The 108,997-nt window shown below is 46.1% G+C and overlaps 45 non-coding genes and 2 pseudogenes across 45 annotated transcripts; all 47 read right to left on the bottom strand.

Moving 5' to 3' along the window:
* Positions 1–1,138: 1,138 nt before the first annotated feature.
* LOC130303599 (U2 spliceosomal RNA) lies at positions 1,139–1,329 on the bottom strand. The gene has a single exon (XR_008853644.1). It is a non-coding gene; the product is annotated as a U2 spliceosomal RNA (small nuclear RNA).
* A 2,094-nt stretch (positions 1,330–3,423) lies between these two features.
* Positions 3,424–3,614, bottom strand: LOC130303598 (U2 spliceosomal RNA). The gene has a single exon (XR_008853643.1). It is a non-coding gene; the product is annotated as a U2 spliceosomal RNA (small nuclear RNA).
* A 2,088-nt stretch (positions 3,615–5,702) lies between these two features.
* LOC130303597 (U2 spliceosomal RNA) lies at positions 5,703–5,893 on the bottom strand. The gene has a single exon (XR_008853642.1). It is a non-coding gene; the product is annotated as a U2 spliceosomal RNA (small nuclear RNA).
* A 2,097-nt stretch (positions 5,894–7,990) lies between these two features.
* On the bottom strand, positions 7,991–8,181 carry LOC130303596 (U2 spliceosomal RNA). Its single transcript, XR_008853641.1, has one exon. It is a non-coding gene; the product is annotated as a U2 spliceosomal RNA (small nuclear RNA).
* Positions 8,182–10,272: 2,091 nt separating this feature from the next.
* Positions 10,273–10,457, bottom strand: LOC130303604 (U2 spliceosomal RNA). The gene has a single exon (XR_008853649.1). It is a non-coding gene; the product is annotated as a U2 spliceosomal RNA (small nuclear RNA).
* Positions 10,458–11,143: 686 nt separating this feature from the next.
* On the bottom strand, positions 11,144–11,303 carry LOC130303608 (U2 spliceosomal RNA; annotated as a pseudogene).
* Positions 11,304–13,391: 2,088 nt separating this feature from the next.
* Positions 13,392–13,582, bottom strand: LOC130303594 (U2 spliceosomal RNA). The gene has a single exon (XR_008853639.1). It is a non-coding gene; the product is annotated as a U2 spliceosomal RNA (small nuclear RNA).
* A 2,088-nt stretch (positions 13,583–15,670) lies between these two features.
* LOC130303593 (U2 spliceosomal RNA) lies at positions 15,671–15,861 on the bottom strand. Its single transcript, XR_008853638.1, has one exon. It is a non-coding gene; the product is annotated as a U2 spliceosomal RNA (small nuclear RNA).
* A 2,091-nt stretch (positions 15,862–17,952) lies between these two features.
* LOC130303592 (U2 spliceosomal RNA) lies at positions 17,953–18,143 on the bottom strand. Its single transcript, XR_008853637.1, has one exon. It is a non-coding gene; the product is annotated as a U2 spliceosomal RNA (small nuclear RNA).
* A 2,087-nt stretch (positions 18,144–20,230) lies between these two features.
* Positions 20,231–20,422, bottom strand: LOC130303601 (U2 spliceosomal RNA). The gene has a single exon (XR_008853646.1). It is a non-coding gene; the product is annotated as a U2 spliceosomal RNA (small nuclear RNA).
* Positions 20,423–22,517: 2,095 nt separating this feature from the next.
* LOC130303591 (U2 spliceosomal RNA) lies at positions 22,518–22,708 on the bottom strand. Its single transcript, XR_008853636.1, has one exon. It is a non-coding gene; the product is annotated as a U2 spliceosomal RNA (small nuclear RNA).
* Positions 22,709–24,795: 2,087 nt separating this feature from the next.
* LOC130303590 (U2 spliceosomal RNA) lies at positions 24,796–24,986 on the bottom strand. The gene has a single exon (XR_008853635.1). It is a non-coding gene; the product is annotated as a U2 spliceosomal RNA (small nuclear RNA).
* Positions 24,987–27,077: 2,091 nt separating this feature from the next.
* Positions 27,078–27,268, bottom strand: LOC130303589 (U2 spliceosomal RNA). Its single transcript, XR_008853634.1, has one exon. It is a non-coding gene; the product is annotated as a U2 spliceosomal RNA (small nuclear RNA).
* A 2,086-nt stretch (positions 27,269–29,354) lies between these two features.
* LOC130303588 (U2 spliceosomal RNA) lies at positions 29,355–29,545 on the bottom strand. The gene has a single exon (XR_008853633.1). It is a non-coding gene; the product is annotated as a U2 spliceosomal RNA (small nuclear RNA).
* A 2,084-nt stretch (positions 29,546–31,629) lies between these two features.
* LOC130303587 (U2 spliceosomal RNA) lies at positions 31,630–31,820 on the bottom strand. The gene has a single exon (XR_008853632.1). It is a non-coding gene; the product is annotated as a U2 spliceosomal RNA (small nuclear RNA).
* A 2,090-nt stretch (positions 31,821–33,910) lies between these two features.
* LOC130303586 (U2 spliceosomal RNA) lies at positions 33,911–34,101 on the bottom strand. The gene has a single exon (XR_008853631.1). It is a non-coding gene; the product is annotated as a U2 spliceosomal RNA (small nuclear RNA).
* Positions 34,102–36,185: 2,084 nt separating this feature from the next.
* LOC130303585 (U2 spliceosomal RNA) lies at positions 36,186–36,376 on the bottom strand. Its single transcript, XR_008853630.1, has one exon. It is a non-coding gene; the product is annotated as a U2 spliceosomal RNA (small nuclear RNA).
* A 2,090-nt stretch (positions 36,377–38,466) lies between these two features.
* LOC130303583 (U2 spliceosomal RNA) lies at positions 38,467–38,657 on the bottom strand. The gene has a single exon (XR_008853628.1). It is a non-coding gene; the product is annotated as a U2 spliceosomal RNA (small nuclear RNA).
* Positions 38,658–40,750: 2,093 nt separating this feature from the next.
* On the bottom strand, positions 40,751–40,941 carry LOC130303582 (U2 spliceosomal RNA). Its single transcript, XR_008853627.1, has one exon. It is a non-coding gene; the product is annotated as a U2 spliceosomal RNA (small nuclear RNA).
* Positions 40,942–43,029: 2,088 nt separating this feature from the next.
* On the bottom strand, positions 43,030–43,220 carry LOC130303581 (U2 spliceosomal RNA). Its single transcript, XR_008853626.1, has one exon. It is a non-coding gene; the product is annotated as a U2 spliceosomal RNA (small nuclear RNA).
* A 2,087-nt stretch (positions 43,221–45,307) lies between these two features.
* On the bottom strand, positions 45,308–45,498 carry LOC130303580 (U2 spliceosomal RNA). The gene has a single exon (XR_008853625.1). It is a non-coding gene; the product is annotated as a U2 spliceosomal RNA (small nuclear RNA).
* Positions 45,499–47,588: 2,090 nt separating this feature from the next.
* Positions 47,589–47,779, bottom strand: LOC130303579 (U2 spliceosomal RNA). Its single transcript, XR_008853624.1, has one exon. It is a non-coding gene; the product is annotated as a U2 spliceosomal RNA (small nuclear RNA).
* A 2,090-nt stretch (positions 47,780–49,869) lies between these two features.
* Positions 49,870–50,060, bottom strand: LOC130303578 (U2 spliceosomal RNA). Its single transcript, XR_008853623.1, has one exon. It is a non-coding gene; the product is annotated as a U2 spliceosomal RNA (small nuclear RNA).
* Positions 50,061–52,151: 2,091 nt separating this feature from the next.
* On the bottom strand, positions 52,152–52,342 carry LOC130303577 (U2 spliceosomal RNA). The gene has a single exon (XR_008853622.1). It is a non-coding gene; the product is annotated as a U2 spliceosomal RNA (small nuclear RNA).
* Positions 52,343–54,435: 2,093 nt separating this feature from the next.
* Positions 54,436–54,626, bottom strand: LOC130303576 (U2 spliceosomal RNA). Its single transcript, XR_008853621.1, has one exon. It is a non-coding gene; the product is annotated as a U2 spliceosomal RNA (small nuclear RNA).
* Positions 54,627–56,710: 2,084 nt separating this feature from the next.
* Positions 56,711–56,904, bottom strand: LOC130303602 (U2 spliceosomal RNA). Its single transcript, XR_008853647.1, has one exon. It is a non-coding gene; the product is annotated as a U2 spliceosomal RNA (small nuclear RNA).
* Positions 56,905–58,996: 2,092 nt separating this feature from the next.
* On the bottom strand, positions 58,997–59,187 carry LOC130303575 (U2 spliceosomal RNA). Its single transcript, XR_008853620.1, has one exon. It is a non-coding gene; the product is annotated as a U2 spliceosomal RNA (small nuclear RNA).
* A 2,092-nt stretch (positions 59,188–61,279) lies between these two features.
* On the bottom strand, positions 61,280–61,470 carry LOC130303574 (U2 spliceosomal RNA). The gene has a single exon (XR_008853619.1). It is a non-coding gene; the product is annotated as a U2 spliceosomal RNA (small nuclear RNA).
* Positions 61,471–63,557: 2,087 nt separating this feature from the next.
* On the bottom strand, positions 63,558–63,748 carry LOC130303572 (U2 spliceosomal RNA). The gene has a single exon (XR_008853617.1). It is a non-coding gene; the product is annotated as a U2 spliceosomal RNA (small nuclear RNA).
* A 2,090-nt stretch (positions 63,749–65,838) lies between these two features.
* Positions 65,839–66,029, bottom strand: LOC130303571 (U2 spliceosomal RNA). The gene has a single exon (XR_008853616.1). It is a non-coding gene; the product is annotated as a U2 spliceosomal RNA (small nuclear RNA).
* Positions 66,030–68,116: 2,087 nt separating this feature from the next.
* On the bottom strand, positions 68,117–68,307 carry LOC130303570 (U2 spliceosomal RNA). Its single transcript, XR_008853615.1, has one exon. It is a non-coding gene; the product is annotated as a U2 spliceosomal RNA (small nuclear RNA).
* A 2,092-nt stretch (positions 68,308–70,399) lies between these two features.
* LOC130303569 (U2 spliceosomal RNA) lies at positions 70,400–70,590 on the bottom strand. Its single transcript, XR_008853614.1, has one exon. It is a non-coding gene; the product is annotated as a U2 spliceosomal RNA (small nuclear RNA).
* Positions 70,591–72,685: 2,095 nt separating this feature from the next.
* LOC130303605 (U2 spliceosomal RNA) lies at positions 72,686–72,871 on the bottom strand. The gene has a single exon (XR_008853650.1). It is a non-coding gene; the product is annotated as a U2 spliceosomal RNA (small nuclear RNA).
* Positions 72,872–73,566: 695 nt separating this feature from the next.
* LOC130303607 (U2 spliceosomal RNA) lies at positions 73,567–73,726 on the bottom strand (annotated as a pseudogene).
* A 2,090-nt stretch (positions 73,727–75,816) lies between these two features.
* On the bottom strand, positions 75,817–76,007 carry LOC130303568 (U2 spliceosomal RNA). Its single transcript, XR_008853613.1, has one exon. It is a non-coding gene; the product is annotated as a U2 spliceosomal RNA (small nuclear RNA).
* Positions 76,008–78,104: 2,097 nt separating this feature from the next.
* On the bottom strand, positions 78,105–78,295 carry LOC130303567 (U2 spliceosomal RNA). The gene has a single exon (XR_008853612.1). It is a non-coding gene; the product is annotated as a U2 spliceosomal RNA (small nuclear RNA).
* A 2,088-nt stretch (positions 78,296–80,383) lies between these two features.
* LOC130303603 (U2 spliceosomal RNA) lies at positions 80,384–80,567 on the bottom strand. The gene has a single exon (XR_008853648.1). It is a non-coding gene; the product is annotated as a U2 spliceosomal RNA (small nuclear RNA).
* A 7,186-nt stretch (positions 80,568–87,753) lies between these two features.
* On the bottom strand, positions 87,754–87,944 carry LOC130303566 (U2 spliceosomal RNA). The gene has a single exon (XR_008853611.1). It is a non-coding gene; the product is annotated as a U2 spliceosomal RNA (small nuclear RNA).
* A 2,086-nt stretch (positions 87,945–90,030) lies between these two features.
* LOC130303565 (U2 spliceosomal RNA) lies at positions 90,031–90,221 on the bottom strand. Its single transcript, XR_008853610.1, has one exon. It is a non-coding gene; the product is annotated as a U2 spliceosomal RNA (small nuclear RNA).
* Positions 90,222–92,301: 2,080 nt separating this feature from the next.
* Positions 92,302–92,492, bottom strand: LOC130303564 (U2 spliceosomal RNA). The gene has a single exon (XR_008853609.1). It is a non-coding gene; the product is annotated as a U2 spliceosomal RNA (small nuclear RNA).
* Positions 92,493–94,585: 2,093 nt separating this feature from the next.
* Positions 94,586–94,776, bottom strand: LOC130303563 (U2 spliceosomal RNA). Its single transcript, XR_008853608.1, has one exon. It is a non-coding gene; the product is annotated as a U2 spliceosomal RNA (small nuclear RNA).
* Positions 94,777–96,864: 2,088 nt separating this feature from the next.
* Positions 96,865–97,055, bottom strand: LOC130303606 (U2 spliceosomal RNA). Its single transcript, XR_008853651.1, has one exon. It is a non-coding gene; the product is annotated as a U2 spliceosomal RNA (small nuclear RNA).
* Positions 97,056–99,149: 2,094 nt separating this feature from the next.
* Positions 99,150–99,340, bottom strand: LOC130303595 (U2 spliceosomal RNA). The gene has a single exon (XR_008853640.1). It is a non-coding gene; the product is annotated as a U2 spliceosomal RNA (small nuclear RNA).
* A 2,093-nt stretch (positions 99,341–101,433) lies between these two features.
* On the bottom strand, positions 101,434–101,624 carry LOC130303584 (U2 spliceosomal RNA). The gene has a single exon (XR_008853629.1). It is a non-coding gene; the product is annotated as a U2 spliceosomal RNA (small nuclear RNA).
* Positions 101,625–103,715: 2,091 nt separating this feature from the next.
* On the bottom strand, positions 103,716–103,906 carry LOC130303573 (U2 spliceosomal RNA). The gene has a single exon (XR_008853618.1). It is a non-coding gene; the product is annotated as a U2 spliceosomal RNA (small nuclear RNA).
* Positions 103,907–105,993: 2,087 nt separating this feature from the next.
* On the bottom strand, positions 105,994–106,184 carry LOC130303562 (U2 spliceosomal RNA). The gene has a single exon (XR_008853607.1). It is a non-coding gene; the product is annotated as a U2 spliceosomal RNA (small nuclear RNA).
* Positions 106,185–108,282: 2,098 nt separating this feature from the next.
* Positions 108,283–108,474, bottom strand: LOC130303600 (U2 spliceosomal RNA). Its single transcript, XR_008853645.1, has one exon. It is a non-coding gene; the product is annotated as a U2 spliceosomal RNA (small nuclear RNA).
* Between the last annotated feature and the right edge of the window lie 523 nt (positions 108,475–108,997).

The following is a 108,997-nucleotide window of genomic DNA, read 5'->3' as shown; positions in this document are numbered from 1 at the left end:
CCTTTTTTTCCCTTCTCTTCCTCTTACTTTTTTTTCACGTTTTTTTACGTTTTTCTCCTTTTCGCCTCTTTTCTGGGCGTATTATTCTTCTTTTTCTTCTTTTTTTTCGTCTAATGCATACCCCATCAGTGCAGCAATGCTTATTCAATACCGCCAGCAGATGGAGACACTGGGGGATAATTTTCTAAGGATTTATACTGATTTTTCCTGTCTGAATTTGTCGCACAGAAAGTTGCAGGCCAAATATGTGTGACATTTCTGCGACTTTAGCTTCTAGAGCATTTTTACAACATTATACATAGGTGCTGAATACATAAAAAGCGACTGTTCAGCGACAGACAAGTCGCATCGGCTGAAAGTAGGCCAGAATGTCAGTCCATGTTGGAGCAGGTTTAGATACAGTCTAAAGCATAGATCTCAAAGTCTGTGCACAGAATTTAGCAAGGGCCTCGCACCTTCTGATGCATCAGGTAGGTGCACAATAGCATAGCCTAACCCTCTGTACTTTGGTCTATATTGATGCGGGACATAGACAGCCAGCTGATGACCAATCCATTAGTGCAATGGATGGCTGGAAGCATTTGTCTTTGCCTTTGCAATACCACAGAAGCAATGCATGGTCAATGTACAGCAATGACACACCTGTGTGAACAGCCAGGAGACCCCCCCCCCCCCATGTTATGTTACATAGTTACATAGTTAGTACGGTCGAAAAAAGACATATGTCCATCACGTTCAACCAGGGAATTAAGGGGTAGGGGTGTGGCGCGATATTGGGGAAGGGATGAGATTTTATATTTCTTCATAAGCATTAATCTTATTTTGTCAATTAGGAACATTCAGCACCCACCCGCTATCAAGGCAGCTGCCTATCATGTCATGCCCTACCTGCACAGGTGTGCTGGCTACTCAAATGATCCAATTAAGGAGGCCATTTAGTCAGCAGCAGCAGAAGTCCTGTGCCTGGACGCTCCAACAGGGGCCAGACACAAGCAGAAGCAGAAGCAGCAGAAGCAGCAGCAGCACCACCTTTTGTTTATTGGCTGCAGCAGCAGCAAGGCCCACAGGGCTGGCTAGCTGGCTAGCCAGCAAGCAGGTAGCAATGAAAGTAGGAATCTTTCTTTTTAACCCTGTAAGGGGGTGGTGCACTGTACCCGAAGATACTGCCATATCGGGTCAATGCATAGGGCGACGGAAGCAAGCTTCGAAATCGGCCCCCGTTCTCAAAAATCCATTTAATATATGGTCCCCAGATAGGGGACGTATCAGATATTAAACTGATAAGAACAGATACTACACTTGATCTTAGCCAAAAGGCCGAGAAGCGATAACCGTGAAAGGGGCGGGCCCAACAAGGTCCCCTTCATGGGCACTATCACTGCTTGCTGTCAGGGAGGCTGCCAGACAATTTTCCATGCACACTCTGGGCTGGGGGGCAGTCAACCACCAGTACACACAGCAGAACCTAAACCCATACCATTATTGCTAAACAGCAAGACAGGGGCCCATTGCACTCCCACGGGGCCTTTTTAAATGCAATCCATAACCCGGATTTGCCAGGAACCCTTCTTACTCCTCCTACTTGCATGTGACACTGGGCTTAGGATCTGCATAGGAAACACACACACAAGCACACACCTACCTTTGTTGCCTGCAGATGCCTCCTTGGCTGTCCCCAAACGGTATCAAACCAACACCCACGGGAAGCTGTAAGCATAGAGGACATGCCTGCACCCCATTGGACTTACCTGTGTGGGTTAAATCCGGGTTATTTGACAACCTATGGCGGTGATGGTTCTGCTCAGGCAGAGCAGTGCTGATGCTCCTCATAAAGCTGTCGCTGCTGTGAAGGTTCTAGGTGACATCACAAATCCCTTTGGTTACATACACAACAAAGCTGGGTTGTTGTTGTTTACACTCTGCAAGGCCTGTGGAAGTGAGTGACATCATAGCACTGTAGTTCTGAGGGTTCAAGATGGATGCAACAATCTCCTGTTGCTTCTATGAAGGCCGTAATAGACGACATCACCAAACAGCTCCATAGTCACATACACAGCAAAGGAGAGATGTTGTTTACACCTAGTGATGTCAGTGGTATTGAGTGACATCACAGCACAGTGCTAAGGCTCCTGGGCCTGGACACAGCAGCGGCTGCAATATCTCAACGGAGAATACGTTTATATCTATGTGTGTGTGTGCGCATATATATATATATATATATATATATATATATATATATATATATATATATTTCTCCGCCGAAATCACTTTTAAACCCATTTCCACCTTTTTTTCCCTTCTCTTCCTCTTACTTTTTTTTCACGTTTTTTTACGTTTTTCTCCTTTTCGCCTCTTTTCTGGGCGTATTATTCTTCTTTTTCTTCTTTTTTTTCGTCTAATGCATACCCCATCAGTGCAGCAATGCTTATTCAATACCGCCAGCAGATGGAGACACTGGGGGATAATTTTCTAAGGATTTATACTGATTTTTCCTGTCTGAATTTGTCGCACAGAAAGTTGCAGGCCAAATATGTGTGACATTTCTGCGACTTTAGCTTCTAGAGCATTTTTACAACATTATACATAGGTGCTGAATACATAAAAAGCGACTGTTCAGCGACAGACAAGTCGCATCGGCTGAAAGTAGGCCAGAATGTCAGTCCATGTTGGAGCAGGTTTAGATACAGTCTAAAGCATAGATCTCAAAGTCTGTGCACAGAATTTAGCAAGGGCCTCGCACCTTCTGATGCATCAGGTAGGTGCACAATAGCATAGCCTAACCCTCTGTACTTTGGTCTATATTGATGCGGGACATAGACAGCCAGCTGATGACCAATCCATTAGTGCAATGGATGGCTGGAAGCATTTGTCTTTGCCTTTGCAATACCACAGAAGCAATGCATGGTCAATGTACAGCAATGACACACCTGTGTGAACAGCCAGGAGACCCCCCCCCCCCCATGTTATGTTACATAGTTACATAGTTAGTACGGTCGAAAAAAGACATATGTCCATCACGTTCAACCAGGGAATTAAGGGGTAGGGGTGTGGCGCGATATTGGGGAAGGGATGAGATTTTATATTTCTTCATAAGCATTAATCTTATTTTGTCAATTAGGAACATTCAGCACCCACCCGCTATCAAGGCAGCTGCCTATCATGTCATGCCCTACCTGCACAGGTGTGCTGGCTACTCAAATGATCCAATTAAGGAGGCCATTTAGTCAGCAGCAGCAGAAGTCCTGTGCCTGGACGCTCCAACAGGGGCCAGACACAAGCAGAAGCAGAAGCAGCAGAAGCAGCAGCAGCACCACCTTTTGTTTATTGGCTGCAGCAGCAGCAAGGCCCACAGGGCTGGCTAGCTGGCTAGCCAGCAAGCAGGTAGCAATGAAAGTAGGAATCTTTCTTTTTAACCCTGTAAGGGGGTGGTGCACTGTACCCGAAGATACTGCCATATCGGGTCAATGCATAGGGCGACGGAAGCAAGCTTCGAAATCGGCCCCCGTTCTCAAAAATCCATTTAATATATGGTCCCCAGATAGGGGACGTATCAGATATTAAACTGATAAGAACAGATACTACACTTGATCTTAGCCAAAAGGCCGAGAAGCGATAACCGTGAAAGGGGCGGGCCCAACAAGGTCCCCTTCATGGGCACTATCACTGCTTGCTGTCAGGGAGGCTGCCAGACAATTTTCCATGCACACTCTGGGCTGGGGGGCAGTCAACCACCAGTACACACAGCAGAACCTAAACCCATACCATTATTGCTAAGCAGCAAGACAGGGGCCCATTGCACTCCCACGGGGCCTTTTTAAATGCAATCCATAACCCGGATTTGCCAGGAACCCTTCTTACTCCTCCTACTTGCATGTGACACTGGGCTTAGGATCTGCATAGGAAACACACACACAAGCACACACCTACCTTTGTTGCCTGCAGATGCCTCCTTGGCTGTCCCCAAACGGTATCAAACCAACACCCACGGGAAGTTGTAAGCATAGAGGACATGCCTGCACCCCATTGGACTTACCTGTGTGGGTTAAATCCGGGTTATTTGACAACCTATGGCGGTGATGGTTCTGCTCAGGCAGAGCAGTGCTGATGCTCCTCATAAAGCTGTCGCTGCTGTGAAGGTTCTAGGTGACATCACAAATCCCTTTGGTTACATACACAACAAAGCTGGGTTGTTGTTGTTTACACTCTGCAAGGCCTGTGGAAGTGAGTGACATCATAGCACTGTAGTTCTGAGGGTTCAAGATGGATGCAACAATCTCCTGTTGCTTCTATGAAGGCCGTAATAGACGACATCACCAAACAGCTCCATAGTCACATACACAGCAAAGGAGAGATGTTGTTTACACCTAGTGATGTCAGTGGTATTGAGTGACATCACAGCACAGTGCTAAGGCTCCTGGGCCTGGACACAGCAGCGGCTGCAATATCTCAACGGAGAATACGTTTATATCTATGTGTGTGTGTGCGCATATATATATATATATATATATATATATATATATATATATATATTTCTCCGCCGAAATCACTTTTAAACCCATTTCCACCTTTTTTTCCCTTCTCTTCCTCTTACTTTTTTTTCACGTTTTTTTACGTTTTTCTCCTTTTCGCCTCTTTTCTGGGCGTATTATTCTTCTTTTTCTTCTTTTTTTTCGTCTAATGCATACCCCATCAGTGCAGCAATGCTTATTCAATACCGCCAGCAGATGGAGACACTGGGGGATAATTTTCTAAGGATTTATACTGATTTTTCCTGTCTGAATTTGTCGCACAGAAAGTTGCAGGCCAAATATGTGTGACATTTCTGCGACTTTAGCTTCTAGAGCATTTTTACAACATTATACATAGGTGCTGAATACATAAAAAGCGACTGTTCAGCGACAGACAAGTCGCATCGGCTGAAAGTAGGCCAGAATGTCAGTCCATGTTGGAGCAGGTTTAGATACAGTCTAAAGCATAGATCTCAAAGTCTGTGCACAGAATTTAGCAAGGGCCTCGCACCTTCTGATGCATCAGGTAGGTGCACAATAGCATAGCCTAACCCTCTGTACTTTGGTCTATATTGATGCGGGACATAGACAGCCAGCTGATGACCAATCCATTAGTGCAATGGATGGCTGGAAGCATTTGTCTTTGCCTTTGCAATACCACAGAAGCAATGCATGGTCAATGTACAGCAATGACACACCTGTGTGAACAGCCAGGAGACCCCCCCCCCCCCATGTTATGTTACATAGTTACATAGTTAGTACGGTCGAAAAAAGACATATGTCCATCACGTTCAACCAGGGAATTAAGGGGTAGGGGTGTGGCGCGATATTGGGGAAGGGATGAGATTTTATATTTCTTCATAAGCATTAATCTTATTTTGTCAATTAGGAACATTCAGCACCCACCCGCTATCAAGGCAGCTGCCTATCATGTCATGCCCTACCTGCACAGGTGTGCTGGCTACTCAAATGATCCAATTAAGGAGGCCATTTAGTCAGCAGCAGCAGAAGTCCTGTGCCTGGACGCTCCAACAGGGGCCAGACACAAGCAGAAGCAGAAGCAGCAGAAGCAGCAGCAGCACCACCTTTTGTTTATTGGCTGCAGCAGCAGCAAGGCCCACAGGGCTGGCTAGCTGGCTAGCCAGCAAGCAGGTAGCAATGAAAGTAGGAATCTTTCTTTTTAACCCTGTAAGGGGGTGGTGCACTGTACCCGAAGATACTGCCATATCGGGTCAATGCATAGGGCGACGGAAGCAAGCTTCGAAATCGGCCCCCGTTCTCAAAAATCCATTTAATATATGGTCCCCAGATAGGGGACGTATCAGATATTAAACTGATAAGAACAGATACTACACTTGATCTTAGCCAAAAGGCCGAGAAGCGATAACCGTGAAAGGGGCGGGCCCAACAAGGTTCCCTTCATGGGCACTATCACTGCTTGCTGTCAGGGAGGCTGCCAGACAATTTTCCATGCACACTCTGGGCTGGGGGGCAGTCAACCACCAGTACACACAGCAGAACCTAAACCCATACCATTATTGCTAAGCAGCAAGACAGGGGCCCATTGCACTCCCACGGGGCCTTTTTAAATGCAATCCATAACCCGGATTTGCCAGGAACCCTTCTTACTCCTCCTACTTGCATGTGACACTGTGCTTAGGATCTGCATAGGAAACACACACACAAGCACACACCTACCTTTGTTGCCTGCAGATGCCTCCTTGGCTGTCCCCAAACGGTATCAAACCAACACCCACGGGAAGCTGTAAGCATAGAGGACATGCCTGCACCCCATTGGACTTACCTGTGTGGGTTAAATCCGGGTTATTTGACAACCTATGGCGGTGATGGTTCTGCTCAGGCAGAGCAGTGCTGATGCTCCTCATAAAGCTGTCGCTGCTGTGAAGGTTCTAGGTGACATCACAAATCCCTTTGGTTACATACACAACAAAGCTGGGTTGTTGTTGTTTACACTCTGCAAGGCCTGTGGAAGTGAGTGACATCATAGCACTGTAGTTCTGAGGGTTCAAGATGGATGCAACAATCTCCTGTTGCTTCTATGAAGGCCGTAATAGACGACATCACCAAACAGCTCCATAGTCACATACACAGCAAAGGAGAGATGTTGTTTACACCTAGTGATGTCAGTGGTATTGAGTGACATCACAGCACAGTGCTAAGGCTCCTGGGCCTGGACACAGCAGCGGCTGCAATATCTCAACGGAGAATACGTTTATATCTATGTGTGTGTGTGCGCATATATATATATATATATATATATATATATATATATATATATATATATATATTTCTCCGCCGAAATCACTTTTAAACCCATTTCCACCTTTTTTTCCCTTCTCTTCCTCTTACTTTTTTTTCACGTTTTTTTACGTTTTTCTCCTTTTCGCCTCTTTTCTGGGCGTATTATTCTTCTTTTTCTTCTTTTTTTTCGTCTAATGCATACCCCATCAGTGCAGCAATGCTTATTCAATACCGCCAGCAGATGGAGACACTGGGGGATAATTTTCTAAGGATTTATACTGATTTTTCCTGTCTGAATTTGTCGCACAGAAAGTTGCAGGCCAAATATGTGTGACATTTCTGCGACTTTAGCTTCTAGAGCATTTTTACAACATTATACATAGGTGCTGAATACATAAAAAGCGACTGTTCAGCGACAGACAAGTCGCATCGGCTGAAAGTAGGCCAGAATGTCAGTCCATGTTGGAGCAGGTTTAGATACAGTCTAAAGCATAGATCTCAAAGTCTGTGCACAGAATTTAGCAAGGGCCTCGCACCTTCTGATGCATCAGGTAGGTGCACAATAGCATAGCCTAACCCTCTGTACTTTGGTCTATATTGATGCGGGACATAGACAGCCAGCTGATGACCAATCCATTAGTGCAATGGATGGCTGGAAGCATTTGTCTTTGCCTTTGCAATACCACAGAAGCAATGCATGGTCAATGTACAGCAATGACACACCTGTGTGAACAGCCAGGAGACCCCCCCCCCCCCCATGTTATGTTACATAGTTACATAGTTAGTACGGTCGAAAAAAGACATATGTCCATCACGTTCAACCAGGGAATTAAGGGGTAGGGGTGTGGCGCGATATTGGGGAAGGGATGAGATTTTATATTTCTTCATAAGCATTAATCTTATTTTGTCAATTAGGAACATTCAGCACCCACCCGCTATCAAGGCAGCTGCCTATCATGTCATGCCCTACCTGCACAGGTGTGCTGGCTACTCAAATGATCCAATTAAGGAGGCCATTTAGTCAGCAGCAGCAGAAGTCCTGTGCCTGGACGCTCCAACAGGGGCCAGACACAAGCAGAAGCAGAAGCAGCAGAAGCAGCAGCAGCACCACCTTTTGTTTATTGGCTGCAGCAGCAGCAAGGCCCACAGGGCTGGCTAGCTGGCTAGCCAGCAAGCAGGTAGCAATGAAAGTAGGAATCTTTCTTTTTAACCCTGTAAGGGGGTGGTGCACTGTACCCGAAGATACTGCCATATCGGGTCAATGCATAGGGCGACGGAAGCAAGCTTCGAAATCGGCCCCCGTTCTCAAAAATCCATTTAATATATGGTCCCCAGATAGGGGACGTATCAGATATTAAACTGATAAGAACAGATACTACACTTGATCTTAGCCAAAAGGCCGAGAAGCGATAACCGTGAAAGGGGCGGGCCCAACAAGGTCCCCTTCATGGGCACTATCACTGCTTGCTGTCAGGGAGGCTGCCAGACAATTTTCCATGCACACTCTGGGCTGGGGGGCAGTCAACCACCAGTACACACAGCAGAACCTAAACCCATACCATTATTGCTAAGCAGCAAGACAGGGGCCCATTGCACTCCCACGGGGCCTTTTTAAATGCAATCCATAACCCGGATTTGCCAGGAACCCTTCTTACTCCTCCTACTTGCATGTGACACTGGGCTTAGGATCTGCATAGGAAACACACACACAAGCACACACCTACCTTTGTTGCCTGCAGATGCCTCCTTGGCTGTCCCCAAACGGTATCAAACCAACACCCACGGGAAGCTGTAAGCATAGAGGACATGCCTGCACCCCATTGGACTTACCTGTGTGGGTTAAATCCGGGTTATTTGACAACCTATGGCGGTGATGGTTCTGCTCAGGCAGAGCAGTGCTGATGCTCCTCATAAAGCTGTCGCTGCTGTGAAGGTTCTAGGTGACATCACAAATCCCTTTGGTTACATACACAACAAAGCTGGGTTGTTGTTGTTTACACTCTGCAAGGCCTGTGGAAGTGAGTGACATCATAGCACTGTAGTTCTGAGGGTTCAAGATGGATGCAACAATCTCCTGTTGCTTCTATGAAGGCCGTAATAGACGACATCACCAAACAGCTCCATAGTCACATACACAGCAAAGGAGAGATGTTGTTTACACCTAGTGATGTCAGTGGTATTGAGTGACATCACAGCACAGTGCTAAGGCTCCTGGGCCTGGACACAGCAGCGGCTGCAATATCTCAACGGAGAATACGTTTATATCTATGTGTGTGTGTGCGCATATATATATATATATATATATATATATATATATATATATATATATTTCTCCGCCGAAATCACTTTTAAACCCATTTCCACCTTTTTTTCCCTTCTCTTCCTCTTACTTTTTTTTCACGTTTTTTTACGTTTTTCTCCTTTTCGCCTCTTTTCTGGGCGTATTATTCTTCTTTTTCTTCTTTTTTTTCGTCTAATGCATACCCCATCAGTGCAGCAATGCTTATTCAATACCGCCAGCAGATGGAGACACTGGGGGATAATTTTCTAAGGATTTATACTGATTTTTCCTGTCTGAATTTGTCGCACAGAAAGTTGCAGGCCAAATATGTGTGACATTTCTGCGACTTTAGCTTCTAGAGCATTTTTACAACATTATACATAGGTGCTGAATACATAAAAAGCGACTGTTCAGCGACAGACAAGTCGCATCGGCTGAAAGTAGGCCAGAATGTCAGTCCATGTTGGAGCAGGTTTAGATACAGTCTAAAGCATAGATCTCAAAGTCTGTGCACAGAATTTAGCAAGGGCCTCGCACCTTCTGATGCATCAGGTAGGTGCACAATAGCATAGCCTAACCCTCTGTACTTTGGTCTATATTGATGCGGGACATAGACAGCCAGCTGATGACCAATCCATTAGTGCAATGGATGGCTGGAAGCATTTGTCTTTGCCTTTGCAATACCACAGAAGCAATGCATGGTCAATGTACAGCAATGACACACCTGTGTGAACAGCCAGGAGACCCCCCCCCCCCCCATGTTATGTTACATAGTTACATAGTTAGTACGGTCGAAAAAAGACATATGTCCATCACGTTCAACCAGGGAATTAAGGGGTAGGGGTGTGGCGCGATATTGGGGAAGGGATGAGATTTTATATTTCTTCATAAGCATTAATCTTATTTTGTCAATTAGGAACATTCAGCACCCACCCGCTATCAAGGCAGCTGCCTATCATGTCATGCCCTACCTGCACAGGTGTGCTGGCTACTCAAATGATCCAATTAAGGAGGCCATTTAGTCAGCAGCAGCAGAAGTCCTGTGCCTGGACGCTCCAACAGGGGCCAGACACAAGCAGAAGCAGAAGCAGCAGAAGCAGCAGCAGCACCACCTTTTGTTTATTGGCTGCAGCAGCAGCAAGGCCCACAGGGCTGGCTAGCTGGCTAGCCAGCAAGCAGGTAGCAATGAAAGTAGGAATCTTTCTTTTTAACCCTGTAAGGGGGTGGTGCACTGTACCCGAAGATACTGCCATATCGGGTCAATGCATAGGGCGACGGAAGCAAGCTTCGAAATCGGCCCCCGTTCTCAAAAATCCATTTAATATATGGTCCCCAGATAGGGGACGTATCAGATATTAAACTGATAAGAACAGATTTTTTTTTTTTATCTAAAGCCGAGGAACGTGCTTTCGATTCACCCAAAGTGCAAGAAAAAGTGCAAACGTGTTACACTAAAAAAACGTGCACAAAGGATGCGGTCTATCGCAAGCCCTTCTCCGATAGGAGAGAGGCCCCCCAACAAACCTTACCCTTCGCCTCCGGACCAAAAGGTACCTGCGAGGTTCCAGGTTCGATGTCCCTTTTCGCCGAAGCTACTAGGGGACCACAAATGCTCCCGGCATCCCCCTTGGCGTTAGCCAAGGTATCTGCCCGCAGAGCCGATAACGGTAGGTACCCTGCCAAAGCAGGAGTACCCGGGGTGTTTGCAGGGAGGTGCGGAACCTAATGGCCACACACACCTCCCCTAGACCGCCAGGAGGGACACCCAGAAGGGCTACCGCATCCTGACAAATCCTGTGAACACACAACACGCAAAAAGTGACACAGTGAGACAAAAAAGAAATAAATAAGTGAATGTGTGCAGATATACTGCCCGGACATCCGGCCGGATCTATAAAAATTTCTCTGATCCTAGCCAGAAGGCCGGGAATCAAGAGGTGAGTGCCACAAGGTGAAGAGATTATGGTGCCCGTGCTTCAACTCAGTGAGTCTATTCTCCCAGTGAGTTTCGGCACCTCGGGGTCACCACTCCCCGAGGCACAAAAGTACCTCGGCTCTAGACCCTCTCAGCCTCATGGCGAGACCCGGAGGGAACAGGTCACATCGGGGCAGCCGTCGAGCTGATTCCTCAGAACCAGCCCCGGAAAGCCCTGGTACACCTGCATCCTCCATGCAGCACCCATCCCCACCAGCATGAAAACTGATAAGAACAGATACTACACTTGATCTTAGCCAAAAGGCCGAGAAGCGATAACCGTGAAAGGGGCGGGCCCAACAAGGTCCCCTTCATGGGCACTATCACTGCTTGCTGTCAGGGAGGCTGCCAGACAATTTTCCATGCACACTCTGGGCTGGGGGGCAGTCAACCACCAGTACACACAGCAGAACCTAAACCCATACCATTATTGCTAAGCAGCAAGACAGGGGCCCATTGCACTCCCACGGGGCCTTTTTAAATGCAATCCATAACCCGGATTTGCCAGGAACCCTTCTTACTCCTCCTACTTGCATGTGACACTGGGCTTAGGATCTGCATAGGAAACACACACACAAGCACACACCTACATTTGTTGCCTGCAGATGCCTCCTTGGCTGTCCCCAAACGGTATCAAACCAACACCCACGGGAAGCTGTAAGCATAGAGGACATGCCTGCACCCCATTGGACTTACCTGTGTGGGTTAAATCCGGGTTATTTGACAACCTATGGCGGTGATGGTTCTGCTCAGGCAGAGCAGTGCTGATGCTCCTCATAAAGCTGTCGCTGCTGTGAAGGTTCTAGGTGACATCACAAATCCCTTTGGTTACATACACAACAAAGCTGGGTTGTTGTTGTTTACACTCTGCAAGGCCTGTGGAAGTGAGTGACATCATAGCACTGTAGTTCTGAGGGTTCAAGATGGATGCAACAATCTCCTGTTGCTTCTATGAAGGCCGTAATAGACGACATCACCAAACAGCTCCATAGTCACATACACAGCAAAGGAGAGATGTTGTTTACACCTAGTGATGTCAGTGGTATTGAGTGACATCACAGCACAGTGCTAAGGCTCCTGGGCCTGGACACAGCAGCGGCTGCAATATCTCAACGGAGAATACGTTTATATCTATGTGTGTGTGTGCGCATATATATATATATATATATATATATATATATATATATATATATATATTCTCCGCCGAAATCACTTTTAAACCCATTTCCACCTTTTTTTCCCTTCTCTTCCTCTTACTTTTTTTTCACGTTTTTTTACGTTTTTCTCCTTTTCGCCTCTTTTCTGGGCGTATTATTCTTCTTTTTCTTCTTTTTTTTCGTCTAATGCATACCCCATCAGTGCAGCAATGCTTATTCAATACCGCCAGCAGATGGAGACACTGGGGGATAATTTTCTAAGGATTTATACTGATTTTTCCTGTCTGAATTTGTCGCACAGAAAGTTGCAGGCCAAATATGTGTGACATTTCTGCGACTTTAGCTTCTAGAGCATTTTTACAACATTATACATAGGTGCTGAATACATAAAAAGCGACTGTTCAGCGACAGACAAGTCGCATCGGCTGAAAGTAGGCCAGAATGTCAGTCCATGTTGGAGCAGGTTTAGATACAGTCTAAAGCATAGATCTCAAAGTCTGTGCACAGAATTTAGCAAGGGCCTCGCACCTTCTGATGCATCAGGTAGGTGCACAATAGCATAGCCTAACCCTCTGTACTTTGGTCTATATTGATGCGGGACATAGACAGCCAGCTGATGACCAATCCATTAGTGCAATGGATGGCTGGAAGCATTTGTCTTTGCCTTTGCAATACCACAGAAGCAATGCATGGTCAATGTACAGCAATGACACACCTGTGTGAACAGCCAGGAGACCCCCCCCCCCCCCATGTTATGTTACATAGTTACATAGTTAGTACGGTCGAAAAAAGACATATGTCCATCACGTTCAACCAGGGAATTAAGGGGTAGGGGTGTGGCGCGATATTGGGGAAGGGATGAGATTTTATATTTATAAGCATTAATCTTATTTTGTCAATTAGGAACATTCAGCACCCACCCGCTATCAAGGCAGCTGCCTATCATGTCATGCCCTACCTGCACAGGTGTGCTGGCTACTCAAATGATCCAATTAAGGAGGCCATTTAGTCAGCAGCAGCAGAAGTCCTGTGCCTGGACGCTCCAACAGGGGCCAGACACAAGCAGAAGCAGAAGCAGCAGAAGCAGCAGCAGCACCACCTTTTGTTTATTGGCTGCAGCAGCAGCAAGGCCCACAGGGCTGGCTAGCTGGCTAGCCAGCAAGCAGGTAGCAATGAAAGTAGGAATCTTTCTTTTTAACCCTGTAAGGGGGTGGTGCACTGTACCCGAAGATACTGCCATATCGGGTCAATGCATAGGGCGACGGAAGCAAGCTTCGAAATCGGCCCCCGTTCTCAAAAATCCATTTAATATATGGTCCCCAGATAGGGGACGTATCAGATATTAAACTGATAAGAACAGATACTACACTTGATCTTAGCCAAAAGGCCGAGAAGCGATAACCGTGAAAGGGGCGGGCCCAACAAGGTCCCCTTCATGGGCACTATCACTGCTTGCTGTCAGGGAGGCTGCCAGACAATTTTCCATGCACACTCTGGGCTGGGGGGCAGTCAACCACCAGTACACACAGCAGAACCTAAACCCATACCATTATTGCTAAGCAGCAAGACAGGGGCCCATTGCACTCCCACGGGGCCTTTTTAAATGCAATCCATAACCCGGATTTGCCAGGAACCCTTCTTACTCCTCCTACTTGCATGTGACACTGGGCTTAGGATCTGCATAGGAAACACACACACAAGCACACACCTACATTTGTTGCCTGCAGATGCCTCCTTGGCTGTCCCCAAACGGTATCAAACCAACACCCACGGGAAGCTGTAAGCATAGAGGACATGCCTGCACCCCATTGGACTTACCTGTGTGGGTTAAATCCGGGTTATTTGACAACCTATGGCGGTGATGGTTCTGCTCAGGCAGAGCAGTGCTGATGCTCCTCATAAAGCTGTCGCTGCTGTGAAGGTTCTAGGTGACATCACAAATCCCTTTGGTTACATACACAACAAAGCTGGGTTGTTGTTGTTTACACTCTGCAAGGCCTGTGGAAGTGAGTGACATCATAGCACTGTAGTTCTGAGGGTTCAAGATGGATGCAACAATCTCCTGTTGCTTCTATGAAGGCCGTAATAGACGACATCACCAAACAGCTCCATAGTCACATACACAGCAAAGGAGAGATGTTGTTTACACCTAGTGATGTCAGTGGTATTGAGTGACATCACAGCACAGTGCTAAGGCTCCTGGGCCTGGACACAGCAGCGGCTGCAATATCTCAACGGAGAATACGTTTATATCTATGTGTGTGTGTGCGCATATATATATATATATATATATATATATATATATATATATATATTCTCCGCCGAAATCACTTTTAAACCCATTTCCACCTTTTTTTCCCTTCTCTTCCTCTTACTTTTTTTTCACGTTTTTTTACGTTTTTCTCCTTTTCGCCTCTTTTCTGGGCGTATTATTCTTCTTTTTCTTCTTTTTTTTCGTCTAATGCATACCCCATCAGTGCAGCAATGCTTATTCAATACCGCCAGCAGATGGAGACACTGGGGGATAATTTTCTAAGGATTTATACTGATTTTTCCTGTCTGAATTTGTCGCACAGAAAGTTGCAGGCCAAATATGTGTGACATTTCTGCGACTTTAGCTTCTAGAGCATTTTTACAACATTATACATAGGTGCTGAATACATAAAAAGCGACTGTTCAGCGACAGACAAGTCGCATCGGCTGAAAGTAGGCCAGAATGTCAGTCCATGTTGGAGCAGGTTTAGATACAGTCTAAAGCATAGATCTCAAAGTCTGTGCACAGAATTTAGCAAGGGCCTCGCACCTTCTGATGCATCAGGTAGGTGCACAATAGCATAGCCTAACCCTCTGTACTTTGGTCTATATTGATGCGGGACATAGACAGCCAGCTGATGACCAATCCATTAGTGCAATGGATGGCTGGAAGCATTTGTCTTTGCCTTTGCAATACCACAGAAGCAATGCATGGTCAATGTACAGCAATGACACACCTGTGTGAACAGCCAGGAGACCCCCCCCCCCCCCATGTTATGTTACATAGTTACATAGTTAGTACGGTCGAAAAAAGACATATGTCCATCACGTTCAACCAGGGAATTAAGGGGTAGGGGTGTGGCGCGATATTGGGGAAGGGATGAGATTTTATATTTCTTCATAAGCATTAATCTTATTTTGTCAATTAGGAACATTCAGCACCCACCCGCTATCAAGGCAGCTGCCTATCATGTCATGCCCTACCTGCACAGGTGTGCTGGCTACTCAAATGATCCAATTAAGGAGGCCATTTAGTCAGCAGCAGCAGAAGTCCTGTGCCTGGACGCTCCAACAGGGGCCAGACACAAGCAGAAGCAGAAGCAGCAGAAGCAGCAGCAGCACCACCTTTTGTTTATTGGCTGCAGCAGCAGCAAGGCCCACAGGGCTGGCTAGCTGGCTAGCCAGCAAGCAGGTAGCAATGAAAGTAGGAATCTTTCTTTTTAACCCTGTAAGGGGGTGGTGCACTGTACCCGAAGATACTGCCATATCGGGTCAATGCATAGGGCGACGGAAGCAAGCTTCGAAATCGGCCCCCGTTCTCAAAAATCCATTTAATATATGGTCCCCAGATAGGGGACGTATCAGATATTAAACTGATAAGAACAGATACTACACTTGATCTTAGCCAAAAGGCCGAGAAGCGATAACCGTGAAAGGGGCGGGCCCAACAAGGTCCCCTTCATGGGCACTATCACTGCTTGCTGTCAGGGAGGCTGCCAGACAATTTTCCATGCACACTCTGGGCTGGGGGGCAGTCAACCACCAGTACACACAGCAGAACCTAAACCCATACCATTATTGCTAAGCAGCAAGACAGGGGCCCATTGCACTCCCACGGGGCCTTTTTAAATGCAATCCATAACCCGGATTTGCCAGGAACCCTTCTTACTCCTCCTACTTGCATGTGACACTGGGCTTAGGATCTGCATAGGAAACACACACACAAGCACACACCTACCTTTGTTGCCTGCAGATGCCTCCTTGGCTGTCCCCAAACGGTATCAAACCAACACCCACGGGAAGCTGTAAGCATAGAGGACATGCCTGCACCCCATTGGACTTACCTGTGTGGGTTAAATCCGGGTTATTTGACAACCTATGGCGGTGATGGTTCTGCTCAGGCAGAGCAGTGCTGATGCTCCTCATAAAGCTGTCGCTGCTGTGAAGGTTCTAGGTGACATCACAAATCCCTTTGGTTACATACACAACAAAGCTGGGTTGTTGTTGTTTACACTCTGCAAGGCCTGTGGAAGTGAGTGACATCATAGCACTGTAGTTCTGAGGGTTCAAGATGGATGCAACAATCTCCTGTTGCTTCTATGAAGGCCGTAATAGACGACATCACCAAACAGCTCCATAGTCACATACACAGCAAAGGAGAGATGTTGTTTACACCTAGTGATGTCAGTGGTATTGAGTGACATCACAGCACAGTGCTAAGGCTCCTGGGCCTGGACACAGCAGCGGCTGCAATATCTCAACGGAGAATACGTTTATATCTATGTGTGTGTGTGCGCATATATATATATATATATATATATATATATATATATATATATATATTTCTCCGCCGAAATCACTTTTAAACCCATTTCCACCTTTTTTTCCCTTCTCTTCCTCTTACTTTTTTTTCACGTTTTTTTACGTTTTTCTCCTTTTCGCCTCTTTTCTGGGCGTATTATTCTTCTTTTTCTTCTTTTTTTTCGTCTAATGCATACCCCATCAGTGCAGCAATGCTTATTCAATACCGCCAGCAGATGGAGACACTGGGGGATAATTTTCTAAGGATTTATACTGATTTTTCCTGTCTGAATTTGTCGCACAGAAAGTTGCAGGCCAAATATGTGTGACATTTCTGCGACTTTAGCTTCTAGAGCATTTTTACAACATTATACATAGGTGCTGAATACATAAAAAGCGACTGTTCAGCGACAGACAAGTCGCATCGGCTGAAAGTAGGCCAGAATGTCAGTCCATGTTGGAGCAGGTTTAGATACAGTCTAAAGCATAGATCTCAAAGTCTGTGCACAGAATTTAGCAAGGGCCTCGCACCTTCTGATGCATCAGGTAGGTGCACAATAGCATAGCCTAACCCTCTGTACTTTGGTCTATATTGATGCGGGACATAGACAGCCAGCTGATGACCAATCCATTAGTGCAATGGATGGCTGGAAGCATTTGTCTTTGCCTTTGCAATACCACAGAAGCAATGCATGGTCAATGTACAGCAATGACACACCTGTGTGAACAGCCAGGAGACCCCCCCCCCCCCCATGTTATGTTACATAGTTACATAGTTAGTACGGTCGAAAAAAGACATATGTCCATCACGTTCAACCAGGGAATTAAGGGGTAGGGGTGTGGCGCGATATTGGGGAAGGGATGAGATTTTATATTTCTTCATAAGCATTAATCTTATTTTGTCAATTAGGAACATTCAGCACCCACCCGCTATCAAGGCAGCTGCCTATCATGTCATGCCCTACCTGCACAGGTGTGCTGGCTACTCAAATGATCCAATTAAGGAGGCCATTTAGTCAGCAGCAGCAGAAGTCCTGTGCCTGGACGCTCCAACAGGGGCCAGACACAAGCAGAAGCAGAAGCAGCAGAAGCAGCAGCAGCACCACCTTTTGTTTATTGGCTGCAGCAGCAGCAAGGCCCACAGGGCTGGCTAGCTGGCTAGCCAGCAAGCAGGTAGCAATGAAAGTAGGAATCTTTCTTTTTAACCCTGTAAGGGGGTGGTGCACTGTACCCGAAGATACTGCCATATCGGGTCAATGCATAGGGCGACGGAAGCAAGCTTCGAAATCGGCCCCCGTTCTCAAAAATCCATTTAATATATGGTCCCCAGATAGGGGACGTATCAGATATTAAACTGATAAGAACAGATACTACACTTGATCTTAGCCAAAAGGCCGAGAAGCGATAACCGTGAAAGGGGCGGGCCCAACAAGGTTCCCTTCATGGGCACTATCACTGCTTGCTGTCAGGGAGGCTGCCAGACAATTTTCCATGCACACTCTGGGCTGGGGGGCAGTCAACCACCAGTACACACAGCAGAACCTAAACCCATACCATTATTGCTAAGCAGCAAGACAGGGGCCCATTGCACTCCCACGGGGCCTTTTTAAATGCAATCCATAACCCGGATTTGCCAGGAACCCTTCTTACTCCTCCTACTTGCATGTGACACTGGGCTTAGGATCTGCATAGGAAACACACACACAAGCACACACCTACCTTTGTTGCCTGCAGATGCCTCCTTGGCTGTCCCCAAACGGTATCAAACCAACACCCACGGGAAGCTGTAAGCATAGAGGACATGCCTGCACCCCATTGGACTTACCTGTGTGGGTTAAATCCGGGTTATTTGACAACCTATGGCGGTGATGGTTCTGCTCAGGCAGAGCAGTGCTGATGCTCCTCATAAAGCTGTCGCTGCTGTGAAGGTTCTAGGTGACATCACAAATCCCTTTGGTTACATACACAACAAAGCTGGGTTGTTGTTGTTTACACTCTGCAAGGCCTGTGGAAGTGAGTGACATCATAGCACTGTAGTTCTGAGGGTTCAAGATGGATGCAACAATCTCCTGTTGCTTCTATGAAGGCCGTAATAGACGACATCACCAAACAGCTCCATAGTCACATACACAGCAAAGGAGAGATGTTGTTTACACCTAGTGATGTCAGTGGTATTGAGTGACATCACAGCACAGTGCTAAGGCTCCTGGGCCTGGACACAGCAGCGGCTGCAATATCTCAACGGAGAATACGTTTATATCTATGTGTGTGTGTGCGCATATATATATATATATATATATATATATATATATATATATATATATTCTCCGCCGAAATCACTTTTAAACCCATTTCCACCTTTTTTTCCCTTCTCTTCCTCTTACTTTTTTTTCACGTTTTTTTACGTTTTTCTCCTTTTCGCCTCTTTTCTGGGCGTATTATTCTTCTTTTTCTTCTTTTTTTTCGTCTAATGCATACCCCATCAGTGCAGCAATGCTTATTCAATACCGCCAGCAGATGGAGCACCTGCTGGCGGTAATTTTCTAAGGATTTATACTGATTTTTCCTGTCTGAATTTGTCGCACAGAAAGTTGCAGGCCAAATATGTGTGACATTCTGCGACTTTAGCTTCTAGAGCATTTTTACAACATTATACATAGGTGCTGAATACATAAAAAGCGACTGTTCAGCGACAGACAAGTCGCATCGGCTGAAAGTAGGCCAGAATGTCAGTCCATGTTGGAGCAGGTTTAGATACAGTCTAAAGCATAGATCTCAAAGTCTGTGCACAGAATTTAGCAGGGCCTCGCACCTTCTGATGCATCAGGTAGGTGCACAATAGCATAGCCTAACCCTCTGTACTTTGGTCTATATTGATGCGGGACATAGACAGCCAGCTGATGACCAATCCATTAGTGCAATGGATGGCTGGAAGCATTTGTCTTTGCCTTTGCAATACCACAGAAGCAATGCATGGTCAATGTACAGCAATGACACACCTGTGTGAACAGCCAGGAGACCCCCCCCCCCCATGTTATGTTACATAGTTACATAGTTAGTACGGTCGAAAAAAGACATATGTCCATCACGTTCAACCAGGGAATTAAGGGGTAGGGGTGTGGCGCGATATTGGGGAAGGATGAGATTTTATATTTCTTCATAAGCATTAATCTTATTTTGTCAATTAGGAACATTCAGCACCCACCCGCTATCAAGGCAGCTGCCTATCATGTCATGCCCTACCTGCACAGGTGTGCTGGCTACTCAAATGATCCAATTAAGGAGGCCATTTAGTCAGCAGCAGCAGAAGTCCTGTGCCTGGACGCTCCAACAGGGGCCAGACACAAGCAGAAGCAGAAGCAGCAGAAGCAGCAGCAGCACCACCTTTTGTTTATTGGCTGCAGCAGCAGCAAGGCCCACAGGGCTGGCTAGCTGGCTAGCCAGCAAGCAGGTAGCAATGAAAGTAGGAATCTTTCTTTTTAACCCTGTAAGGGGGTGGTGCACTGTACCCGAAGATACTGCCATATCGGGTCAATGCATAGGGCGACGGAAGCAAGCTTCGAAATCGGCCCCCGTTCTCAAAAATCCATTTAATATATGGTCCCCCAGATAGGGGACGTATCAGATATTAAACTGATAAGAACAGATACTACACTTGATCTTAGCCAAAAGGCCGAGAAGCGATAACCGTGAAAGGGGCGGGCCCAACAAGGTCCCCTTCATGGGCACTATCACTGCTTGCTGTCAGGGAGGCTGCCAGACAATTTTCCATGCACACTCTGGGCTGGGGGGCAGTCAACCACCAGTACACACAGCAGAACCTAAACCCATACCATTATTGCTAAGCAGCAAGACAGGGGCCCATTGCACTCCCACGGGGCCTTTTTAAATGCAATCCATAACCCGGATTTGCCAGGAACCCTTCTTACTCCTCCTACTTGCATGTGACACTGGGCTTAGGATCTGCATAGGAAACACACACACAAGCACACACCTACCTTTGTTGCCTGCAGATGCCTCCTTGGCTGTCCCCAAACGGTATCAAACCAACACCCACGGGAAGCTGTAAGCATAGAGGACATGCCTGCACCCCATTGGACTTACCTGTGTGGGTTAAATCCGGGTTATTTGACAACCTATGGCGGTGATGGTTCTGCTCAGGCAGAGCAGTGCTGATGCTCCTCATAAAGCTGTCGCTGCTGTGAAGGTTCTAGGTGACATCACAAATCCCTTTGGTTACATACACAACAAAGCTGGGTTGTTGTTGTTTACACTCTGCAAGGCCTGTGGAAGTGAGTGACATCATAGCACTGTAGTTCTGAGGGTTCAAGATGGATGCAACAATCTCCTGTTGCTTCTATGAAGGCCGTAATAGACGACATCACCAAACAGCTCCATAGTCACATACACAGCAAAGGAGAGATGTTGTTTACACCTAGTGATGTCAGTGGTATTGAGTGACATCACAGCACAGTGCTAAGGCTCCTGGGCCTGGACACAGCAGCGGCTGCAATATCTCAACGGAGAATACGTTTATATCTATGTGTGTGTGTGCGCATATATATATATATATATATATATATATATATATATATATATATATATATTTCTCCGCCGAAATCACTTTTAAACCCATTTCCACCTTTTTTTCCCTTCTCTTCCTCTTACTTTTTTTTCACGTTTTTTTACGTTTTTCTCCTTTTCGCCTCTTTTCTGGGCGTATTATTCTTCTTTTTCTTCTTTTTTTTCGTCTAATGCATACCCCATCAGTGCAGCAATGCTTATTCAATACCGCCAGCAGATGGAGACACTGGGGGATAATTTTCTAAGGATTTATACTGATTTTTCCTGTCTGAATTTGTCGCACAGAAAGTTGCAGGCCAAATATGTGTGACATTTCTGCGACTTTAGCTTCTAGAGCATTTTTACAACATTATACATAGGTGCTGAATACATAAAAAGCGACTGTTCAGCGACAGACAAGTCGCATCGGCTGAAAGTAGGCCAGAATGTCAGTCCATGTTGGAGCAGGTTTAGATACAGTCTAAAGCATAGATCTCAAAGTCTGTGCACAGAATTTAGCAAGGGCCTCGCACCTTCTGATGCATCAGGTAGGTGCACAATAGCATAGCCTAACCCTCTGTACTTTGGTCTATATTGATGCGGGACATAGACAGCCAGCTGATGACCAATCCATTAGTGCAATGGATGGCTGGAAGCATTTGTCTTTGCCTTTGCAATACCACAGAAGCAATGCATGGTCAATGTACAGCAATGACACACCTGTGTGAACAGCCAGGAGACCCCCCCCCCCCCCATGTTATGTTACATAGTTACATAGTTAGTACGGTCGAAAAAAGACATATGTCCATCACGTTCAACCAGGGAATTAAGGGGTAGGGGTGTGGCGCGATATTGGGGAAGGGATGAGATTTTATATTTCTTCATAAGCATTAATCTTATTTTGTCAATTAGGAACATTCAGCACCCACCCGCTATCAAGGCAGCTGCCTATCATGTCATGCCCTACCTGCACAGGTGTGCTGGCTACTCAAATGATCCAATTAAGGAGGCCATTTAGTCAGCAGCAGCAGAAGTCCTGTGCCTGGACGCTCCAACAGGGGCCAGACACAAGCAGAAGCAGAAGCAGCAGAAGCAGCAGCAGCACCACCTTTTGTTTATTGGCTGCAGCAGCAGCAAGGCCCACAGGGCTGGCTAGCTGGCTAGCCAGCAAGCAGGTAGCAATGAAAGTAGGAATCTTTCTTTTTAACCCTGTAAGGGGGTGGTGCACTGTACCCGAAGATACTGCCATATCGGGTCAATGCATAGGGCGACGGAAGCAAGCTTCGAAATCGGCCCCCGTTCTCAAAAATCCATTTAATATATGGTCCCCAGATAGGGGACGTATCAGATATTAAACTGATAAGAACAGATACTACACTTGATCTTAGCCAAAAGGCCGAGAAGCGATAACCGTGAAAGGGGCGGGCCCAACAAGGTCCCCTTCATGGGCACTATCACTGCTTGCTGTCAGGGAGGCTGCCAGACAATTTTCCATGCACACTCTGGGCTGGGGGGCAGTCAACCACCAGTACACACAGCAGAACCTAAACCCATACCATTATTGCTAAGCAGCAAGACAGGGGCCCATTGCACTCCCACGGGGCCTTTTTAAATGCAATCCATAACCCGGATTTGCCAGGAACCCTTCTTACTCCTCCTACTTGCATGTGACACTGGGCTTAGGATCTGCATAGGAAACACACACACAAGCACACACCTACCTTTGTTGCCTGCAGATGCCTCCTTGGCTGTCCCCAAACGGTATCAAACCAACACCCACGGGAAGCTGTAAGCATAGAGGACATGCCTGCACCCCATTGGACTTACCTGTGTGGGTTAAATCCGGGTTATTTGACAACCTATGGCGGTGATGGTTCTGCTCAGGCAGAGCAGTGCTGATGCTCCTCATAAAGCTGTCGCTGCTGTGAAGGTTCTAGGTGACATCACAAATCCCTTTGGTTACATACACAACAAAGCTGGGTTGTTGTTGTTTACACTCTGCAAGGCCTGTGGAAGTGAGTGACATCATAGCACTGTAGTTCTGAGGGTTCAAGATGGATGCAACAATCTCCTGTTGCTTCTATGAAGGCCGTAATAGACGACATCACCAAACAGCTCCATAGTCACATACACAGCAAAGGAGAGATGTTGTTTACACCTAGTGATGTCAGTGGTATTGAGTGACATCACAGCACAGTGCTAAGGCTCCTGGGCCTGGACACAGCAGCGGCTGCAATATCTCAACGGAGAATACGTTTATATCTATGTGTGTGTGTGCGCATATATATATATATATATATATATATATATATATATATATATTTCTCCGCCGAAATCACTTTTAAACCCATTTCCACCTTTTTTTCCCTTCTCTTCCTCTTACTTTTTTTTCACGTTTTTTTACGTTTTTCTCCTTTTCGCCTCTTTTCTGGGCGTATTATTCTTCTTTTTCTTCTTTTTTTTCGTCTAATGCATACCCCATCAGTGCAGCAATGCTTATTCAATACCGCCAGCAGATGGAGACACTGGGGGATAATTTTCTAAGGATTTATACTGATTTTTCCTGTCTGAATTTGTCGCACAGAAAGTTGCAGGCCAAATATGTGTGACATTTCTGCGACTTTAGCTTCTAGAGCATTTTTACAACATTATACATAGGTGCTGAATACATAAAAAGCGACTGTTCAGCGACAGACAAGTCGCATCGGCTGAAAGTAGGCCAGAATGTCAGTCCATGTTGGAGCAGGTTTAGATACAGTCTAAAGCATAGATCTCAAAGTCTGTGCACAGAATTTAGCAAGGGCCTCGCACCTTCTGATGCATCAGGTAGGTGCACAATAGCATAGCCTAACCCTCTGTACTTTGGTCTATATTGATGCGGGACATAGACAGCCAGCTGATGACCAATCCATTAGTGCAATGGATGGCTGGAAGCATTTGTCTTTGCCTTTGCAATACCACAGAAGCAATGCATGGTCAATGTACAGCAATGACACACCTGTGTGAACAGCCAGGAGACCCCCCCCCCCCCCATGTTATGTTACATAGTTACATAGTTAGTACGGTCGAAAAAAGACATATGTCCATCACGTTCAACCAGGGAATTAAGGGGTAGGGGTGTGGCGCGATATTGGGGAAGGGATGAGATTTTATATTTCTTCATAAGCATTAATCTTATTTTGTCAATTAGGAACATTCAGCACCCACCCGCTATCAAGGCAGCTGCCTATCATGTCATGCCCTACCTGCACAGGTGTGCTGGCTACTCAAATGATCCAATTAAGGAGGCCATTTAGTCAGCAGCAGCAGAAGTCCTGTGCCTGGACGCTCCAACAGGGGCCAGACACAAGCAGAAGCAGAAGCAGCAGAAGCAGCAGCAGCACCACCTTTTGTTTATTGGCTGCAGCAGCAGCAAGGCCCACAGGGCTGGCTAGCTGGCTAGCCAGCAAGCAGGTAGCAATGAAAGTAGGAATCTTTCTTTTTAACCCTGTAAGGGGGTGGTGCACTGTACCCGAAGATACTGCCATATCGGGTCAATGCATAGGGCGACGGAAGCAAGCTTCGAAATCGGCCCCCGTTCTCAAAAATCCATTTAATATATGGTCCCCAGATAGGGGACGTATCAGATATTAAACTGATAAGAACAGATACTACACTTGATCTTAGCCAAAAGGCCGAGAAGCGATAACCGTGAAAGGGGCGGGCCCAACAAGGTCCCCTTCATGGGCACTATCACTGCTTGCTGTCAGGGAGGCTGCCAGACAATTTTCCATGCACACTCTGGGCTGGGGGGCAGTCAACCACCAGTACACACAGCAGAACCTAAACCCATACCATTATTGCTAAGCAGCAAGACAGGGGCCCATTGCACTCCCACGGGGCCTTTTTAAATGCAATCCATAACCCGGATTTGCCAGGAACCCTTCTTACTCCTCCTACTTGCATGTGACACTGGGCTTAGGATCTGCATAGGAAACACACACACAAGCACACACCTACCTTTGTTGCCTGCAGATGCCTCCTTGGCTGTCCCCAAACGGTATCAAACCAACACCCACGGGAAGCTGTAAGCATAGAGGACATGCCTGCACCCCATTGGACTTACCTGTGTGGGTTAAATCCGGGTTATTTGACAACCTATGGCGGTGATGGTTCTGCTCAGGCAGAGCAGTGCTGATGCTCCTCATAAAGCTGTCGCTGCTGTGAAGGTTCTAGGTGACATCACAAATCCCTTTGGTTACATACACAACAAAGCTGGGTTGTTGTTGTTTACACTCTGCAAGGCCTGTGGAAGTGAGTGACATCATAGCACTGTAGTTCTGAGGGTTCAAGATGGATGCAACAATCTCCTGTTGCTTCTATGAAGGCCGTAATAGACGACATCACCAAACAGCTCCATAGTCACATACACAGCAAAGGAGAGATGTTGTTTACACCTAGTGATGTCAGTGGTATTGAGTGACATCACAGCACAGTGCTAAGGCTCCTGGGCCTGGACACAGCAGCGGCTGCAATATCTCAACGGAGAATACGTTTATATCTATGTGTGTGTGTGCGCATATATATATATATATATATATATATATATATATATATATATATATTTCTCCGCCGAAATCACTTTTAAACCCATTTCCACCTTTTTTTCCCTTCTCTTCCTCTTACTTTTTTTTCACGTTTTTTTACGTTTTTCTCCTTTTCGCCTCTTTTCTGGGCGTATTATTCTTCTTTTTCTTCTTTTTTTTCGTCTAATGCATACCCCATCAGTGCAGCAATGCTTATTCAATACCGCCAGCAGATGGAGACACTGGGGGATAATTTTCTAAGGATTTATACTGATTTTTCCTGTCTGAATTTGTCGCACAGAAAGTTGCAGGCCAAATATGTGTGACATTTCTGCGACTTTAGCTTCTAGAGCATTTTTACAACATTATACATAGGTGCTGAATACATAAAAAGCGACTGTTCAGCGACAGACAAGTCGCATCGGCTGAAAGTAGGCCAGAATGTCAGTCCATGTTGGAGCAGGTTTAGATACAGTCTAAAGCATAGATCTCAAAGTCTGTGCACAGAATTTAGCAAGGGCCTCGCACCTTCTGATGCATCAGGTAGGTGCACAATAGCATAGCCTAACCCTCTGTACTTTGGTCTATATTGATGCGGGACATAGACAGCCAGCTGATGACCAATCCATTAGTGCAATGGATGGCTGGAAGCATTTGTCTTTGCCTTTGCAATACCACAGAAGCAATGCATGGTCAATGTACAGCAATGACACACCTGTGTGAACAGCCAGGAGACCCCCCCCCCCCCCATGTTATGTTACATAGTTACATAGTTAGTACGGTCGAAAAAAGACATATGTCCATCACGTTCAACCAGGGAATTAAGGGGTAGGGGTGTGGCGCGATATTGGGGAAGGGATGAGATTTTATATTTCTTCATAAGCATTAATCTTATTTTGTCAATTAGGAACATTCAGCACCCACCCGCTATCAAGGCAGCTGCCTATCATGTCATGCCCTACCTGCACAGGTGTGCTGGCTACTCAAATGATCCAATTAAGGAGGCCATTTAGTCAGCAGCAGCAGAAGTCCTGTGCCTGGACGCTCCAACAGGGGCCAGACACAAGCAGAAGCAGAAGCAGCAGAAGCAGCAGCAGCACCACCTTTTGTTTATTGGCTGCAGCAGCAGCAAGGCCCACAGGGCTGGCTAGCTGGCTAGCCAGCAAGCAGGTAGCAATGAAAGTAGGAATCTTTCTTTTTAACCCTGTAAGGGGGTGGTGCACTGTACCCGAAGATACTGCCATATCGGGTCAATGCATAGGGCGACGGAAGCAAGCTTCGAAATCGGCCCCCGTTCTCAAAAATCCATTTAATATATGGTCCCCAGATAGGGGACGTATCAGATATTAAACTGATAAGAACAGATACTACACTTGATCTTAGCCAAAAGGCCGAGAAGCGATAACCGTGAAAGGGGCGGGCCCAACAAGGTCCCCTTCATGGGCACTATCACTGTTTGCTGTCAGGGAGGCTGCCAGACAATTTTCCATGCACACTCTGGGCTGGGGGGCAGTCAACCACCAGTACACACAGCAGAACCTAAACCCATACCATTATTGCTAAGCAGCAAGACAGGGGCCCATTGCACTCCCACGGGGCCTTTTTAAATGCAATCCATAACCCGGATTTGCCAGGAACCCTTCTTACTCCTCCTACTTGCATGTGACACTGGGCTTAGGATCTGCATAGGAAACACACACACAAGCACACACCTACATTTGTTGCCTGCAGATGCCTCCTTGGCTGTCCCCAAACGGTATCAAACCAACACCCACGGGAAGCTGTAAGCATAGAGGACATGCCTGCACCCCATTGGACTTACCTGTGTGGGTTAAATCCGGGTTATTTGACAACCTATGGCGGTGATGGTTCTGCTCAGGCAGAGCAGTGCTGATGCTCCTCATAAAGCTGTCGCTGCTGTGAAGGTTCTAGGTGACATCACAAATCCCTTTGGTTACATACACAACAAAGCTGGGTTGTTGTTGTTTACACTCTGCAAGGCCTGTGGAAGTGAGTGACATCATAGCACTGTAGTTCTGAGGGTTCAAGATGGATGCAACAATCTCCTGTTGCTTCTATGAAGGCCGTAATAGACGACATCACCAAACAGCTCCATAGTCACATACACAGCAAAGGAGAGATGTTGTTTACACCTAGTGATGTCAGTGGTATTGAGTGACATCACAGCACAGTGCTAAGGCTCCTGGGCCTGGACACAGCAGCGGCTGCAATATCTCAACGGAGAATACGTTTATATCTATGTGTGTGTGTGCGCATATATATATATATATATATATATATATATATATATATATATTTCTCCGCCGAAATCACTTTTAAACCCATTTCCACCTTTTTTTCCCTTCTCTTCCTCTTACTTTTTTTTCACGTTTTTTTACGTTTTTCTCCTTTTCGCCTCTTTTCTGGGCGTATTATTCTTCTTTTTCTTCTTTTTTTTCGTCTAATGCATACCCCATCAGTGCAGCAATGCTTATTCAATACCGCCAGCAGATGGAGACACTGGGGGATAATTTTCTAAGGATTTATACTGATTTTTCCTGTCTGAATTTGTCGCACAGAAAGTTGCAGGCCAAATATGTGTGACATTTCTGCGACTTTAGCTTCTAGAGCATTTTTACAACATTATACATAGGTGCTGAATACATAAAAAGCGACTGTTCAGCGACAGACAAGTCGCATCGGCTGAAAGTAGGCCAGAATGTCAGTCCATGTTGGAGCAGGTTTAGATACAGTCTAAAGCATAGATCTCAAAGTCTGTGCACAGAATTTAGCAAGGGCCTCGCACCTTCTGATGCATCAGGTAGGTGCACAATAGCATAGCCTAACCCTCTGTACTTTGGTCTATATTGATGCGGGACATAGACAGCCAGCTGATGACCAATCCATTAGTGCAATGGATGGCTGGAAGCATTTGTCTTTGCCTTTGCAATACCACAGAAGCAATGCATGGTCAATGTACAGCAATGACACACCTGTGTGAACAGCCAGGAGACCCCCCCCCCCCCATGTTATGTTACATAGTTACATAGTTAGTACGGTCGAAAAAAGACATATGTCCATCACGTTCAACCAGGGAATTAAGGGGTAGGGGTGTGGCGCGATATTGGGGAAGGGATGAGATTTTATATTTCTTCATAAGCATTAATCTTATTTTGTCAATTAGGAACATTCAGCACCCACCCGCTATCAAGGCAGCTGCCTATCATGTCATGCCCTACCTGCACAGGTGTGCTGGCTACTCAAATGATCCAATTAAGGAGGCCATTTAGTCAGCAGCAGCAGAAGTCCTGTGCCTGGACGCTCCAACAGGGGCCAGACACAAGCAGAAGCAGAAGCAGCAGAAGCAGCAGCAGCACCACCTTTTGTTTATTGGCTGCAGCAGCAGCAAGGCCCACAGGGCTGGCTAGCTGGCTAGCCAGCAAGCAGGTAGCAATGAAAGTAGGAATCTTTCTTTTTAACCCTGTAAGGGGGTGGTGCACTGTACCCGAAGATACTGCCATATCGGGTCAATGCATAGGGCGACGGAAGCAAGCTTCGAAATCGGCCCCCGTTCTCAAAAATCCATTTAATATATGGTCCCCAGATAGGGGACGTATCAGATATTAAACTGATAAGAACAGATACTACACTTGATCTTAGCCAAAAGGCCGAGAAGCGATAACCGTGAAAGGGGCGGGCCCAACAAGGTCCCCTTCATGGGCACTATCACTGCTTGCTGTCAGGGAGGCTGCCAGACAATTTTCCATGCACACTCTGGGCTGGGGGGCAGTCAACCACCAGTACACACAGCAGAACCTAAACCCATACCATTATTGCTAAGCAGCAAGACAGGGGCCCATTGCACTCCCACGGGGCCTTTTTAAATGCAATCCATAACCCGGATTTGCCAGGAACCCTTCTTACTCCTCCTACTTGCATGTGACACTGGGCTTAGGATCTGCATAGGAAACACACACACAAGCACACACCTACCTTTGTTGCCTGCAGATGCCTCCTTGGCTGTCCCCAAACGGTATCAAACCAACACCCACGGGAAGCTGTAAGCATAGAGGACATGCCTGCACCCCATTGGACTTACCTGTGTGGGTTAAATCCGGGTTATTTGACAACCTATGGCGGTGATGGTTCTGCTCAGGCAGAGCAGTGCTGATGCTCCTCATAAAGCTGTCGCTGCTGTGAAGGTTCTAGGTGACATCACAAATCCCTTTGGTTACATACACAACAAAGCTGGGTTGTTGTTGTTTACACTCTGCAAGGCCTGTGGAAGTGAGTGACATCATAGCACTGTAGTTCTGAGGGTTCAAGATGGATGCAACAATCTCCTGTTGCTACTATGAAGGCCGTAATAGACGACATCACCAAACAGCTCCATAGTCACATACACAGCAAAGGAGAGATGTTGTTTACACCTAGTGATGTCAGTGGTATTGAGTAAAACATAGCACAATGCTAAGGCTCCTGGGCCTGGACACAGCAGCGGCTGCAATATCTCAACGGAGAATACGTTTATATCTATGTGTGTGTGTGCGCATATATATATATATATATATATATATATATATATATATATATATATATATTCTCCGCCGAAATCACTTTTAAACCCATTTCCACCTTTTTTTCCCTTCTCTTCCTCTTACTTTTTTTTCACGTTTTTTTACGTTTTTCTCCTTTTCGCCTCTTTTCTGGGCGTATTATTCTTCTTTTTCTTCTTTTTTTTCGTCTAATGCATACCCCATCAGTGCAGCAATGCTTATTCAATACCGCCAGCAGATGGAGACACTGGGGGATAATTTTCTAAGGATTTATACTGATTTTTCCTGTCTGAATTTGTCGCACAGAAAGTTGCAGGCCAAATATGTGTGACATTTCTGCGACTTTAGCTTCTAGAGCATTTTTACAACATTATACATAGGTGCTGAATACATAAAAAGCGACTGTTCAGCGACAGACAAGTCGCATCGGCTGAAAGTAGGCCAGAATGTCAGTCCATGTTGGAGCAGGTTTAGATACAGTCTAAAGCATAGATCTCAAAGTCTGTGCACAGAATTTAGCAAGGGCCTCGCACCTTCTGATGCATCAGGTAGGTGCACAATAGCATAGCCTAACCCTCTGTACTTTGGTCTATATTGATGCGGGACATAGACAGCCAGCTGATGACCAATCCATTAGTGCAATGGATGGCTGGAAGCATTTGTCTTTGCCTTTGCAATACCACAGAAGCAATGCATGGTCAATGTACAGCAATGACACACCTGTGTGAACAGCCAGGAGACCCCCCCCCCCCCCATGTTATGTTACATAGTTACATAGTTAGTACGGTCGAAAAAAGACATATGTCCATCACGTTCAACCAGGGAATTAAGGGGTAGGGGTGTGGCGCGATATTGGGGAAGGGATGAGATTTTATATTTCTTCATAAGCATTAATCTTATTTTGTCAATTAGGAACATTCAGCACCCACCCGCTATCAAGGCAGCTGCCTATCATGTCATGCCCTACCTGCACAGGTGTGCTGGCTACTCAAATGATCCAATTAAGGAGGCCATTTAGTCAGCAGCAGCAGAAGTCCTGTGCCTGGACGCTCCAACAGGGGCCAGACACAAGCAGAAGCAGAAGCAGCAGCAGCACCACCTTTTGTTTATTGGCTGCAGCAGCAGCAAGGCCCACAGGGCTGGCTAGCTGGCTAGCCAGCAAGCAGGTAGCAATGAAAGTAGGAATCTTTCTTTTTAACCCTGTAAGGGGGTGGTGCACTGTACCCGAAGATACTGCCATATCGGGTCAATGCATAGGGCGACGGAAGCAAGCTTCGAAATCGGCCCCCGTTCTCAAAAATCCATTTAATATATGGTCCCCAGATAGGGGACGTATCAGATATTAAACTGATAAGAACAGATACTACACTTGATCTTAGCCAAAAGGCCGAGAAGCGATAACCGTGAAAGGGGCGGGCCCAACAAGGTCCCCTTCATGGGCACTATCACTGCTTGCTGTCAGGGAGGCTGCCAGACAATTTTCCATGCACACTCTGGGCTGGGGGGCAGTCAACCACCAGTACACACAGCAGAACCTAAACCCATACCATTATTGCTAAGCAGCAAGACAGGGGCCCATTGCACTCCCACGGGGCCTTTTTAAATGCAATCCATAACCCGGATTTGCCAGGAACCCTTCTTACTCCTCCTACTTGCATGTGACACTGGGCTTAGGATCTGCATAGGAAACACACACACCTTTGTTGCCTGCAGAATGCCTCCTTGGCTGTCCCCAAACGGTATCAACCAACACCCACGGGAAGCTGTAAGCATAGAGGACATGCCTGCACCCCATTGGACTTACCTGTGTGGGTTAAATCCGGGTTATTTGACAACCTATGGCGGTGATGGTTCTGCTCAGGCAGAGCAGTGCTGATGCTCCTCATAAAGCTGTCGCTGCTGTGAAGGTTCTAGGTGACATCACAAATCCCTTTGGTTACATACACAACAAAGCTGGGTTGTTGTTGTTTACACTCTGCAAGGCCTGTGGAAGTGAGTGACATCATAGCACTGTAGTTCTGAGGGTTCAAGATGGATGCAACAATCTCCTGTTGCTTCTATGAAGGGCCGTAATAGACGACATCACCAAACAGCTCCATAGTCACATACACAGCAAAGGAGAGATGTTGTTTACACCTAGTGATGTCAGTGGTATTGAGTGACATCACAGCACAGTGCTAAGGCTCCTGGGACACTCAGCAGCGGCTGCAATATCTCAACGGAGAATACGTTTATATCTATGTGTGTGTGTGCGCATATATAATATATAATATATATATATATATATATATAGTATATATATAGTATATATATATATTTCTCCGCCGAAATCACTTTTAAACCCATTTCCACCTTTTTTTCCCTTCTCTTCCTCTTACTTTTTTTTCACGTTTTTTTACGTTTTTTCTCCTTTTCGCCTCTTTTCTGGGCGTATTATTCTTCTTTTTCTTCTTTTTTTCGTCTAATGCATACCCCATCAGTGCAGCAATGCTTATTCAATACCGCCAGCAGATGGAGACACTGGGGGATAATTTTCTAAGGATTTATACTGATTTTTCCTGTCTGAATTTGTCGCACAGAAAGTTGCAGGCCAAATATGTGTGACATTTCTGCGACTTTAGCTTCTAGAGCATTTTTACAACATTATACATAGGTGCTGAATACATAAAAAGCGACTGTTCAGCGACAGACAAGTCGCATCGGCTGAAAGTAGGCCAGAATGTCAGTCCATGTTGGAGCAGGTTTAGATACAGTCTAAAGCATAGATCTCAAAGTCTGTGCACAGAATTTAGCAAGGGCCTCGCACCTTCTGATGCATCAGGTAGGTGCACAATAGCATAGCCTAACCCTCTGTACTTTGGTCTATATTGATGCGGGACATAGACAGCCAGCTGATGACCAATCCATTAGTGCAATGGATGGCTGGAAGCATTTGTCTTTGCCTTTGCAATACCACAGAAGCAATGCATGGTCAATGTACAGCAATGACACACCTGTGTGAACAGCCAGGAGACCCCCCCCCCCCCATGTTATGTTACATAGTTACATAGTTAGTACGGTCGAAAAAAGACATATGTCCATCACGTTCAACCAGGGAATTAAGGGGTAGGGGTGTGGCGCGATATTGGGGAAGGGATGAGATTTTATATTTCTTCATAAGCATTAATCTTATTTTGTCAATTAGGAACATTCAGCACCCACCCGCTATCAAGGCAGCTGCCTATCATGTCATGCCCTACCTGCACAGGTGTGCTGGCTACTCAAATGATCCAATTAAGGAGGCCATTTAGTCAGCAGCAGCAGAAGTCCTGTGCCTGGACGCTCCAACAGGGGCCAGACACAAGCAGAAGCAGAAGCAGCAGAAGCAGCAGCAGCACCACCTTTTGTTTATTGGCTGCAGCAGCAGCAAGGCCCACAGGGCTGGCTAGCTGGCTAGCCAGCAAGCAGGTAGCAATGAAAGTAGGAATCTTTCTTTTTAACCCTGTAAGGGGGTGGTGCACTGTACCCGAAGATACTGCCATATCGGGTCAATGCATAGGGCGACGGAAGCAAGCTTCGAAATCGGCCCCCGTTCTCAAAAATCCATTTAATATATGGTCCCCAGATAGGGGACGTATCAGATATTAAACTGATAAGAACAGATACTACACTTGATCTTAGCCAAAAGGCCGAGAAGCGATAACCGTGAAAGGGGCGGGCCCAACAAGGTCCCCTTCATGGGCACTATCACTGCTTGCTGTCAGGGAGGCTGCCAGACAATTTTCCATGCACACTCTGGGCTGGGGGGCAGTCAACCACCAGTACACACAGCAGAACCTAAACCCATACCATTATTGCTAAGCAGCAAGACAGGGGCCCATTGCACTCCCACGGGGCCTTTTTAAATGCAATCCATAACCCGGATTTGCCAGGAACCCTTCTTACTCCTCCTACTTGCATGTGACACTGGGCTTAGGATCTGCATAGGAAACACACACACAAGCACACACCTACCTTTGTTGCCTGCAGATGCCTCCTTGGCTGTCCCCAAACGGTATCAAACCAACACCCACGGGAAGCTGTAAGCATAGAGGACATGCCTGCACCCCATTGGACTTACCTGTGTGGGTTAAATCCGGGTTATTTGACAACCTATGGCGGTGATGGTTCTGCTCAGGCAGAGCAGTGCTGATGCTCCTCATAAAGCTGTCGCTGCTGTGAAGGTTCTAGGTGACATCACAAATCCCTTTGGTTACATACACAACAAAGCTGGGTTGTTGTTGTTTACACTCTGCAAGGCCTGTGGAAGTGAGTGACATCATAGCACTGTAGTTCTGAGGGTTCAAGATGGATGCAACAATCTCCTGTTGCTACTATGAAGGCCGTAATAGACGACATCACCAAACAGCTCCATAGTCACATACACAGCAAAGGAGAGATGTTGTTTACACCTAGTGATGTCAGTGGTATTGAGTAAAACATAGCACAATGCTAAGGCTCCTGGGCCTGGACACAGCAGCGGCTGCAATATCTCAACGGAGAATACGTTTATATCTATGTGTGTGTGTGCGCATATATATATATATATATATATATATATATATATATATATATATATATTTCTCCGCCGAAATCACTTTTAAACCCATTTCCACCTTTTTTTCCCTTCTCTTCCTCTTACTTTTTTTTCACGTTTTTTTACGTTTTTCTCCTTTTCGCCTCTTTTCTGGGCGTATTATTCTTCTTTTTCTTCTTTTTTTTCGTCTAATGCATACCCCATCAGTGCAGCAATGCTTATTCAAATACCGCCAGCAGATGGAGACACTGGGGGATAATTTTCTAAGGATTTATACTGATTTTTCCTGTCTGAATTTGTCGCACAGAAAGTTGCAGGCCAAATATGTGTGACATTTCTGCGACTTTAGCTTCTAGAGCATTTTTACAACATTATACATAGGTGCTGAATACATAAAAAGCGACTGTTCAGCGACAGACAAGTCGCATCGGCTGAAAGTAGGCCAGAATGTCAGTCCATGTTGGAGCAGGTTTAGATACAGTCTAAAGCATAGATCTCAAAGTCTGTGCACAGAATTTAGCAAGGGCCTCGCACCTTCTGATGCATCAGGTAGGTGCACAATAGCATAGCCTAACCCTCTGTACTTTGGTCTATATTGATGCGGGACATAGACAGCCAGCTGATGACCAATCCATTAGTGCAATGGATGGCTGGAAGCATTTGTCTTTGCCTTTGCAATACCACAGAAGCAATGCATGGTCAATGTACAGCAATGACACACCTGTGTGAACAGCCAGGAGACCCCCCCCCCCCCCATGTTATGTTACATAGTTACATAGTTAGTACGGTCGAAAAAAGACATATGTCCATCACGTTCAACCAGGGAATTAAGGGGTAGGGGTGTGGCGCGATATTGGGGAAGGGATGAGATTTTATATTTCTTCATAAGCATTAATCTTATTTTGTCAATTAGGAACATTCAGCACCCACCCGCTATCAAGGCAGCTGCCTATCATGTCATGCCCTACCTGCACAGGTGTGCTGGCTACTCAAATGATCCAATTAAGGAGGCCATTTAGTCAGCAGCAGCAGAAGTCCTGTGCCTGGACGCTCCAACAGGGGCCAGACACAAGCAGAAGCAGAAGCAGCAGCAGCACCACCTTTTGTTTATTGGCTGCAGCAGCAGCAAGGCCCACAGGGCTGGCTAGCTGGCTAGCCAGCAAGCAGGTAGCAATGAAAGTAGGAATCTTTCTTTTTAACCCTGTAAGGGGGTGGTGCACTGTACCCGAAGATACTGCCATATCGGGTCAATGCATAGGGCGACGGAAGCAAGCTTCGAAATCGGCCCCCGTTCTCAAAAATCCATTTAATATATGGTCCCCAGATAGGGGACGTATCAGATATTAAACTGATAAGAACAGATACTACACTTGATCTTAGCCAAAAGGCCGAGAAGCGATAACCGTGAAAGGGGCGGGCCCAACAAGGTCCCCTTCATGGGCACTATCACTGCTTGCTGTCAGGGAGGCTGCCAGACAATTTTCCATGCACACTCTGGGCTGGGGGGCAGTCAACCACCAGTACACACAGCAGAACCTAAACCCATACCATTATTGCTAAGCAGCAAGACAGGGGCCCATTGCACTCCCACGGGGCCTTTTTAAATGCAATCCATAACCCGGATTTGCCAGGAACCCTTCTTACTCCTCCTACTTGCATGTGACACTGGGCTTAGGATCTGCATAGGAAACACACACACAAGCACACACCTACCTTTGTTGCCTGCAGATGCCTCCTTGGCTGTCCCCAAACGGTATCAAACCAACACCCACGGGAAGCTGTAAGCATAGAGGACATGCCTGCACCCCATTGGACTTACCTGTGTGGGTTAAATCCGGGTTATTTGACAACCTATGGCGGTGATGGTTCTGCTCAGGCAGAGCAGTGCTGATGCTCCTCATAAAGCTGTCGCTGCTGTGAAGGTTCTAGGTGACATCACAAATCCCTTTGGTTACATACACAACAAAGCTGGGTTGTTGTTGTTTACACTCTGCAAGGCCTGTGGAAGTGAGTGACATCATAGCACTGTAGTTCTGAGGGTTCAAGATGGATGCAACAATCTCCTGTTGCTTCTATGAAGGCCGTAATAGACGACATCACCAAACAGCTCCATAGTCACATACACAGCAAAGGAGAGATGTTGTTTACACCTAGTGATGTCAGTGGTATTGAGTGACATCACAGCACAGTGCTAAGGCTCCTGGGCCTGGACACAGCAGCGGCTGCAATATCTCAACGGAGAATACGTTTATATCTATGTGTGTGTGTGCGCATATATATATATATATATATATATATATATATATATATATATATATTTCTCCGCCGAAATCACTTTTAAACCCATTTCCACCTTTTTTTCCCTTCTCTTCCTCTTACTTTTTTTTCACGTTTTTTTACGTTTTTCTCCTTTTCGCCTCTTTTCTGGGCGTATTATTCTTCTTTTTCTTCTTTTTTTTCGTCTAATGCATACCCCATCAGTGCAGCAATGCTTATTCAATACCGCCAGCAGATGGAGACACTGGGGGATAATTTTCTAAGGATTTATACTGATTTTTCCTGTCTGAATTTGTCGCACAGAAAGTTGCAGGCCAAATATGTGTGACATTTCTGCGACTTTAGCTTCTAGAGCATTTTTACAACATTATACATAGGTGCTGAATACATAAAAAGCGACTGTTCAGCGACAGACAAGTCGCATCGGCTGAAAGTAGGCCAGAATGTCAGTCCATGTTGGAGCAGGTTTAGATACAGTCTAAAGCATAGATCTCAAAGTCTGTGCACAGAATTTAGCAAGGGCCTCGCACCTTCTGATGCATCAGGTAGGTGCACAATAGCATAGCCTAACCCTCTGTACTTTGGTCTATATTGATGCGGGACATAGACAGCCAGCTGATGACCAATCCATTAGTGCAATGGATGGCTGGAAGCATTTGTCTTTGCCTTTGCAATACCACAGAAGCAATGCATGGTCAATGTACAGCAATGACACACCTGTGTGAACAGCCAGGAGACCCCCCCCCCCCCATGTTATGTTACATAGTTACATAGTTAGTACGGTCGAAAAAAGACATATGTCCATCACGTTCAACCAGGGAATTAAGGGGTAGGGGTGTGGCGCGATATTGGGGAAGGGATGAGATTTTATATTTCTTCATAAGCATTAATCTTATTTTGTCAATTAGGAACATTCAGCACCCACCCGCTATCAAGGCAGCTGCCTATCATGTCATGCCCTACCTGCACAGGTGTGCTGGCTACTCAAATGATCCAATTAAGGAGGCCATTTAGTCAGCAGCAGCAGAAGTCCTGTGCCTGGACGCTCCAACAGGGGCCAGACACAAGCAGAAGCAGAAGCAGCAGAAGCAGCAGCAGCACCACCTTTTGTTTATTGGCTGCAGCAGCAGCAAGGCCCACAGGGCTGGCTAGCTGGCTAGCCAGCAAGCAGGTAGCAATGAAAGTAGGAATCTTTCTTTTTAACCCTGTAAGGGGGTGGTGCACTGTACCCGAAGATACTGCCATATCGGGTCAATGCATAGGGCGACGGAAGCAAGCTTCGAAATCGGCCCCCGTTCTCAAAAATCCATTTAATATATGGTCCCCAGATAGGGGACGTATCAGATATTAAACTGATAAGAACAGATACTACACTTGATCTTAGCCAAAAGGCCGAGAAGCGATAACCGTGAAAGGGGCGGGCCCAACAAGGTCCCCTTCATGGGCACTATCACTGCTTGCTGTCAGGGAGGCTGCCAGACAATTTTCCATGCACACTCTGGGCTGGGGGGCAGTCAACCACCAGTACACACAGCAGAACCTAAACCCATACCATTATTGCTAAGCAGCAAGACAGGGGCCCATTGCACTCCCACGGGGCCTTTTTAAATGCAATCCATAACCCGGATTTGCCAGGAACCCTTCTTACTCCTCCTACTTGCATGTGACACTGGGCTTAGGATCTGCATAGGAAACACACACACAAGCACACACCTACCTTTGTTGCCTGCAGATGCCTCCTTGGCTGTCCCCAAACGGTATCAAACCAACACCCACGGGAAGCTGTAAGCATAGAGGACATGCCTGCACCCCATTGGACTTACCTGTGTGGGTTAAATCCGGGTTATTTGACAACCTATGGCGGTGATGGTTCTGCTCAGGCAGAGCAGTGCTGATGCTCCTCATAAAGCTGTCGCTGCTGTGAAGGTTCTAGGTGACATCACAAATCCCTTTGGTTACATACACAACAAAGCTGGGTTGTTGTTGTTTACACTCTGCAAGGCCTGTGGAAGTGAGTGACATCATAGCACTGTAGTTCTGAGGGTTCAAGATGGATGCAACAATCTCCTGTTGCTTCTATGAAGGCCGTAATAGACGACATCACCAAACAGCTCCATAGTCACATACACAGCAAAGGAGAGATGTTGTTTACACCTAGTGATGTCAGTGGTATTGAGTGACATCACAGCACAGTGCTAAGGCTCCTGGGCCTGGACACAGCAGCGGCTGCAATATCTCAACGGAGAATACGTTTATATCTATGTGTGTGTGTGCGCATATATATATATATATATATATATATATATATATATATATATATATATTTCTCCGCCGAAATCACTTTTAAACCCATTTCCACCTTTTTTTCCCTTCTCTTCCTCTTACTTTTTTTTCACGTTTTTTTACGTTTTTCTCCTTTTCGCCTCTTTTCTGGGCGTATTATTCTTCTTTTTCTTCTTTTTTTTCGTCTAATGCATACCCCATCAGTGCAGCAATGCTTATTCAATACCGCCAGCAGATGGAGACACTGGGGGATAATTTTCTAAGGATTTATACTGATTTTTCCTGTCTGAATTTGTCGCACAGAAAGTTGCAGGCCAAATATGTGTGACATTTCTGCGACTTTAGCTTCTAGAGCATTTTTACAACATTATACATAGGTGCTGAATACATAAAAAGCGACTGTTCAGCGACAGACAAGTCGCATCGGCTGAAAGTAGGCCAGAATGTCAGTCCATGTTGGAGCAGGTTTAGATACAGTCTAAAGCATAGATCTCAAAGTCTGTGCACAGAATTTAGCAAGGGCCTCGCACCTTCTGATGCATCAGGTAGGTGCACAATAGCATAGCCTAACCCTCTGTACTTTGGTCTATATTGATGCGGGACATAGACAGCCAGCTGATGACCAATCCATTAGTGCAATGGATGGCTGGAAGCATTTGTCTTTGCCTTTGCAATACCACAGAAGCAATGCATGGTCAATGTACAGCAATGACACACCTGTGTGAACAGCCAGGAGACCCCCCCCCCCCCCATGTTATGTTACATAGTTACATAGTTAGTACGGTCGAAAAAAGACATATGTCCATCACGTTCAACCAGGGAATTAAGGGGTAGGGGTGTGGCGCGATATTGGGGAAGGGATGAGATTTTATATTTCTTCATAAGCATTAATCTTATTTTGTCAATTAGGAACATTCAGCACCCACCCGCTATCAAGGCAGCTGCCTATCATGTCATGCCCTACCTGCACAGGTGTGCTGGCTACTCAAATGATCCAATTAAGGAGGCCATTTAGTCAGCAGCAGCAGAAGTCCTGTGCCTGGACGCTCCAACAGGGGCCAGACACAAGCAGAAGCAGAAGCAGCAGAAGCAGCAGCAGCACCACCTTTTGTTTATTGGCTGCAGCAGCAGCAAGGCCCACAGGGCTGGCTAGCTGGCTAGCCAGCAAGCAGGTAGCAATGAAAGTAGGAATCTTTCTTTTTAACCCTGTAAGGGGGTGGTGCACTGTACCCGAAGATACTGCCATATCGGGTCAATGCATAGGGCGACGGAAGCAAGCTTCGAAATCGGCCCCCGTTCTCAAAAATCCATTTAATATATGGTCCCCAGATAGGGGACGTATCAGATATTAAACTGATAAGAACAGATACTACACTTGATCTTAGCCAAAAGGCCGAGAAGCGATAACCGTGAAAGGGGCGGGCCCAACAAGGTCCCCTTCATGGGCACTATCACTGCTTGCTGTCAGGGAGGCTGCCAGACAATTTTCCATGCACACTCTGGGCTGGGGGGCAGTCAACCACCAGTACACACAGCAGAACCTAAACCCATACCATTATTGCTAAGCAGCAAGACAGGGGCCCATTGCACTCCCACGGGGCCTTTTTAAATGCAATCCATAACCCGGATTTGCCAGGAACCCTTCTTACTCCTCCTACTTGCATGTGACACTGGGCTTAGGATCTGCATAGGAAACACACACACAAGCACACACCTACCTTTGTTGCCTGCAGATGCCTCCTTGGCTGTCCCCAAACGGTATCAAACCAACACCCACGGGAAGCTGTAAGCATAGAGGACATGCCTGCACCCCATTGGACTTACCTGTGTGGGTTAAATCCGGGTTATTTGACAACCTATGGCGGTGATGGTTCTGCTCAGGCAGAGCAGTGCTGATGCTCCTCATAAAGCTGTCGCTGCTGTGAAGGTTCTAGGTGACATCACAAATCCCTTTGGTTACATACACAACAAAGCTGGGTTGTTGTTGTTTACACTCTGCAAGGCCTGTGGAAGTGAGTGACATCATAGCACTGTAGTTCTGAGGGTTCAAGATGGATGCAACAATCTCCTGTTGCTTCTATGAAGGCCGTAATAGACGACATCACCAAACAGCTCCATAGTCACATACACAGCAAAGGAGAGATGTTGTTTACACCTAGTGATGTCAGTGGTATTGAGTGACATCACAGCACAGTGCTAAGGCTCCTGGGCCTGGACACAGCAGCGGCTGCAATATCTCAACGGAGAATACGTTTATATCTATGTGTGTGTGTGCGCATATATATATATATATATATATATATATATATATATATATATTTCTCCGCCGAAATCACTTTTAAACCCATTTCCACCTTTTTTTCCCTTCTCTTCCTCTTACTTTTTTTTCACGTTTTTTTACGTTTTTCTCCTTTTCGCCTCTTTTCTGGGCGTATTATTCTTCTTTTTCTTCTTTTTTTTCGTCTAATGCATACCCCATCAGTGCAGCAATGCTTATTCAATACCGCCAGCAGATGGAGACACTGGGGGATAATTTTCTAAGGATTTATACTGATTTTTCCTGTCTGAATTTGTCGCACAGAAAGTTGCAGGCCAAATATGTGTGACATTTCTGCGACTTTAGCTTCTAGAGCATTTTTACAACATTATACATAGGTGCTGAATACATAAAAAGCGACTGTTCAGCGACAGACAAGTCGCATCGGCTGAAAGTAGGCCAGAATGTCAGTCCATGTTGGAGCAGGTTTAGATACAGTCTAAAGCATAGATCTCAAAGTCTGTGCACAGAATTTAGCAAGGGCCTCGCACCTTCTGATGCATCAGGTAGGTGCACAATAGCATAGCCTAACCCTCTGTACTTTGGTCTATATTGATGCGGGACATAGACAGCCAGCTGATGACCAATCCATTAGTGCAATGGATGGCTGGAAGCATTTGTCTTTGCCTTTGCAATACCACAGAAGCAATGCATGGTCAATGTACAGCAATGACACACCTGTGTGAACAGCCAGGAGACCCCCCCCCCCCCCCATGTTATGTTACATAGTTACATAGTTAGTACGGTCGAAAAAAGACATATGTCCATCACGTTCAACCAGGGAATTAAGGGGTAGGGGTGTGGCGCGATATTGGGGAAGGGATGAGATTTTATATTTCTTCATAAGCATTAATCTTATTTTGTCAATTAGGAACATTCAGCACCCACCCGCTATCAAGGCAGCTGCCTATCATGTCATGCCCTACCTGCACAGGTGTGCTGGCTACTCAAATGATCCAATTAAGGAGGCCATTTAGTCAGCAGCAGCAGAAGTCCTGTGCCTGGACGCTCCAACAGGGGCCAGACACAAGCAGAAGCAGAAGCAGCAGAAGCAGCAGCAGCACCACCTTTTGTTTATTGGCTGCAGCAGCAGCAAGGCCCACAGGGCTGGCTAGCTGGCTAGCCAGCAAGCAGGTAGCAATGAAAGTAGGAATCTTTCTTTTTAACCCTGTAAGGGGGTGGTGCACTGTACCCGAAGATACTGCCATATCGGGTCAATGCATAGGGCGACGGAAGCAAGCTTCGAAATCGGCCCCCGTTCTCAAAAATCCATTTAATATATGGTCCCCAGATAGGGGACGTATCAGATATTAAACTGATAAGAACAGATACTACACTTGATCTTAGCCAAAAGGCCGAGAAGCGATAACCGTGAAAGGGGCGGGCCCAACAAGGTCCCCTTCATGGGCACTATCACTGCTTGCTGTCAGGGAGGCTGCCAGACAATTTTCCATGCACACTCTGGGCTGGGGGGCAGTCAACCACCAGTACACACAGCAGAACCTAAACCCATACCATTATTGCTAAGCAGCAAGACAGGGGCCCATTGCACTCCCACGGGGCCTTTTTAAATGCAATCCATAACCCGGATTTGCCAGGAACCCTTCTTACTCCTCCTACTTGCATGTGACACTGGGCTTAGGATCTGCATAGGAAACACACACACAAGCACACACCTACCTTTGTTGCCTGCAGATGCCTCCTTGGCTGTCCCCAAACGGTATCAAACCAACACCCACGGGAAGCTGTAAGCATAGAGGACATGCCTGCACCCCATTGGACTTACCTGTGTGGGTTAAATCCGGGTTATTTGACAACCTATGGCGGTGATGGTTCTGCTCAGGCAGAGCAGTGCTGATGCTCCTCATAAAGCTGTCGCTGCTGTGAAGGTTCTAGGTGACATCACAAATCCCTTTGGTTACATACACAACAAAGCTGGGTTGTTGTTGTTTACACTCTGCAAGGCCTGTGGAAGTGAGTGACATCATAGCACTGTAGTTCTGAGGGTTCAAGATGGATGCAACAATCTCCTGTTGCTTCTATGAAGGCCGTAATAGACGACATCACCAAACAGCTCCATAGTCACATACACAGCAAAGGAGAGATGTTGTTTACACCTAGTGATGTCAGTGGTATTGAGTGACATCACAGCACAGTGCTAAGGCTCCTGGGCCTGGACACAGCAGCGGCTGCAATATCTCAACGGAGAATACGTTTATATCTATGTGTGTGTGTGCGCATATATATATATATATATATATATATATATATATATATATATATTTCTCCGCCGAAATCACTTTTAAACCCATTTCCACCTTTTTTTCCCTTCTCTTCCTCTTACTTTTTTTTCACGTTTTTTTACGTTTTTCTCCTTTTCGCCTCTTTTCTGGGCGTATTATTCTTCTTTTTCTTCTTTTTTTTCGTCTAATGCATACCCCATCAGTGCAGCAATGCTTATTCAATACCGCCAGCAGATGGAGACACTGGGGGATAATTTTCTAAGGATTTATACTGATTTTTCCTGTCTGAATTTGTCGCACAGAAAGTTGCAGGCCAAATATGTGTGACATTTCTGCGACTTTAGCTTCTAGAGCATTTTTACAACATTATACATAGGTGCTGAATACATAAAAAGCGACTGTTCAGCGACAGACAAGTCGCATCGGCTGAAAGTAGGCCAGAATGTCAGTCCATGTTGGAGCAGGTTTAGATACAGTCTAAAGCATAGATCTCAAAGTCTGTGCACAGAATTTAGCAAGGGCCTCGCACCTTCTGATGCATCAGGTAGGCACAATAGCATAGCCTAACCCTCTGTACTTTGGTCTATATTGATGCGGGACATAGACAGCCAGCTGATGACCAATCCATTAGTGCAATGGATGGCTGGAAGCATTTGTCTTTGCCTTTGCAATACCACAGAAGCAATGCATGGTCAATGTACAGCAATGACACACCTGTGTGAACAGCCAGGAGACCCCCCCCCCCCCCATGTTATGTTACATAGTTACATAGTTAGTACGGTCGAAAAAAGACATATGTCCATCACGTTCAACCAGGGAATTAAGGGGTAGGGGTGTGGCGCGATATTGGGGAAGGGATGAGATTTTATATTTCTTCATAAGCATTAATCTTATTTTGTCAATTAGGAACATTCAGCACCCACCCGCTATCAAGGCAGCTGCCTATCATGTCATGCCCTACCTGCACAGGTGTGCTGGCTACTCAAATGATCCAATTAAGGAGGCCATTTAGTCAGCAGCAGCAGAAGTCCTGTGCCTGGACGCTCCAACAGGGGCCAGACACAAGCAGAAGCAGAAGCAGCAGAAGCAGCAGCAGCACCACCTTTTGTTTATTGGCTGCAGCAGCAGCAAGGCCCACAGGGCTGGCTAGCTGGCTAGCCAGCAAGCAGGTAGCAATGAAAGTAGGAATCTTTCTTTTTAACCCTGTAAGGGGGTGGTGCACTGTACCCGAAGATACTGCCATATCGGGTCAATGCATAGGGCGACGGAAGCAAGCTTCGAAATCGGCCCCCGTTCTCAAAAATCCATTTAATATATGGTCCCCAGATAGGGGACGTATCAGATATTAAACTGATAAGAACAGATACTACACTTGATCTTAGCCAAAAGGCCGAGAAGCGATAACCGTGAAAGGGGCGGGCCCAACAAGGTCCCCTTCATGGGCACTATCACTGCTTGCTGTCAGGGAGGCTGCCAGACAATTTTCCATGCACACTCTGGGCTGGGGGGCAGTCAACCACCAGTACACACAGCAGAACCTAAACCCATACCATTATTGCTAAGCAGCAAGACAGGGGCCCATTGCACTCCCACGGGGCCTTTTTAAATGCAATCCATAACCCGGATTTGCCAGGAACCCTTCTTACTCCTCCTACTTGCATGTGACACTGGGCTTAGGATCTGCATAGGAAACACACACACAAGCACACACCTACCTTTGTTGCCTGCAGATGCCTCCTTGGCTGTCCCCAAACGGTATCAAACCAACACCCACGGGAAGCTGTAAGCATAGAGGACATGCCTGCACCCCATTGGACTTACCTGTGTGGGTTAAATCCGGGTTATTTGACAACCTATGGCGGTGATGGTTCTGCTCAGGCAGAGCAGTGCTGATGCTCCTCATAAAGCTGTCGCTGCTGTGAAGGTTCTAGGTGACATCACAAATCCCTTTGGTTACATACACAACAAAGCTGGGTTGTTGTTGTTTACACTCTGCAAGGCCTGTGGAAGTGAGTGACATCATAGCACTGTAGTTCTGAGGGTTCAAGATGGATGCAACAATCTCCTGTTGCTTCTATGAAGGCCGTAATAGACGACATCACCAAACAGCTCCATAGTCACATACACAGCAAAGGAGAGATGTTGTTTACACCTAGTGATGTCAGTGGTATTGAGTGACATCACAGCACAGTGCTAAGGCTCCTGGGCCTGGACACAGCAGCGGCTGCAATATCTCAACGGAGAATACGTTTATATCTATGTGTGTGTGTGCGCATATATATATATATATATATATATATATATATATATATATATATATATATATATATTTCTCCGCCGAAATCACTTTTAAACCCATTTCCACCTTTTTTTCCCTTCTCTTCCTCTTACTTTTTTTTCACGTTTTTCTCCTTTTCGCCTCTTTTCTGGGCGTATTATTCTTCTTTTTCTTCTTTTTTTTCGTCTAATGCATACCCCATCAGTGCAGCATTGCTTATTCAATACCGCCAGCAGATGGAGACACTGGGGGATAATTTTCTAAGGATTTATACTGATTTTTCCTGTCTGAATTTGTCGCACAGAAAGTTGCAGGCCAAATATGTGTGACATTTCTGCGACTTTAGCTTCTAGAGCATTTTTACAACATTATACATAGGTGCTGAATACATAAAAAGCGACTGTTCAGCGACAGACAAGTCGCATCGGCTGAAAGTAGGCCAGAATGTCAGTCCATGTTGGAGCAGGTTTAGATACAGTCTAAAGCATAGATCTCAAAGTCTGTGCACAGAATTTAGCAAGGGCCTCGCACCTTCTGATGCATCAGGTAGGTGCACAATAGCATAGCCTAACCCTCTGTACTTTGGTCTATATTGATGCGGGACATAGACAGCCAGCTGATGACCAATCCATTAGTGCAATGGATGGCTGGAAGCATTTGTCTTTGCCTTTGCAATACCACAGAAGCAATGCATGGTCAATGTACAGCAATGACACACCTGTGTGAACAGCCAGGAGACCCCCCCCCCCCCATGTTATGTTACATAGTTACATAGTTAGTACGGTCGAAAAAAGACATATGTCCATCACGTTCAACCAGGGAATTAAGGGGTAGGGGTGTGGCGCGATATTGGGGAAGGGATGAGATTTTATATTTCTTCATAAGCATTAATCTTATTTTGTCAATTAGGAACATTCAGCACCCACCCGCTATCAAGGCAGCTGCCTATCATGTCATGCCCTACCTGCACAGGTGTGCTGGCTACTCAAATGATCCAATTAAGGAGGCCATTTAGTCAGCAGCAGCAGAAGTCCTGTGCCTGGACGCTCCAACAGGGGCCAGACACAAGCAGAAGCAGAAGCAGCAGAAGCAGCAGCAGCACCACCTTTTGTTTATTGGCTGCAGCAGCAGCAAGGCCCACAGGGCTGGCTAGCTGGCTAGCCAGCAAGCAGGTAGCAATGAAAGTAGGAATCTTTCTTTTTAACCCTGTAAGGGGGTGGTGCACTGTACCCGAAGATACTGCCATATCGGGTCAATGCATAGGGCGACGGAAGCAAGCTTCGAAATCGGCCCCCGTTCTCAAAAATCCATTTAATATATGGTCCCCAGATAGGGGACGTATCAGATATTAAACTGATAAGAACAGATACTACACTTGATCTTAGCCAAAAGGCCGAGAAGCGATAACCGTGAAAGGGGCGGGCCCAACAAGGTCCCCTTCATGGGCACTATCACTGCTTGCTGTCAGGGAGGCTGCCAGACAATTTTCCATGCACACTCTGGGCTGGGGGGCAGTCAACCACCAGTACACACAGCAGAACCTAAACCCATACCATTATTGCTAAGCAGCAAGACAGGGGCCCATTGCACTCCCACGGGGCCTTTTTAAATGCAATCCATAACCCGGATTTGCCAGGAACCCTTCTTACTCCTCCTACTTGCATGTGACACTGGGCTTAGGATCTGCATAGGAAACACACACACAAGCACACACCTACCTTTGTTGCCTGCAGATGCCTCCTTGGCTGTCCCCAAACGGTATCAAACCAACACCCACGGGAAGCTGTAAGCATAGAGGACATGCCTGCACCCCATTGGACTTACCTGTGTGGGTTAAATCCGGGTTATTTGACAACCTATGGCGGTGATGGTTCTGCTCAGGCAGAGCAGTGCTGATGCTCCTCATAAAGCTGTCGCTGCTGTGAAGGTTCTAGGTGACATCACAAATCCCTTTGGTTACATACACAACAAAGCTGGGTTGTTGTTGTTTACACTCTGCAAGGCCTGTGGAAGTGAGTGACATCATAGCACTGTAGTTCTGAGGGTTCAAGATGGATGCAACAATCTCCTGTTGCTTCTATGAAGGCCGTAATAGACGACATCACCAAACAGCTCCATAGTCACATACACAGCAAAGGAGAGATGTTGTTTACACCTAGTGATGTCAGTGGTATTGAGTGACATCACAGCACAGTGCTAAGGCTCCTGGGCCTGGACACAGCAGCGGCTGCAATATCTCAACGGAGAATACGTTTATATCTATGTGTGTGTGTGCGCATATATATATATATATATATATATATATATATATATATATATATATTTCTCCGCCGAAATCACTTTTAAACCCATTTCCACCTTTTTTTCCCTTCTCTTCCTCTTACTTTTTTTTCACGTTTTTTTACGTTTTTCTCCTTTTCGCCTCTTTTCTGGGCGTATTATTCTTCTTTTTCTTCTTTTTTTTCGTCTAATGCATACCCCATCAGTGCAGCAATGCTTATTCAATACCGCCAGCAGATGGAGACACTGGGGGATAATTTTCTAAGGATTTATACTGATTTTTCCTGTCTGAATTTGTCGCACAGAAAGTTGCAGGCCAAATATGTGTGACATTTCTGCGACTTTAGCTTCTAGAGCATTTTTACAACATTATACATAGGTGCTGAATACATAAAAAGCGACTGTTCAGCGACAGACAAGTCGCATCGGCTGAAAGTAGGCCAGAATGTCAGTCCATGTTGGAGCAGGTTTAGATACAGTCTAAAGCATAGATCTCAAAGTCTGTGCACAGAATTTAGCAAGGGCCTCGCACCTTCTGATGCATCAGGTAGGTGCACAATAGCATAGCCTAACCCTCTGTACTTTGGTCTATATTGATGCGGGACATAGACAGCCAGCTGATGACCAATCCATTAGTGCAATGGATGGCTGGAAGCATTTGTCTTTGCCTTTGCAATACCACAGAAGCAATGCATGGTCAATGTACAGCAATGACACACCTGTGTGAACAGCCAGGAGACCCCCCCCCCCCCATGTTATGTTACATAGTTACATAGTTAGTACGGTCGAAAAAAGACATATGTCCATCACGTTCAACCAGGGAATTAAGGGGTAGGGGTGTGGCGCGATATTGGGGAAGGGATGAGATTTTATATTTCTTCATAAGCATTAATCTTATTTTGTCAATTAGGAACATTCAGCACCCACCCGCTATCAAGGCAGCTGCCTATCATGTCATGCCCTACCTGCACAGGTGTGCTGGCTACTCAAATGATCCAATTAAGGAGGCCATTTAGTCAGCAGCAGCAGAAGTCCTGTGCCTGGACGCTCCAACAGGGGCCAGACACAAGCAGAAGCAGAAGCAGCAGAAGCAGCAGCAGCACCACCTTTTGTTTATTGGCTGCAGCAGCAGCAAGGCCCACAGGGCTGGCTAGCTGGCTAGCCAGCAAGCAGGTAGCAATGAAAGTAGGAATCTTTCTTTTTAACCCTGTAAGGGGGTGGTGCACTGTACCCGAAGATACTGCCATATCGGGTCAATGCATAGGGCGACGGAAGCAAGCTTCGAAATCGGCCCCCGTTCTCAAAAATCCATTTAATATATGGTCCCCAGATAGGGGACGTATCAGATATTAAACTGATAAGAACAGATACTACACTTGATCTTAGCCAAAAGGCCGAGAAGCGATAACCGTGAAAGGGGCGGGCCCAACAAGGTCCCCTTCATGGGCACTATCACTGCTTGCTGTCAGGGAGGCTGCCAGACAATTTTCCATGCACACTCTGGGCTGGGGGGCAGTCAACCACCAGTACACACAGCAGAACCTAAACCCATACCATTATTGCTAAGCAGCAAGACAGGGGCCCATTGCACTCCCACGGGGCCTTTTTAAATGCAATCCATAACCCGGATTTGCCAGGAACCCTTCTTACTCCTCCTACTTGCATGTGACACTGGGCTTAGGATCTGCATAGGAAACACACACACAAGCACACACCTACCTTTGTTGCCTGCAGATGCCTCCTTGGCTGTCCCCAAACGGTATCAAACCAACACCCACGGGAAGCTGTAAGCATAGAGGACATGCCTGCACCCCATTGGACTTACCTGTGTGGGTTAAATCCGGGTTATTTGACAACCTATGGCGGTGATGGTTCTGCTCAGGCAGAGCAGTGCTGATGCTCCTCATAAAGCTGTCGCTGCTGTGAAGGTTCTAGGTGACATCACAAATCCCTTTGGTTACATACACAACAAAGCTGGGTTGTTGTTGTTTACACTCTGCAAGGCCTGTGGAAGTGAGTGACATCATAGCACTGTAGTTCTGAGGGTTCAAGATGGATGCAACAATCTCCTGTTGCTTCTATGAAGGCCGTAATAGACGACATCACCAAACAGCTCCATAGTCACATACACAGCAAAGGAGAGATGTTGTTTACACCTAGTGATGTCAGTGGTATTGAGTGACATCACAGCACAGTGCTAAGGCTCCTGGGCCTGGACACAGCAGCGGCTGCAATATCTCAACGGAGAATACGTTTATATCTATGTGTGTGTGTGCGCATATATATATATATATATATATATATATATATATATATATATATATATCTCCGCCGAAATCACTTTTAAACCCATTTCCACCTTTTTTTCCCTTCTCTTCCTCTTACTTTTTTTTCACGTTTTTTTACGTTTTTCTCCTTTTCGCCTCTTTTCTGGGCGTATTATTCTTCTTTTTCTTCTTTTTTTTCGTCTAATGCATACCCCATCAGTGCAGCAATGCTTATTCAATACCGCCAGCAGATGGAGACACTGGGGGATAATTTTCTAAGGATTTATACTGATTTTTCCTGTCTGAATTTGTCGCACAGAAAGTTGCAGGCCAAATATGTGTGACATTTCTGCGACTTTAGCTTCTAGAGCATTTTTACAACATTATACATAGGTGCTGAATACATAAAAAGCGACTGTTCAGCGACAGACAAGTCGCATCGGCTGAAAGTAGGCCAGAATGTCAGTCCATGTTGGAGCAGGTTTAGATACAGTCTAAAGCATAGATCTCAAAGTCTGTGCACAGAATTTAGCAAGGGCCTCGCACCTTCTGATGCATCAGGTAGGTGCACAATAGCATAGCCTAACCCTCTGTACTTTGGTCTATATTGATGCGGGACATAGACAGCCAGCTGATGACCAATCCATTAGTGCAATGGATGGCTGGAAGCATTTGTCTTTGCCTTTGCAATACCACAGAAGCAATGCATGGTCAATGTACAGCAATGACACACCTGTGTGAACAGCCAGGAGACCCCCCCCCCCCCCATGTTATGTTACATAGTTACATAGTTAGTACGGTCGAAAAAAGACATATGTCCATCACGTTCAACCAGGGAATTAAGGGGTAGGGGTGTGGCGCGATATTGGGGAAGGGATGAGATTTTATATTTCTTCATAAGCATTAATCTTATTTTGTCAATTAGGAACATTCAGCACCCACCCGCTATCAAGGCAGCTGCCTATCATGTCATGCCCTACCTGCACAGGTGTGCTGGCTACTCAAATGATCCAATTAAGGAGGCCATTTAGTCAGCAGCAGCAGAAGTCCTGTGCCTGGACGCTCCAACAGGGGCCAGACACAAGCAGAAGCAGAAGCAGCAGAAGCAGCAGCAGCACCACCTTTTGTTTATTGGCTGCAGCAGCAGCAAGGCCCACAGGGCTGGCTAGCTGGCTAGCCAGCAAGCAGGTAGCAATGAAAGTAGGAATCTTTCTTTTTAACCCTGTAAGGGGGTGGTGCACTGTACCCGAAGATACTGCCATATCGGGTCAATGCATAGGGCGACGGAAGCAAGCTTCGAAATCGGCCCCCGTTCTCAAAAATCCATTTAATATATGGTCCCCAGATAGGGGACGTATCAGATATTAAACTGATAAGAACAGATACTACACTTGATCTTAGCCAAAAGGCCGAGAAGCGATAACCGTGAAAGGGGCGGGCCCAACAAGGTCCCCTTCATGGGCACTATCACTGCTTGCTGTCAGGGAGGCTGCCAGACAATTTTCCATGCACACTCTGGGCTGGGGGGCAGTCAACCACCAGTACACACAGCAGAACCTAAACCCATACCATTATTGCTAAGCAGCAAGACAGGGGCCCATTGCACTCCCACGGGGCCTTTTTAAATGCAATCCATAACCCGGATTTGCCAGGAACCCTTCTTACTCCTCCTACTTGCATGTGACACTGGGCTTAGGATCTGCATAGGAAACACACACACAAGCACACACCTACCTTTGTTGCCTGCAGATGCCTCCTTGGCTGTCCCCAAACGGTATCAAACCAACACCCACGGGAAGCTGTAAGCATAGAGGACATGCCTGCACCCCATTGGACTTACCTGTGTGGGTTAAATCCGGGTTATTTGACAACCTATGGCGGTGATGGTTCTGCTCAGGCAGAGCAGTGCTGATGCTCCTCATAAAGCTGTCGCTGCTGTGAAGGTTCTAGGTGACATCACAAATCCCTTTGGTTACATACACAACAAAGCTGGGTTGTTGTTGTTTACACTCTGCAAGGCCTGTGGAAGTGAGTGACATCATAGCACTGTAGTTCTGAGGGTTCAAGATGGATGCAACAATCTCCTGTTGCTTCTATGAAGGCCGTAATAGACGACATCACCAAACAGCTCCATAGTCACATACACAGCAAAGGAGAGATGTTGTTTACACCTAGTGATGTCAGTGGTATTGAGTGACATCACAGCACAGTGCTAAGGCTCCTGGGCCTGGACACAGCAGCGGCTGCAATATCTCAACGGAGAATACGTTTATATCTATGTGTGTGTGTGCGCATATATATATATATATATATATATATATATATATATATATATATATATTTCTCCGCCGAAATCACTTTTAAACCCATTTCCACCTTTTTTTCCCTTCTCTTCCTCTTACTTTTTTTTCACGTTTTTTTACGTTTTTCTCCTTTTCGCCTCTTTTCTGGGCGTATTATTCTTCTTTTTCTTCTTTTTTTTCGTCTAATGCATACCCCATCAGTGCAGCAATGCTTATTCAATACCGCCAGCAGATGGAGACACTGGGGGATAATTTTCTAAGGATTTATACTGATTTTTCCTGTCTGAATTTGTCGCACAGAAAGTTGCAGGCCAAATATGTGTGACATTTCTGCGACTTTAGCTTCTAGAGCATTTTTACAACATTATACATAGGTGCTGAATACATAAAAAGCGACTGTTCAGCGACAGACAAGTCGCATCGGCTGAAAGTAGGCCAGAATGTCAGTCCATGTTGGAGCAGGTTTAGATACAGTCTAAAGCATAGATCTCAAAGTCTGTGCACAGAATTTAGCAAGGGCCTCGCACCTTCTGATGCATCAGGTAGGTGCACAATAGCATAGCCTAACCCTCTGTACTTTGGTCTATATTGATGCGGGACATAGACAGCCAGCTGATGACCAATCCATTAGTGCAATGGATGGCTGGAAGCATTTGTCTTTGCCTTTGCAATACCACAGAAGCAATGCATGGTCAATGTACAGCAATGACACACCTGTGTGAACAGCCAGGAGACCCCCCCCCCCCCCATGTTATGTTACATAGTTACATAGTTAGTACGGTCGAAAAAAGACATATGTCCATCACGTTCAACCAGGGAATTAAGGGGTAGGGGTGTGGCGCGATATTGGGGAAGGGATGAGATTTTATATTTCTTCATAAGCATTAATCTTATTTTGTCAATTAGGAACATTCAGCACCCACCCGCTATCAAGGCAGCTGCCTATCATGTCATGCCCTACCTGCACAGGTGTGCTGGCTACTCAAATGATCCAATTAAGGAGGCCATTTAGTCAGCAGCAGCAGAAGTCCTGTGCCTGGACGCTCCAACAGGGGCCAGACACAAGCAGAAGCAGAAGCAGCAGAAGCAGCAGCAGCACCACCTTTTGTTTATTGGCTGCAGCAGCAGCAAGGCCCACAGGGCTGGCTAGCTGGCTAGCCAGCAAGCAGGTAGCAATGAAAGTAGGAATCTTTCTTTTTAACCCTGTAAGGGGGTGGTGCACTGTACCCGAAGATACTGCCATATCGGGTCAATGCATAGGGCGACGGAAGCAAGCTTCGAAATCGGCCCCCGTTCTCAAAAATCCATTTAATATATGGTCCCCAGATAGGGGACGTATCAGATATTAAACTGATAAGAACAGATACTACACTTGATCTTAGCCAAAAGGCCGAGAAGCGATAACCGTGAAAGGGGCGGGCCCAACAAGGTCCCCTTCATGGGCACTATCACTGCTTGCTGTCAGGGAGGCTGCCAGACAATTTTCCATGCACACTCTGGGCTGGGGGGCAGTCAACCACCAGTACACACAGCAGAACCTAAACCCATACCATTATTGCTAAGCAGCAAGACAGGGGCCCATTGCACTCCCACGGGGCCTTTTTAAATGCAATCCATAACCCGGATTTGCCAGGAACCCTTCTTACTCCTCCTACTTGCATGTGACACTGGGCTTAGGATCTGCATAGGAAACACACACACAAGCACACACCTACCTTTGTTGCCTGCAGATGCCTCCTTGGCTGTCCCCAAACGGTATCAAACCAACACCCACGGGAAGCTGTAAGCATAGAGGACATGCCTGCACCCCATTGGACTTACCTGTGTGGGTTAAATCCGGGTTATTTGACAACCTATGGCGGTGATGGTTCTGCTCAGGCAGAGCAGTGCTGATGCTCCTCATAAAGCTGTCGCTGCTGTGAAGGTTCTAGGTGACATCACAAATCCCTTTGGTTACATACACAACAAAGCTGGGTTGTTGTTGTTTACACTCTGCAAGGCCTGTGGAAGTGAGTGACATCATAGCACTGTAGTTCTGAGGGTTCAAGATGGATGCAACAATCTCCTGTTGCTTCTATGAAGGCCGTAATAGACGACATCACCAAACAGCTCCATAGTCACATACACAGCAAAGGAGAGATGTTGTTTACACCTAGTGATGTCAGTGGTATTGAGTGACATCACAGCACAGTGCTAAGGCTCCTGGGCCTGGACACAGCAGCGGCTGCAATATCTCAACGGAGAATACGTTTATATCTATGTGTGTGTGTGCGCATATATATATATATATATATATATATATATATATATATATATATATATTTCTCCGCCGAAATCACTTTTAAACCCATTTCCACCTTTTTTTCCCTTCTCTTCCTCTTACTTTTTTTTCACGTTTTTTTACGTTTTTCTCCTTTTCGCCTCTTTTCTGGGCGTATTATTCTTCTTTTTCTTCTTTTTTTTCGTCTAATGCATACCCCATCAGTGCAGCAATGCTTATTCAATACCGCCAGCAGATGGAGACACTGGGGGATAATTTTCTAAGGATTTATACTGATTTTTCCTGTCTGAATTTGTCGCACAGAAAGTTGCAGGCCAAATATGTGTGACATTTCTGCGACTTTAGCTTCTAGAGCATTTTTACAACATTATACATAGGTGCTGAATACATAAAAAGCGACTGTTCAGCGACAGACAAGTCGCATCGGCTGAAAGTAGGCCAGAATGTCAGTCCATGTTGGAGCAGGTTTAGATACAGTCTAAAGCATAGATCTCAAAGTCTGTGCACAGAATTTAGCAAGGGCCTCGCACCTTCTGATGCATCAGGTAGGTGCACAATAGCATAGCCTAACCCTCTGTACTTTGGTCTATATTGATGCGGGACATAGACAGCCAGCTGATGACCAATCCATTAGTGCAATGGATGGCTGGAAGCATTTGTCTTTGCCTTTGCAATACCACAGAAGCAATGCATGGTCAATGTACAGCAATGACACACCTGTGTGAACAGCCAGGAGACCCCCCCCCCCCCCATGTTATGTTACATAGTTACATAGTTAGTACGGTCGAAAAAAGACATATGTCCATCACGTTCAACCAGGGAATTAAGGGGTAGGGGTGTGGCGCGATATTGGGGAAGGGATGAGATTTTATATTTCTTCATAAGCATTAATCTTATTTTGTCAATTAGGAACATTCAGCACCCACCCGCTATCAAGGCAGCTGCCTATCATGTCATGCCCTACCTGCACAGGTGTGCTGGCTACTCAAATGATCCAATTAAGGAGGCCATTTAGTCAGCAGCAGCAGAAGTCCTGTGCCTGGACGCTCCAACAGGGGCCAGACACAAGCAGAAGCAGAAGCAGCAGCAGCACCACCTTTTGTTTATTGGCTGCAGCAGCAGCAAGGCCCACAGGGCTGGCTAGCTGGCTAGCCAGCAAGCAGGTAGCAATGAAAGTAGGAATCTTTCTTTTTAACCCTGTAAGGGGGTGGTGCACTGTACCCGAAGATACTGCCATATCATCGGGTCAATGCATAGGGCGACGGAAGCAAGCTTCGAAATCGGCCCCCGTTCTCAAAAATCCATTTAATATATGGTCCCCAGATAGGGGACGTATCAGATATTAAACTGATAAGAACAGATACTACACTTGATCTTAGCCAAAAGGCCGAGAAGCGATAACCGTGAAAGGGGCGGGCCCAACAAGGTCCCCTTCATGGGCACTATCACTGCTTGCTGTCAGGGAGGCTGCCAGACAATTTTCCATGCACACTCTGGGCTGGGGGGCAGTCAACCACCAGTACACACAGCAGAACCTAAACCCATACCATTATTGCTAAGCAGCAAGACAGGGGCCCATTGCACTCCCACGGGGCCTTTTTAAATGCAATCCATAACCCGGATTTGCCAGGAACCCTTCTTACTCCTCCTACTTGCATGTGACACTGGGCTTAGGATCTGCATAGGAAACACACACACAAGCACACACCTACCTTTGTTGCCTGCAGATGCCTCCTTGGCTGTCCCCAAACGGTATCAAACCAACACCCACGGGAAGCTGTAAGCATAGAGGACATGCCTGCACCCCATTGGACTTACCTGTGTGGGTTAAATCCGGGTTATTTGACAACCTATGGCGGTGATGGTTCTGCTCAGGCAGAGCAGTGCTGATGCTCCTCATAAAGCTGTCGCTGCTGTGAAGGTTCTAGGTGACATCACAAATCCCTTTGGTTACATACACAACAAAGCTGGGTTGTTGTTGTTTACACTCTGCAAGGCCTGTGGAAGTGAGTGACATCATAGCACTGTAGTTCTGAGGGTTCAAGATGGATGCAACAATCTCCTGTTGCTTCTATGAAGGCCGTAATAGACGACATCACCAAACAGCTCCATAGTCACATACACAGCAAAGGAGAGATGTTGTTTACACCTAGTGATGTCAGTGGTATTGAGTGACATCACAGCACAGTGCTAAGGCTCCTGGGCCTGGACACAGCAGCGGCTGCAATATCTCAACGGAGAATACGTTTATATCTATGTGTGTGTGTGCGCATATATATATATATATATATATATATATATATATATATATATATATATTTCTCCGCCGAAATCACTTTTAAACCCATTTCCACCTTTTTTTCCCTTCTCTTCCTCTTACTTTTTTTTCACGTTTTTTTACGTTTTTCTCCTTTTCGCCTCTTTTCTGGGCGTATTATTCTTCTTTTTCTTCTTTTTTTTCGTCTAATGCATACCCCATCAGTGCAGCAATGCTTATTCAATACCGCCAGCAGATGGAGACACTGGGGGATAATTTTCTAAGGATTTATACTGATTTTTCCTGTCTGAATTTGTCGCACAGAAAGTTGCAGGCCAAATATGTGTGACATTTCTGCGACTTTAGCTTCTAGAGCATTTTTACAACATTATACATAGGTGCTGAATACATAAAAAGCGACTGTTCAGCGACAGACAAGTCGCATCGGCTGAAAGTAGGCCAGAATGTCAGTCCATGTTGGAGCAGGTTTAGATACAGTCTAAAGCATAGATCTCAAAGTCTGTGCACAGAATTTAGCAAGGGCCTCGCACCTTCTGATGCATCAGGTAGGTGCACAATAGCATAGCCTAACCCTCTGTACTTTGGTCTATATTGATGCGGGACATAGACAGCCAGCTGATGACCAATCCATTAGTGCAATGGATGGCTGGAAGCATTTGTCTTTGCCTTTGCAATACCACAGAAGCAATGCATGGTCAATGTACAGCAATGACACACCTGTGTGAACAGCCAGGAGACCCCCCCCCCCCCATGTTATGTTACATAGTTACATAGTTAGTACGGTCGAAAAAAGACATATGTCCATCACGTTCAACCAGGGAATTAAGGGGTAGGGGTGTGGCGCGATATTGGGGAAGGGATGAGATTTTATATTTCTTCATAAGCATTAATCTTATTTTGTCAATTAGGAACATTCAGCACCCACCCGCTATCAAGGCAGCTGCCTATCATGTCATGCCCTACCTGCACAGGTGTGCTGGCTACTCAAATGATCCAATTAAGGAGGCCATTTAGTCAGCAGCAGCAGAAGTCCTGTGCCTGGACGCTCCAACAGGGGCCAGACACAAGCAGAAGCAGAAGCAGCAGAAGCAGCAGCAGCACCACCTTTTGTTTATTGGCTGCAGCAGCAGCAAGGCCCACAGGGCTGGCTAGCTGGCTAGCCAGCAAGCAGGTAGCAATGAAAGTAGGAATCTTTCTTTTTAACCCTGTAAGGGGGTGGTGCACTGTACCCGAAGATACTGCCATATCGGGTCAATGCATAGGGCGACGGAAGCAAGCTTCGAAATCGGCCCCCGTTCTCAAAAATCCATTTAATATATGGTCCCCAGATAGGGGACGTATCAGATATTAAACTGATAAGAACAGATACTACACTTGATCTTAGCCAAAAGGCCGAGAAGCGATAACCGTGAAAGGGGCGGGCCCAACAAGGTCCCCTTCATGGGCACTATCACTGCTTGCTGTCAGGGAGGCTGCCAGACAATTTTCCATGCACACTCTGGGCTGGGGGGCAGTCAACCACCAGTACACACAGCAGAACCTAAACCCATACCATTATTGCTAAGCAGCAAGACAGGGGCCCATTGCACTCCCACGGGGCCTTTTTAAATGCAATCCATAACCCGGATTTGCCAGGAACCCTTCTTACTCCTCCTACTTGCATGTGACACTGGGCTTAGGATCTGCATAGGAAACACACACACAAGCAACCTACCTTTGTTGCCTGCAGATGCCTCCTTGGCTGTCCCCAAACGGTATCAAACCAACACCCACGGGAAGCTGTAAGCATAGAGGACATGCCTGCACCCCATTGGACTTACCTGTGTGGGTTAAATCCGGGTTATTTGACAACCTATGGCGGTGATGGTTCTGCTCAGGCAGAGCAGTGCTGATGCTCCTCATAAAGCTGTCGCTGCTGTGAAGGTTCTAGGTGACATCACAAATCCCTTTGGTTACATACACAACAAAGCTGGGTTGTTGTTGTTTACACTCTGCAAGGCCTGTGGAAGTGAGTGACATCATAGCACTGTAGTTCTGAGGGTTCAAGATGGATGCAACAATCTCCTGTTGCTTCTATGAAGGCCGTAATAGACGACATCACCAAACAGCTCCATAGTCACATACACAGCAAAGGAGAGATGTTGTTTACACCTAGTGATGTCAGTGGTATTGAGTGACATCACAGCACAGTGCTAAGGCTCCTGGGCCTGGACACAGCAGCGGCTGCAATATCTCAACGGAGAATACGTTTATATCTATGTGTGTGTGTGCGCATATATATATATATATATATATATATATATATATATATATATATATATATTTCTCCGCCGAAATCACTTTTAAACCCATTTCCACCTTTTTTTCCCTTCTCTTCCTCTTACTTTTTTTTCACGTTTTTTTACGTTTTTCTCCTTTTCGCCTCTTTTCTGGGCGTATTATTCTTCTTTTTCTTCTTTTTTTTCGTCTAATGCATACCCCATCAGTGCAGCAATGCTTATTCAATACCGCCAGCAGATGGAGACACTGGGGGATAATTTTCTAAGGATTTATACTGATTTTTCCTGTCTGAATTTGTCGCACAGAAAGTTGCAGGCCAAATATGTGTGACATTTCTGCGACTTTAGCTTCTAGAGCATTTTTACAACATTATACATAGGTGCTGAATACATAAAAAGCGACTGTTCAGCGACAGACAAGTCGCATCGGCTGAAAGTAGGCCAGAATGTCAGTCCATGTTGGAGCAGGTTTAGATACAGTCTAAAGCATAGATCTCAAAGTCTGTGCACAGAATTTAGCAAGGGCCTCGCACCTTCTGATGCATCAGGTAGGTGCACAATAGCATAGCCTAACCCTCTGTACTTTGGTCTATATTGATGCGGGACATAGACAGCCAGCTGATGACCAATCCATTAGTGCAATGGATGGCTGGAAGCATTTGTCTTTGCCTTTGCAATACCACAGAAGCAATGCATGGTCAATGTACAGCAATGACACACCTGTGTGAACAGCCAGGAGACCCCCCCCCCCCCCATGTTATGTTACATAGTTACATAGTTAGTACGGTCGAAAAAAGACATATGTCCATCACGTTCAACCAGGGAATTAAGGGGTAGGGGTGTGGCGCGATATTGGGGAAGGGATGAGATTTTATATTTCTTCATAAGCATTAATCTTATTTTGTCAATTAGGAACATTCAGCACCCACCCGCTATCAAGGCAGCTGCCTATCATGTCATGCCCTACCTGCACAGGTGTGCTGGCTACTCAAATGATCCAATTAAGGAGGCCATTTAGTCAGCAGCAGCAGAAGTCCTGTGCCTGGACGCTCCAACAGGGGCCAGACACAAGCAGAAGCAGAAGCAGCAGAAGCAGCAGCAGCACCACCTTTTGTTTATTGGCTGCAGCAGCAGCAAGGCCCACAGGGCTGGCTAGCTGGCTAGCCAGCAAGCAGGTAGCAATGAAAGTAGGAATCTTTCTTTTTAACCCTGTAAGGGGGTGGTGCACTGTACCCGAAGATACTGCCATATCGGGTCAATGCATAGGGCGACGGAAGCAAGCTTCGAAATCGGCCCCCGTTCTCAAAAATCCATTTAATATATGGTCCCCAGATAGGGGACGTATCAGATATTAAACTGATAAGAACAGATACTACACTTGATCTTAGCCAAAAGGCCGAGAAGCGATAACCGTGAAAGGGGCGGGCCCAACAAGGTCCCCTTCATGGGCACTATCACTGCTTGCTGTCAGGGAGGCTGCCAGACAATTTTCCATGCACACTCTGGGCTGGGGGGCAGTCAACCACCAGTACACACAGCAGAACCTAAACCCATACCATTATTGCTAAGCAGCAAGACAGGGGCCCATTGCACTCCCACGGGGCCTTTTTAAATGCAATCCATAACCCGGATTTGCCAGGAACCCTTCTTACTCCTCCTACTTGCATGTGACACTGGGCTTAGGATCTGCATAGGAAACACACACACAAGCACACACCTACCTTTGTTGCCTGCAGATGCCTCCTTGGCTGTCCCCAAACGGTATCAAACCAACACCCACGGGAAGCTGTAAGCATAGAGGACATGCCTGCACCCCATTGGACTTACCTGTGTGGGTTAAATCCGGGTTATTTGACAACCTATGGCGGTGATGGTTCTGCTCAGGCAGAGCAGTGCTGATGCTCCTCATAAAGCTGTCGCTGCTGTGAAGGTTCTAGGTGACATCACAAATCCCTTTGGTTACATACACAACAAAGCTGGGTTGTTGTTGTTTACACTCTGCAAGGCCTGTGGAAGTGAGTGACATCATAGCACTGTAGTTCTGAGGGTTCAAGATGGATGCAACAATCTCCTGTTGCTTCTATGAAGGCCGTAATAGACGACATCACCAAACAGCTCCATAGTCACATACACAGCAAAGGAGAGATGTTGTTTACACCTAGTGATGTCAGTGGTATTGAGTGACATCACAGCACAGTGCTAAGGCTCCTGGGCCTGGACACAGCAGCGGCTGCAATATCTCAACGGAGAATACGTTTATATCTATGTGTGTGTGTGCGCATATATATATATATATATATATATATATATATATATATATATATCTCCGCCGAAATCACTTTTAAACCCATTTCCACCTTTTTTTCCCTTCTCTTCCTCTTACTTTTTTTTCACGTTTTTTTACGTTTTTCTCCTTTTCGCCTCTTTTCTGGGCGTATTATTCTTCTTTTTCTTCTTTTTTTTCGTCTAATGCATACCCCATCAGTGCAGCAATGCTTATTCAATACCGCCAGCAGATGGAGACACTGGGGGATAATTTTCTAAGGATTTATACTGATTTTTCCTGTCTGAATTTGTCGCACAGAAAGTTGCAGGCCAAATATGTGTGACATTTCTGCGACTTTAGCTTCTAGAGCATTTTTACAACATTATACATAGGTGCTGAATACATAAAAAGCGACTGTTCAGCGACAGACAAGTCGCATCGGCTGAAAGTAGGCCAGAATGTCAGTCCATGTTGGAGCAGGTTTAGATACAGTCTAAAGCATAGATCTCAAAGTCTGTGCACAGAATTTAGCAAGGGCCTCGCACCTTCTGATGCATCAGGTAGGTGCACAATAGCATAGCCTAACCCTCTGTACTTTGGTCTATATTGATGCGGGACATAGACAGCCAGCTGATGACCAATCCATTAGTGCAATGGATGGCTGGAAGCATTTGTCTTTGCCTTTGCAATACCACAGAAGCAATGCATGGTCAATGTACAGCAATGACACACCTGTGTGAACAGCCAGGAGACCCCCCCCCCCCCCATGTTATGTTACATAGTTACATAGTTAGTACGGTCGAAAAAAGACATATGTCCATCACGTTCAACCAGGGAATTAAGGGGTAGGGGTGTGGCGCGATATTGGGGAAGGGATGAGATTTTATATTTCTTCATAAGCATTAATCTTATTTTGTCAATTAGGAACATTCAGCACCCACCCGCTATCAAGGCAGCTGCCTATCATGTCATGCCCTACCTGCACAGGTGTGCTGGCTACTCAAATGATCCAATTAAGGAGGCCATTTAGTCAGCAGCAGCAGAAGTCCTGTGCCTGGACGCTCCAACAGGGGCCAGACACAAGCAGAAGCAGAAGCAGCAGAAGCAGCAGCAGCACCACCTTTTGTTTATTGGCTGCAGCAGCAGCAAGGCCCACAGGGCTGGCTAGCTGGCTAGCCAGCAAGCAGGTAGCAATGAAAGTAGGAATCTTTCTTTTTAACCCTGTAAGGGGGTGGTGCACTGTACCCGAAGATACTGCCATATCGGGTCAATGCATAGGGCGACGGAAGCAAGCTTCGAAATCGGCCCCCGTTCTCAAAAATCCATTTAATATATGGTCCCCAGATAGGGGACGTATCAGATATTAAACTGATAAGAACAGATACTACACTTGATCTTAGCCAAAAGGCCGAGAAGCGATAACCGTGAAAGGGGCGGGCCCAACAAGGTCCCCTTCATGGGCACTATCACTGCTTGCTGTCAGGGAGGCTGCCAGACAATTTTCCATGCACACTCTGGGCTGGGGGGCAGTCAACCACCAGTACACACAGCAGAACCTAAACCCATACCATTATTGCTAAGCAGCAAGACAGGGGCCCATTGCACTCCCACGGGGCCTTTTTAAATGCAATCCATAACCCGGATTTGCCAGGAACCCTTCTTACTCCTCCTACTTGCATGTGACACTGGGCTTAGGATCTGCATAGGAAACACACACACAAGCACACACCTACCTTTGTTGCCTGCAGATGCCTCCTTGGCTGTCCCCAAACGGTATCAAACCAACACCCACGGGAAGCTGTAAGCATAGAGGACATGCCTGCACCCCATTGGACTTACCTGTGTGGGTTAAATCCGGGTTATTTGACAACCTATGGCGGTGATGGTTCTGCTCAGGCAGAGCAGTGCTGATGCTCCTCATAAAGCTGTCGCTGCTGTGAAGGTTCTAGGTGACATCACAAATCCCTTTGGTTACATACACAACAAAGCTGGGTTGTTGTTGTTTACACTCTGCAAGGCCTGTGGAAGTGAGTGACATCATAGCACTGTAGTTCTGAGGGTTCAAGATGGATGCAACAATCTCCTGTTGCTTCTATGAAGGCCGTAATAGACGACATCACCAAACAGCTCCATAGTCACATACACAGCAAAGGAGAGATGTTGTTTACACCTAGTGATGTCAGTGGTATTGAGTGACATCACAGCACAGTGCTAAGGCTCCTGGGCCTGGACACAGCAGCGGCTGCAATATCTCAACGGAGAATACGTTTATATCTATGTGTGTGTGTGCGCATATATATATATATATATATATATATATATATATATATATATATATTTCTCCGCCGAAATCACTTTTAAACCCATTTCCACCTTTTTTTCCCTTCTCTTCCTCTTACTTTTTTTTCACGTTTTTTTACGTTTTTCTCCTTTTCGCCTCTTTTCTGGGCGTATTATTCTTCTTTTTCTTCTTTTTTTTCGTCTAATGCATACCCCATCAGTGCAGCAATGCTTATTCAATACCGCCAGCAGATGGAGACACTGGGGGATAATTTTCTAAGGATTTATACTGATTTTTCCTGTCTGAATTTGTCGCACAGAAAGTTGCAGGCCAAATATGTGTGACATTTCTGCGACTTTAGCTTCTAGAGCATTTTTACAACATTATACATAGGTGCTGAATACATAAAAAGCGACTGTTCAGCGACAGACAAGTCGCATCGGCTGAAAGTAGGCCAGAATGTCAGTCCATGTTGGAGCAGGTTTAGATACAGTCTAAAGCATAGATCTCAAAGTCTGTGCACAGAATTTAGCAAGGGCCTCGCACCTTCTGATGCATCAGGTAGGTGCACAATAGCATAGCCTAACCCTCTGTACTTTGGTCTATATTGATGCGGGACATAGACAGCCAGCTGATGACCAATCCATTAGTGCAATGGATGGCTGGAAGCATTTGTCTTTGCCTTTGCAATACCACAGAAGCAATGCATGGTCAATGTACAGCAATGACACACCTGTGTGAACAGCCAGGAGACCCCCCCCCCCCCATGTTATGTTACATAGTTACATAGTTAGTACGGTCGAAAAAAGACATATGTCCATCACGTTCAACCAGGGAATTAAGGGGTAGGGGTGTGGCGCGATATTGGGGAAGGGATGAGATTTTATATTTCTTCATAAGCATTAATCTTATTTTGTCAATTAGGAACATTCAGCACCCACCCGCTATCAAGGCAGCTGCCTATCATGTCATGCCCTACCTGCACAGGTGTGCTGGCTACTCAAATGATCCAATTAAGGAGGCCATTTAGTCAGCAGCAGCAGAAGTCCTGTGCCTGGACGCTCCAACAGGGGCCAGACACAAGCAGAAGCAGAAGCAGCAGAAGCAGCAGCAGCACCACCTTTTGTTTATTGGCTGCAGCAGCAGCAAGGCCCACAGGGCTGGCTAGCTGGCTAGCCAGCAAGCAGGTAGCAATGAAAGTAGGAATCTTTCTTTTTAACCCTGTAAGGGGGTGGTGCACTGTACCCGAAGATACTGCCATATCGGGTCAATGCATAGGGCGACGGAAGCAAGCTTCGAAATCGGCCCCCGTTCTCAAAAATCCATTTAATATATGGTCCCCAGATAGGGGACGTATCAGATATTAAACTGATAAGAACAGATACTACACTTGATCTTAGCCAAAAGGCCGAGAAGCGATAACCGTGAAAGGGGCGGGCCCAACAAGGTCCCCTTCATGGGCACTATCACTGCTTGCTGTCAGGGAGGCTGCCAGACAATTTTCCATGCACACTCTGGGCTGGGGGGCAGTCAACCACCAGTACACACAGCAGAACCTAAACCCATACCATTATTGCTAAGCAGCAAGACAGGGGCCCATTGCACTCCCACGGGGCCTTTTTAAATGCAATCCATAACCCGGATTTGCCAGGAACCCTTCTTACTCCTCCTACTTGCATGTGACACTGGGCTTAGGATCTGCATAGGAAACACACACACAAGCACACACCTACCTTTGTTGCCTGCAGATGCCTCCTTGGCTGTCCCCAAACGGTATCAAACCAACACCCACGGGAAGCTGTAAGCATAGAGGACATGCCTGCACCCCATTGGACTTACCTGTGTGGGTTAAATCCGGGTTATTTGACAACCTATGGCGGTGATGGTTCTGCTCAGGCAGAGCAGTGCTGATGCTCCTCATAAAGCTGTCGCTGCTGTGAAGGTTCTAGGTGACATCACAAATCCCTTTGGTTACATACACAACAAAGCTGGGTTGTTGTTGTTTACACTCTGCAAGGCCTGTGGAAGTGAGTGACATCATAGCACTGTAGTTCTGAGGGTTCAAGATGGATGCAACAATCTCCTGTTGCTTCTATGAAGGCCGTAATAGACGACATCACCAAACAGCTCCATAGTCACATACACAGCAAAGGAGAGATGTTGTTTACACCTAGTGATGTCAGTGGTATTGAGTGACATCACAGCACAGTGCTAAGGCTCCTGGGCCTGGACACAGCAGCGGCTGCAATATCTCAACGGAGAATACGTTTATATCTATGTGTGTGTGTGCGCATATATATATATATATATATATATATATATATATATATATATATTCTCCGCCGAAATCACTTTTAAACCCATTTCCACCTTTTTTTCCCTTCTCTTCCTCTTACTTTTTTTTCACGTTTTTTTACGTTTTTCTCCTTTTCGCCTCTTTTCTGGGCGTATTATTCTTCTTTTTCTTCTTTTTTTTCGTCTAATGCATACCCCATCAGTGCAGCAATGCTTATTCAATACCGCCAGCAGATGGAGACACTGGGGGATAATTTTCTAAGGATTTATACTGATTTTTCCTGTCTGAATTTGTCGCACAGAAAGTTGCAGGCCAAATATGTGTGACATTTCTGCGACTTTAGCTTCTAGAGCATTTTTACAACATTATACATAGGTGCTGAATACATAAAAAGCGACTGTTCAGCGACAGACAAGTCGCATCGGCTGAAAGTAGGCCAGAATGTCAGTCCATGTTGGAGCAGGTTTAGATACAGTCTAAAGCATAGATCTCAAAGTCTGTGCACAGAATTTAGCAAGGGCCTCGCACCTTCTGATGCATCAGGTAGGTGCACAATAGCATAGCCTAACCCTCTGTACTTTGGTCTATATTGATGCGGGACATAGACAGCCAGCTGATGACCAATCCATTAGTGCAATGGATGGCTGGAAGCATTTGTCTCTGCCTTTGCAATACCACAGAAGCAATGCATGGTCAATGTACAGCAATGACACACCTGTGTGAACAGCCAGGAGACCCCCCCCCCCCCATGTTATGTTACATAGTTACATAGTTAGTACGGTCGAAAAAAGACATATGTCCATCACGTTCAACCAGGGAATTAAGGGGTAGGGGTGTGGCGCGATATTGGGGAAGGGATGAGATTTTATATTTCTTCATAAGCATTAATCTTATTTTGTCAATTAGGAACATTCAGCACCCACCCGCTATCAAGGCAGCTGCCTATCATGTCATGCCCTACCTGCACAGGTGTGCTGGCTACTCAAATGATCCAATTAAGGAGGCCATTTAGTCAGCAGCAGCAGAAGTCCTGTGCCTGGACGCTCCAACAGGGGCCAGACACAAGCAGAAGCAGAAGCAGCAGAAGCAGCAGCAGCACCACCTTTTGTTTATTGGCTGCAGCAGCAGCAAGGCCCACAGGGCTGGCTAGCTGGCTAGCCAGCAAGCAGGTAGCAATGAAAGTAGGAATCTTTCTTTTTAACCCTGTAAGGGGGTGGTGCACTGTACCCGAAGATACTGCCATATCGGGTCAATGCATAGGGCGACGGAAGCAAGCTTCGAAATCGGCCCCCGTTCTCAAAAATCCATTTAATATATGGTCCCCAGATAGGGGACGTATCAGATATTAAACTGATAAGAACAGATACTACACTTGATCTTAGCCAAAAGGCCGAGAAGCGATAACCGTGAAAGGGGCGGGCCCAACAAGGTCCCCTTCATGGGCACTATCACTGCTTGCTGTCAGGGAGGCTGCCAGACAATTTTCCATGCACACTCTGGGCTGGGGGGCAGTCAACCACCAGTACACACAGCAGAACCTAAACCCATACCATTATTGCTAAGCAGCAAGACAGGGGCCCATTGCACTCCCACGGGGCCTTTTTAAATGCAATCCATAACCCGGATTTGCCAGGAACCCTTCTTACTCCTCCTACTTGCATGTGACACTGGGCTTAGGATCTGCATAGGAAACACACACACAAGCACACACCTACCTTTGTTGCCTGCAGATGCCTCCTTGGCTGTCCCCAAACGGTATCAAACCAACACCCACGGGAAGCTGTAAGCATAGAGGACATGCCTGCACCCCATTGGACTTACCTGTGTGGGTTAAATCCGGGTTATTTGACAACCTATGGCGGTGATGGTTCTGCTCAGGCAGAGCAGTGCTGATGCTCCTCATAAAGCTGTCGCTGCTGTGAAGGTTCTAGGTGACATCACAAATCCCTTTGGTTACATACACAACAAAGCTGGGTTGTTGTTGTTTACACTCTGCAAGGCCTGTGGAAGTGAGTGACATCATAGCACTGTAGTTCTGAGGGTTCAAGATGGATGCAACAATCTCCTGTTGCTTCTATGAAGGCCGTAATAGACGACATCACCAAACAGCTCCATAGTCACATACACAGCAAAGGAGAGATGTTGTTTACACCTAGTGATGTCAGTGGTATTGAGTGACATCACAGCACAGTGCTAAGGCTCCTGGGCCTGGACACAGCAGCGGCTGCAATATCTCAACGGAGAATACGTTTATATCTATGTGTGTGTGTGCGCATATATATATATATATATATATATATATATATATATATATATATATATTTCTCCGCCGAAATCACTTTTAAACCCATTTCCACCTTTTTTTCCCTTCTCTTCCTCTTACTTTTTTTTCACGTTTTTTTACGTTTTTCTCCTTTTCGCCTCTTTTCTGGGCGTATTATTCTTCTTTTTCTTCTTTTTTTTCGTCTAATGCATACCCCATCAGTGCAGCAATGCTTATTCAATACCGCCAGCAGATGGAGACACTGGGGGATAATTTTCTAAGGATTTATACTGATTTTTCCTGTCTGAATTTGTCGCACAGAAAGTTGCAGGCCAAATATGTGTGACATTTCTGCGACTTTAGCTTCTAGAGCATTTTTACAACATTATACATAGGTGCTGAATACATAAAAAGCGACTGTTCAGCGACAGACAAGTCGCATCGGCTGAAAGTAGGCCAGAATGTCAGTCCATGTTGGAGCAGGTTTAGATACAGTCTAAAGCATAGATCTCAAAGTCTGTGCACAGAATTTAGCAAGGGCCTCGCACCTTCTGATGCATCAGGTAGGTGCACAATAGCATAGCCTAACCCTCTGTACTTTGGTCTATATTGATGCGGGACATAGACAGCCAGCTGATGACCAATCCATTAGTGCAATGGATGGCTGGAAGCATTTGTCTTTGCCTTTGCAATACCACAGAAGCAATGCATGGTCAATGTACAGCAATGACACACCTGTGTGAACAGCCAGGAGACCCCCCCCCCCCCATGTTATGTTACATAGTTACATAGTTAGTACGGTCGAAAAAAGACATATGTCCATCACGTTCAACCAGGGAATTAAGGGGTAGGGGTGTGGCGCGATATTGGGGAAGGGATGAGATTTTATATTTCTTCATAAGCATTAATCTTATTTTGTCAATTAGGAACATTCAGCACCCACCCGCTATCAAGGCAGCTGCCTATCATGTCATGCCCTACCTGCACAGGTGTGCTGGCTACTCAAATGATCCAATTAAGGAGGCCATTTAGTCAGCAGCAGCAGAAGTCCTGTGCCTGGACGCTCCAACAGGGGCCAGACACAAGCAGAAGCAGAAGCAGCAGAAGCAGCAGCAGCACCACCTTTTGTTTATTGGCTGCAGCAGCAGCAAGGCCCACAGGGCTGGCTAGCTGGCTAGCCAGCAAGCAGGTAGCAATGAAAGTAGGAATCTTTCTTTTTAACCCTGTAAGGGGGTGGTGCACTGTACCCGAAGATACTGCCATATCGGGTCAATGCATAGGGCGACGGAAGCAAGCTTCGAAATCGGCCCCCGTTCTCAAAAATCCATTTAATATATGGTCCCCAGATAGGGGACGTATCAGATATTAAACTGATAAGAACAGATACTACACTTGATCTTAGCCAAAAGGCCGAGAAGCGATAACCGTGAAAGGGGCGGGCCCAACAAGGTCCCCTTCATGGGCACTATCACTGCTTGCTGTCAGGGAGGCTGCCAGACAATTTTCCATGCACACTCTGGGCTGGGGGGCAGTCAACCACCAGTACACACAGCAGAACCTAAACCCATACCATTATTGCTAAGCAGCAAGACAGGGGCCCATTGCACTCCCACGGGGCCTTTTTAAATGCAATCCATAACCCGGATTTGCCAGGAACCCTTCTTACTCCTCCTACTTGCATGTGACACTGGGCTTAGGATCTGCATAGGAAACACACACACAAGCACACACCTACCTTTGTTGCCTGCAGATGCCTCCTTGGCTGTCCCCAAACGGTATCAAACCAACACCCACGGGAAGCTGTAAGCATAGAGGACATGCCTGCACCCCATTGGACTTACCTGTGTGGGTTAAATCCGGGTTATTTGACAACCTATGGCGGTGATGGTTCTGCTCAGGCAGAGCAGTGCTGATGCTCCTCATAAAGCTGTCGCTGCTGTGAAGGTTCTAGGTGACATCACAAATCCCTTTGGTTACATACACAACAAAGCTGGGTTGTTGTTGTTTACACTCTGCAAGGCCTGTGGAAGTGAGTGACATCATAGCACTGTAGTTCTGAGGGTTCAAGATGGATGCAACAATCTCCTGTTGCTTCTATGAAGGCCGTAATAGACGACATCACCAAACAGCTCCATAGTCACATACACAGCAAAGGAGAGATGTTGTTTACACCTAGTGATGTCAGTGGTATTGAGTGACATCACAGCACAGTGCTAAGGCTCCTGGGCCTGGACACAGCAGCGGCTGCAATATCTCAACGGAGAATACGTTTATATCTATGTGTGTGTGTGCGCATATATATATATATATATATATATATATATATATATATATATATATATATTTCTCCGCCGAAATCACTTTTAAACCCATTTCCACCTTTTTTTCCCTTCTCTTCCTCTTACTTTTTTTTCACGTTTTTTTACGTTTTTCTCCTTTTCGCCTCTTTTCTGGGCGTATTATTCTTCTTTTTCTTCTTTTTTTTCGTCTAATGCATACCCCATCAGTGCAGCAATGCTTATTCAATACCGCCAGCAGATGGAGACACTGGGGGATAATTTTCTAAGGATTTATACTGATTTTTCCTGTCTGAATTTGTCGCACAGAAAGTTGCAGGCCAAATATGTGTGACATTTCTGCGACTTTAGCTTCTAGAGCATTTTTACAACATTATACATAGGTGCTGAATACATAAAAAGCGACTGTTCAGCGACAGACAAGTCGCATCGGCTGAAAGTAGGCCAGAATGTCAGTCCATGTTGGAGCAGGTTTAGATACAGTCTAAAGCATAGATCTCAAAGTCTGTGCACAGAATTTAGCAAGGGCCTCGCACCTTCTGATGCATCAGGTAGGTGCACAATAGCATAGCCTAACCCTCTGTACTTTGGTCTATATTGATGCGGGACATAGACAGCCAGCTGATGACCAATCCATTAGTGCAATGGATGGCTGGAAGCATTTGTCTTTGCCTTTGCAATACCACAGAAGCAATGCATGGTCAATGTACAGCAATGACACACCTGTGTGAACAGCCAGGAGACCCCCCCCCCCCCCATGTTATGTTACATAGTTACATAGTTAGTACGGTCGAAAAAAGACATATGTCCATCACGTTCAACCAGGGAATTAAGGGGTAGGGGTGTGGCGCGATATTGGGGAAGGGATGAGATTTTATATTTCTTCATAAGCATTAATCTTATTTTGTCAATTAGGAACATTCAGCACCCACCCGCTATCAAGGCAGCTGCCTATCATGTCATGCCCTACCTGCACAGGTGTGCTGGCTACTCAAATGATCCAATTAAGGAGGCCATTTAGTCAGCAGCAGCAGAAGTCCTGTGCCTGGACGCTCCAACAGGGGCCAGACACAAGCAGAAGCAGAAGCAGCAGAAGCAGCAGCAGCACCACCTTTTGTTTATTGGCTGCAGCAGCAGCAAGGCCCACAGGGCTGGCTAGCTGGCTAGCCAGCAAGCAGGTAGCAATGAAAGTAGGAATCTTTCTTTTTAACCCTGTAAGGGGGTGGTGCACTGTACCCGAAGATACTGCCATATCGGGTCAATGCATAGGGCGACGGAAGCAAGCTTCGAAATCGGCCCCCGTTCTCAAAAATCCATTTAATATATGGTCCCCAGATAGGGGACGTATCAGATATTAAACTGATAAGAACAGATTTTTTTTTTTTTTTTTTTTATCTAAAGCCGAGGAACGTGCTTTCGATTCACCCAAAGTGCAAGAAAAAGTGCAAACGTGTTACACTAAAAAAAAACGTGCACAAAGGATGCGGTCTATCGCAAGCCCTTCTCCGATAGGAGAGAGGCCCCCCAACAAACCTTACCCTTCGCCTCCGGACCAAAAGGTACCTGCGAGGTTCCAGGTTCGATGTCCCTTTTCGCCGAAGCTACTAGGGGACCACAAATGCTCCCGGCATCCCCCTTGGCGTTAGCCAAGGTATCTGCCCGCAGAGCCGATAACGGTAGGTACCCTGCCAAAGCAGGAGTACCCGGGGTGTTTGCAGGGAGGTGCGGAACCTAATGGCCACACACACCTCCCCTAGACCGCCAGGAGGGACACCCAGAAGGGCTACCGCATCCTGACAAATCCTGTGAACACACAACACGCAAAAAGTGACACAGTGAGACAAAAAAGAAATAAATAAGTGAATGTGTGCAGATATACTGCCCGGACATCCGGCCGGATCTATAAAAATTTCTCTGATCCTAGCCAGAAGGCCGGGAATCAAGAGGTGAGTGCCACAAGGTGAAGAGATTATGGTGCCCGTGCTTCAACTCAGTGAGTCTATTCTCCCAGTGAGTTTCGGCACCTCGGGGTCACCACTCCCCGAGGCACAAAAGTACCTCGGCTCTAGACCCTCTCAGCCTCATGGCGAGACCCGGAGGGAACAGGTCACATCGGGGCAGCCGTCGAGCTGATTCCTCAGAACCAGCCCCGGAAAGCCCTGGTACACCTGCATCCTCCATGCAGCACCCATCCCCACCAGCATGAAAACTGATAAGAACAGATACTACACTTGATCTTAGCCAAAAGGCCGAGAAGCGATAACCGTGAAAGGGGCGGGCCCAACAAGGTCCCCTTCATGGGCACTATCACTGCTTGCTGTCAGGGAGGCTGCCAGACAATTTTCCATGCACACTCTGGGCTGGGGGGCAGTCAACCACCAGTACACACAGCAGAACCTAAACCCATACCATTATTGCTAAGCAGCAAGACAGGGGCCCATTGCACTCCCACGGGGCCTTTTTAAATGCAATCCATAACCCGGATTTGCCAGGAACCCTTCTTACTCCTCCTACTTGCATGTGACACTGGGCTTAGGATCTGCATAGGAAACACACACACAAGCACACACCTACCTTTGTTGCCTGCAGATGCCTCCTTGGCTGTCCCCAAACGGTATCAAACCAACACCCACGGGAAGCTGTAAGCATAGAGGACATGCCTGCACCCCATTGGACTTACCTGTGTGGGTTAAATCCGGGTTATTTGACAACCTATGGCGGTGATGGTTCTGCTCAGGCAGAGCAGTGCTGATGCTCCTCATAAAGCTGTCGCTGCTGTGAAGGTTCTAGGTGACATCACAAATCCCTTTGGTTACATACACAACAAAGCTGGGTTGTTGTTGTTTACACTCTGCAAGGCCTGTGGAAGTGAGTGACATCATAGCACTGTAGTTCTGAGGGTTCAAGATGGATGCAACAATCTCCTGTTGCTTCTATGAAGGCCGTAATAGACGACATCACCAAACAGCTCCATAGTCACATACACAGCAAAGGAGAGATGTTGTTTACACCTAGTGATGTCAGTGGTATTGAGTGACATCACAGCACAGTGCTAAGGCTCCTGGGCCTGGACACAGCAGCGGCTGCAATATCTCAACGGAGAATACGTTTATATCTATGTGTGTGTGTGCGCATATATATATATATATATATATATATATATATATATATATATATATTTCTCCGCCGAAATCACTTTTAAACCCATTTCCACCTTTTTTTCCCTTCTCTTCCTCTTACTTTTTTTTCACGTTTTTTTACGTTTTTCTCCTTTTCGCCTCTTTTCTGGGCGTATTATTCTTCTTTTTCTTCTTTTTTTTCGTCTAATGCATACCCCATCAGTGCAGCAATGCTTATTCAATACCGCCAGCAGATGGAGACACTGGGGGATAATTTTCTAAGGATTTATACTGATTTTTCCTGTCTGAATTTGTCGCACAGAAAGTTGCAGGCCAAATATGTGTGACATTTCTGCGACTTTAGCTTCTAGAGCATTTTTACAACATTATACATAGGTGCTGAATACATAAAAAGCGACTGTTCAGCGACAGACAAGTCGCATCGGCTGAAAGTAGGCCAGAATGTCAGTCCATGTTGGAGCAGGTTTAGATACAGTCTAAAGCATAGATCTCAAAGTCTGTGCACAGAATTTAGCAAGGGCCTCGCACCTTCTGATGCATCAGGTAGGTGCACAATAGCATAGCCTAACCCTCTGTACTTTGGTCTATATTGATGCGGGACATAGACAGCCAGCTGATGACCAATCCATTAGTGCAATGGATGGCTGGAAGCATTTGTCTTTGCCTTTGCAATACCACAGAAGCAATGCATGGTCAATGTACAGCAATGACACACCTGTGTGAACAGCCAGGAGACCCCCCCCCCCCCATGTTATGTTACATAGTTACATAGTTAGTACGGTCGAAAAAAGACATATGTCCATCACGTTCAACCAGGGAATTAAGGGGTAGGGGTGTGGCGCGATATTGGGGAAGGGATGAGATTTTATATTTCTTCATAAGCATTAATCTTATTTTGTCAATTAGGAACATTCAGCACCCACCCGCTATCAAGGCAGCTGCCTATCATGTCATGCCCTACCTGCACAGGTGTGCTGGCTACTCAAATGATCCAATTAAGGAGGCCATTTAGTCAGCAGCAGCAGAAGTCCTGTGCCTGGACGCTCCAACAGGGGCCAGACACAAGCAGAAGCAGAAGCAGCAGAAGCAGCAGCAGCACCACCTTTTGTTTATTGGCTGCAGCAGCAGCAAGGCCCACAGGGCTGGCTAGCTGGCTAGCCAGCAAGCAGGTAGCAATGAAAGTAGGAATCTTTCTTTTTAACCCTGTAAGGGGGTGGTGCACTGTACCCGAAGATACTGCCATATCGGGTCAATGCATAGGGCGACGGAAGCAAGCTTCGAAATCGGCCCCCGTTCTCAAAAATCCATTTAATATATGGTCCCCAGATAGGGGACGTATCAGATATTAAACTGATAAGAACAGATACTACACTTGATCTTAGCCAAAAGGCCGAGAAGCGATAACCGTGAAAGGGGCGGGCCCAACAAGGTCCCCTTCATGGGCACTATCACTGCTTGCTGTCAGGGAGGCTGCCAGACAATTTTCCATGCACACTCTGGGCTGGGGGGCAGTCAACCACCAGTACACACAGCAGAACCTAAACCCATACCATTATTGCTAAGCAGCAAGACAGGGGCCCATTGCACTCCCACGGGGCCTTTTTAAATGCAATCCATAACCCGGATTTGCCAGGAACCCTTCTTACTCCTCCTACTTGCATGTGACACTGGGCTTAGGATCTGCATAGGAAACACACACACAAGCACACACCTACCTTTGTTGCCTGCAGATGCCTCCTTGGCTGTCCCCAAACGGTATCAAACCAACACCCACGGGAAGCTGTAAGCATAGAGGACATGCCTGCACCCCATTGGACTTACCTGTGTGGGTTAAATCCGGGTTATTTGACAACCTATGGCGGTGATGGTTCTGCTCAGGCAGAGCAGTGCTGATGCTCCTCATAAAGCTGTCGCTGCTGTGAAGGTTCTAGGTGACATCACAAATCCCTTTGGTTACATACACAACAAAGCTGGGTTGTTGTTGTTTACACTCTGCAAGGCCTGTGGAAGTGAGTGACATCATAGCAATGTAGTTCTGAGGGTTCAAGATGGATGCAACAATCTCCTGTTGCTTCTATGAAGGCCGTAATAGACGACATCACCAAACAGCTCCATAGTCACATACACAGCAAAGGAGAGATGTTGTTTACACCTAGTGATGTCAGTGGTATTGAGTGACATCACAGCACAGTGCTAAGGCTCCTGGGCCTGGACACAGCAGCGGCTGCAATATCTCAACGGAGAATACGTTTATATCTATGTGTGTGTGTGCGCATATATATATATATATATATATATATATATATATATATATATATATATATATTTCTCCGCCGAAATCACTTTTAAACCCATTTCCACCTTTTTTTCCCTTCTCTTCCTCTTACTTTTTTTTCACGTTTTTTTACGTTTTTCTCCTTTTCGCCTCTTTTCTGGGCGTATTATTCTTCTTTTTCTTCTTTTTTTTCGTCTAATGCATACCCCATCAGTGCAGCAATGCTTATTCAATACCGCCAGCAGATGGAGACACTGGGGGATAATTTTCTAAGGATTTATACTGATTTTTCCTGTCTGAATTTGTCGCACAGAAAGTTGCAGGCCAAATATGTGTGACATTTCTGCGACTTTAGCTTCTAGAGCATTTTTACAACATTATACATAGGTGCTGAATACATAAAAAGCGACTGTTCAGCGACAGACAAGTCGCATCGGCTGAAAGTAGGCCAGAATGTCAGTCCATGTTGGAGCAGGTTTAGATACAGTCTAAAGCATAGATCTCAAAGTCTGTGCACAGAATTTAGCAAGGGCCTCGCACCTTCTGATGCATCAGGTAGGTGCACAATAGCATAGCCTAACCCTCTGTACTTTGGTCTATATTGATGCGGGACATAGACAGCCAGCTGATGACCAATCCATTAGTGCAATGGATGGCTGGAAGCATTTGTCTTTGCCTTTGCAATACCACAGAAGCAATGCATGGTCAATGTACAGCAATGACACACCTGTGTGAACAGCCAGGAGACCCCCCCCCCCCCCATGTTATGTTACATAGTTACATAGTTAGTACGGTCGAAAAAAGACATATGTCCATCACGTTCAACCAGGGAATTAAGGGGTAGGGGTGTGGCGCGATATTGGGGAAGGGATGAGATTTTATATTTCTTCATAAGCATTAATCTTATTTTGTCAATTAGGAACATTCAGCACCCACCCGCTATCAAGGCAGCTGCCTATCATGTCATGCCCTACCTGCACAGGTGTGCTGGCTACTCAAATGATCCAATTAAGGAGGCCATTTAGTCAGCAGCAGCAGAAGTCCTGTGCCTGGACGCTCCAACAGGGGCCAGACACAAGCAGAAGCAGAAGCAGCAGAAGCAGCAGCAGCACCACCTTTTGTTTATTGGCTGCAGCAGCAGCAAGGCCCACAGGGCTGGCTAGCTGGCTAGCCAGCAAGCAGGTAGCAATGAAAGTAGGAATCTTTCTTTTTAACCCTGTAAGGGGGTGGTGCACTGTACCCGAAGATACTGCCATATCGGGTCAATGCATAGGGCGACGGAAGCAAGCTTCGAAATCGGCCCCCGTTCTCAAAAATCCATTTAATATATGGTCCCCAGATAGGGGACGTATCAGATATTAAACTGATAAGAACAGATACTACACTTGATCTTAGCCAAAAGGCCGAGAAGCGATAACCGTGAAAGGGGCGGGCCCAACAAGGTCCCCTTCATGGGCACTATCACTGCTTGCTGTCAGGGAGGCTGCCAGACAATTTTCCATGCACACTCTGGGCTGGGGGGCAGTCAACCACCAGTACACACAGCAGAACCTAAACCCATACCATTATTGCTAAGCAGCAAGACAGGGGCCCATTGCACTCCCACGGGGCCTTTTTAAATGCAATCCATAACCCGGATTTGCCAGGAACCCTTCTTACTCCTCCTACTTGCATGTGACACTGGGCTTAGGATCTGCATAGGAAACACACACACAAGCACACACCTACCTTTGTTGCCTGCAGATGCCTCCTTGGCTGTCCCCAAACGGTATCAAACCAACACCCACGGGAAGCTGTAAGCATAGAGGACATGCCTGCACCCCATTGGACTTACCTGTGTGGGTTAAATCCGGGTTATTTGACAACCTATGGCGGTGATGGTTCTGCTCAGGCAGAGCAGTGCTGATGCTCCTCATAAAGCTGTCGCTGCTGTGAAGGTTCTAGGTGACATCACAAATCCCTTTGGTTACATACACAACAAAGCTGGGTTGTTGTTGTTTACACTCTGCAAGGCCTGTGGAAGTGAGTGACATCATAGCACTGTAGTTCTGAGGGTTCAAGATGGATGCAACAATCTCCTGTTGCTTCTATGAAGGCCGTAATAGACGACATCACCAAACAGCTCCATAGTCACATACACAGCAAAGGAGAGATGTTGTTTACACCTAGTGATGTCAGTGGTATTGAGTGACATCACAGCACAGTGCTAAGGCTCCTGGGCCTGGACACAGCAGCGGCTGCAATATCTCAACGGAGAATACGTTTATATCTATGTGTGTGTGTGCGCATATATATATATATATATATATATATATATATATATATATATATTTCTCCGCCGAAATCACTTTTAAACCCATTTCCACCTTTTTTTCCCTTCTCTTCCTCTTACTTTTTTTTCACGTTTTTTTACGTTTTTCTCCTTTTCGCCTCTTTTCTGGGCGTATTATTCTTCTTTTTCTTCTTTTTTTTCGTCTAATGCATACCCCATCAGTGCAGCAATGCTTATTCAATACCGCCAGCAGATGGAGACACTGGGGGATAATTTTCTAAGGATTTATACTGATTTTTCCTGTCTGAATTTGTCGCACAGAAAGTTGCAGGCCAAATATGTGTGACATTTCTGCGACTTTAGCTTCTAGAGCATTTTTACAACATTATACATAGGTGCTGAATACATAAAAAGCGACTGTTCAGCGACAGACAAGTCGCATCGGCTGAAAGTAGGCCAGAATGTCAGTCCATGTTGGAGCAGGTTTAGATACAGTCTAAAGCATAGATCTCAAAGTCTGTGCACAGAATTTAGCAAGGGCCTCGCACCTTCTGATGCATCAGGTAGGTGCACAATAGCATAGCCTAACCCTCTGTACTTTGGTCTATATTGATGCGGGACATAGACAGCCAGCTGATGACCAATCCATTAGTGCAATGGATGGCTGGAAGCATTTGTCTTTGCCTTTGCAATACCACAGAAGCAATGCATGGTCAATGTACAGCAATGACACACCTGTGTGAACAGCCAGGAGACCCCCCCCCCCCCATGTTATGTTACATAGTTACATAGTTAGTACGGTCGAAAAAAGACATATGTCCATCACGTTCAACCAGGGAATTAAGGGGTAGGGGTGTGGCGCGATATTGGGGAAGGGATGAGATTTTATATTTCTTCATAAGCATTAATCTTATTTTGTCAATTAGGAACATTCAGCACCCACCCGCTATCAAGGCAGCTGCCTATCATGTCATGCCCTACCTGCACAGGTGTGCTGGCTACTCAAATGATCCAATTAAGGAGGCCATTTAGTCAGCAGCAGCAGAAGTCCTGTGCCTGGACGCTCCAACAGGGGCCAGACACAAGCAGAAGCAGAAGCAGCAGAAGCAGCAGCAGCACCACCTTTTGTTTATTGGCTGCAGCAGCAGCAAGGCCCACAGGGCTGGCTAGCTGGCTAGCCAGCAAGCAGGTAGCAATGAAAGTAGGAATCTTTCTTTTTAACCCTGTAAGGGGGTGGTGCACTGTACCCGAAGATACTGCCATATCGGGTCAATGCATAGGGCGACGGAAGCAAGCTTCGAAATCGGCCCCCGTTCTCAAAAATCCATTTAATATATGGTCCCCAGATAGGGGACGTATCAGATATTAAACTGATAAGAACAGATTTTTTTTTTTTTTTTTTATTGAAAAGGAAATATACAATACATAACCAAATAAATCATTCAAAAAATTACAAATTCATCTGAAAACACATGAATAACACATATTTGACATATACAATATATACAGGAAGCATGTCTTTACATGTACATATAACAAAAAGCTTTCCCTTCATGACTTTCCCTCAGAAAAAATAAATTGCAGCGGATTCTGTCCCTCCAACTGTCCCTTCATATCAGGATATAATCTGTAAGAAAAGAAAAAGAAAGACAAATAAGAATACAATCATAACCAGTACTTCCATTTTTTGTGTTTCCAGATCCCCTCTGCATCATCAGAACCATAGTTTTTCCTATCACATAATACGTAAAGGTAAATTTTACCACGGATCATGCCCAGACACTCCTTCACACTTACTTCAGTTTGATTGAAAATCCTAATATTCCTTACATCCCACAGAACCTCTTTTACACAATTTACTATGAACCATAACACTCTTGCCTTCTCTCTCTCCACTGCACACAAACCAAACATCATCATATTAAAGGATAAGATTTCAATTCCAGTAAGATTTTTAATTAGACCAGACATTTTTCTCCACACAGACTTCGCATAACCACACTCCCAAAACACATGTACATAATTCTCACATCCACCGCAACCATCCCTGGGACACACTTCACTGTCTACCAATCTCCTTCTCCTCTGAAATTCCCTTGTTGGCAGACACCCATGAGCTAACATCCAAGACAAGTCCTTTTGTTTATTTGTCAGTTCCTTGTGACTGACATTTTTCCACACTACCTTACAATCCTTCTCAGACAGACCTCCCACACATTCCACTGTTTCTCTCTGCTCCAACACTTTCATCACCTTCTTACTATCATTCCATTCAGTCACACATTCCAGATTATTTTTCCTGACACAGCGCCCTATTCTCTGATAGAACCAAGGAACCTCAAAACTTACAGGTACCCTTAAGTCCCTTTCCATTAGCTTATATTTCAACAACACATTACCAGCCAAATACCTTACCATGCACCCAAACACACATTCCTTCTTACTTACAGCGAGACAAAAACTGACATACTTCACAGCCAGGAACACTTCCACATTCATCATTCCTTTCCCACCATGCATTCTGCTTTTCACCACCTTCCCACGACTCAATTTCTCCATCCTTGAATTCCATAAGAAAACAAAGATCTGCCTGATAATTCTTGCCAGACACCTATCCGGTGGAGGAAACACATAATTAACATAAAGCAAAATAGGAATTATAACAGCTTTAATAACCAGAATCCTTCCCTCAATCGATAAAGTCCTTAAAGACCAGAAGTTTATTTTATTCCCCACCCTCCCCAAAACCCTCTCCCAACTTTCTTTCCCATACAAATCATTATCAAACACCACCCCAAGCACTTCCACACCCCCCTCTCTCACAGGCCACTCGCACAACCCACTCTCTCCCCACCCCTCAAAAAATTTACAACCACTCTTCCCAACATTAAGCTTAAACCCACTCATTAAACAGAAACACTCAATCAATAACTTAGCACGCCTTACCCCTGCCATTGACTTACATACAACAGTAACATCATCCATGTAACCAATCACTCGCATATCCTTCCCATGACTACCAGGTATTTCTATACCCCGCATCACCTTATCTCTCCTAATCATCCCCAACAAAGGCTCAATCATACAAATAAAAAGAATTGGCGACAGGGGACACCCCTGCCGCACTCCAGATTTTATACTCACTTCCCTACTCAGAAAACCATTGACCTGAATCTTACTATAAATGTCCCTATACAAACATTCAATCCACTTCACCATTCTGTCCGGCACATTCATCCTCCTCAAAACCCTAAACAATAAATCATGCACCACCCTATCATACGCTTTTTCAAAATCCACCGTAACAACAGCCACACCTTGCTTCCTAGTTTTACAGTCCCACAATACATCCCTCAGACCTAACAGACATTCAGAAATCCTACGATCAGGCACTGTACACATTTGCTCCTCACCTACCATACAATCAATCACATCCTTTAACCTATTCGCAATAACTTTAGCAATAATTTTGTAATCACAATTCAAGAGCGCTATAGGCCTCCAATTTTTAAGATCCCTCTTATCCCCTTTTTTAAACAATAACACAGTCACACTCTCACTCATACTTTTAGATAACTTCCCTCTCCTAAGTACTTCCTTACACACCTCCCATACATAATCCCCTAACATATCCCAAAACACAAGATAAAATTCCACAGGCAAACCATCACTCCCTGCCACCTTTCCTTTCTTCATCCCATTCACAGCATCCTCCACCTCACTCTTCCTCACATCCTCTTCCATAAAGAACCCATCAATTTCATCCAAACGCTTATCCACATATCCCAAACATTCCTCCTCTAGAGTCACGTCCCGCTCCTTCTCCGTGAATAAATCAGAATAAAACTTCCACACTTCCTCTAACACCTCATCCTTACCAAAGACCTCTACCCCATCATTCGTAAAAACACTCATCATCTCAGTTTTTTTACTGAATGCCTTTTTAAAGAAAAATTTGCTACATTTCTCATCCTTCTCTTTCACTTCAACCCTAGCCTGTGCAATAATCTTCCTTCCATTCCTCTCCAGACACTCATTCACACTTCCACGAGCTTCCTCAATCTCCTTCTCAACACTCATCCCCAAACGCCTCAATTCATACAAATACTCTAACCTTCTTTGCCATCTCTCATACTCTTCTCTATCTTTCCTCCCTTTCTCACACCCTTTTTTAATAAAAAACCTTTTAGTCTCTAACTTCACCCACTCCCACCACTCAACCACACTATAAAATGCATCCTTCCTCAACACCCATCCATCAAAACGCTCCCTATATTCTTGTAATACACATTCATTATCCAATAAAGACACATTCAACTTCCAAACACCCTTTCCATACTCACTTAGACCACCACCTTTTACCACACACTCAATCCAGGCATGATCCGTGAACGGTAACCTCCTCCGTCTGAAATTAGAAACAGACATTAGTTTTGAGACAAAAATGAAATCAATACGCGAACTTGTATTGTTAGAAAAATATGTATAACCGATAGTACCATCATTATGGGCAACAAAGGAATCCTTTAACCCAAATAAATTTACAATCTCTTTAAGCTGCTTACTAGTACTGTCTAAACCAGACCCACCACCCACCGTAGTACTACTCCTATCCCCCTCTGTTATTATACAATTGAAATCCCCTATAAGGAACACATCATCCCTCCCACTCAAAAAGAAATATAATTTCTCAAACACCTCCCCTCTTTCCTTCCTCCCAGTTGGAGCATAAACATTAATTACTTTATATGTGAAACCCCTGAAAATAAAATGCACTAATAATACCCTACCCGGAACAATATGGACAACTTTTTTAACAACAAACTCATTACTTTTGAACAAAATCCCCACCCCCGAATTACGTTCCATTGAACCAGACCATACCGATTGCCCATAAGGCCAGGAGATATTTGGCTCCCCATCCAAGCAGCACTCCTGGAGACCTAGAACATCAAAAGAATATCTAGAAAGTAAATCAAAAATGGCGGATCTCCTTTCTAAAGATCTAATACTGCGGACATTTAGAGAACCAATTGTTAAACTCATTCAAACATTTGAAGGAAAAAAAGGAAATACAAAATCAAGCATTATCAAAAGGAGGCCTAGCCTTTCCCCGACCTCTACCCTTATTTTTTGCCTCCCCTTCCTTAAACTTAAGAGTCTTTGTCAATTTTTTGACTGAACATTCCTCCAAATAACCTGTGCCCAGGGAGGATAAAGAGGAGTCAGAATCAATCTGACATGACGACCCTCCACCTGCCTCCTCCCTTCCCGGGCTAGGAAAGTCCTCAATCCTTTGACTCTGAGGAGTCGGACAGTCATCCTCCGATTCTTCCACCGGCATCTTTCTCTTCAAGGATTCTTTGTCCACAGTCATCTCCTCTGGGGGATCAGAGGCCTCCGAAACAGATGCCCCCGAAACAGACTCCGCCTTCTCCCCCTCTGCCACCAAAGCATCCGGAACAGACCTAGAAATGGAAGGAAAAACAGGGGCAGACTCTGCTTCACTGGTCAGCACGCTAACCTCTGCATCACCTGCCCTGGCAGCATTGGAGTCCTCAGGAACTGTCCCACCTCGAAGAGCCATTGCATATGATCGGGGTGCCCCGGACTGGTAAGTGGGGCAACTCCTAGCCAGGTGATCCGAAGAACCACAGAAATGACACTTGCGTTTCTCGGGACAGTCTGCAGTGCGGTGATCAGGCTTGTGGCAGTTCCTGCAAACCTGCCCGGTTGTACAGTTCTCTCTGGTATGACCAAAGCAAAAACAGTCCCGGCAAAAACTTGGCATCCCCGGGTAGTGCAGAAACCCCCTGTTGTTCCCTATCGCAAAGTTCTGCGGGGGGTGACAAAAACCTTCAGCACCACCCTCGGGGGCAGGCCTAAACTCCACCCAAAAACGTCTCATGCCTGTGAAAGTCCCCAGGATGTTATTTTTCCTCTCCGCACCAGAAACAGACACACAATACCTTCTTAGAAAGGTCTGGATCTCCTCATCCCGCACAAAAGGGTTGTACATATGCACTACCACTGGAACTTTCTTAGGCCGAGCCTCGCAGGAAATGAATCGGATCCCTTGTAGGTCAGGGTGAGAAGCATTCTCCTTACTCCGGTAGAGACAGGTACGGAGATCATCCAGGTTGTAGAAGGTCACGTCAAAGAATCCTTGGCTGGGAAAGACCTGGACACAGAAGATGGAAGCATGCGGCATCCTCAGCACTCCTTCCACGACCTTCTGCTGGACATGCAAAATCCCGTAGGCACTCCTCTTTTCCTCCTCGATAAACAGCCGTACTGTATTAGGAGCGTTCGGCGCATTAGCCATCCTCTCCGGCAGACCCGTCCTCCGATGATCACCTTCCCGTTATCCTGGGACTAAGCCCTCTCCCCAATAGTAGCAGGTGGGTGAAGCCCAGGCAATAAACCTGGGCGATCCCACAAGGCCGAGGAGAGGGGTACCCGAATACCTTAGGGCAAGACACTTGATCTTAGCCAAAAGGCCGAGAAGCGATAACCGTGAAAGGGGCGGGCCCAACAAGGTCCCCTTCATGGGCACTATCACTGCTTGCTGTCAGGGAGGCTGCCAGACAATTTTCCATGCACACTCTGGGCTGGGGGGCAGTCAACCACCAGTACACACAGCAGAACCTAAACCCATACCATTATTGCTAAGCAGCAAGACAGGGGCCCATTGCACTCCCACGGGGCCTTTTTAAATGCAATCCATAACCCGGATTTGCCAGGAACCCTTCTTACTCCTCCTACTTGCATGTGACACTGGGCTTAGGATCTGCATAGGAAACACACACACAAGCACACACCTACCTTTGTTGCCTGCAGATGCCTCCTTGGCTGTCCCCAAACGGTATCAAACCAACACCCACGGGAAGCTGTAAGCATAGAGGACATGCCTGCACCCCATTGGACTTACCTGTGTGGGTTAAATCCGGGTTATTTGACAACCTATGGCGGTGATGGTTCTGCTCAGGCAGAGCAGTGCTGATGCTCCTCATAAAGCTGTCGCTGCTGTGAAGGTTCTAGGTGACATCACAAATCCCTTTGGTTACATACACAACAAAGCTGGGTTGTTGTTGTTTACACTCTGCAAGGCCTGTGGAAGTGAGTGACATCATAGCACTGTAGTTCTGAGGGTTCAAGATGGATGCAACAATCTCCTGTTGCTTCTATGAAGGCCGTAATAGACGACATCACCAAACAGCTCCATAGTCACATACACAGCAAAGGAGAGATGTTGTTTACACCTAGTGATGTCAGTGGTATTGAGTGACATCACAGCACAGTGCTAAGGCTCCTGGGCCTGGCACAGCAGCGGCTGCAATATCTCAACGGAGAATACGTTTATATCTATGTGTGTGTGTGCGCATATATATATATATATATATATATATATATATATATATATATATATATTTCTCCGCCGAAATCACTTTTAAACCCATTTCCACCTTTTTTTCCCTTCTCTTCCTCTTACTTTTTTTTCACGTTTTTTTACGTTTTTCTCCTTTTCGCCTCTTTTCTGGGCGTATTATTCTTCTTTTTCTTCTTTTTTTTCGTCTAATGCATACCCCATCAGTGCAGCAATGCTTATTCAATACCGCCAGCAGATGGAGACACTGGGGGATAATTTTCTAAGGATTTATACTGATTTTTCCTGTCTGAATTTGTCGCACAGAAAGTTGCAGGCCAAATATGTGTGACATTTCTGCGACTTTAGCTTCTAGAGCATTTTTACAACATTATACATAGGTGCTGAATACATAAAAAGCGACTGTTCAGCGACAGACAAGTCGCATCGGCTGAAAGTAGGCCAGAATGTCAGTCCATGTTGGAGCAGGTTTAGATACAGTCTAAAGCATAGATCTCAAAGTCTGTGCACAGAATTTAGCAAGGGCCTCGCACCTTCTGATGCATCAGGTAGGTGCACAATAGCATAGCCTAACCCTCTGTACTTTGGTCTATATTGATGCGGGACATAGACAGCCAGCTGATGACCAATCCATTAGTGCAATGGATGGCTGGAAGCATTTGTCTTTGCCTTTGCAATACCACAGAAGCAATGCATGGTCAATGTACAGCAATGACACACCTGTGTGAAGCCAGGAGACCCCCCCCCCCCCATGTTATGTTACATAGTTACATAGTTAGTACGGTCGAAAAAAGACATATGTCCATCACGTTCAACCAGGGAATTAAGGGGTAGGGGTGTGGCGCGATATTGGGGAAGGGATGAGATTTTATATTTCTTCATAAGCATTAATCTTATTTTGTCAATTAGGAACATTCAGCACCCACCCGCTATCAAGGCAGCTGCCTATCATGTCATGCCCTACCTGCACAGGTGTGCTGGCTACTCAAATGATCCAATTAAGGAGGCCATTTAGTCAGCAGCAGCAGAAGTCCTGTGCCTGGACGCTCCAACAGGGGCCAGACACAAGCAGAAGCAGAAGCAGCAGAAGCAGCAGCAGCACCACCTTTTGTTTATTGGCTGCAGCAGCAGCAAGGCCCACAGGGCTGGCTAGCTGGCTAGCCAGCAAGCAGGTAGCAATGAAAGTAGGAATCTTTCTTTTTAACCCTGTAAGGGGGTGGTGCACTGTACCCGAAGATACTGCCATATCGGGTCAATGCATAGGGCGACGGAAGCAAGCTTCGAAATCGGCCCCCGTTCTCAAAAATCCATTTAATATATGGTCCCCAGATAGGGGACGTATCAGATATTAAACTGATAAGAACAGATACTACACTTGATCTTAGCCAAAAGGCCGAGAAGCGATAACCGTGAAAGGGGCGGGCCCAACAAGGTCCCCTTCATGGGCACTATCACTGCTTGCTGTCAGGGAGGCTGCCAGACAATTTTCCATGCACACTCTGGGCTGGGGGGCAGTCAACCACCAGTACACACAGCAGAACCTAAACCCATACCATTATTGCTAAGCAGCAAGACAGGGGCCCATTGCACTCCCACGGGGCCTTTTTAAATGCAATCCATAACCCGGATTTGCCAGGAACCCTTCTTACTCCTCCTACTTGCATGTGACACTGGGCTTAGGATCTGCATAGGAAACACACACACAAGCACACACCTACCTTTGTTGCCTGCAGATGCCTCCTTGGCTGTCCCCAAACGGTATCAAACCAACACCCACGGGAAGCTGTAAGCATAGAGGACATGCCTGCACCCCATTGGACTTACCTGTGTGGGTTAAATCCGGGTTATTTGACAACCTATGGCGGTGATGGTTCTGCTCAGGCAGAGCAGTGCTGATGCTCCTCATAAAGCTGTCGCTGCTGTGAAGGTTCTAGGTGACATCACAAATCCCTTTGGTTACATACACAACAAAGCTGGGTTGTTGTTGTTTACACTCTGCAAGGCCTGTGGAAGTGAGTGACATCATAGCACTGTAGTTCTGAGGGTTCAAGATGGATGCAACAATCTCCTGTTGCTTCTATGAAGGCCGTAATAGACGACATCACCAAACAGCTCCATAGTCACATACACAGCAAAGGAGAGATGTTGTTTACACCTAGTGATGTCAGTGGTATTGAGTGACATCACAGCACAGTGCTAAGGCTCCTGGGCCTGGACACAGCAGCGGCTGCAATATCTCAACGGAGAATACGTTTATATCTATGTGTGTGTGTGCGCATATATATATATATATATATATATATATATATATATATATATTTCTCCGCCGAAATCACTTTTAAACCCATTTCCACCTTTTTTTCCCTTCTCTTCCTCTTACTTTTTTTTCACGTTTTTTTACGTTTTTCTCCTTTTCGCCTCTTTTCTGGGCGTATTATTCTTCTTTTTCTTCTTTTTTTTCGTCTAATGCATACCCCATCAGTGCAGCAATGCTTATTCAATACCGCCAGCAGATGGAGACACTGGGGGATAATTTTCTAAGGATTTATACTGATTTTTCCTGTCTGAATTTGTCGCACAGAAAGTTGCAGGCCAAATATGTGTGACATTTCTGCGACTTTAGCTTCTAGAGCATTTTTACAACATTATACATAGGTGCTGAATACATAAAAAGCGACTGTTCAGCGACAGACAAGTCGCATCGGCTGAAAGTAGGCCAGAATGTCAGTCCATGTTGGAGCAGGTTTAGATACAGTCTAAAGCATAGATCTCAAAGTCTGTGCACAGAATTTAGCAAGGGCCTCGCACCTTCTGATGCATCAGGTAGGTGCACAATAGCATAGCCTAACCCTCTGTACTTTGGTCTATATTGATGCGGGACATAGACAGCCAGCTGATGACCAATCCATTAGTGCAATGGATGGCTGGAAGCATTTGTCTTTGCCTTTGCAATACCACAGAAGCAATGCATGGTCAATGTACAGCAATGACACACCTGTGTGAACAGCCAGGAGACCCCCCCCCCCCCATGTTATGTTACATAGTTACATAGTTAGTACGGTCGAAAAAAGACATATGTCCATCACGTTCAACCAGGGAATTAAGGGGTAGGGGTGTGGCGCGATATTGGGGAAGGGATGAGATTTTATATTTCTTCATAAGCATTAATCTTATTTTGTCAATTAGGAACATTCAGCACCCACCCGCTATCAAGGCAGCTGCCTATCATGTCATGCCCTACCTGCACAGGTGTGCTGGCTACTCAAATGATCCAATTAAGGAGGCCATTTAGTCAGCAGCAGCAGAAGTCCTGTGCCTGGACGCTCCAACAGGGGCCAGACACAAGCAGAAGCAGAAGCAGCAGAAGCAGCAGCAGCACCACCTTTTGTTTATTGGCTGCAGCAGCAGCAAGGCCCACAGGGCTGGCTAGCTGGCTAGCCAGCAAGCAGGTAGCAATGAAAGTAGGAATCTTTCTTTTTAACCCTGTAAGGGGGTGGTGCACTGTACCCGAAGATACTGCCATATCGGGTCAATGCATAGGGCGACGGAAGCAAGCTTCGAAATCGGCCCCCGTTCTCAAAAATCCATTTAATATATGGTCCCCAGATAGGGGACGTATCAGATATTAAACTGATAAGAACAGATACTACACTTGATCTTAGCCAAAAGGCCGAGAAGCGATAACCGTGAAAGGGGCGGGCCCAACAAGGTCCCCTTCATGGGCACTATCACTGCTTGCTGTCAGGGAGGCTGCCAGACAATTTTCCATGCACACTCTGGGCTGGGGGGCAGTCAACCACCAGTACACACAGCAGAACCTAAACCCATACCATTATTGCTAAGCAGCAAGACAGGGGCCCATTGCACTCCCACGGGGCCTTTTTAAATGCAATCCATAACCCGGATTTGCCAGGAACCCTTCTTACTCCTCCTACTTGCATGTGACACTGGGCTTAGGATCTGCATAGGAAACACACACACAAGCACACACCTACCTTTGTTGCCTGCAGATGCCTCCTTGGCTGTCCCCAAACGGTATCAAACCAACACCCACGGGAAGCTGTAAGCATAGAGGACATGCCTGCACCCCATTGGACTTACCTGTGTGGGTTAAATCCGGGTTATTTGACAACCTATGGCGGTGATGGTTCTGCTCAGGCAGAGCAGTGCTGATGCTCCTCATAAAGCTGTCGCTGCTGTGAAGGTTCTAGGTGACATCACAAATCCCTTTGGTTACATACACAACAAAGCTGGGTTGTTGTTGTTTACACTCTGCAAGGCCTGTGGAAGTGAGTGACATCATAGCACTGTAGTTCTGAGGGTTCAAGATGGATGCAACAATCTCCTGTTGCTTCTATGAAGGCCGTAATAGACGACATCACCAAACAGCTCCATAGTCACATACACAGCAAAGGAGAGATGTTGTTTACACCTAGTGATGTCAGTGGTATTGAGTGACATCACAGCACAGTGCTAAGGCTCCTGGGCCTGGACACAGCAGCGGCTGCAATATCTCAACGGAGACGTTTATATCTATGTGTGTGTGTGCGCATATATATATATATATATATATATATATATATATATATATATATATTTCTCCGCCGAAATCACTTTTAAACCCATTTCCACCTTTTTTTCCCTTCTCTTCCTCTTACTTTTTTTTCACGTTTTTTTACGTTTTTCTCCTTTTCGCCTCTTTTCTGGGCGTATTATTCTTCTTTTTCTTCTTTTTTTTCGTCTAATGCATACCCCATCAGTGCAGCAATGCTTATTCAATACCGCCAGCAGATGGAGACACTGGGGGATAATTTTCTAAGGATTTATACTGATTTTTCCTGTCTGAATTTGTCGCACAGAAAGTTGCAGGCCAAATATGTGTGACATTTCTGCGACTTTAGCTTCTAGAGCATTTTTACAACATTATACATAGGTGCTGAATACATAAAAAGCGACTGTTCAGCGACAGACAAGTCGCATCGGCTGAAAGTAGGCCAGAATGTCAGTCCATGTTGGAGCAGGTTTAGATACAGTCTAAAGCATAGATCTCAAAGTCTGTGCACAGAATTTAGCAAGGGCCTCGCACCTTCTGATGCATCAGGTAGGTGCACAATAGCATAGCCTAACCCTCTGTACTTTGGTCTATATTGATGCGGGACATAGACAGCCAGCTGATGACCAATCCATTAGTGCAATGGATGGCTGGAAGCATTTGTCTTTGCCTTTGCAATACCACAGAAGCAATGCATGGTCAATGTACAGCAATGACACACCTGTGTGAACAGCCAGGAGACCCCCCCCCCCCCCCATGTTATGTTACATAGTTACATAGTTAGTACGGTCGAAAAAAGACATATGTCCATCACGTTCAACCAGGGAATTAAGGGGTAGGGGTGTGGCGCGATATTGGGGAAGGGATGAGATTTTATATTTCTTCATAAGCATTAATCTTATTTTGTCAATTAGGAACATTCAGCACCCACCCGCTATCAAGGCAGCTGCCTATCATGTCATGCCCTACCTGCACAGGTGTGCTGGCTACTCAAATGATCCAATTAAGGAGGCCATTTAGTCAGCAGCAGCAGAAGTCCTGTGCCTGGACGCTCCAACAGGGGCCAGACACAAGCAGAAGCAGAAGCAGCAGAAGCACCACCTTTTGTTTATTGGCTGCAGCAGCAGCAAGGCCCACAGGGCTGGCTAGCTGGCTAGCCAGCAAGCAGGTAGCAATGAAAGTAGGAATCTTTCTTTTTAACCCTGTAAGGGGGTGGTGCACTGTACCCGAAGATACTGCCATATCGGGTCAATGCATAGGGCGACGGAAGCAAGCTTCGAAATCGGCCCCCGTTCTCAAAAATCCATTTAATATATGGTCCCCAGATAGGGGACGTATCAGATATTAAACTGATAAGAACAGATACTACACTTGATCTTAGCCAAAAGGCCGAGAAGCGATAACCGTGAAAGGGGCGGGCCCAACAAGGTCCCCTTCATGGGCACTATCACTGCTTGCTGTCAGGGAGGCTGCCAGACAATTTTCCATGCACACTCTGGGCTGGGGGGCAGTCAACCACCAGTACACACAGCAGAACCTAAACCCATACCATTATTGCTAAGCAGCAAGACAGGGGCCCATTGCACTCCCACGGGGCCTTTTTAAATGCAATCCATAACCCGGATTTGCCAGGAACCCTTCTTACTCCTCCTACTTGCATGTGACACTGGGCTTAGGATCTGCATAGGAAACACACACACAAGCACACACCTACCTTTGTTGCCTGCAGATGCCTCCTTGGCTGTCCCCAAACGGTATCAAACCAACACCCACGGGAAGCTGTAAGCATAGAGGACATGCCTGCACCCCATTGGACTTACCTGTGTGGGTTAAATCCGGGTTATTTGACAACCTATGGCGGTGATGGTTCTGCTCAGGCAGAGCAGTGCTGATGCTCCTCATAAAGCTGTCGCTGCTGTGAAGGTTCTAGGTGACATCACAAATCCCTTTGGTTACATACACAACAAAGCTGGGTTGTTGTTGTTTACACTCTGCAAGGCCTGTGGAAGTGAGTGACATCATAGCACTGTAGTTCTGAGGGTTCAAGATGGATGCAACAATCTCCTGTTGCTTCTATGAAGGCCGTAATAGACGACATCACCAAACAGCTCCATAGTCACATACACAGCAAAGGAGAGATGTTGTTTACACCTAGTGATGTCAGTGGTATTGAGTGACATCACAGCACAGTGCTAAGGCTCCTGGGCCTGGACACAGCAGCGGCTGCAATATCTCAACGGAGAATACGTTTATATCTATGTGTGTGTGTGCGCATATATATATATATATATATATATATATATATATATATATATATTTCTCCGCCGAAATCACTTTTAAACCCATTTCCACCTTTTTTTCCCTTCTCTTCCTCTTACTTTTTTTTCACGTTTTTTTATGTTTTTCTCCTTTTCGCCTCTTTTCTGGGCGTATTATTCTTCTTTTTCTTCTTTTTTTTCGTCCGTCTAATGCATACCCCATCAGTGCAGCAATGCTTATTCAATACCGCCAGCAGATGGAGACACTGGGGGATAATTTTCTAAGGATTTATACTGATTTTTCCTGTCTGAATTTGTCGCACAGAAAGTTGCAGGCCAAATATGTGTGACATTTCTGCGACTTTAGCTTCTAGAGCATTTTTACAACATTATACATAGGTGCTGAATACATAAAAAGCGACTGTTCAGCGACAGACAAGTCGCATCGGCTGAAAGTAGGCCAGAATGTCAGTCCATGTTGGAGCAGGTTTAGATACAGTCTAAAGCATAGATCTCAAAGTCTGTGCACAGAATTTAGCAAGGGCCTCGCACCTTCTGATGCATCAGGTAGGTGCACAATAGCATAGCCTAACCCTCTGTACTTTGGTCTATATTGATGCGGGACATAGACAGCCAGCTGATGACCAATCCATTAGTGCAATGGATGGCTGGAAGCATTTGTCTTTGCCTTTGCAATACCACAGAAGCAATGCATGGTCAATGTACAGCAATGACACACCTGTGTGAACAGCCAGGAGACCCCCCCCCCCCCCATGTTATGTTACATAGTTACATAGTTAGTACGGTCGAAAAAAGACATATGTCCATCACGTTCAACCAGGGAATTAAGGGGTAGGGGTGTGGCGCGATATTGGGGAAGGGATGAGATTTTATATTTCTTCATAAGCATTAATCTTATTTTGTCAATTAGGAACATTCAGCACCCACCCGCTATCAAGGCAGCTGCCTATCATGTCATGCCCTACCTGCACAGGTGTGCTGGCTACTCAAATGATCCAATTAAGGAGGCCATTTAGTCAGCAGCAGCAGAAGTCCTGTGCCTGGACGCTCCAACAGGGGCCAGACACAAGCAGAAGCAGAAGCAGCAGAAGCAGCAGCAGCACCACCTTTTGTTTATTGGCTGCAGCAGCAGCAAGGCCCACAGGGCTGGCTAGCTGGCTAGCCAGCAAGCAGGTAGCAATGAAAGTAGGAATCTTTCTTTTTAACCCTGTAAGGGGGTGGTGCACTGTACCCGAAGATACTGCCATATCGGGTCAATGCATAGGGCGACGGAAGCAAGCTTCGAAATCGGCCCCCGTTCTCAAAAATCCATTTAATATATGGTCCCCAGATAGGGGACGTATCAGATATTAAACTGATAAGAACAGATACTACACTTGATCTTAGCCAAAAGGCCGAGAAGCGATAACCGTGAAAGGGGCGGGCCCAACAAGGTCCCCTTCATGGGCACTATCACTGCTTGCTGTCAGGGAGGCTGCCAGACAATTTTCCATGCACACTCTGGGCTGGGGGGCAGTCAACCACCAGTACACACAGCAGAACCTAAACCCATACCATTATTGCTAAGCAGCAAGACAGGGGCCCATTGCACTCCCACGGGGCCTTTTTAAATGCAATCCATAACCCGGATTTGCCAGGAACCCTTCTTACTCCTCCTACTTGCATGTGACACTGGGCTTAGGATCTGCATAGGAAACACACACACAAGCACACACCTACCTTTGTTGCCTGCAGATGCCTCCTTGGCTGTCCCCAAACGGTATCAAACCAACACCCACGGGAAGCTGTAAGCATAGAGGACATGCCTGCACCCCATTGGACTTACCTGTGTGGGTTAAATCCGGGTTATTTGACAACCTATGGCGGTGATGGTTCTGCTCAGGCAGAGCAGTGCTGATGCTCCTCATAAAGCTGTCGCTGCTGTGAAGGTTCTAGGTGACATCACAAATCCCTTTGGTTACATACACAACAAAGCTGGGTTGTTGTTGTTTACACTCTGCAAGGCCTGTGGAAGTGAGTGACATCATAGCACTGTAGTTCTGAGGGTTCAAGATGGATGCAACAATCTCCTGTTGCTTCTATGAAGGCCGTAATAGACGACATCACCAAACAGCTCCATAGTCACATACACAGCAAAGGAGAGATGTTGTTTACACCTAGTGATGTCAGTGGTATTGAGTGACATCACAGCACAGTGCTAAGGCTCCTGGGCCTGGACACAGCAGCGGCTGCAATATCTCAACGGAGAATACGTTTATATCTATGTGTGTGTGTGCGCATATATATATATATATATATATATATATATATATATATATATTCTCTCCGCCGAAATCACTTTTAAACCCATTTCCACCTTTTTTTCCCTTCTCTTCCTCTTACTTTTTTTTCACGTTTTTTTACGTTTTTCTCCTTTTCGCCTCTTTTCTGGGCGTATTATTCTTCTTTTTCTTCTTTTTTTTCGTCTAATGCATACCCCATCAGTGCAGCAATGCTTATTCAATACCGCCAGCAGATGGAGACACTGGGGGATAATTTTCTAAGGATTTATACTGATTTTTCCTGTCTGAATTTGTCGCACAGAAAGTTGCAGGCCAAATATGTGTGACATTTCTGCGACTTTAGCTTCTAGAGCATTTTTACAACATTATACATAGGTGCTGAATACATAAAAAGCGACTGTTCAGCGACAGACAAGTCGCATCGGCTGAAAGTAGGCCAGAATGTCAGTCCATGTTGGAGCAGGTTTAGATACAGTCTAAAGCATAGATCTCAAAGTCTGTGCACAGAATTTAGCAAGGGCCTCGCACCTTCTGATGCATCAGGTAGGTGCACAATAGCATAGCCTAACCCTCTGTACTTTGGTCTATATTGATGCGGGACATAGACAGCCAGCTGATGACCAATCCATTAGTGCAATGGATGGCTGGAAGCATTTGTCTTTGCCTTTGCAATACCACAGAAGCAATGCATGGTCAATGTACAGCAATGACACACCTGTGTGAACAGCCAGGAGACCCCCCCCCCCCCCATGTTATGTTACATAGTTACATAGTTAGTACGGTCGAAAAAAGACATATGTCCATCACGTTCAACCAGGGAATTAAGGGGTAGGGGTGTGGCGCGATATTGGGGAAGGGATGAGATTTTATATTTCTTCATAAGCATTAATCTTATTTTGTCAATTAGGAACATTCAGCACCCACCCGCTATCAAGGCAGCTGCCTATCATGTCATGCCCTACCTGCACAGGTGTGCTGGCTACTCAAATGATCCAATTAAGGAGGCCATTTAGTCAGCAGCAGCAGAAGTCCTGTGCCTGGACGCTCCAACAGGGGCCAGACACAAGCAGAAGCAGAAGCAGCAGAAGCAGCAGCAGCACCACCTTTTGTTTATTGGCTGCAGCAGCAGCAAGGCCCACAGGGCTGGCTAGCTGGCTAGCCAGCAAGCAGGTAGCAATGAAAGTAGGAATCTTTCTTTTTAACCCTGTAAGGGGGTGGTGCACTGTACCCGAAGATACTGCCATATCGGGTCAATGCATAGGGCGACGGAAGCAAGCTTCGAAATCGGCCCCCGTTCTCAAAAATCCATTTAATATATGGTCCCCAGATAGGGGACGTATCAGATATTAAACTGATAAGAACAGATACTACACTTGATCTTAGCCAAAAGGCCGAGAAGCGATAACCGTGAAAGGGGCGGGCCCAACAAGGTCCCCTTCATGGGCACTATCACTGCTTGCTGTCAGGGAGGCTGCCAGACAATTTTCCATGCACACTCTGGGCTGGGGGGCAGTCAACCACCAGTACACACAGCAGAACCTAAACCCATACCATTATTGCTAAGCAGCAAGACAGGGGCCCATTGCACTCCCACGGGGCCTTTTTAAATGCAATCCATAACCCGGATTTGCCAGGAACCCTTCTTACTCCTCCTACTTGCATGTGACACTGGGCTTAGGATCTGCATAGGAAACACACACACAAGCACACACCTACCTTTGTTGCCTGCAGATGCCTCCTTGGCTGTCCCCAAACGGTATCAAACCAACACCCACGGGAAGCTGTAAGCATAGAGGACATGCCTGCACCCCATTGGACTTACCTGTGTGGGTTAAATCCGGGTTATTTGACAACCTATGGCGGTGATGGTTCTGCTCAGGCAGAGCAGTGCTGATGCTCCTCATAAAGCTGTCGCTGCTGTGAAGGTTCTAGGTGACATCACAAATCCCTTTGGTTACATACACAACAAAGCTGGGTTGTTGTTGTTTACACTCTGCAAGGCCTGTGGAAGTGAGTGACATCATAGCACTGTAGTTCTGAGGGTTCAAGATGGATGCAACAATCTCCTGTTGCTTCTATGAAGGCCGTAATAGACGACATCACCAAACAGCTCCATAGTCACATACACAGCAAAGGAGAGATGTTGTTTACACCTAGTGATGTCAGTGGTATTGAGTGACATCACAGCACAGTGCTAAGGCTCCTGGGCCTGGACACAGCAGCGGCTGCAATATCTCAACGGAGAATACGTTTATATCTATGTGTGTGTGTGCGCATATATATATATATATATATATATATATATATATATATATATATATATTTCTCCGCCGAAATCACTTTTAAACCCATTTCCACCTTTTTTTCCCTTCTCTTCCTCTTACTTTTTTTTCACGTTTTTTTACGTTTTTCTCCTTTTCGCCTCTTTTCTGGGCGTATTATTCTTCTTTTTCTTCTTTTTTTTCGTCTAATGCATACCCCATCAGTGCAGCAATGCTTATTCAATACCGCCAGCAGATGGAGACACTGGGGGATAATTTTCTAAGGATTTATACTGATTTTTCCTGTCTGAATTTGTCGCACAGAAAGTTGCAGGCCAAATATGTGTGACATTTCTGCGACTTTAGCTTCTAGAGCATTTTTACAACATTATACATAGGTGCTGAATACATAAAAAGCGACTGTTCAGCGACAGACAAGTCGCATCGGCTGAAAGTAGGCCAGAATGTCAGTCCATGTTGGAGCAGGTTTAGATACAGTCTAAAGCATAGATCTCAAAGTCTGTGCACAGAATTTAGCAAGGGCCTCGCACCTTCTGATGCATCAGGTAGGTGCACAATAGCATAGCCTAACCCTCTGTACTTTGGTCTATATTGATGCGGGACATAGACAGCCAGCTGATGACCAATCCATTAGTGCAATGGATGGCTGGAAGCATTTGTCTTTGCCTTTGCAATACCACAGAAGCAATGCATGGTCAATGTACAGCAATGACACACCTGTGTGAACAGCCAGGAGACCCCCCCCCCCCCCCATGTTATGTTACATAGTTACATAGTTAGTACGGTCGAAAAAAGACATATGTCCATCACGTTCAACCAGGGAATTAAGGGGTAGGGGTGTGGCGCGATATTGGGGAAGGGATGAGATTTTATATTTCTTCATAAGCATTAATCTTATTTTGTCAATTAGGAACATTCAGCACCCACCCGCTATCAAGGCAGCTGCCTATCATGTCATGCCCTACCTGCACAGGTGTGCTGGCTACTCAAATGATCCAATTAAGGAGGCCATTTAGTCAGCAGCAGCAGAAGTCCTGTGCCTGGACGCTCCAACAGGGGCCAGACACAAGCAGAAGCAGAAGCAGCAGAAGCAGCAGCAGCACCACCTTTTGTTTATTGGCTGCAGCAGCAGCAAGGCCCACAGGGCTGGCTAGCTGGCTAGCCAGCAAGCAGGTAGCAATGAAAGTAGGAATCTTTCTTTTTAACCCTGTAAGGGGGTGGTGCACTGTACCCGAAGATACTGCCATATCGGGTCAATGCATAGGGCGACGGAAGCAAGCTTCGAAATCGGCCCCCGTTCTCAAAAATCCATTTAATATATGGTCCCCAGATAGGGGACGTATCAGATATTAAACTGATAAGAACAGATACTACACTTGATCTTAGCCAAAAGGCCGAGAAGCGATAACCGTGAAAGGGGCGGGCCCAACAAGGTCCCCTTCATGGGCACTATCACTGCTTGCTGTCAGGGAGGCTGCCAGACAATTTTCCATGCACACTCTGGGCTGGGGGGCAGTCAACCACCAGTACACACAGCAGAACCTAAACCCATACCATTATTGCTAAGCAGCAAGACAGGGGCCCATTGCACTCCCACGGGGCCTTTTTAAATGCAATCCATAACCCGGATTTGCCAGGAACCCTTCTTACTCCTCCTACTTGCATGTGACACTGGGCTTAGGATCTGCATAGGAAACACACACACAAGCACACACCTACCTTTGTTGCCTGCAGATGCCTCCTTGGCTGTCCCCAAACGGTATCAAACCAACACCCACGGGAAGCTGTAAGCATAGAGGACATGCCTGCACCCCATTGGACTTACCTGTGTGGGTTAAATCCGGGTTATTTGACAACCTATGGCGGTGATGGTTCTGCTCAGGCAGAGCAGTGCTGATGCTCCTCATAAAGCTGTCGCTGCTGTGAAGGTTCTAGGTGACATCACAAATCCCTTTGGTTACATACACAACAAAGCTGGGTTGTTGTTGTTTACACTCTGCAAGGCCTGTGGAAGTGAGTGACATCATAGCACTGTAGTTCTGAGGGTTCAAGATGGATGCAACAATCTCCTGTTGCTTCTATGAAGGCCGTAATAGACGACATCACCAAACAGCTCCATAGTCACATACACAGCAAAGGAGAGATGTTGTTTACACCTAGTGATGTCAGTGGTATTGAGTGACATCACAGCACAGTGCTAAGGCTCCTGGGCCTGGACACAGCAGCGGCTGCAATATCTCAACGGAGAATACGTTTATATCTATGTGTGTGTGTGCGCATATATATATATATATATATATATATATATATATATATATATATATATTTCTCCGCCGAAATCACTTTTAAACCCATTTCCACCTTTTTTTCCCTTCTCTTCCTCTTACTTTTTTTTCACGTTTTTTTACGTTTTTCTCCTTTTCGCCTCTTTTCTGGGCGTATTATTCTTCTTTTTCTTCTTTTTTTTCGTCTAATGCATACCCCATCAGTGCAGCAATGCTTATTCAATACCGCCAGCAGATGGAGACACTGGGGGATAATTTTCTAAGGATTTATACTGATTTTTCCTGTCTGAATTTGTCGCACAGAAAGTTGCAGGCCAAATATGTGTGACATTTCTGCGACTTTAGCTTCTAGAGCATTTTTACAACATTATACATAGGTGCTGAATACATAAAAAGCGACTGTTCAGCGACAGACAAGTCGCATCGGCTGAAAGTAGGCCAGAATGTCAGTCCATGTTGGAGCAGGTTTAGATACAGTCTAAAGCATAGATCTCAAAGTCTGTGCACAGAATTTAGCAAGGGCCTCGCACCTTCTGATGCATCAGGTAGGTGCACAATAGCATAGCCTAACCCTCTGTACTTTGGTCTATATTGATGCGGGACATAGACAGCCAGCTGATGACCAATCCATTAGTGCAATGGATGGCTGGAAGCATTTGTCTTTGCCTTTGCAATACCACAGAAGCAATGCATGGTCAATGTACAGCAATGACACACCTGTGTGAACAGCCAGGAGACCCCCCCCCCCCCCATGTTATGTTACATAGTTACATAGTTAGTACGGTCGAAAAAAGACATATGTCCATCACGTTCAACCAGGGAATTAAGGGGTAGGGGTGTGGCGCGATATTGGGGAAGGGATGAGATTTTATATTTCTTCATAAGCATTAATCTTATTTTGTCAATTAGGAACATTCAGCACCCACCCGCTATCAAGGCAGCTGCCTATCATGTCATGCCCTACCTGCACAGGTGTGCTGGCTACTCAAATGATCCAATTAAGGAGGCCATTTAGTCAGCAGCAGCAGAAGTCCTGTGCCTGGACGCTCCAACAGGGGCCAGACACAAGCAGAAGCAGAAGCAGCAGAAGCAGCAGCAGCACCACCTTTTGTTTATTGGCTGCAGCAGCAGCAAGGCCCACAGGGCTGGCTAGCTGGCTAGCCAGCAAGCAGGTAGCAATGAAAGTAGGAATCTTTCTTTTTAACCCTGTAAGGGGGTGGTGCACTGTACCCGAAGATACTGCCATATCGGGTCAATGCATAGGGCGACGGAAGCAAGCTTCGAAATCGGCCCCCGTTCTCAAAAATCCATTTAATATATGGTCCCCAGATAGGGGACGTATCAGATATTAAACTGATAAGAACAGATACTACACTTGATCTTAGCCAAAAGGCCGAGAAGCGATAACCGTGAAAGGGGCGGGCCCAACAAGGTCCCCTTCATGGGCACTATCACTGCTTGCTGTCAGGGAGGCTGCCAGACAATTTTCCATGCACACTCTGGGCTGGGGGGCAGTCAACCACCAGTACACACAGCAGAACCTAAACCCATACCATTATTGCTAAGCAGCAAGACAGGGGCCCATTGCACTCCCACGGGGCCTTTTTAAATGCAATCCATAACCCGGATTTGCCAGGAACCCTTCTTACTCCTCCTACTTGCATGTGACACTGGGCTTAGGATCTGCATAGGAAACACACACACAAGCACACACCTACCTTTGTTGCCTGCAGATGCCTCCTTGGCTGTCCCCAAACGGTATCAAACCAACACCCACGGGAAGCTGTAAGCATAGAGGACATGCCTGCACCCCATTGGACTTACCTGTGTGGGTTAAATCCGGGTTATTTGACAACCTATGGCGGTGATGGTTCTGCTCAGGCAGAGCAGTGCTGATGCTCCTCATAAAGCTGTCGCTGCTGTGAAGGTTCTAGGTGACATCACAAATCCCTTTGGTTACATACACAACAAAGCTGGGTTGTTGTTGTTTACACTCTGCAAGGCCTGTGGAAGTGAGTGACATCATAGCACTGTAGTTCTGAGGGTTCAAGATGGATGCAACAATCTCCTGTTGCTTCTATGAAGGCCGTAATAGACGACATCACCAAACAGCTCCATAGTCACATACACAGCAAAGGAGAGATGTTGTTTACACCTAGTGATGTCAGTGGTATTGAGTGACATCACAGCACAGTGCTAAGGCTCCTGGGCCTGGACACAGCAGCGGCTGCAATATCTCAACGGAGAATACGTTTATATCTATGTGTGTGTGTGCGCATATATATATATATATATATATATATATATATATATATATATATATTTCTCCGCCGAAATCACTTTTAAACCCATTTCCACCTTTTTTTCCCTTCTCTTCCTCTTACTTTTTTTTCACGTTTTTTTACGTTTTTCTCCTTTTCGCCTCTTTTCTGGGCGTATTATTCTTCTTTTTCTTCTTTTTTTTCGTCTAATGCATACCCCATCAGTGCAGCAATGCTTATTCAATACCGCCAGCAGATGGAGACACTGGGGGATAATTTTCTAAGGATTTATACTGATTTTTCCTGTCTGAATTTGTCGCACAGAAAGTTGCAGGCCAAATATGTGTGACATTTCTGCGACTTTAGCTTCTAGAGCATTTTTACAACATTATACATAGGTGCTGAATACATAAAAAGCGACTGTTCAGCGACAGACAAGTCGCATCGGCTGAAAGTAGGCCAGAATGTCAGTCCATGTTGGAGCAGGTTTAGATACAGTCTAAAGCATAGATCTCAAAGTCTGTGCACAGAATTTAGCAAGGGCCTCGCACCTTCTGATGCATCAGGTAGGTGCACAATAGCATAGCCTAACCCTCTGTACTTTGGTCTATATTGATGCGGGACATAGACAGCCAGCTGATGACCAATCCATTAGTGCAATGGATGGCTGGAAGCATTTGTCTTTGCCTTTGCAATACCACAGAAGCAATGCATGGTCAATGTACAGCAATGACACACCTGTGTGAACAGCCAGGAGACCCCCCCCCCCCCCATGTTATGTTACATAGTTACATAGTTAGTACGGTCGAAAAAAGACATATGTCCATCACGTTCAACCAGGGAATTAAGGGGTAGGGGTGTGGCGCGATATTGGGGAAGGGATGAGATTTTATATTTCTTCATAAGCATTAATCTTATTTTGTCAATTAGGAACATTCAGCACCCACCCGCTATCAAGGCAGCTGCCTATCATGTCATGCCCTACCTGCACAGGTGTGCTGGCTACTCAAATGATCCAATTAAGGAGGCCATTTAGTCAGCAGCAGCAGAAGTCCTGTGCCTGGACGCTCCAACAGGGGCCAGACACAAGCAGAAGCAGAAGCAGCAGAAGCAGCAGCAGCACCACCTTTTGTTTATTGGCTGCAGCAGCAGCAAGGCCCACAGGGCTGGCTAGCTGGCTAGCCAGCAAGCAGGTAGCAATGAAAGTAGGAATCTTTCTTTTTAACCCTGTAAGGGGGTGGTGCACTGTACCCGAAGATACTGCCATATCGGGTCAATGCATAGGGCGACGGAAGCAAGCTTCGAAATCGGCCCCCGTTCTCAAAAATCCATTTAATATATGGTCCCCAGATAGGGGACGTATCAGATATTAAACTGATAAGAACAGATACTACACTTGATCTTAGCCAAAAGGCCGAGAAGCGATAACCGTGAAAGGGGCGGGCCCAACAAGGTCCCCTTCATGGGCACTATCACTGCTTGCTGTCAGGGAGGCTGCCAGACAATTTTCCATGCACACTCTGGGCTGGGGGGCAGTCAACCACCAGTACACACAGCAGAACCTAAACCCATACCATCATTGCTAAGCAGCAAGACAGGGGCCCATTGCACTCCCACGGGGCCTTTTTAAATGCAATCCATAACCCGGATTTGCCAGGAACCCTTCTTACTCCTCCTACTTGCATGTGACACTGGGCTTAGGATCTGCATAGGAAACACACACACAAGCACACACCTACCTTTGTTGCCTGCAGATGCCTCCTTGGCTGTCCCCAAACGGTATCAAACCAACACCCACGGGAAGCTGTAAGCATAGAGGACATGCCTGCACCCCATTGGACTTACCTGTGTGGGTTAAATCCGGGTTATTTGACAACCTATGGCGGTGATGGTTCTGCTCAGGCAGAGCAGTGCTGATGCTCCTCATAAAGCTGTCGCTGCTGTGAAGGTTCTAGGTGACATCACAAATCCCTTTGGTTACATACACAACAAAGCTGGGTTGTTGTTGTTTACACTCTGCAAGGCCTGTGGAAGTGAGTGACATCATAGCACTGTAGTTCTGAGGGTTCAAGATGGATGCAACAATCTCCTGTTGCTTCTATGAAGGCCGTAATAGACGACATCACCAAACAGCTCCATAGTCACATACACAGCAAAGGAGAGATGTTGTTTACACCTAGTGATGTCAGTGGTATTGAGTGACATCACAGCACAGTGCTAAGGCTCCTGGGCCTGGACACAGCAGCGGCTGCAATATCTCAACGGAGAATACGTTTATATCTATGTGTGTGTGTGCGCATATATATATATATATATATATATATATATATATATATATATTTCTCCGCCGAAATCACTTTTAAACCCATTTCCACCTTTTTTTCCCTTCTCTTCCTCTTACTTTTTTTTCACGTTTTTTTACGTTTTTCTCCTTTTCGCCTCTTTTCTGGGCGTATTATTCTTCTTTTTCTTCTTTTTTTTCGTCTAATGCATACCCCATCAGTGCAGCAATGCTTATTCAATACCGCCAGCAGATGGAGACACTGGGGGATAATTTTCTAAGGATTTATACTGATTTTTCCTGTCTGAATTTGTCGCACAGAAAGTTGCAGGCCAAATATGTGTGACATTTCTGCGACTTTAACTTCTAGAGCATTTTTACAACATTATACATAGGTGCTGAATACATAAAAAGCGACTGTTCAGCGACAGACAAGTCGCATCGGCTGAAAGTAGGCCAGAATGTCAGTCCATGTTGGAGCAGGTTTAGATACAGTCTAAAGCATAGATCTCAAAGTCTGTGCACAGAATTTAGCAAGGGCCTCGCACCTTCTGATGCATCAGGTAGGTGCACAATAGCATAGCCTAACCCTCTGTACTTTGGTCTATATTGATGCGGGACATAGACAGCCAGCTGATGACCAATCCATTAGTGCAATGGATGGCTGGAAGCATTTGTCTTTGCCTTTGCAATACCACAGAAGCAATGCATGGTCAATGTACAGCAATGACACACCTGTGTGAACAGCCAGGAGACCCCCCCCCCCCCCATGTTATGTTACATAGTTACATAGTTAGTACGGTCGAAAAAAGACATATGTCCATCACGTTCAACCAGGGAATTAAGGGGTAGGGGTGTGGCGCGATATTGGGGAAGGGATGAGATTTTATATTTCTTCATAAGCATTAATCTTATTTTGTCAATTAGGAACATTCAGCACCCACCCGCTATCAAGGCAGCTGCCTATCATGTCATGCCCTACCTGCACAGGTGTGCTGGCTACTCAAATGATCCAATTAAGGAGGCCATTTAGTCAGCAGCAGCAGAAGTCCTGTGCCTGGACGCTCCAACAGGGGCCAGACACAAGCAGAAGCAGAAGCAGCAGAAGCAGCAGCAGCACCACCTTTTGTTTATTGGCTGCAGCAGCAGCAAGGCCCACAGGGCTGGCTAGCTGGCTAGCCAGCAAGCAGGTAGCAATGAAAGTAGGAATCTTTCTTTTTAACCCTGTAAGGGGGTGGTGCACTGTACCCGAAGATACTGCCATATCGGGTCAATGCATAGGGCGACGGAAGCAAGCTTCGAAATCGGCCCCCGTTCTCAAAAATCCATTTAATATATGGTCCCCAGATAGGGGACGTATCAGATATTAAACTGATAAGAACAGATACTACACTTGATCTTAGCCAAAAGGCCGAGAAGCGATAACCGTGAAAGGGGCGGGCCCAACAAGGTCCCCTTCATGGGCACTATCACTGCTTGCTGTCAGGGAGGCTGCCAGACAATTTTCCATGCACACTCTGGGCTGGGGGGCAGTCAACCACCAGTACACACAGCAGAACCTAAACCCATACCATTATTGCTAAGCAGCAAGACAGGGGCCCATTGCACTCCCACGGGGCCTTTTTAAATGCAATCCATAACCCGGATTTGCCAGGAACCCTTCTTACTCCTCCTACTTGCATGTGACACTGGGCTTAGGATCTGCATAGGAAACACACACACAAGCACACACCTACCTTTGTTGCCTGCAGATGCCTCCTTGGCTGTCCCCAAACGGTATCAAACCAACACCCACGGGAAGCTGTAAGCATAGAGGACATGCCTGCACCCCATTGGACTTACCTGTGTGGGTTAAATCCGGGTTATTTGACAACCTATGGCGGTGATGGTTCTGCTCAGGCAGAGCAGTGCTGATGCTCCTCATAAAGCTGTCGCTGCTGTGAAGGTTCTAGGTGACATCACAAATCCCTTTGGTTACATACACAACAAAGCTGGGTTGTTGTTGTTTACACTCTGCAAGGCCTGTGGAAGTGAGTGACATCATAGCACTGTAGTTCTGAGGGTTCAAGATGGATGCAACAATCTCCTGTTGCTTCTATGAAGGCCGTAATAGACGACATCACCAAACAGCTCCATAGTCACATACACAGCAAAGGAGAGATGTTGTTTACACCTAGTGATGTCAGTGGTATTGAGTGACATCACAGCACAGTGCTAAGGCTCCTGGGCCTGGACACAGCAGCGGCTGCAATATCTCAACGGAGAATACGTTTATATCTATGTGTGTGTGTGCGCATATATATATATATATATATATATATATATATATATATATATATATATTTCTCCGCCGAAATCACTTTTAAACCCATTTCCACCTTTTTTTCCCTTCTCTTCCTCTTACTTTTTTTTCACGTTTTTTTTACGTTTTCTCTCCTTTTCGCCTCTTTTCTGGGCGTATTATTCTTCTTTTTCTTCTTTTTTTTTCGTCTAATGCTTACCCCATCAGTGCAGCAATGCTTATTCAATACCGCCAGCAGATGGAGACACTGGGGGATAATTTTCTAAGGATTTATACTGATTTTTCCTGTCTGAATTTGTCGCACAGAAAGTTGCAGGCCAAATATGTGTGACATTTCTGCGACTTTAGCTTCTAGAGCATTTTTTACAACATTATACATAGGTGCTGAATACATAAAAAGCGACTGTTCAGCGACAGACAAGTCGCATCGGCTGAAAGTAGGCCAGAATGTCAGTCCATGTTGGAGCAGGTTTAGATACAGTCTAAAGCATAGATCTCAAAGTCTGTGCACAGAATTTAGGCAAGGGCCCTCGCACCTTCTGATGCATCAGGTAGGTGCACAATAGCATAGCCTACCCTCTGTACTTTGGTCTATATTGATGCGGGACATAGACAGCCAGCTGATGACCAATCCATTAGTGCAATGGATGGCTGGAAGCATTTGTCTTTGCCTTTGCAATACCACAGAAGCAATGCATGGTCAATGTACAGCAATGACACACCTGTGTGAACAGCCAGGAGACCCCCCCCCCCCCATGTTATGTTACATAGTTACATAGTTAGTACGGTCGAAAAAAAGACATATGTCCATCACGTTCAACCAGGGAATTAAGGGGTAGGGGTGTGGCGCGATATTGGGGAAGGGATGAGATTTTATATTTCTTCATAAGCATTAATCTTATTTTGTCAATTAGGAACATTCAGCACCCACCCGCTATCAAGGCAGCTGCCTATCATGTCATGCCCTACCTGCACAGGTGTGCTGGCTACTCAAATGATCCAATTAAGGAGGCCATTTAGTCAGCAGCAGCAGAAGTCCTGTGCCTGGACGCTCCAACAGGGGCCAGACACAAGCAGAAGCAGAAGCAGCAGAAGCAGCAGCAGCACCACCTTTTGTTTATTGGCTGCAGCAGCAGCAAGGCCCACAGGGCTGGCTAGCTGGCTAGCCAGCAAGCAGGTAGCAATGAAAGTAGGAATCTTTCTTTTTAACCCTGTAAGGGGGTGGTGCACTGTACCCGAAGATACTGCCATATCGGGTCAATGCATAGGGCGACGGAAGCAAGCTTCGAAATCGGCCCCCGTTCTCAAAAAATCCATTTAATATATGGTCCCCAGATAGGGGACGTATCAGATATTAAACTGATAAGAACAGATACTACACTTGATCTTAGCCAAAAGGCCGAGAAGCGATAACCGTGAAAGGGGCGGGCCCAACAAGGTCCCCTTCATGGGCACTATCACTGCTTGCTGTCAGGGAGGCTGCCAGACAATTTTCCATGCACACTCTGGGCTGGGGGGCAGTCAACCACCAGTACACACCAGCAGAACCCTAAACCCATACCATTATTGCTAAGCAGCAAGACAGGGGCCCATTGCACTCCCACGGGGCCTTTTTAAATGCAATCCATAACCCGGATTTGCCAGGAACCCTTCTTACTCCTCCTACTTGCATGTGACACTGGGCTTAGGATCTGCATAGGAAACACACACACAAGCACACACCTACCTTTGTTGCCTGCAGATGCCTCCTTGGCTGTCCCCAAACGGTATCAAACCAACACCCACGGGAAGCTGTAAGCATAGAGGACATGCCTGCACCCCATTGGACTTACCTGTGTGGGTTAAATCCGGGTTATTTGACAACCTATGGCGGTGATGGTTCTGCTCAGGCAGAGCAGTGCTGATGCTCCTCATAAAGCTGTCGCTGCTGTGAA

The sequence above is a fragment of the Hyla sarda genome, unplaced genomic scaffold, assembly GCF_029499605.1.
Source record: "Hyla sarda isolate aHylSar1 unplaced genomic scaffold, aHylSar1.hap1 scaffold_1233, whole genome shotgun sequence".
Taxonomy (NCBI): domain Eukaryota; kingdom Metazoa; phylum Chordata; class Amphibia; order Anura; family Hylidae; genus Hyla; species Hyla sarda.
The sequence above is the reverse complement of the archived record's forward strand: the minus strand, read 5'-3'. Positions and strand labels throughout refer to the sequence as shown.